Source organism: Haliotis cracherodii, unplaced genomic scaffold (assembly GCF_022045235.1).
Source record: "Haliotis cracherodii isolate W230 unplaced genomic scaffold, xgHalCrac1.p SCAF_5, whole genome shotgun sequence".
In the NCBI taxonomy this organism is placed as follows: Eukaryota; Metazoa; Mollusca; class Gastropoda; order Lepetellida; family Haliotidae; genus Haliotis; species Haliotis cracherodii.
In genome coordinates, this window is record NW_027266308.1 from 64,149,788 (window position 1) to 64,293,966 (window position 144,179).

A 144,179-nucleotide genomic window follows, 5' to 3' on the forward strand; every position below is an offset into this window, starting at 1 on the left:
TACATGAAAAAGAAATGGCTCAGGACAGCTCCCTGGGTCACTCCAGCATTACTAATTTGTTCAGTGGGGTAGTGGGTGAAAGGGTATGGTTTTTCACCGCTTTTAGTAATATTCCAGTAATATCACGGCGGGGGACACCAGAAATGTGCTTCACACATTGTACCCATGTCGGGAATCGAACCCGGGACTCAGTCTGCGTGACGAGCGAACGCTTTAACCACTAGGCTACCCGAACGCCCCTTCAGATATGTAACTACCGCTTACGTTTACACATCACTTTTTTTCGTTCCGAAAGGGCATTTTTTATCTAAGACAGGAGATTACCCCGTAAACCATAATTTGTTTGAATTAACCCTTTACACCGAACTGTCAAAAGCTTTGGATACATCGCAGAATACCATACAAAACAGTTGGCACGCGATGACTCGGGAAGACTCTTGGCTTTGTTTTATTGCGTTCATACTTTGTTAATATATTATCTACTGTATGAATTTGTGATATCAATAGTTCACTTCTTGGTACATACCACGGTAAATGATTTACGTGTCACCAATATTGTTGCCTGTTATGTCTCACGCATAACGTTATGGATATATTTCCTTGTGATTGTGTATGAATTAGTAATACTAGATTCCAAGACATTTTGGCATTTAATAAGTTAAACATGACATTCTGCAAATATAAAATTCCAACAATGCAGAGTCAAGGAAGCAGTTAATATGAAAAGTTAAGTTATTGATATATCACAAAATCGATATACAAATTAAAACAAAATGTCATTATTTTTAGATATCACAAAAATTCTTTTTGATATAACTTCTGATATTTAGATATGACAAATTCGATTTTTGTAATATCATATCATATATTTTAGGCATCTATAAATCGAATATGTGTTATTAAATATTTAATGAATTCGATACTTCTTTTAAATAATAAAATCGCATCTTTGTGATATCAGAAAATCACTATTTTTGTTATAATAAAATAGTAGGGATAAATAGTAAAACGGCCCCTAAAAAACGTGGACTGTCGGAACTATGAAACTGCCCGTGTTAGTTTGCCATCGTATTCTGGCGGTGTCGGTGCTCTCACTGTCAACCACTGGATACTGTTCCCAATGGTGGCAAATGACGACGCTGTGTATAATTCATTCGTGTGGGACGTGGTGGGTATAAATTGAACACCGTCGACCAGGCATGATTGACAGGTTGTATTGGCTCAGAAGAGGCCGCCCTGAAATCTTCACAGAGCAAGCAGAGTTGTGTCCCTTGTTCACGCTGCTCGCCGAGGTGGGATTGCCCAAGATTATCCTTGTGCTATGTTCAGCGGGCGTTGTTTTCTATTTTTGCTTTTGGAATATATTGCATTGTAAAGTGATATATGCATTATCAGACGAAATACTCAACTTTCTGCAAGTTCCATTCGTAAATACATTTATTAAAAACTAATATTTCATTGTATATATAGTTTTGAATGTTGTAAATTTGTTCATAGGGTGTGTGGTTGGTGAAATCCATGCCCAAACATCTAGACTCCTGTCAACGTGTCAGTTGTCTATGGCGTCGCAATTCGCTGGGCAGAGTTGCTTCCCCTGGGCACGCCAGAAACCTGTGATCGCGGGTTCGAATTTGCCCCATTTATGTTTCAAGGTTTGTCAGCACCATACCCGTGCTCGTTGCTTTTACCAACGTGGTAAACGTCTGAGACCTGCATCACTTCGGGCTTTCCTTCCACATTAAGCTGACAAAACTGGTATAATATCTAAACGGCGTTGAACCCCACTCACTCACTTACACGCATGGCACTCGAAGGCGGCCCAGTGTAAGGCACCGCCAAATCTCGCTGTGAAATCGCGTCCATCAGTCATTACAAGGTATCGTTTGAATCTCATGAGTGCGCCCAGATAGTAAATATAATACCCACGACACAAAAGTAAACTTATATGTCCCGCGTTATACCTGATCAGCCTTATATGCCGAAATCGCCACAATGTTTCGAAATGATTACTCGAAAAAAAACACCTATCACACAGATGAATTTAGATAATTATAGTAAAAGGTATGCTGTGCCTAAAAAGACGCGGGGCCTGTGGTATAGACTTGTTTTAGTAGAAATATTGGTTTAATTCTGATGTTTTACAAACTAATCTCTTTGTGGGTGAAAGTATATTTTGTAAATACTCGCACTAAACAGAGAAAATATACGTTTCAATTAAAATAGAAATCAATTCATGCCGTGGGCATTATCAATGCCTTAACCCCTTGAGGACTTCTGGCTACAATATGCCCCAAGATATCAATCACTGGATTGTCTGGTCCAGACTCGATTATTTACAGACCGCTGTCTAATCTGTTTATTCAGTACATGAGTGGGCCAGCGGCCCATAGTACAATTCGGTTCACCAGACATGTATAAAAATACAACTGTGTACACCTAAATACACAACAGCAAGGCATTCATAGATAAAGAATATTACTTCTGCAAAAATGAATTCCTTAACTTAAAAGCGTGGTAAATATAACAAGCCAGACTTCTAATTGTTGACTGATGCAGAGACGACATAAGTATGTAAAATTGTTCTATTGATGGATTTACATAATATTTTTGAGGAATATATGTCACTCGGAGAGCATAATATTTATCACAAACCAATACAAAATGGTATTCAGACTCAACATAGCCTGTTTTACAAACCATACATAACCTTCGCTGTCTTGGGATACCAAAATATCTCCCGGTTTCTATGTGGAGCGAGTGGGAGCTAGCTCTAAAACGTGCCAGTGCAACGCGAAACTTATTGATTGTAATAGCCGATAAATAAAATTCCCTGCTAAACCTAAATTTATAACAAAGATATGATGAATACTTGGTGCTATTGGTCAAAGCAAAATGCCAATCTTGTTCATAAGAGCATTTTAATCTTTGTATGAACTCATCAATAAATGAAATAGAAATAACAAGATGCTGATTTTCCCATACGTAGCCAAAGCCATAGGCGTACAAAAGTAATTTAACTCTAGAGGCCCAATTAGTCTTACCTGCTATGGCCTGCTACACAAGCATATTGTAACTTTTTCGTGGATAACGCGAATCGGGCATCTTTAAAATCTTACACCAATAATTCAAGCATCTTTTGAAAGCATAGATATACAAAGGGTATCTCCCACACTCTCCACGCACAACATGATTGGAAGTTGCTGACTTAACTCCTAAAATACGTTTACAAGCAAGTGTATGAACAACTTCAATCTCCTCGCAAAACGATAAAGATAAACCCCAAACTTCTGCACCGTAAAGAAGTACTGGCACAACTTTAGCATCAAAAATTTTAAAGAAAATATTCATAGGAGTAGGTTTAATTAGCTGTAGGGACTTCAAAAGCTTAAACAAAACCTTTTTAGCTTGATTAACAACATTAGATATATGTGCACTCCAAGATAGATTTCGAAAAAATAATACACCAAGGTATTTATATGTAGTTACACATTCCAACAATTTTCCATGGTAAACCCATTTTTCATATTTTGAAAGAACACTCCCATTTTTAAAAACTACTACTTTAGTTTTATCAATATTGACTGTTAATGAATAATCTTTACAATAACATTCTAACACATTGATTCTTTTCTGGAGACCATAAACAGTATCTGCTATGAGAATGACATCATCTGCGAAAAGTAATAAAAACAATTGAACTACATCTGGATGAAATTGGATACCATGTGCGCAACTGGATTCAATATCTATGGCAAGATCATTTATGAACAAGGCAAACAAAATGGGACTAAGGACACATCCTTGACGAACTCCCTTACTGCAGCTAAACATATCAGAAAATGAGTTATTGTATTTGACCAATGCCAAAACTTGTTTATAAATTGACTGTATACAACAGAACATTTTCGGAGAAATACCATTTTTGTATAGTACCATACGCAATTTGGATCTATCTATGGAATCAAAGGCTTTGGCAAAATCAACAAACAAGGCATAAATCACACCTCGTTTCTTAGCCAAATATTTCTCTATTACTGAATATAAAACAAAAATATTATCAGTTGTGGAATATCCACTCCTAAAACCAGCCTGAGACTCTACTAGTCTATCATAGGATTCCGACCAAAACTGGAGTCTTCTGTTTAAAATAGAGATATAAAGTTTACTGAATACACTTAAGATAGTGATACCCCTATAATTAGTGGGAGAATTGGCATCGCCTTTCTTATATATAGGAACAATGTGGCCAACAGCCCAAGATGAGGGAAAATATGCAGAATCAAATATAGCATTAAAGAAGAATGTCATATAGCTGGAATATTGCTTGCGGCGTAAAACAACAAACAAACAATAGTATTCATGAAGTGACTTACCAACCACACAAAGCAACATTTTCTTTAAGAAAATGGCCCAGTCGTAGAAGGCACTGTCATTGTCTGTGAAGAGTTACGTCCCTTAGGTGTGCCAGAAACCTGTGACAAGCCTCCCCACTCTCCTACCCAGAGTTCCATGCGGCCGGCAGCCAGCCAGCTTAGTACCTCTGCCACAGGCCAGCGCCATGTGACGATTCGTCACATCTTTCACAGTCCATACAAGATATTGAATATGCTTTTCATCCGTTTCATGTATAAGTCAACACATTTTCATAAACAAACGTCAAAGAATGGTTACGGTTCATTAAGAAAGTATCCTAATACGTGAAAATCTATTTGTTTTTGCGTAGTTATTCTTTGTTAACATTGGTTGTAAGGCTCCACGTGCTGTCATCGAAGCCCAACGGAGAGCTGGCGATACGGTCTTTTTGATGCATAAATATAAATTGTCATGCAACTCACTGTCGCAGTTGTCGTAGCATATCTATATAATTATGCAAAACAATATGTTAAGCGACTCCAAATACTTGCATTAGTCCGTTCTACATTGATTTCTGAAAAAGCGCGTTTGTTTACAAACAAGAGAAAAGTCTGGTCACGTGATATGCAAATTAGCCTGTGGCAGTGGTGTTATGCTGAGTCACCACTGCGCAGGAGTTCGAAGCCTACCATCAAGCTGACCCCCGGTAATGTTACTGAAATGCTGCTCGAATGAGTGTTCAACTAAACTCACTTCAAGAAAAAGTCCCAGGCAGCTGTAAAATCTCACTTGGAATGCCAGTATACTTGAGGGAGGATAGTTTTAGAGTATGATATTCACTCACAAATTAAACCAACACCTATTATAGTGAGAATATATTAATATGATTACAGTTGACTGAACTGATATTTATAATATAACAATCATTTTAACCAAGCATGCACAATGCAATCCATAACATGATGCCACACACGGTTATTTATAACGGAGGGCGTCAGTTTAGCTAAGAAGAGGGAGATTTTATGACGCTTCAGGTGGTTGGGTTGGGATAATGTACAAGTATAAAAAGAAGAGTAGTCTCCCCTAGCAAAACTTCCTCCAGTAACATTCTTTGGTAAACATGACTTGCCTAGTTATTTACAATGAGTTGAATGACTGGAGACATACAGACTATTCACCGGAGCCCAAAGAATGTGTATGGGTGACCCCCGGTGGGTGAGATGGGTTGATCTGACTAGAACAGTTTTCCAGATATATCACAGCTTGTCTGCTAAATGTGGCAGGAAAGCCTGAATTGATGCAAGCCTAGGCATTTACCGCTTTGGTGAAATCCTTGAGTCTGGGTATGGTGCTGGCAAACCTAGCAAAGTAAGCGTGTTGAACCAGGATCCCGAACCATAAGAGATTAAAGACGTGCCAAAGGGAGGCAACTCTGCACAGCCTGTTGCTGCACCTTTATATGACTTGATGATCAGTGACATCCTGGAGTAGAAGACCGTCTTCTGGAGATTTATGATTTTTGTTCAGGAGTAGCAAGAAGAGCAAAATGTCTGATGAGATGTGAAATGGGTTTTGACGTTGTGTTCAAGATAACTGTACTTATGACGTGGATGCATGTGTGTGTGACTGCTTGTACTAGTCCAGACTCATGACAATTTTATAAGGCAATCGATGAGAATCCATGCCACAGTTTAACATGAATACCCCCTTAGACACAGTACACCGAGCAAAGCGGCCCTTGTTTTAGCCCCTCAATGGGGCAGGGTAACATGTGTAACACATCTTTTAAGGCCAGCCACGGCTGGGGATCTAACCCCCGACCTTTCATTCTCTAGGCGGACGCTCTACTAGTAGTCCCTAAAACATGTATCAAGTATAACAATTTATTGATTCAAACCCATATGCTTCGAACATTATTTCATTCATATCATGCCATGTCATATCATGAAACCCTCTCTGCAAACCGGTCTGCATGGCAGGGCCATGCACTGCCTTGTGCAGTATTATGAACAGCCACATTAAAGTCTTTGATTTTGTAGGCATTTAGAAGTTGGAAGAATGTGAAGCTTTTTATGGGTAGCAACTTCTAGATTCTAATCAATAAATAAAGGAGCTGTTATCCATAAAAGTGTCATGGAAACAGCCATATTAATTGTTTGATTTTAACACCACACTCAGGAATACTCCAGCTATATGACGGCAGTCTGTAAATCGTCAAGTCTGGATCAGACAAACTGGTGATTAACATCATGAGCATCAATCTACGCCACTTGTGTTCAATGACATGGATCGACCAAGGCAGTGAGTGTGACCACCCAATGCCATTTGTCGGCTCTTCCAACAAGCACGGGCTGCTGGAGACCAATTCTAACCCACGTTTTCACGGGGGCAGACAAGCACGGGCTGCTGGAAACCAATTCTAACCCAAGTTTTCACGGGGGGAGACAAGCATGGGCTGCTGAAGACCAATTCTAACCCACGTTTTCACGGGGGTCAATAGTCATTAACTTCAGAGCATAAGCAGGGATGTTGATGTTATATAATCACAATAGACATGATATTTGAAACCAAGTTCAGACCAACCTCTTTTTGTCCACAATGTAATCAAAATGCAGTGAAAACAATGGTTATTATAATAAGAGTTTAATGAACATGGCTACAACATAAAATGAAAAATTCCCATTTGCTAAATGTACATATATAATCTCTCAGTTATCATAATTACCTTAGCTCCGATCAATGTGTATGGTGATGAATAATTAATGCATTGTGTCACCACAGCATCACCAAGTACCTTTATGATAAGGTTTTTGTATATTGTGAAGTGCAAAATAAGCTAATAGATAACTCCTGCCCTTTCTTCTACTTTGATCAAAGATCAGCCTACTCCATTTAGAAAAAGCGTCTAGATTTGAACATGGAAGCTGACATTTTGGCTTAGAATAGTTATTGCACTGCAACATAGATCTTCCTGAAGCAAGAGTGTCTTTTCTCCAATTCTCTAGTGTAAAACATTAAGGATGTTGGGTTCTTACATTAAAACATTACTGCTGAAATGCCCAAAATTGCACCTTGACCCATTAATTTTTATCAGTATTCGCAACAACTATTTGCATACAAGTCTGCGACCCAACTTTCAGCTCAAGTTATTAAAACAGGTTGTCTTAAGGCAATAAATATGTCTGTCATGCTGTGTAGGTAACCCTACCAAAGCATTACAAACAAACAAGATGGCTCTACACTGAATATGGATATTTAATTTATGACAAGCAGCCAACAATTTAAAAGGATCCACTCCTTCAAACTTTATCAAAGGCAAAAGAACCACAGCACATTGATATTATAGTTATACTGTATTAACAACTCTTACAGAAATAACTGCTAGCCTGGTAGATAAATCTTGAACAATTTAATTTCTTTGGCCCATTTTCCAATGGTATATTGCTTTGTGTTCTACTGCAGTGCAGTACTGTTTTGTTTCTTGGCAGCGAGTGTGATCTGTAGCTCTCATCACAACCTAGTAGGGGTGAAACGATACAGCAAGGTCACAATGATACGTATCACGATACAAAGGCCATGATACGATATGTATTGCCATATGCATATTTTCATCAAATAGTGTGGATACGTCTTGACTATAAATATTTCAGGGCAGGTTCAAAAGGAAAAGCTAGCTGTAGACACTTATTCGTTTTTTAGTGGTGAACTTAATTACAACACACTTTGCGATTTTTTACTGACAAAAACGCTGGGGGGGGGGGGGGGGGGGGGGTCATTAAACAAGCAGTATGTATTTTAGCAAGTGTAACGTCTTGTATCTACACAGTAAAATGTATCGTATCGGCGCATGAAAACTCACGGTGCATGGATGTATCCCTTCACCTCTATAACCTAGCAATAACCTGTTTTGACAAAAGTGGATTTAGAAACAACTTGGAACAAAGAAGCAAGAATATACACAAGAACGTGTGGACAGAAGCATGATGTGACAGGGCAGGCATCTCACAAGAAGGAATCACACCAGTCTTTCAGACATATGTAGCAGTCCCGAGACTGTTTGGCATTCGCAGAACATGTCTCCTTCAGCCATTCTTGGAACAACTCGTCATCTTTCTTCAGCACCAGGAACTGCCCCAGGACCACATAGGCCTGGAAGCAAACAACAGACAGATGATCAAATGTTGGAGGTAAGATGAGGTGAGGTGAGGTGAGGTGAGAAGACTTGATGATCAATTGATGGATATGAGGTGAGTTGAGCTTGAGATGAATTGGGGTTTAACATTTCACTGACGATTATTGCACTGATCATCCACACTTACGCCCGTTTCACAGTGTGCTACCCACTGAGAAACCAGGCCGCAGTTTAACATGGATACCCTATTCAGACCCTGTATGTTGACACTGAGCTGCCCACTCCTGATTCTATCCCCTTAATGGAAACAAGTTCCATCTTTTAATGATTTTACCAAATGATGCGGCCGGGGATCAATCTGTGGACGCTTTAAGACCACGGAGGCAGTCCATGAATTGTCAGAAAATGGATATACGAACTGTGTTACAATCACCAATTTAATGCATAAACAACTGAAACCTATTCTCCGTAATCTAAAAACACAAATCCAGACAAGTATATGAACACGGGGAGAAAGTATTTAGAGGTTGAACAGTATTCTGGAATTCTAAAAAATAACCACTATTATCGTACAGCCACGTCAGATACCAACCTGTTGCTGGGGCTCTTGTTTGTTTACAGTTATATGAAGCATCAACAAGCACTATAGCTACATGATTACTGCAAAAGTTATTCCATGTCATATCTAAACATTAATAAAGTTTGACATATTGTGTAGTAGGCTGGACAGTAATTTCTCAGCAGAATCCTTAAAGGGACAGTCCGTTGACGGTTCTGTGTTTTAAATCACGAATGTCATGTCACATGCCAAATTTAATTCTCAAACCAAAAATAGAGCTCTGCACAGTGAAGTTGACATGGCATCATCCATCTCTTGTCATCGAAGCCCTACTGAAATCTAGCAATATACAGTCACTTTGCTATCAACAATTGTTAACATGGTTAAAGCTTCAGAATGGTCAACGTCCTGTCCCTTTAAAATGAAATTATCTTCAATGATAAAACCCAGAGAAAATGATCAAGTCTTTTTTAACGAATAGAATGTATCATTCCTGCCAGAAACAGTTGTCTATCTAGGGTGTCATTGTATACAATACAACATTGATAAATTTGTAAAAATCAGCACAAATGTCTGAATATTGATACTACATGAATAATTCCCAGCCACAGAAACGTTGTGATTATCATCATGATCATGATTGACATGGATAAGGAAAAGGCAGAAAGGATCATTTATTGAGTGAGTGAGTGAGTGAGTGAGTGAGTGTGGTTTTACGCCGCTTTTAGCAATATTCCAGCAATATCAAGGCGGGGGGACACCAGAAATGGGCTTCACACATTGTACCCATGTCGTGAATCAAACCCTGGTCTTCGGCATGACGAGCGAACGCTTTAACCACTAGGCTACCCGACCGCCCCGAATCATTGAATGGATCAGCCCAGTTCATATTTTTCATTACATTCATTAATTGCAGGTCTATATAGGTAACTATGTATGTATACAGATACAGAATATTTGATTTTATTAGTAATCAATAGATCATGATATGTTAGAGTTGGGATAATTATACCACAATTTTCAGCACCCTGAATGTCTGATTCTTCTGTCTACTGAAATATGAGACAAGACCTTAACTTACCTTATCAAATCCTGCCTCACAGAGCCTCCCTCCTAGGACTTCTCCTATTCCAGCTAGCTCTGTCACAGGTTTCTCTCCCATTGGCTCGGACACAAAGTTCCGGTGTTTGGCAGATGTGGACGACATACTGACTTGTTATTTGATGATTTTGACTGGAAAAAATAATAATTCATTGTATTCTGTTAATCATTCTACAAAAAATGAAATGATAACCTTAATATAACATTATTTTCCAAAGACATATCACATGCTGGGGATGAAGTGAAAAAATATTGATGATTAAATTTTATTTGTTTGTTCTCTGCAAATCTGTGGCTTTGTTTGTTAGGGTTTATGATGGCAGCCTTTATGTAAACAAGTTGGGACAGACAAATCTGTGATCGATATTGTGAGCAATGATCCACACTGTCAGGGTCTTGATCAAACATAATCCCCGAAATCACCAGATCCATTAAGTCACCTCTGTGTGTATTATTAGGGGTGCCTACATGTTCTGTTTATAATAATATGTCAAAGGTCACAGTTGGAGGCTGGATTGTAAATTCAGACAGGCCTTTTGTTGATTCATCATACATGCACATTCTAATATGTGGTATTAGTGATATCATAAGTTTAACTGGTTCTTAATAAAAATGTGATGAAAATTCATACTGGACTGTTCTTTCATAATTTGCCATGTAAGCAAGGGTAGACTACATTGGTCATATCCAACTAGTCCACAGCTACTTTCGGACAAGTGTTCTCCATAAAATAGGCCTACCAACTAATTACATCTGGGGGAGAATCAGCAAGTCCCGCTTTACTTTGTCTTGGTTTCATTTGTCTCTGACTAACAAACTAGTGGCCATGTCTATCCCCGGCAACAGATAGAAAAGTGCACATATCATTTTTTTTTTGTCAAACGGAGCGTTTGTGTATGGTGCACGTTTGATCAGGAGAACTTGGTTAAAATTAAAATTCTTGACTAGGCCTAATTGTGATACAAAATGTCCCATAGATTCTTTTCAATATTCGAATTGTCTAGAAGATTTATCAAACTAATGTCGTATTGGTACTTGTTTCCTGCGCCTGTTGACGGTGGGATGGTGATTTCACATCTAATTTTAATTGCGTTCGTTGAACGAGACATGTTGGAGAAAAGGTGAGATCTAGGCCCACCAGGGAGGAGCGAGTGATAGGCCCTAATGTTTCGGTTGATCAAAATAAGCAACAGTGCCGGACAATAAGGAAACACCAACGGGACTCATGTGATTAATTAGGTTGTTGAATCATCAGTGGATGATGCTCCAAACAATAATTGTTGACTGGCTTCCGGACAACTACGAAAAAGACGAACCGGCAATCATGCCATATTATTTCGTTAAATCGTTGTGAAAAGGGGGATATTAAGTATCCTTAACACTTACTTACAAGGACTTATTGAAAAATACACTGTCCTCAAGTTAGCTGATTGTTTGTTGTCGTAATATATCTTACCTTTAGTGGCGTAATTGGCGGGAAGTAGTTTCGCTTTCGAAGTTTTTGACCCGAATGAACCACCTATATTTATCATAAACCTTTTGTGCAATAGTTAACATAGAAAGGGACATAACCGCTTTGTTCACTATATTATTAGAGCGCCACCTATCGACGATCAAACTCCTCACAGCGGTAAGTCGTTCGCGGAACTCTCAATACAATAATACCGAGAGAGTAACAGGGTGTCACGCGCTGGGAAGGAGCTTGACCGATGGTAGGTAACGGTAGGTTACTCTAACCTCAATGTGAAAGTTATGATCACACGAAGAATGAGCGTAAAAAAGGTAGTTCAAGTCCAGCCGTATTATATTTATGGAGATGAAATCCTTGAATGAATGTTCCTCAATTTTCAATAATGTCGAACGACTGAGGACACATATGGTATTTAATATGAAGGCAAAGTCATCGGTATTTCATCACTTTTAGCTATGTGCAAAACAAATTAGAAAAAATATATAGTATACAACACAATATATCTCATTATAGGAAACAGGTAAATCTTGAAGCTCGTGATAAGAACTGACATTATGATTCATTACTAAACCAAATGATTACCTCTATTTTTTAAATACTTTCTATACCTTCCTGTGATTTAGTAATGGTAATTTTTAGTAGACAGCAAAGCTTCATTTTATAGCAATGTTGCTTATAATATTTAAAAAAATCTAATTCCGTAACAAAAAAGCGACAAATTTAAGCGATTCCTGAATTGATGTATTATGATTTGTTTGCTTGTTTCTCGCGTCAAACATTCAACCAAATTACTAAGTCCGACTACTCGATCCATTTAGTCGCCCCCCTCCCCCCCCCCTCTCAATTGTTGCCATGGAAACATATAAAAATAAAAAAATCTAAAATCTCTAAATAGCAATAGGCACCAGTTCAGCATGAGTCTGATAGACATCTGATAGCAAAGTTTCGTAGAGAGATATTTAACGGTTTCTGAGTTATGCTCCTGAAACGATTTCGAGACGCACACACACACGCACGCACAGACGGAAGGACGGAACCCATTTCTTTATCATACGAAGTAATTGTAAAATAATGTTCAAAGACGCTATAATCGCATTAGAACATCAGTGGTACAGGTGCAGTATGTGATGGTAGTAGTGAAATTACTTGGTCATATAAAACACAAAAAATCACAAATGTTAGGCCCTTCCCCAAGTGATAAGTTTTCTTGTGATAAAGCTGGCAAAAAATGAAAGGAAAACACATTCCAAAGATACCCGTTTTTTTTATATTTTGGACACATATAGAGGATCTTTTGATATCAAATATATCAACACGACTTGATAAAAGTGGAAAGTGGAAAAAGCCGAGGTGTTTTTCGACTTTTATCAACGAGTGTTGATATATTTGATATCAAAAGACACGAGGGGGAGATTTTATTGATCATCCGTACATCTTCTTAGATGGGTTTAGTGCTGATAACCATTTTCTAAAATGTGGGCCCACATTGTTCCCGTCATATAAGGTGATCGAAACAGGTGGGCCCACATTTGTAAATCGCTTGGCTTCATTGGGTTGACTGAGTCATTTAGACTAGTGGGCTCACATTTGCATGGGTATGTGACATTATATATTATTCTCATTTTGTAATATTGATGGGAAATATCTTTATAAATGCACACAAAGTCTTTGAAGTTTGAATAACGTCATCATAGCTGACCACACTAGTTTTGCAAAAATAGTTACAAAGCAAGAAACTTAGATCTACTTCAAATTAAATTTACAGAGGCAATACCACTCATTCTACTTTTTCCAGTATAACACATCAATCTGATGATAAGTTTGCCGCTGGAAATATGTCTACACTTGAATTGATCTCGGACATGACAGTTATGATACAAGCCTCAAACTTTTCCGAGAACTTGTTCCATTAAAGGAATAACTCATGAATATTAATGACCCCGCGACCTAGTTTGGCGATGTTCGTAGAAGTGAGTTCTGCTGTATTTTCATCGCATTTGTACATTATAATCCAATTTTAAGTCATAATACTTATTTTAAATAGACAAAATAGCAGTTCGTAATGCGGGTTAGTTTACATTGTACATATTCTCAACAACAAGTGCGTTTAGGGTCGAATGTGGGCCCACCTCGAACTTTCGATTAGGCCAACGGAGTTAGCTCCCTTCTCAAATGCGGTTTCGCCGAAAAGTGCACACATAATTTTTTTGGTCAAACGGAGCGTTTGTGTATGGAGCCGTTTGATCAGGAGAACTTGGCTAAAATTAAAATTCTTGACTGATTGAGATACAAAATGTCCAATAGATTCTTTTCAATATTCGAATTGTGTAGAAGATTTATCAAACTAATGTCGTATTGGTACTTGTTTCCTGCGCCTGTTGACGGTGGGATGGTGATTTCACATCTAATTTTAATTGCGTTCGTTGAACGAGACATGTTGGAGAAAAGGTAAGATCTAGGCCCACCAGGGAGGAGCAAGTGATAGGCCCTAATGTTTCGGTTGATCAAAATAAGCAACAGTGCCGGACAATAAGGAAACACCAACTGGACTCATGTGATTAATTAGGTTGTTGAATCATCAGTGGATGATGCTCCAAACAATAATTGTTGACTGGCTTCCGGACAACTACGAAAAAGACGAACCGGCAATCATGCCATATTATTTCGTTAAATCGTTGTGAAAAGGGGGATATTAAGTATCCTTAACACTTACTTACAAGGACTTATTGAAAAATAAACGGCCCTCAAGTTAGCTGATTGTTTGTTGTCGTATTATCATATCTTACCTTTAGAGGCGTAATTGGCGGGAAGTAGTTTCGCTTTCGGAGTTTTTGACCCGAATGAACCACCTATATTTATCATAAACCTTTTGTGCAATAGAAAGGGACATAACCGGGACATAACCGCTTTATTCACTTTATTATTAGAGCGCCACGTATCGACGATCAAACTCCCCACAGCGTAGACTGGTTCCCGGATCCTCCGCTTGGTGTCGCTGCACTTGTTCCGCTTTCCTCCGCTTGGTGTCGCTGCACTTGTTCCGCTTTCCAATCAAAGGTCGTTCCAGTCTGTCGCAGGAACGAACGGGAACCAGTCTACCCACAGCGGTAAGTCGTTCGCGGAACTCTCAATACAATAGTACCGAGAGAGTAACAGGGTGTCACGCGCTGGGAAGGAGCTTGACCGATGATAGGTAACGGTAGGTTACTCTAACCTCAATGTGAAAGTTATGATCACATGAAGAATGAGTGTAAAAAAGGTAGTTCAAGTCCAGCCGTATTATATTTATGGAGATGAAATCCTTGAATGAATTTTCCTAAATTTTCAATAATGTCGAACGACTGAGGACACATATGGCATTTAATACGAAGGCAAAGTCATCGGTATTTCATCCCTTTTAAGCTATGTGCAAAACAAATTAGAAAAATATAGTATATAACACAATATATCTCATAATAGGGAACAGGTAAATCTTGAAGCTCGTGATAAGAACTGACATTATGATTGATTACTAAACCAAATGATTACCTCTATTTTTTAAATACTTTCTATACCTTCCTGTGATTTAGTAATGGTAATGTTTAGCAGACAGCAAAAAAAGCTTCATTTTATAGCAATGTTGCTTATAATATTTCAAAAACTATACATTCTAATTCCGTAACAAAAAAGCAACAAAATTAAACAATTCCTGAATTGATGTATGGTGCTTTGTTTGCTTGTTTCCCGCGTCACACATTCAACCAAGTCACAAAAGTCTGACCGCTCGATCCATTAAGTCCATTAAACACAAAAAAATCACAAATGTTAGGCCCTTCCCCAAGTGATAAGTTTGCTTGTGATAACGCTAGCAAAAAATGAAAGGAAAACACATTCTAGAGATACCCGTTTTTATATTTTCACCCTCGTGTCTTTTGATATCAAATATATCAACACGAGTTGATAAAAGTGGAAAAAAGCCGAGGAGTTTTTCCACTTTTATCAACGAGTTTCTTTGTACATCTGCAGACGTGTGGGATATGGTTCCTTTGTGTGGATATTCGGATACATTCCTCGAACAAGGAAGCTGCCTAAAATTATACACATAAATTTGGTAGGTTGTAATTATGATATTTGCATTTTGTTTTCCTTCAAATGCTGTAGCATTGGAAAGATTCATTCCTGTTCCTCTACGTCTTGGTTGGGAAATTCTTCATGCGCGATAGACGTTGTTTTCACAAGTCTTTTCCTTTGTAAGCATGTATATGTTACAGTCAGTTTGTAAAATGTGATTCTCTCAGGCAGTTTATGAAATGTGTAAATATTTCAGTCATTTTGACTGAAAGATCTGTCTATTTCTTTAACAGATTGAATAAAATTGATTAAGACGATCAAAAGGGCCTATAAACATCACAATAGATCATTATGTAGGCTTAGAAGCAACACAATATAGAAATGTACTTTTCATCGTAACATTTTCAGTCTCTTGGTGATGATATTAAACATAAAAATGTTTGGAATGCCTTTCATAATGATACATAATGATAATGGACATATTTGTCAGTCAATTTTTAAAATAACTGAATATTCAGGCTTTTAATAAATTTCCTAAGTGAAACTTTTGCACATTTTGACTGTAAACAATAAAATAAAATAAACGATAAAATAAGCAATGCTCAGGAGAACTATTGACTTTGTGTTGCAAGTCAAAATAGTGTAAACGAAAATCGCACAATTACCAAGCAAGTGACATCAAAATTTCGTCACCATTACCGATGCTACCCACAAAGATACCTACATTTCCTTATTATTTCCAAAACTGTATTTCATTTTGTTGATCAATGTGACCATACGCCCTTATAGTATCAATAAAAGTGATAAATGCGCTTACGAATTGCACAGCACAGGTCGCGAACTAATCTAGGTTTCCGCTATATCATCCGGGTAGAATGATAACGTACAATAATTGATCTTCGGCAACCCATGCTTGTATAAAGAGGCGACTAATGGGATTGGGTGGTCAGGCTCGCTGACTTGGTTGATGCATGTCATCGTATCCTAAAAGCGTAGATCAATGCTCATGATGTCAATCACTGGATTGTCTGATCTATATTCGATTATTTACAGATCGACGTCATAAAGCTGGAATATTGCTTAGTGCGGCGTAAAACAATAAACAAACAAACAATAGTATTCATAAAGTGACTTACCAACCACACAAAGCAACATTTTCTTTAAGAAAATGGCCCAGTCGTGGAAGGCACTGTCATTGTCAGTGCAGAGTTACGTCGCTTAGGTGTGCCAGAAACCTATGACTTGCCTCCCATCAAGCTGACCCCCCGTAGTGTAACTGAAATACTGCTCGAAGCAGTATTGAACTAAACTCACTTCAAGAAAAAGTCCCAGGCAGCTGTAAAATCTCACTTGGAATGCCAGTATACTTGAGGGAGGATAGTTTTAGAGAATGATCTTCACTCACAAATTAAACCAACACCTATTATAGTGAGAATATATTAATATGATTACAGTTGATTTAACTGATATTTATAATATAACAATCATCTTAATCTAAGCATGCACCAATGCAATCCATAAAAGGATGCATGTCAGAGGCATACCTGTTTTTCTATGTGTGTTGATCTGGCACTCGCCATGCAAATACTCAAGATGTAAGCAGACACGTAATGGCAATCCACCTCATCAGGGAGTGATACAACGCCACTAGTGGATCACATGTCGTCACCACACGGTCCGTAACCTACAACGACTTTTCCCGGATTGGGATGAGTTGATCACGAATGGCTAGTTGGCTATTACAGAATAAGACTTGTCAAATTATGTTCGGTCTATTATACCACTTCTATGCACTTCTAACACTGTGTCCTTAACATCAATCACTCTTGAAAGTTGTTTGTTGTTTAAAGCCACACACGGCTATTTATGACGGAGGGCGTCAGAAGTTTAGCTAAGAAGAGGGAGATTTTATGACGCTTCACGTGGTTGGGTTGGGATAAAGTACAAATATAAAAAGAAGAGTAGTCTCCCATAGCAAAACTTCCTACAGAAACATTCTTTGGTAAACAAGACTTGCCTAGTTATTTACAATGAGCTGAAAGACCGGAGGCATACATACTCTTTACTGGAGTCCAAACAAAGATCCTCATGGAATAGAATGTGTGTGGGTGGGTGAGATGGGTTTAGAACTGACTAGAACAGTTTTCCAGTTATATCACAGCCTGTCTGCTTAATGTGGGAGGAAAGCCTGAATTGATGCAAGCCTAGGCATTTGGTGAAATCCACAAGTCTGGGTATGTTGCTGGCAAACCTAGCAAAGTAAGCGGGTTGAACCAGGATCACGAACCATAACAGATTAAAGACGTGCCAAAGGGACGCAACTCTGCACAGCCTGTTGCTGCACCTTTATATGACTTGATGATCAGTGACATCCTGGAGTAGAAGACCGTCTTCTGGAGATTTATGATTTTTGTTCAGGAGTAGCAAGAAGAGCAAAATGTCTGATGAGATGTGAAATGGGTTTTGACGTTGTGTTCAAGATAACTGTACTTATGACGTGCATGCATGTGTGTGTGGCCGCTTGTACTAGTCCAGACTTATGACGATTTTATAAGGCAATCCACACTTATGCCCGTTTCACACTGTGCTACCCACTGAGAAACCACCCGCAGTTTAACATGGATACCCTATTCAGACCCTGTATGTTGACTCTGAGCTGCCCACTCCTGATTCTATCCTCTTAATGCAAACAAGTTCCATCTTTTAATGTTTTTACTAAATGATGCGGCCGGGGATCAATCTGTGGATGTTCTAGACCATGGAGGCAGTCCATGAATTGTCAGAAAATGGATATACGAACTGTGTTACAATCACCAATTTAATGCATAAACAACTGAAACATATTCTCCTTAATCTAAAAACACAAATCCAGACAAGTATATAAACACGGGGAGAAAGTATTTAGAGGTTGAACAGTATTCTGGAATTCTAAAAAATAACCATTATTATCGTACAGCCACGTCAGATACCAGCCTGTTGCTGGGGCTCTTGTTTGTTTACAGTTATATGAAGCATCAACAAGCACTATAGCTACATGATTACTGCAAAAGTTATTCCATGTCATATCTAAACATTAATAAAGTTTGACATATTGTGTAGTAGGCTTGACACTAATTTCTCAGCAGAATCTTTAAAGGGACAGTCCGTTGACGGTTCTGTGTTTTAAATCACGAATGTCATGTCACATGCCCAATTTAATTCTCAAACCAAAATAATAGAGCTCTGCACAGTGAAGTTGACATGGCATCATCCATCTCTTGTCATCGAAGCCCTACTGAAAGCTAGCAATATACGGTCACTTTGATGTGTAAAGCTATATTGTCATACACCGCACTGTCACAGTTGTAGTAGTATGTCTATATAACTATGCAAACAATATGTAAAGAGCATCTAAAGGCTAGCAGTAAGCCTGTCTGTTCTTATTTCAGAATTTTAAAGTGAGTTTGTTTACAAACAGGACGAGAGTCTGGTCACGTGACATGCCTACACCCACGGTGTAGTCACTAAAGCTGAAATGGAACAAGGCGAGCTGAGCCGAGTAAGATCGGGGGCTATCGTCAATTGTTAAAGCTTCAGAATGGTCAACGTCCTGTCCCTTTAAAATGAAATTATCTTCAATGATAAAACCCAGAGAAAATGATCAAGTCTTTTTAACCAATAGAATGTATCATTCCTGCCAGAAACAGTTGTCTATATAGGGTGTCATTGTATACATTACAACATTGATTAATTTGTAAAAATCGGCACAAATGTCTGAATATTGATACTACATGAATAATTCCCAGCCACAGAAACGTTGCTACTTAGATTACCATCATGATCATGATTGACATGGATAAGGAAAAGGCAGACAGGATCATTTAATGAGTGAGTGAGTGTGGTTTTACGACGCTTTTAGCAATATTCCAGCAATATCTCAGCGGGGGACACAAGAAATGGGCTTCACACATTGTACCCATGTCAGGAATCGAACCCGGGTCTTCGACATGACGAGCGAACGCTTTAACCACTAGGCTACCCGACCGCCCCTTATCATTGAATGGATCAGCCCAGTTCATATTTTTCATCACATCCATTAATTGCAGGTCTATATAGGTAACTATGTATCTATACAGATACAGAATATTTGATTTTATTAGTAATCAATAGATCATGATATGTTTGAGTTGGGATAAATATACTACAATTTTCAGCCAATGACACCCTGAATGTCTGATTCTTCTGTCTACTGAAATATGAGACAAGACCTTAACTTACCTTATCAAATTTTGCTTTGATGAGCCTCCCTCCTAGGACTTCTCCTATTCCAGCTAGCTCTGTCACAGGTTTCTCTCCCATTGGCTCGGACACAAAGTTACGGTGTTTTTTAGATGTGGACGACATACTGACTTGTTATTTGATGAATTTGACTGGAAAAATAATAATTCATTGTATTCTGTTAATCATTCTACAAAAATTGAAATGATAACCTTAATATAACATTTTTTCCAAAGACATATCACATGCTGGGGATGAAGTGAAAAAATATTGATGATTAAATTTTATTTGTTTGTTCTCTGCAATGCTGTGGCTTTGTTTGTTTTGTGTTTATGATGGCAGCCTTTATATAAACAAGTTGGGACAGACAAATCTGTGATCGATATTGTGAGCAATGATCCACACTGTCAGGGTCTTGATAAAACACAATCCCCGAAATCACCAGATCCATGAACACACCTCTTACGACAGGCTTAGGATGCTGGGGACCCACTCTAACCACAGACTGCCCACATGCCCTAACACTATTGATCATATAACACATGAGGAGAATTCTTTTTTGTCACCATTTTCAGGAACAGATCAGCCCTATCCCCAAATCCCGAACCATAACAGATTAAAGACGTGCCAAAGGGACGCAACTCTGCACAGCCTGTTGCTGCACCTTTATATGACTTGATGATCAGTGACATCCTGGAGTAGAAGACCGTCTTCTGGAGATTTATGATTTTTGTTCAGGAGTAGCAAGAAGAGCAAAATGTCTGATGAGATGTGAAATGGGTTTTGACGTTGTGTTCAAGATAACTGTACTTATGACGTGCATGCATGTGTGTGTGGCCGCTTGTACTAGTCCAGACTTATGACGATTTTATAAGGCAATCCCACTGAGAATCCATGCCACAGTTTAACATGAATACCCCCTTAGACACAGTACACTGAGCAAACCGGTCCTTGTTTAAGCCCCTCAATGCCGAGCACCAGGCAGGGTAGCACGTGTAACACACCTTTTAAGGTCAGCCACGGTCGGGGATCTAACTCATGACCTTTGGCTCTCCAGACAGACGCTCTACCAAATACCAAAATGTGTATCAATTAATTATTGATTCAAATCCTTGTGCTTCGAAGATTATTTCATTCATATCATGCCATGTAATAATGTGAGAGAAACCCTAAATTAAAGCAGGTTGCAGACCACTGGTGAACTCCTATAGTATGTGTATGGTGCCGACTCACCAAGGGTGATAACTGGAGAAAATCTGGGATTAAAACCCTGAACCGGTGATTCTCTTGATCCCAGCACATGTTCAACTGTTACCCTGTGTTGTCTGTTTCAGTGTGTGGAGTGTCCATGGGAACCAGCAGAGACTAGTAGGTAAGGTAAGGAGCACAACTCCTCATGGCAACACCATGCACTGCTTTGTGCAGTGTTATGAACAGCCACATTAAAGTCTTTGATTTTGTAGGCATTTAGAAGTTGGAAGAATGTGAAACTTTTTATGGGTAGCAACTTCTAGATTCTAATCAATAAATAAAGGAGTTGTTATCCACAAAAGGTGTCATGGAAACAGCCATATTAATTATTGTTTGTTTTGTAACACCACACTCTGCAGTACTCAAGCTCTATGACGACAGTCTGTAAATCATCAAGTCTGGATCAGACAATCTAGTGATTAACATCATGAGCATCAATCTATGCCACTTGTGTTCAACAACATGGATCGACCAAGGCAGTGAGTGGCTGCTGAAGACCAATTCTAACCCTCATCTTCACAGGGAGAGACACGCACAGGCTGCTGAAGACCAATTCTAACCCTCATCTTCACAGGGAGAGACAAGCACAGGCTGCTGAAGACCAATTCTAACCCTCATCTTCACAGGGGGAGACAAGCAGGGGCTGCTGAAGGCCAATTCTAACCCTCATCTTCACAGGGTGAGACAAGCATCGGCTGCTAAAGGCCAATTCTTACCCTCATCTTCACAGGGGGAGACAAGCACGGGCTGCTGAAGACCAATTCAAACCCGGATCTTCACGGGGGTCAATAGCCATCAGCTTCAGAGCATAAACAGGGACGTTGATGTAATATAATCACAAGAGACATGATATTTGAAACCAAGTTCACACTAACCTCTTTTTGTCCAAAATGTAATCAAAATACAGTGACAACAGTTGTTATTATAATAAGAGTTTAATGAACATGGCTACAACATATTTGAAAAATTCACATTGCTAAATGTATGTATATAATCTCTCAGTTATCATAATTACCTTAGTTCCTATCTTCCTGTATGGTGATGAATAATTAATTCATTGTGTCACCACAGCATCACAAAGTATCTTTATGTTAAGAACTTATATTGTGAAGTGCAGAATAAGCGAATAGTTGAATCCTGCCCGTTCTTTTACTCGGATCAAAGATCAGCCTGCTCCATTTAGAAAAAGAGGGACTAGATTTAGACATGGAACCTTACATTTTGGTTTAGAACGTTTATTGCACTGCAACATACATCTTCCCGAGGCAAGCGTGTCCTTTCGCCGATTCTCTAATGTAAAACATTAAGGATGTTGGGTTCTTACATTAAAACATTACTGCTGAAATGCCCAAATGGCATCTTGACCCCCTTAATTTTTTATCAATATTCGCAACTACTATTTGCATACAAGTCTGCGACCCAACTTGCAGCTCAAGTTATTAAAACAGGTTGTCTTAAGGCAATAAATATGTCCGTCATGCTGTGTAGCTAACCCTACCAAAGCATTACAAACAAACAAGATGGCTATACACTGAATATGGATATCTTATTTATGACAAGTAGTCAACAATTTAAAAGGATCCACTCCTGCAAGTTTTATCAAAGGCAAAAGAATCACAGCACATTGATATTATAGTGATACTGTATTAACAACCCTTGCAAAAATAACTGCTAGCCTGGTAGATAAAGCTTGAACATTATAATTTCTTTGGTCCATGTTGCATAGGTTTATTGCTTTGTGTTCTACTGCAGTGCAGTACTGTTTTGTTTCTTGGCAGAGAGTGTGATCTGTAGCTCTCATCACAACCTAGTAGGGGTGAAACGATACAGCAAGGTCACAATGATACGTATCACGATACAAAGGCCACAATATCATACGTATCGCCATATGCATATTTTCGTCAAATACTGTGGATACGTCTTGACTATAAATATTTCAGGGCAAGTTAAAAAGGAAAAGCTAGCTGTAGACACTTATTCGTTTTTTAGTGGTGAACTTTATTCCAACACCCTTTGCGATTTTTTACTGACAAAAACGCTGGGGTGGGGTGGGGGTGGGGGTGGGGGTGGGGGGGGTGTCATTAAACAAGCAGTATGTATTTTAGCAAGTGTATCGTCTTGTATCGACACAGAGTAAAATGTATCGTATCGGCGCATGAAAGTATCGTTTCACCTCTATAACCTAGCAATAAACTGTTTTAACAAAAGTGGATTTAGAAACAACTTGGAACAAAGAAGCAAGAATATACACAAGAACGTGTGGACAGAAGCATGATGTGACTGGGCAGGCATCTCACAAGAAGGAATCACACCAGACTTTCAGACATGTGTAGCAGTCCCGAGACTGTTTGGCATTTGCAGAACATGTCTCCTTCAGCCATTCTTGGAACAACTCTTCATCTTTCCTCAGCACCAGGAACTGCCCCAGTACCTCATACGCCTGGAAGCAAACAGACAGATGATCAAATGTTGGAGGTGAGATGAGGTGAGGTGAGGTGAGGTGAGGTGAGGTGAGGTGAGGTGAAAAGACTTGAAGATCAATTGATGGATATGAGGTGAGTTGAGCTTGAGATGAATTGGGGTTTAACATCTCACTGACGATTATTGCACTGATCATCCACACTTATGCCCGTTTCACAGTGTGCTACCCACTGAGAAACCACCCGCAGTTTAACATGGATACCCTATTCAGACCCTGTATGTTGACACTGAGCTGCCCACTCCTGATTCTATCCTCTTAATGCAAACAAGTTCCATCTTTTAATGTTTTTACTAAATGATGCGGCCTGGGATCAATCTGTGGATGTTCTAGACCATGGAGGCAGTCCATGAATTGTCAGAAATTGGGTATACGAACTGTGTTACAATCACCAATTTAATGCATAAACAACTGAAACATATTCTCCTTAATCTAAAAACACAAATCCAGACAAGTATATAAACACGGGGAGAAAGTATTTAGAGGTTGAACAGTATTCTGGAATTCTAAAAAATAACCATTATTATCGTACAGCCACGTCAGATACCAACCTGTTGCTGGGGCTCTTGTTTGTTTACAGTTATATGAAGCATCAACAAGCACTATAGCTACATGATTACTGCAAAAGTTATTCCATGTCATATCTAAACATTAATAAAGTTTGACATATTGTGTAGTAGGCTGGACACTAATTTCTCAGCAGAATCTTTAAAGGGACAGTCCGTTGACGGTTCTGTGTTTTAAATCACGAATGTCATGTCACATGCCCAATTTAATTCTCAAACCAAAATAATAGAGCTCTGCACAGTGAAGTTGACATGGCATCATCCATCTCTTGTCATCGAAGCCCTACTGAAAGCTAGCAATATACGGTCACTTTGATGTGTAAAGCTATATTGTCATACACCGCACTGTCACAGTTGTAGTAGTATGTCTATATAACTATGCAAACAATATGTAAAGAGCATCTAAAGGCTAGCAGTAAGCCTGTCTGTTCTTATTTCAGAATTTTAAAGTGAGTTTGTTTACAAACAGGACGAGAGTCTGGTCACGTGACATGCCTACACCCACGGTGTAGTCACTAAAACTGAAATGGAACAAGGCGAGCTGAGCCGAGTAAGATCGGGGGCTATCGTCAATTGTTAAAGCTTCAGAATGGTCAACGTCCTGTCCCTTTAAAGATTATCTTCAATGATAAAACCCAGAGAAAATGATCAAGTCTTTTTAACCAATAGAATGTATCATTCCTGCCAGAAACAGTTGTCTATATAGGGTGTCATTGTATACATTACAACATTGATTAATTTGTAAAAATCGGCACAAATGTCTGAATATTGATACTACATGAATAATTCCCAGCCACAGAAACGTTGCTACTTAGATTACCATCATGATCATGATTGACATGGATAAGGAAAAGGCAGACAGGATCATTTAATGAGTGAGTGTGGTTTTACGACGCTTTTAGCAATATTCCAGCAATATCTCAGCGGGGGACACAAGAAAAGGGCTTCACACATTGTACCCATGTCAGGAATCGAACCCGGGTCTTCGACATGACGAGCGAACGCTTTAACCACTAGGCTACCCGACCACCCCTTATCATTGAATGGATCAGCCCAGTTCATATTTTTCATCACATCCATTAATTGCAGGTCTATATAGGTAACTATGTATCTATACAGATACAGAATATTTGATTTTATTAGTAATCAATAGATCATGATATGTTTGAGTTGGGATAATTATACTACAATTTTCAGCCAATGACACCCTGAATGTCTGATTCTTCTGTCTACTGAAATATGAGACAAGACCTTAACTTACCTTATCAAATTTTGCTTTGATGAGCCTCCCTCCTAGGACTTCTCCTATTCCAGCTAGCTCTGTCACAGGTTTCTCTCCCATTGGCTCGGACACAAAGTTACGGTGTTTTTTAGATGTGGACGACATACTGACTTGTTATTTGATGAATTTGACTGGAAAAATAATAATTCATTGTATTCTGTTAATCATTCTACAAAAATTGAAATGATAACCTTAATATAACATTTTTTTCCAAAGACATATCAAATGCTGGGGATGAAGTGAAAAAATATTGATGATTGAATTTTATTTGTTTGTTCTCTGCAATGCTGTGGCTTTGTTTGTTTTGTGTTTATGATGGCAGCCTTTATGTAAACAAGTTGGGACAGACAAATCTGTGATCGATATTGTGAGCAATGATCCACACTGTCAGGGTCTTGATAAAACACAATCCCCGAAATCACCAGATCCATTAAGTCACCTCTGTGTGTATTATTAGGGGTGCCTACATGTTCTGTTTATAATAATATGTCAAAGGTCACAGTTGGAGGCTGGATTGTAAATTCAGACAGGCCTTTTGATGACTCATCATACATGAACATTCCAATATGTGGTATTAGTGATATCATAAGATTAACTGGTTCTTAATAAAAATGTTATGAAAATTCATACTGGACTGTTCTTTTAAAATTCGGCATGTAAGAAAGGGTAGACAACATTGGTCATATCCAACTAGTCCACAGCTACTTTCATTCAAGTGTTTTCCATCATTGTAAATGAAATAGGCCTAATTACATTTGGGGGAGAATCAGCAAGTCCCGCTTTATTTTGTCTTGGTTTCATTTGTCTCCGACTAACAAACTAGTGGCCATGTCTATCCCCGGCAACAGATAGAAAAGTGCACATATCACCCCATTTTTTTGTCTAACGAAACGTTTGTGTATGGAGCCGTTTGATCAGGAGAACTTGGCTAAAATTAAAATTCTTGACTGATTGTGATACAAAATGTCCCATAGTTTCTTTTCAATATTCGAATTGTCCAGAAGATTTATCAAACTAATGTCGTATTGGTACCTGTCTCCTGCGCCTGTTGACGGTGGGATGGTGATTTCACATCTAATTTAAATGCGTTTGTTGAACGAGAGATGTTTGAGAAAAGGTGAGATCTAGGCTTACCAGGGAGAGCGAGTGATAGGCCCTAATGTTTCGGCTGATCAAATAAGCAAGAGTGCCGGACAAAAAGGAAACAGCCACGGGACTGGTGATAAATTAGGTTGTTGAATCATCAGTGGATGATGCTCCAAACAATAATTGTTGACTGGCTTCCGGACAACTACGAGAAAGACGAGTTGCAGTTTGTACTCCAAGCGAGCAACACCTCTCCAAGCCTCCAGAGCCTCCTCAAGCCCACGCACAGCACCGCTGATAGCAAGCCCAGGGAGAACTTCAAAGGCAATTATCAAACCACTCACTCATCCATTCACAACAACCTCTCACCGGCTCTAACTGGGGAGCCTCCAAAGATACCCTCCTCTCACTCTATACAGCACTAATAAGATCAAAACTAGACTACGGCTGCTCCATATACAATACCCTAAACAACTCTCTATCTAAAAAACTTGACTCAATACAATACCAAGCCCTTAAACTAATTACACGCACCCAACATGGCACCTCCTACACCTCACTTCAGGCACTTACAGGGGAAATGCCACTAAATCTACGCAGGGAACATCTAAGCCTTAATTTCTGGGCCGCGTCCCAAACAAACCCTCTCATCCAAAACTTAATTAACCAAAACATTAGCCCAAGAAACCAAGCTCTAGCTCGCAAACACCCCTTACTCACCCCAGTATCCCAAAGAATAACTAACTACCTCAATGAAAACCTTCTTGTGGATCCCCGCCGACGTAGGAATTTACGGCAACGAAAGCGCCGATAAAGCAACTAAATTATCTCTCAAAATACCAGAAATAAGCCTAAACCTACCGATCTCAAAATCAGAAATTAAAAGTGTTAACAAACAAAAAATAACCAAAAAATGGAATAATCAATATCAAAACACAAATAGCCAAATCAAAAAAGTGCTCAGAAAACCACTAGCCAAACCTAAAATCCTACACCCCTAAAAAAAAATTGACAGATCAATTACAAAACTCCAAACAGGACACACTAACCTAAATAACCACCTAAAAAACCTTAAAAGGCACACCACAGGCAACTGCCCCCACTGCAAACAACCCGAAACCACAGAACTCGCACTCATCCACTGCACCCACTACAAAACACACAGAACCACACTACAAACCACCCTCAATCTAAATAAGGTTCCCACTCTAGATGAAATACTAAACCCTCAAAATAAACTAGAAAACTTCAAGGCCCTAGGCGTATTCCTAATCAAAACAGACCTAATTAAGCGCATCTAAAAACTAATTAATCTACCAATCCAAAATCCAATAAACATACAAACACCCACCTCACCCGGCTCCCTTAGTTCCCTCCTCCACCAACCTCGGAATTTACTCCAAATTTAAAAATTCCAAAAATTCAATATAACTAAGTAACCCCTAAAAGCCCCCTCTTGGGTTGCACACACCACTTTCACCCTTTTCGGAATACACTAAATGGTCTGGCCAGGCCCGTGTGCGAAATACGCTACAGTCGGAAAGCGCACGTTAAATCTTCTATATCAGTCAGTCAGACACATCCTATACACCCTATCCCAACATGGCAGACCAAAGACAAGTCGAGATAAGCGAAATCTCTGGCATTACATCCCCTACACCTGCGGAGGCGCACAACACCTCCGACAGGGCAACACCCTCACTCATTCCCACAGGCTACGGCCATCAAGACCCTCAAGCCTCCTACATGGAAACTCAACCCAGCACTCCACCTCCCCAAGCATGCAACTCAAGAAAACGCAAACTATACGCATCGGCATCACCTACCTCACACACCCTCTCACCCGCAGCCCTCATCACCAAGTGGGCCCTCTACTTTTTTTCGCCAACCCCCTCAGTACAACTAGCTCCAACACTAACTGCAAATAAAATAAGCATGTGGCTAAGGCAACAAAAAATCAATTACTTAAACATCAAACGTAGCTTCAAAGGATATCAGATAATCTTCCCAAATCAGGAATCCTACATAGCAGCAACTAAAATTAAACAAATATTCCAATTCACCGTAAATGTTCTAATTGCCTACAATATAATCACACCGCTAACCAATGTACTTTCAAAAAAACTAAATGCAAAAACTGTGCCCAAACGGACTGCCCAGGCATATGCACACCCTCCAAGTCCATAAAACACTCATCACTCTCCAACCAATGCCCTCACAGACTATCACTCACCCAACAGGCCAACAAACATATAGACATAAACACGGCCAAAATCCTAACCAAAAAACCCACACCGCAAGCATACAAACCACTACTACCAACACCACCCCCAAACAACAACACTCACGCACGCAAAACAGTATACCCAGGCTCCGTATGGGACAAAAATCAGCAAGACGCATACATCGCAAACGAAACAAACATCCCACACATCCCACAAACCCACACTCTCACCCTCCCCGCCTCTCACCCCACAATTACCACATCTACACCCGCAAGCAAAACCCAACGCACAACGACCACCAGACAACCAGCAACAACACAAGCCATCACAGCCACAAGGGCAACAACACCCCAAAACCTACAAGCACCCCCCGAACATCCAGTCAACAGGGAAACTACAGAAACCACTCAGACTCTCACACCCAAACCCAGCATGCAACCCACCACCGAAGAGAGTGGCCAAACTAAAGATAACTTAACCGAAGAGGACGAATACATCACCTCAGTGGAAATAAACAATCTAACCATGTCAGCCCCAAAAACCAAAAGCTATAGAAAAAATCTCACACAAAACGTAGCAAGCAAAAAACTAAACAACTTAGTCCTCCTACTAGCTTACATGCTAAAGCAGTCTAATCCAGAAGCCAGCTCCAAAGCCTTCTTTGGTGTAGCACATAAATTAAAACTCGTCACCACCTCTTTCGACCGTTTCAGCAGCAACCTTAATGACCTACTAAAGTAAATAACTAAACCAAACATAAATCCACCTAGTTTCCCAATGGAAGGCCTAAACATTTTTTAATGGAATGCCAATGGCCTCGCCGGCCATGGTTCTGAACTTAAAGCTAAATTCAAAATAGATAAAGGTCCCCATGTAGCCCGTATTCAAGAAACAAAATTCTCACATAAAACTAAATTCAACCTACCAAATTATAACGCAGTAAGAACCGACAGGTCTAAAACCATCCCAGGCAGAACAGGAGGAGGTCTAATCATCTACGTTAGTGAGGATATTAACTACGAGGAAATTAAAGTAAACACTCCTAATCTAGAAGCTAATGGAATCCAAGTCACCATCAATAACCAAAAATAAAAATCATTAACATCTATCACTCAACACTAAAACCATTAAAGCTACAGACCTAGACATCCTTTACAAATTAGGAAATAAATCAACCATCTCCCTAGGAGACTTCAATGCCCATCATCCTACCTGGGGCATTGCAGAACTAGACAACCATGGAAAACTAATATCAGAATGGATCGAAAAAAATGACCTTATACTATTAAACAATAACCAACCAACAAGATACGACAAAATCCACCACACCATGTCGGCTATCGACTTAACAATATGTACTCCAGACTTAGCACAAAGTCTGATGTGGGACGTCCACCCAGTACCTCTAGGCAGCGACCACTTCCCCATAAATATAACCCTAGGAAATCTAAAAATACCAAATCAAACCCCTAAACAGGAACCTAAATTTCAGTACAAAAACGCCAACTGGGACAAATTCCAAGAATTATGCAACCTAGCTTATCTAAACGATTTAGAAACAAAAGACCCCGAAACATTCTGTCAAAACCTAACTAACTTCATAATCAACGCAGCCAAATCCGCAATCCCCTTCAAATCATCCAACCCAGGAAAACCCACGGTCCCTTTGTGGAATGAGGAAATAGAGCTTACTAGACAAAAACGCAAATCAGCTTTCAACAGAGCTAAACGAGACCTCTCTCATCTCAAAACAGCCCATGAGCTTAACCACCAAGTCCAAAACCTAGTTAAAACTGCTAAAACCAAAAACTGGAAAAAATTCTGTGAGGAGCTAAACCACCACACCGACGCTAGGAAGGTGTGGCGCAAAATTCACGCCATCAGACGCATCAAACGGCACCAAAAAAGCCCCAATATAAACAATTCAACTAACCCCACCCAAAAGGCCAACAACCTAGCCAAACACTTCTTTAAAGTTAGTAGCAACAGTAACTTCAGTAAGAAATTCCAAGATAAACTAAAAAAAGAAACCAAATTCTCCAAAGAAAACAGACAAGACGACCTAGAAATAAACCAACCTTACACCATAGAAGAACTAAATCACGTACTAAACAATAGAAAAAAAGGAACAGCCCCTGGCCTAGACCTCACCTCTTACCAAATAATCAAACATTTACCTACCAAACTACTCCAAACTTTACTTAAACTATACAACCTAGTCTACCTAAGCGGACAGGTCCCATCCTCATGGAAGGAAGCTCTAGTAATCCCAATACCTAAACCAAATAAACCAGCAGATCAGGCTAACTCCTATAGGCCCATCTCCCTAACCTCAAATATCTGCAAAATAATGGAACTTATGACTAAAAGTAGGCTACAGCACTACCTAGACCAAAACAACATCATAAACCCCGACCAAAGCGGCTTCACTCCTGGCCGATCAACTCTCGATAACCTCGCCCGACTAGAACAGGATATAAAAACAGGACAACTAAACAAGCAATACACCACAGGCATATTCCTCGACTTCTCTAAAACCTTTGACATGGTATGGCACCACGGGCTAATACAAAAACTAAAAAAAAGATAAAACAACAGGAGTAGTATTCAAACATAAAAACATGAACCTGCCTTCCCAATCCTCCAGCTAAACAACCAAACAATCAAATTCCAAAAACAAACCAAATTCTTAGGACTCATTTTCGATCAACACCTCACCTGGGAGGCTCATGTCCAAAACCTAAAAACTAGATGCAGCAAAGACCTTAACACACTAAGATGTCTCACCGGCTCTAACTGGGGATCCTCCAAAGATACCCTCCTCTCATTCTATACAGCACTAATGAGATCAAAACTAGACTACGCCTGCCCCATATACAATACCCTAAACAACTCTCTAATAAAAAAACTTGACTCAATACAATACCAAGCCCTTAAACTAATTACACGCACCCAACATGGCACCTCCTACACCTCACTTCAGGCCCTTACAAGGGAAATGCCACTAAATCTACGCAGGGAACATCTAAGCCTTAACTTCTGGGCTGCGTCTCAAACAAACCCTCTCATCCAAAACTTAATTAACCAAAACATTAGCCCAAGAAACCAAGCTCTAGCTCGCAAACACCCCTTACTCACCCCAGTATCCCAAAGAATAACTAACTACCTCAATGAACACGAAACTCAAAATCTTAAACAAAACTGCAAAAAATCAAATATCTTCACCCCTAAACTCAAAATACCCAAAATAGACACAATGCTAGCAAACCAAATAAATAAACAAACCGACCCAAACATAGCTAAAACCACCACACTTGCATACATACACGAAAATTGGCCAAATGGGTGTCACATATACACTGACGGATCTTCAGACCCGATCTCCAACCACACCGGCTTCGGAGTCAATCTTTCCGACTCCCTAACAACCAATCTATATTCACGGCCGAACTTATGGACATGGCCTCAGCCCTGCATAACCAACAATCTAAAAACAATAATAAAATCCTAATTCTCACCGACTCCCTTAGTGGACTACAAGCACTCCAAAACAAAAATACCAAAAAACGACCTAAATAAATAAACCAAATACTTAAAAGCTCCAACGACCTAACAAAAGCAGGCAAACAAATAACCTTCTTGTGGATCCCTGCCAACGTAGGAATTTACGGCAACGAAAGCGCCGATAAAGCAGCTAAATAATCTCTCAAAATACCAGAAATAAGCCTAAACCTACCCACCTCATAATCAGAAATTAAAAGTGTAAACAAACAAAAAATAACCCAAAAATGGCATAATCAATATCAAAACTCAAATAGCCAAATCAAAAAAGTGCTTAGAAAACCACTAGCCAAACCTAAAATCCTACACCCCTCAAAAACAATTGACGGATTAATTACAAAACTCCAAACAGGACACCTGAACTTAAATAACCACCTAAAAAACCTTAAAAGACACACCACAGGCAACTGCCCCCACTGCAAACAACCCAAAACCACTGAACACGCACTCATCCACTGCACCCACTACCAAACACACATAACCACACTACAAACCACCCTCAATCTAAATAAGGTTCCCACCCTAGATGAAAAAAAACCCTTTTGGTTTACACACAACACTTTCACCCTTTTCTGAATACACTAAATGGGCCGGCCAGGCCCGTTTGCGAAATTCGCTACAGTCGGAAAGCGCACCTTTAATCTCCTATATCAGTCAGTCAGAGGGTGTCACGCGCTGGAAAGGAGCTTGAACGATTATAGGTAACGGTAGGTTACTCTAACCTCAATGTGAAAGTTATGATCACACGAAGAATGAGTGTAAAAAAGGTAGTTCAAGTCCAGCCGTATTATATTCATGGAGATGAAATCTTTGAATGAATTTTCCTCAATTTTCAATAATGTCGAACGACTGAGGACACATATGGCATTTAACACGAAGACAATGTCATCGGTATTTCATTCCTTTTAGCTATGTTCATAAAATTAGAAAACTCTAGTATATGACACAATCTATATCTCATAATAGGAAACAGGTAAATCTTAAAGCTCCTGATAAGAACTGACATTGTGATTGATTACTTAACCAAATGATTCCCTCTGTTTTTTAAATACTTTATATATCTGATTAAGTAATCCGGTAGTTTTCAATAGGCAGAAAAGCTTCATTTGATAGCAATGTTGCATATAATATTTCAAAAACTCTATATTTTAATTCCGTAACAAAATGGCAACCAAAAATAAACGATTCCTGAACTGATGTATGATGCTTTGTTTGCTTGTTTTTCGCGTCACACATGCAACCATGTCACAAAGTCCGACCATTTTATAAAACCAGATAGTGTAACAACAGGACCAAACTGTGCCTCAGCATGGATTTGTTGATATGCTATTTTAGGTGTAACGAAAATTAAATTTATTTCCTTTGGGGAAAAACAATAAACCTCATTGTCTGCGGGTATAATGTGCGTCCCTCTACACATCTGTATCTGTTCGGAAAATGTGCATTAAACACAAGAAAATACAGAACCTATTTTAACGCAGAACCCAGACAGGGCTGTACGATGTGGGATATCAGTTGTGCTTACAAAGTAGTATTAAACAATATTGAATGGTTTATGGATAATGCGCCGCAAAGTGAAACCCGCATTTGAACCAAAGTCAAACTTGTTATTAGAAAGACAAAATCTAAAAATAGAAACGAAAACACTCACATAGACAAAAGGCAGCAGTTCAGCAAAGTTCCACAAATCTTTTTGGTACAGATAATGAGCTTCGGTAATGCACCCTACCTTCATCAGACTCTAAGTCCAACGTCTTTCCTTGGAAACGCAGTTAAAATAAACAAAACCCATACACCCTGATTAACACAAGACACCAGCTAAGTGTATATCTGGTGTGTATACAAAGTTTCATGAAGAAATATTGAAGGGTTTATGAGTTAAACTCTGGAAACGAAACGTGACAGATGGAACGATGAACGACAAAGGAGCACGTTTCTATTTGCCCCGATCGTATGGGCAGGTGATATCTAATATAATAGCAATAAGAGCATACGAAGTAATTGTAAAATAATGTTCAAAGACACCATAATCGCATTAGAACAGCAGGTGCACTTTGTGGTAGTAATAGAGAATTTACTTGGTCATACTGTTATAAGGTTAAAAATGCATCTAAAAAACATTAGAAAATGATAACAAATAAAACCATTATAGCTGCAATGAGGAGTTGCATTAGATATGGTTTGTGACAGAACTTTTAGTTTGAAAGGAATCAATAGATAAAAGACATTTCACATTTATCACAAGTGTATTCTGGACATTTCATAATTATCATTGGATTGGTTAGTGGCTATCGTCCATTAGTTAATGAAACAAATAGAAAGTTTCCGATTAGGACACACATGAGTTCATGGTCAGATCTAACTTTTAACGAATCAAAAGTAGGTATTGTGACGTGTGACAAGGACAGGCCAGGCCCGAAAACCTTCAAAATGATACCTTCAACATTAGGAGAGGAGAGCGCGGTTTGCAATCGATCAAGTTGAATCCCGATCATTCTAAGTTTCCCCAGTTAGTGACGAGTCTGGCCAGTCTGATCCTCTCCTGTATTGATAGATGGGCTGAGAGTAAGTAAAACTATGTGCGTATAAAACTGGTGTTGCGTTTCTTTATTATGCATGTGTGAATGCTGATAGAGACAACTCGGAGTAAATGTCGTTAGACCAATCACTCCTTGACGGAGCTGAGCCGCGGCGGACAAGGCGAGTGGCAATGTCATGGCGCAATTGACCACAAGGACCAGGAACGGCAATACATTTAGTAACTCTCTGGACGCCCGAAAGCAGTTATGACATGGTGGAATATGCGGGTTTTTTCTTGAACAAAATGTTTAAGACGATCCCATTCTTTGTTTTTCGTATTGTCGTTCCCATCCTTCAATTCCGTCTTCCCACCCAGACTTACGTTTGATGGTGCGGTTTCATTTTGACGTATGGATAGGGTATTCTGGATTTACATGGTGTAGTTGGGCTGGTAATGTCTCATACACCAAATTTTGATACATCTCCGTCAGGTGACCGTCTTGCCCCAGCTCCCCTCCTTACTGTTTCGATTTTCTCGAATTCCCCCCAACTTGTCATAACTCCACCGCCGTGCCGACCCCCCACGCCCCGTCCCCCCCCCCCCCCCCCCATCCTTCCCAGGACCCCTCTCCCCCTATTTCTGAACAGAATTTGGACTTATCACCCTCTACCGACGAGCTTTTACATCAGTACGCTTGTGTTCTCCCTGACGTTTCCTCACTAAGTTCGTCCTCAGGGCCCGACGTACAAAACCCACCCCCTGACTTCAATTTGGGAGATTCGACCTTGATGCCAGAACATTTCACTGGCAGAGACATGACCCATGCTGCGGAATGGCTTGAACGTTTCCTTCATTTTGGAAACTTTAAAAAGTGGACTGACGCACAGAAAGTAGAACGTTTTCCACTATTTTTTAAGGACCCGGCGTATCGCTGGAACAAAGATCTTATACAATCGCTAGGGAATGATATCATCATTTTCGATGAGGTAGAGTAATTATTCAGGGACAAGTACGTCCACCCAGCTGACCGATGGGCCCTCCTAGAATCTTTCGTGAGTCGTAGGTTATCCCCAACTGAACCTATAGACACGTATTTAGCGGATTTGACCCAAACAGCTAGCCTATTAGGTAAGACTGACATAGACTTGATGGATGCATTTGTTTGGGGACTGGATGACGGTACACGGCAACACGTGCTAAGGAAACAGCCGACGGCTCTAAACGAAGCTGTTTCGTTTGCATGTTCGGCTCGATCCATTATCCCTCAAATTGCAGAAAATACAGGTGTCAAGTTGGCAATCGATACTCGAAAAAGCTCGCACCATCGTCGTCCCAGATTAATACCTTCCAGTCACGACAGAATCGATATTCCCAATCCCCCAGATAGGCCTCTAGGTATACAACTCGGCCGTGGCAGCCTCCACGACAACAGTTCCAGCCACTCTCGTATCCGGACGGACCACACCAGCAGAGTCGCCAGCCCCCTCCTCAACGCACACAGTACAACACTGGACGGACCATGGCTCGGGCACGCCCCTATTACAGATGCGGTGGTGAGTATGATTTCTCTCACCCTGATAGATGTCCCGAACGTAATATAAGGTGTCATTATTGTCAGAGAGTAGGACATTTGCAACGTGTTTGTAATGTCCGGTGGCAGTCAGGAGCTCCCCAAAGCAGATAGCAATTAAATTCATGACCACCCAGGCCACCTTGCCACTGTGCTGGGCATGTTTTTGACCCCACTAACTTGCACTCGCGTGAGTCGCCGGTTCCTATTTCACCAAGTTATAGTCAGCCTCAATCTCCTGTTTTGCAAGTCACTTAAAAAAATGACAACAAGCATAGGATTCATGTTATTTTGGGAGAACAGTTAGTTTCTACAATTGTGGATTCAGGCGCTTCTATTAGTATTTTAAGTCGGGAAGTTTTTTTATGACTCGGGTCTGTGGAAAGAAATCCCCTTTCAAAAGTCTGATGTGACCTCTCTTCAAGGAATAGGTCAAAATATTGTACCAGTATTAGGACAAGTTTTACTTCCCATCACTATTGGTGATTTCCAAATGGAACAATGCTTTCAAGTAGTTGCAGAGTTAGCGTCACCAATGTTTTTAGGATTAGATTTTCTGATTCAGAAAGATGCTGTCTTAAATTTCCAATCTTTCATTTTGACGCTGCAAAATGGCTCAACAGTTGTTCCCATTTGGGCAAACAATGATATCCCAATGTATCGGATCCCCATCCACAGACGATAGAGCAGGAAACCATCCCTGTTCGAGCACTGCAGGCATTCACAATTCCCCCTCAGTCTGAAATCATTTTCCCAGTTTGCATATGTGAACCTAACCCAGTCCTATCGGAAACACATCAAGTTTTAGGTGCTCATTGTCTTGTTTTGGCAAGTTCAGGGAAAAGCGTGTACCAAATCATTAACACTAACGATTTTGCTGTGGACATTCCAAATGATCATGAAGTTGCGCATTTCACTTTGGTACACTCCGATGAAATTACACCTCTACAGTCACATTACCCCTCCGAATCGGAACCCTCCCTCTCTCAGTCAGAAATAGACGCGAGATTAAGTGAGTTGAATATTGATTTTTCTTTATCCCACTTGTCACAGGAGCAACAAGCACAAATAAGTCAGTTGATAGCCAGGTATCGCGACTGTTTTGCCATTAATCTCTCAGAAATTGGGTTAAATGATTCAGTGCAACATGATATTGCTACAGGAGATGCCCCACCCGTTAGGCAACGATTTTACCGTACAAGTCCTGCTATGCGTGCAGAGATAGATCGTCAAGTTCAGGAGTTAGTAGACTTAGGCATATGTGAACCAGATCATGATAGCCTCTGGGCTTCTCCAGTTGTCATGGTGCCTAAGAAACAGACTAAGGGTTCTACTCCATCATGGCGTCTGGCCATCGACTACAGAGTTGTGAATTCGTGCTCATTGCCGATAGTATTCCCAATGCCGAGATAAGAAGAAGTTCTTGATGTTTTGGGCACAGCATTACACAACTATAGATCTGGCAGTGGGATATTGGCAATTAGCACTGAATGAAGAAAGTTAACCCAAAAGTGTATTTGTGACAGCTAGTGGTACCTATCACTTCAATCGTATGGCCTTTGGTCTGGCCATTGCCCCAACAACATTTCAAAGACTGATCAATGACGTTTTCCGCAATTTAAATTGGCGTAAAACAATGTGCTATTTAGATGATGTTTTGTGCTTCACCTCGGATTTTGAGACACATTTAGCAGATTTAGAAGAAGTATTTTTGTGCCTACGCAACGCAAATTTAAAAGCGAAGCCATCAAAATGCCAATTTGCTAAACTGTCAGTCGCTTACTTGGGACATATTTTTTCAAATAGTGGAGTACAAGTAGATCCTGAAAAATCTAGCGTGATAGCTTCGTTTCCGACGCCAACAACGCCTAAAGACGTTAAAAGTTTCCTCGGAATGGTAGGATTTTATCGTCATTTCATTCAAGGTTTCTCCAAAGTAGCAGCTCCTTGACATTCATTGTTGCAAAAGGATAAAAAAAATTGTTTGGACGGAAGCACAAGAACAGGCATTTCAAACCCTCAAATCTGCTTTGCTAAAACCACCCATTTTGGCATTCCCAGATTTAAAAAAAACCCCATTTATCCTATACACAGATGCTAGTGATGATGCTCTAGGGTATTTGTTCGGTCAAAAAGATGCCAGTAACAGAGACGTGGTAATAGCCTACAGTGGTCGTGCTCTATCAAAAACAGAGAAAAACTATGGAATTACAGAAAAAGAATGTTTAGCACTAGTATCAGGTATCAACATTTCAAGGTATATTTGACACATGCCCCATTTACTGTAGTAACAGATGACAGAGCTTCACAGTATTTGAAAGACAATAAGGACCGCTCAGCCAGACTGAGCCGCTGGTCACTCTTATTGAATGATTACACTTTCACAGTTCAGTATTGACCGGGCAAAAACTTGGGTAACGCAGATTTCTTGTCAAGATTGCCTTACCCAGAATACCCACCAGGGTTAGATGACCCACTTTCAGATGTTTCCTATTTGTTTGCTACTGATACGAACAGTACAGACAATGATCTCGCCACGTCCGATGACCACGGCGACCAAATATCGATTGTGACTGCAACAGATGTAACATAAGAGTTGTATGATGCCTCCACAATTAACGACCCTCTTAGTGTAACGTCCGACCCCCTAGGAGATTACTCCATAGCACAGAGGCAATATGACGACCATAAACTACGGGCGCTGATTGATTGCATTAAGTCTCAAACCTTTTCTACTGATGACAAGGCCACACGTACATTATTGTTACAGAGCCTGGATTTTATCCTTGACAATGACATATTGTACCACTTGTATGCGCCGCCAGGTCGGGGCCACAGGAAAGACAGAATCATTCTTCAACTGGTGATACCTCAGTCGTTGGTAAAACATGTTTTACAATCATACCATGACAGCTTGTTGGCTGGACATGTTGGTATTGACAGAACGTTCAATGCTATTAGACAGAAGTACTATTGGCATCATATGCTGGAGGACACAAAGCAACATATTTTGTCATGTACTGCCTGTCAAACAAATAAACGTGACTTTAACAAGAGACCTGCCCCATTACAACCATTACCAGTCCCTGGTAAATTGTTTGATCGTGTTCAAGCTGACTTCCTAGGGCCGTTACCACCCACAAAAGCAGGTCATAGGTATGTTGTTTTGTTAACTTGCGCATTTTCCCGATGGAGCGTGGCTATTCCGATTTCCTCGTTGGAGGCTGTGAAGGGAGCCAAGACATTCTACTCAAAATACATTTGTGTTTATGGGATCCCCAGAGTGTTATTGACTGATAATGGCACTTTCTTTACCAGCAAACTTTTTACAGCGGTTTGTTCAATATTTGGGATCAAACCATTGGAAACTAGTAGTTATCACCAACAAACCAACGGAGCTTGTGAAAGACTCAATTCGTTTATCATGCAAACGCTCCGCATGTTTATTATTCATAACCAGGACAATTGGGATGAACTTCTCCCTATTGTGATGTTTGCCTATCACACTAGCCCGGCAACGCAGAGTACTGGGTTTTCCCCCCTACTTTCTCCTGTTTGGCCAAGAATGCTCAGTACCCGTTGATGTTGAATTACAATCATTTGAACCCCTACCACAAACAATTAAGCAACGGCTTGATGTAATTTTACATCATATAGACATTACTAGAAAATTGGCGCGTACCAATTTACAAAAGGCCCACAACAAGGCGAAACATTAGAATGACAGGAAGACCTCAAATCCCATCTTTCAGCTCAGAGATCAAGTATGGCTCCATTCCACGGCACGTGCTGTTGGGAAATGTAAAAAGCTAGGCCAGATAACCAAGGACCTTTTTACATTGCGGATGAACTGCCACATTTTACCTATAAGTTATGCCGTTGTATTGATCACAAAGTCCTGAAAGTTCCAGTCCACGCGAACCGGCTTAAACGGTTTGTCAACCCGAAAGACCAACTAACCCAATCCCAGTTGTTGCTACGGACAACCAAACGAATCCGTCTCAATCTGACAATAATCACACGGAGATGACCGCCCCGACGGCTCAGACATTAACCCCCAAGCAGACACAGAATCCCGACTTTGATTTACAGGAGGATGACGTTTTCATAGTAAAGCGACTAAATAGTGAATGGAGAAAAGTATTACAAGATTCACTGGGAAAATTTCACGTTACAGGAGGCTACATGGGAACCCGAATCTAATATCCCTCACGGATTGATTTGTGGTTACATGATACAGAAGTAGTAGTTGTGCGCAGTAGTCTGGGACTGCTCCTGGCTTCTGATTGGTCGAGAGGATCACGTGACCTCTGTGACATCACTTCCGGTTGGGTGTGCGCAGTGCATGATGGGTCCTTCGTGCGCATCCAAGATGGCGTCACATCCGTTTCCGGTGGCGTGCGCATCCAAGATGGTGTCACATCCGTTTCCGGTGGCGTGCGCCTCCAAGATGGCTACACATCCGTTTCCGGTGGCGCACGCCTCCAAGAAGGTGGCGCATCCGTTTCTGGTGGCGCGGGCCTCCAAGAGGGCATTTCCGTTTCCGGATGGCGGCACGTCCGTTTCCGAGGGGTCATCTCCCAATCCACCATGGCGGCTCGGCGCCTCCAAGGGGGGAGGAGGGAGAGGAGGAGGGAGGGAGGAGGAGGATGAGGAAGAAGGAGGAGGGATGGAGGAAGGCGGGAAGGGAGTCGGGTTCTTTTTTTTGTTTTGTTTTGGAGTGTGTGTGGCGATGGCATGTGGAGATGATAGCTCACGGAGACGAGCTTATCATACACAGTTGACGACTCTGCCACTAGGTTGACGTCATATCGGCGAAGGATTTTGCAACAACATTTCACAAATCATGTCATCGGGTATGGTGATGTGTTTGTAAACTTTGAGGTGCAAGGTCTCGTTCCACAAGGTGATCGTGTATTGTAGCCCACTTTGACAACCGTTCGTCTAAGTTAAAAGTCGGTGAGTGGCGAATTTAAAGGTGCTAAAGGTGTTGCCTGAATTTCTAAAGGTGCATCGACAGGCACAGACATGAACGTGATGTAGGTATATGCCTACGTGATGTACTTCGTGTTGCCATGCAAACATGGTGCCATGCGTGACGACAAACACACGTTGATCCTTAGGATTATTATTATTATTATTAATTATACCAAGGTGCTGGCACTCGTGTAGGTTGACATGCGTACTGTCACGCGTGTCTCCATGCACACGTCATGTACTACGTGTTTCCATGCAAACGTGGTGCCATGCGTGACTACAAACAGACGTTGACGTTGATCCATAGGATTATTGTTATTATACCGAGGTGCTGGCACTCGTGTAGGTCGACATGCGTACTGTCATTCGTGTCTCCATGCACACGTCATGTACTTCGTGTGTTTCCATGCACACGTGATGTACTTCATGTTGCGATGCGAACGTGATGTCATGCGTGTGTGTCTTCAAACACACGTTGATCCACAGGATTATTTATCATATTTAGTATTTTATAAGGAGAGAGAGAGAGAGAGAGAGAGAGAGAGAGAGAGAGAGAGAGAGAGAGAGAGAGACGTGGTGTTTGACTCGTGTCTCCAGGCACGTGGTGTTTCACTCGTGTACACCACCATACATACCAACACATATATCTTATTTTATTATTTTGAGGCGGAAAATGGTGGTGTCACGCGTAGGCGTGTGTCTCCAAGAGGACGAGGGGGAGGGTGCGGGTTCTTTTTGGATTGTTGTTGTTTGTGTTGGCAAAGTAAGCAGGGTGGGTGTCGATTAGTCTGAACACCATGTAGACACCAGGCAGCTGATCTTTCAAGCATTGCCTTTTTCTTTTATCTATTTTTTACTTTTTTTCTTCACTTTTACAACGAGCATGTGCACTGACATGACAGACGTACAGACAGACAGACAGACAGACAGACAGACAACGTAGACGACATCTCAACTCAACCTCTACCCTCGGTTCGGCACTCTATTGGAGTTGAGATCAATCAAGACACAAAGAGTCAGTTCATTCAATCACTGTTTAATAATGAACAACAACAACCACAACCAGATACATAGGAAATACGAAAAGACAATGGAGGAGGGAGTGCTTTGCATGTCCCTACAACATCAACGCGACAACGTTTCCTCTTCTATCTTCAAGCTCTTCAGGTGAAGATGGGGTCACCATAAGATGTGGTCCTCCATCATACTGTCCCAAACAGGTCCCACACATGTGAGAGGTCCATCAGTAAAATAAGTACAGTCTATGGCCTCCCTGAAACAGACATGGCACATCACTTGGCCACTGTTGCAGCTTATGTATCTTAACATGTTGTTGTGTCGGCAGGCACTACATTCACGTTGTAGGGGAATGAGTCGAGCTTCTTCATAAGGATCCTGGTCAACGTTGTCATCGTTGCAAACCATGGGCATACCTGAGGAGAAGACATCTTCCAGTGATGCTGGTGACCCAGAAGCATCAAGCAGGGGGAGTGTGTCCAGATCCATGGAAGGGAGAGTTGCCAGCTTGAGCGCTTCATGATCATCACTGTCACCGGTCGTCATCATCACAGGTGCATTCGGTGAATAGGTTGGCTCCCAAGGGGTTTGTTCCCACCACTGTTCTAGCACGGACTGGGCTGAACTGACATCTGGGGTCCTGTCAATCTTGTCAATCCTGTCCATCCAACAAGAAAAGAATCATATGAATATTCATACTCACGATCAACATCGACATCATCATAATCACATCAAGAATGACTGAGACAAAGAATAGCATGATACTTACAGTTGTTCTTGATGAAAGATCTTCAGAGACAATTTCTTCCGTGGTCGTCTTTGTGCAGGTGTTGCAGGTTTCAAAAAGGATGTCCCCTTCGTTTTGGTGTCTGCTGCTGTTGTTGCTGCTGTGGTGGTGATGGTGACTGGCGCTGTTGATGAGGGTGCTGTGGTGACTGCCACTGGTTTTCGTGTGGGTGCTGCAGCATCTGAGGTGACCATCGGTGATGGTGAAGATGGTGGTGGTGATGACTGCGCTGAGACGAGTGCAGCTGTTGCTGCTTCTACTGCTGTGGGTGTGGCGGCTGTGGCTGTTGCTGCCGCCCAGGATAGTGCTGAGGCGATTTTTTCTGTTGCTGCTGCTTCTCAGGTGTCCCCTTCGATGCCCTCACACCTACCGCGCATTGCGCCATCTGTAGTGCATTGATGAATACTTTTAGTGAGGGTGTTGTTGCTGCGTCTGCAGCTGCATCTTCTTCTGCCTGTGTGGTGGCTGCTTCTGCTGCTGCTACGGGTGTTGTTGTTGGTGTTGTCTGCGATGAGTACTGCTGCAGCAAGGGTACATGTGAGGTTACTATTTCAACGAGTGCTACTTGCTATGGCTGCAGGTGTTGCTGCGGCTGATGCTAGTATCGCTGTCGCTGCTGAGTCAAGTTGTTGTGCTGCTTTCACTGCTTCTGAGGGTGTTGTTGTTAGTACGGGTGCTGCTTCTGCCGCTGCTGAGTGCTTAAAGGAGTACGTCTGTTTCTTTAAACGTTCCCTCTGCTACCACTGCCGTAAGTGCTGCGACGTGTGGTGCTGCTGCTTTTTTGGCTGCTTTGAGTATGGATGCTGTTAGTGCTGCTGCTTCAGGTTTTGGGTCTGACTTTTCCACGTAGAGTTCCATGTTGGGGATGAAGATGCAATACTCCGGAGGCAGAAATGTGTCCACAACACTCTTTAACTTATCATGCATGCAGTCATGGGAAGCTTTGTACAAGGCACTTGTTCTCATCATCTCCCAATGTAGACCTAGCCGCTCCCCCAGGATGTCCGCCATTGCACGACAGAATTGCTCGCTATTGAGAACGTCCTCGTCCTTGTCCCCCTTCTCCTTCTTCTGTTTGATGATGAGGCGGTAGTGGCCATTGTTGTCATACGGTAGTAGTAGCCGGAACATGATGGTGTTGTTGCTTGGACCGTTCAGTGAAAAGTGATGGCCAGGGAACGTTGATCGTACTTAAAGACACTGACACTCTGCTTTCTGATTGGTGGAAAATCCGACCTTCTGATTGGCTGGTTTCTGTCCCACACGCCACCCACGTCCGTAGTGTTTCTTTTCCATAGGGTCAGGCTTGTAGTGTGAGAGAGAAAGCACAACCTCGTTTCGACCCATCGGACCCGTTGTGACACCTCCCCAAAGTGATCTAGTCGTCTCTGTACCCAAAGGGGAGCGTGTCTACAGGCAGCCCTGTGGTTTCCTCATAGACTAGACGTCGCTTGTCGTACACGGTACGATAGCCTTTTCAGGTGGGTCGGGTCACAACAGCGTTTTCGTGCCGAGGTCCTTTTCGAATGATGTGATGAGGGTTATCCAAACTGATTTTCTCCCCCTCTTTCCCAGGTCGTTGTCCCAGTATCAGTCTTTTCATGGTGCCAAAGTTGAGATGTTGTTGGTTTCTGTAATTCAAAGTGAACCCTCGCACTTTGCAGATCGTGCGCGTTCCATCGGGTCTGCCATAGTTTTTGGGGCCTCCTGACACAAACGTCTTGATGGTGGTTCCGTCCAGTTCATCTGTAAACTCGCCTAACGAATGGCCCAGCTCTGAATTCGCGTCGTGGGGTTGATGAATGTAAATGACCCTGTTCGTGTCAAAGTACAAGACCCTGCGACCCACAAGGGCAAGGGTCTCAGACAGCTTGAGACGTGCTTGGGCGGTGACCCAAGCAGCGATGGCGACATTGAAATGAGAATGAGGGGTTTGGAATTCTTTCTTCTGGGTATAGGTCACTTCCACCATGTGTTCATTGACAACGGTAACATCCTCGATGGTACTGCGTTCATCCCTCCACAAGGTAAAGTACTGTACAGGATCGTTCATATAGATGTTCTGACTGTAGTCTAGTCGTTGTCCAAACCTGCCCCAGAGCGAATTCAGTTGCATCTTGGCAATCGTGCGACCTCCTATTTTTTTTCCGATGCGGTCCTTGTCCAACCCAATGCCTTCTTTGTCGTAGATCTCCTGGATGTAAGTGTCGTGATCCGTACATCCCTCGGGGTATCCGCTGGCTTCGAGCTTCTCCTCGATATAAGTGTCAAAGAGTCCTACTTGCTGGGTGCCGGGGTCGTGCTGTGCAAAGGTGTCAAAATGCCAAACGTCGTAGATCTGAAGCTGGTAGTCATACTTCTTCACGGCTTCATGGAGTTCTACGGTGGCGTACGTGCCCACCAGTGACCTCTCTTCGTTCGTGTGTGCTTGCAGGGGGAGTCTGACCGGTTATCGGCACACGCACGGACAGAGCAGTTTGCCACGCGATCTGTAAGGCAGTAGCGGATGGTAGAGTCGTTTCGGGTATAGGACACGGCATTGGATCAGACCTTTCAGTTCAAACAACGCGTCCACAGGGGGTTGATGGAGGAGGGTCGTGTGTCCTGTGGGAAATGCTCCGGTCTTACAAATGTATGGATAAAGGGAACAAATATCGATATACTTGATGGTTTCACGTTCTTGGGCTTCGTAGCATAATCGGGTGGCATTGGTGCGTCCTCCATAGAGGGCGTCGCAAGGGTTGAGCGGCCCAGGGACGTGGATACAGTGGGGTCCCTGCAAGAAAGCACTCAGAGCGGAGTCCTCCTGTTGCATTTTTGTAAACTCGTGCTCCCACAGGGTGACGATCCCTTTCACCTCAGGGTGTTGATTCAAGAGACTCAGACGGTAACGGGTGTCGGTATAACGGGCTCCCAACAACGTGCCCAGGATGGGATGAGGTTCTCCATGTTGGGTCTTGTGACCGGCCTGGCACCCATGCCAGAAACAGCCCAGGAATTCGTAGATGGTGCCTGTCGCTGGATTGTAGCCATCCACGCTGTACCGATGTTGGCCCTCTCCACACGTGGACTCTTTTTCACCTCCATTCCTGGCGTGCTGGAGGTGCAGATGGGGGTGCGTCTCCATCAGATAATGGAGCCAGTGCATACAGGCCTGGGAATAGTTTCTCTTGGGTTGGTAGCCTTGAGGTGGAAGAATGGCAATGGTATTGGGTTTCAGGTCGTGTTTTCGGAAGGATTTCATGGTGAACGCAGCAGCTGTCATCACTTCTACAAAGGGATCCATGCCAACCGAGCTGATGGCGTACTGTCGGAAGTCAGCGCATCCCGTCTCAAAATGTCCACATCGCTCTGGCAGTAGGCTAAAAGTTCTCCTTGCAAGTCAAACAAGGCTCCTTCTTGCACTTTTTGGGTATGCCACTGGAGACATGCCATCGGGATCGTACATGACGGCTGGTGGATAGGGACCTCTGTAGGTCTGGTTGGCTTCGGTATTGAAAAAGCGTGCAAAGTACCCTTTCTTCAGTTCTTTCAGTCCAAAGCTCTTTGGAAATGCTTTCAGTGGGTAAGGTATGAAATTTAAGCTGTCTTCGAAACACAACCGTCCCAGGGTCACCTGCAGAATCTGTTGTCCGTTTCGAATCTTGGTGGGGAGTTTCACCAGAAGGGGGTACAAACCCTTCAGGATCAAGTGTTAATCATAGGATCGTGCATTATGGGCCATCACATAAATGCGATCCTCCTTCTGGACTGTCGTGGTGGTGCTCTTGTTCTTTGTCTTCTTTGTTTTCTCCACGTCCATGACATCTTCCCCCTCCACCCCTACTGCTTCCACCTCCTTCTGCTGGGGTGATGAAAGTCGTTGACGTTTTGAAGAGTGGTTTCTTGAGGGGGTTCCATTCCGTTTTCTTTTTCCCAGGTGTGCTGTTGCCCCCTTGCGTGTGCTGCCCTCCTCTTCCTCTTGGTTCTTCTTCTTCTTGGGTTTTTCACCCAATGTGGTCAACCACACACACACATCATGTCGCATGGTGGGGGCTCGAAACACGATCTCAAGGCTTGGACCATAGCCTTCTTCTCTCCATGGACAGTGTTCGCACAAGTACTTGCTCACTTCACTGATGCAACTGCACCACTCACAAATTTGGAATGTGTTCCCCCGTGTCTTGCATGCATTCAAAATCGTAGAACACGTATTGGATGTTGTCTCGTATGTGATGTTGTTCCTCTTCCCCCTCTTCTTCATCTGAGCACTCATGGTGAGCACTCATGGTGAGCCATGGGGGTCTCCAAGACGTGGACCAGCTGAAAACTCGTGCTCTTCCTTGGGTCCGCAATAGCTAGAGTGGAGGCAGCGGTGGCAGCGGTATTGCTTGATGCAGGGGTGTTTTTCGGGATGGTCGTAACGTTGGTCGGGGCGTTCGCAGTAATGGTTTGATGCATAAAAAGCTGGCATTGAAGTGATGACATCGTAGTGCTGATCATGATGATATAAATGCAGCACGGTGGCGTGGGGTGGAGCCTCATCACACTTGTACAACAATCTCTGGTCCACCTCTTGACTGTAGACTGTCAGTTGATAATTCAGATGGGCCAAGGCGCGTCCCACGCGTGCTAGGTCGTCCAGGCCCTGACAGGGACCTTCAGGCAGGTCAAGACGTCGAAACAAGTCCCGTGCCCGTATGCCTTGAACGTCGACCCGATCCGTCTCTTTCTCTGGGCGGACCATTCTTGGGTCAGAGGATTGGGCTTCTGGGCATAATGCTGTGCCGCCCCCAGGGCCCATGCCAAACAGAATTGATCTTCATTCTTGATCCGTACAATACCTTATTTGCGTGTAAAAAAGGCTTCAAGTCCAATCACGTTTTTCAGATGGAGGCCACCACTGCCTGATCCTAGCCTGTCGGGATCTGCGATGTGTACTAAAGTCACAACCATGGTGGCATCGATGTTCAGGTCTTTGTTGGACTGTTGGACTTTTTCCACGGCATGCAAAATATCTAGCCCATGGAGATCTTCAAAGCGATGAAAGGGAATCCGTATGGGAGTGTTCAGAGCGGGATGATTGATACCTAGACCAATACGATCTCCCTTCTGGCCTGACATCTGTTGATAAAAGTTATGGATCACCCTGTCAAATAAAGCCGGCAGTTCCATGGGAACGCGGTCCGGTGGTACGGTGTCCAAGTAGTCTGGGTTGAAAGTCATGCTTGTCATGGTGGCGATGAGTGCCTGATGAACGTCAACCCTTCCTTTTATACACAAACAAGAAGATCTATTTATAGAAGGTCTCTGATTGGTCGAAAATCTGACCAATCAGAAGTCAGCACCGACCAATCAGAAGACAGCACCCGAGCCCAGTTGTGCTTTCTCTCCTGTGGAAAATACATTATTTCCTATGAAAAAAACCAAACACAACGGTAGGACCAATTTGGAAAACTGAGGCTCAGTGCAGGCATCGAAACGGATCCAGCGGCATGTCACGTTTTGGAGCCATCAAAACAGGAGCCCTTTCGATCCACTTTAAAAGTTGAAAAAATGAATTGTGTTGTGTTTTTAGGATGGAGAAATCAGCATGCTCACCCCAGGGAGAAACAACAGGAAAAAAATGGTAACCCATCAGAAGCTTGGGTTGTGGTCCAGTCAGAAAACAGGGTGACAGTGGCTTAAATAGGATAGACACTCACTGGTCAACACTTTTCCTATGAAAAAGAAACACAAGGGTCGGGCCAGTTTGGAAAACCGAGGTGAAAGTCAGGCGCCGGAATGGACTAATCAGCGCGCAGCGTGTTGGACCAATCAAAACAGGGGCCATTTCGATTGCTCCCTGCATTCCTACATGTCTGTGCCTGTCGATTCACCTTTAGAAATTCAAGCAACACCTTTAGAATTCAACACCATGATCGTAGTGCTGAGGTGATCGCCACTCACCCACTGTTACTTAAACGAACGATTGTCCTTGTGCTACAATACGACCGCCTTGTGGAACAAAACCTTACATCTCAAAGTTTACAATCACATCATCATAGTCGATGACGTCATTTGTGGAATGTTGTAGCAAGATCTTTCGCCAATATGATGTCAACCTAGCAACAAAGTGGCTGGGTTATCGACTGTGTATGATAACTTTGATAAACTCGTCTCAGTAATCTATCATCTCCACACGCCATCTACACCCACCCTGCTTACTTTGCCAACACAAACAACAACAATCCAAAAGAACCCACACCCTCCCCCTCGTCCTCTTGGAGGCACACGCCTACGCGTGACACCAACCATTTTCCGCCTCAAAATAATAAAATAAGATAAATATGTTGGTATGTATGGTGGTGTACACGAGTGAAACACCACAAGTGCATGGAAACACACGAAGTACATGACGTGTGCATGGAGACACGAATGACAGTACGCATGTCGACCTACACGAGTGCCAGCACCTCGGTATAATAAAAATAATCCTATGGATCAACGTCAACGTCTGTTTGTAGTCACGCATGGCACCACGTTTGCATGGAAACACGTAGTACATGACGTGTGCATGGAGACACGCGTGACAGTACGCATGTCAACCTACACGAGTGCCAGCACCTTGGTATAATTAATAATAATAATAATAATCCTAAGGATCAACGTGTGTTTGTCGTCACGCATGGCACCATGTTTGCATGGCAACACGAAGTACATCACGTAGACATATACCTACATCACGTTCATGTCTGTGCCTGTCGATGCACCTTTAGAAATTTAGGCAACACCTTTAGCACCTTAAATTCGCCACTCACCGACTTTTAACTTAGACGAACGGCTGTCATAGTGGGCTACAATACACGATCGCCTTGTGGAACGAGACCTTGCACCTCAAAGTTTACAAACACATCACCATACCCGATGACATGATTTGTGAAATGTTGTTGCAAAATCCTTCGCCGATATGACGTAAACCTAGCAACAAAGTGGCAGAGTCGTCGACTGTGTATGATAAGCTCGTCTCAGTGAGCTATCATCTCCACATGCCATCGCCACAAACCCCAAAACAAAACAAAACAAAGAACCCGACTCCCTTCCCGCCTCCTCCTCCTCCCGCCTTCCCTCCTCCCGCCTCCCCCCTTGGGGGCGCCGAGCCGCCATGGTGGATTGGGAGATGACCCCTTGGAAACGGACATGCCGCCATCCGGAAACGGAAATGCCGCCCTCTTGGAGGCGTGCGCCACCGGAAACGGATGTACAGCCATCTTGGAGGCACACGCCACCGGAAACGGATGTGACGCCATCCTGGATGCGCACGCCACCGGAAACGGATGTGACGCCATCTTGGATGCGCAAGCAGGACCCATCATGCACTGCGCACACCCAATCGGAAGTGACGTCACAGAGGTCACGTGATCCTCTCGACTAATCAGAAGCCAGGAGCGGTCCCAGACTACTGCACATAACTACTAGAAGTCATTTAAAAAGAAGCGCAAGCGTTAGAAATCTCAATATATATTTCGAATAGCGTTTCAAATTAATTGTTATACGAGGGCCATTCAATATATAACCAGCCTAACCTATTTGCTACCTCTCCTCACTTCTTCTTTTTCCACTTAAACACCATTGAGGTCTATGCACTTAGTCCAGTGATGTGTGAGAGCTAAAAGCCCGTTGTGATAGAAACCATGGGGTTGTTCGTGTAACCACCCCTCCACTGCTGTGAGTTCATCATCGGACCGGAAATGACGTCCACGCAGTTTTTTCTTCAAGTTTGGGAAGAGAAAGTAGTCGCTTGGTGCCAGGTCTGTTGAGTAAGGTGGATGAGGCAATACTTTGAACCCGTTCCGCTTCACTGCGGCAACCGCAAGTCTACAGGTGTGCACTCTGGCATTATCATGTTGGAGCAGCACACCTTTTGTGATCTTTCCGGGACGTTTGGCAAAAATAGCAGTCCGCAAACGGTCCAGGAGAACCGAGTAGTACTCTCCAGTAATAGTCTGGCCACGTGGCAAGTAGTCAATGAGCAAGACCCCTTTTGGTATCCCAAAAGATGGTTGCCATGACTTTGCCAGCAGATGGTTGAGTCTTAAACTTTTTGGGACTGGGTGAAGCAAAGCCAGTCCACTGCTTACTCTGTTCTTTGGTTTCTGGGTCATAGTTGTGTACCCAGGTTCCATCACCAGTAACAATTCTCTCCATAAAGTTGTCTGCATCCCGACTGCATTGCGTCAAAAGTGCCTGACACATTGACGCACGTACAGCCTTCTGATCATCACTCAGACATTTCGGGACCCATCGGGCAGACAGCTTCCTCATACCCTGACGATCATGCAAAATGGTATGGACACTTCCCTCTGAAATGTCCAAGGTCTTGGCCATTTCTGACACCTTCATTCGCCTGTCTTTGACAACCAGTTGTCTCACAGCTTCACTGGTTTGGTCATTGGTCACCTCTACAGGCCTGCCAGGGCGTGGCTCATCTTCAATGTTCACCCGACCCCTCTTAAATTCTGCAACCCAGAATTTGACCTGTGCATACGAAGGTGCACTGTCACCATAAACATCTGACAATTCATCATGTATCTCCTTTCCCGGTTTCCCTTTTAAGTAGAGGTACCTAATAACAGCCCTGTATTCAACCTTTGACGAAAATTTGGCAGAATCTACCCTTGCCATCTTTATAGATCACGTGTGTGACTTCAAATACAATTTCCTCAGTGAAGCTTTGTTTATGACGTGACATACATTGGTGCACAGCAAGTGACAAACATGCAAGATCTGATAAATAGCTTAGGCTGGTTATATATTGAATGGCCCTCGTATTTCGTTTCCTTATTAGTTCAGACACTGCAGACTTCGTGTTGGAGACGGTACCCTCTAATATTGATTTTTGCATGTGTTTTATTTCAGGTTTAGAATAACATGATGCTATATACGTGGAGCACGGCTCATATCAATACATGCTATAAATAATTTATTACGGTGTTGAGATGATTCAATTGTCACAAGGTTATAGGAAAATACAATCCTGCATATATGTTGAAAATGTGTCTTGTTATCGTAAAATATTGTGTTTTGAATACTCCGAATACTCGGATTATTTACAGTTAGGTGTTGGTTGACATTGAAGAAAACAAATCATGTTCATGGGTTATGGCTGCACATGTATTTCGCAGGCCACTATAAAGCAAGTTCGCTTTGTGTATATACGAGAGTACAAATGAGTTACGTACAATATACGAGAAATGACGACTACGGGTCGCATGGTTATATACTACTTCTACGAGATGATTCTGGCTGCACATGTATTTCGCAGGCCACTATAAAGCAAGTTCGCTCTGTGTGTATATACGAGAGAAAAAATGAGTTACAATGTACGAGAAATGACGACTACGGGTCGCATGGTTATACAATACGGTTACAAATACAGTGAAGTGAAATACGATGATGAGAATTGAGATACAGTCATGTGAACTGAATACAGTCATGTGACGTGAAATACAATGACGAGACAATGAATAATGTTGTGATGATATATGTTGATACTGTAACACAAGTTCACTTTTGTTGGATGTTGCTTACTCGCACGGTTCCTAGTGTGAGATTATATATTACCTACTTGTGACAATTATTATCATACTTCTAAGATACAGTCAGTTATTATCAGCGAGGTGAAGATTCGAGATGAATACAGTCAGACAGTTACTAGGTTTCACAAGACATGGAAACCCTTCTCACGAAACATGAGTGATATATGATATTTTATTTGAAGTTAATATTTATGTTTATGCACTTATTTCTTCGAATTTTAGAATCCAGAGGCCCCCCTCCGACCAGTATGGGTCTTATTCATTGTCATCGCGTTGGTTAGCATCCAGAATCGGGTTAATTCCGTGCATACGGAACTCCGACTTCCATGGGGAGTTGTCTTCGTACATATGTCACGAATCGACATTTCCCAGAATAAATGTATTCATATCTTTCAATATAAATTGCCTGATTTAGATGGAATGGGCAATAGATCAAGATATCGAGACTTTTGTGCCACACATACTTTGGCTTGTTATACCGTTTCGGCGGTGGATGGACATATAGAACAGGCCGAACGAGAGTTGTTCGCGTATTGGACAAATGTCCATAAAGACATTAACATGTTAATTCCCCATATTAACATTTTTCACAAAGATTCCCGCACGAAACGAGCGATACTTCCTTTTATTTGATCAATTAGTCGTTCGCTGTTTGGTACTGCTACAGTCGAGGATGTTGAACGACTGGCGCAGTATGTTAAACAATTGTCGTTGCATGCTGCTAATACTTCTCGTGCTTTTCAAGTTCAAGTTCGTCAGATGTCGTCATTTATGAATTAAACAAATTAAACTAGTCACTGATCGCCTCACGTTCCTAACTACAATTAGACAAGAAATTGATTAAATGTATTTAGGCAATCAACAGTTAGTTTATCAACGATTGAGTCCATCTTTACTCCCAGTTTCGGAAGTAAAGAAAGCGTTACAAATGATTAAAAAACGTCTCAATGCAGAAAAGTTTTACCCTTTGTTTCACGTTGCACATAAGGATCCAGGTTATTATTATCGGGAACGCACTGTTCACTGTTCCTTGGAATTAAAAATTCAATTTTAATTTCGCTTATTTTTCCTATCCAGACTCATTCTACTCTCCTTGATGTATATCGAATAAACTCTTTTGGCTTACAACTTAATCAATCAAGTACGCATGTCACTCAGGTTATGAATTTACCAGATTATCTTGCTGTTTCGGAGGCGAAAGATCAGATATTGAATTTTCGGCTAGAGATTTTCAAACATGTTATGGTGAACACGAAAATGTTTCATAGTCCGAAACCAAAATCATCGCTCACATGAGCACTTGCTTTGTTTACTCAAGACACACAAGAAATCAAATCCTTGTGTGATACAAAATTCCGATAAAATGGGCTAAGTTCAATGGCTCTCGAAATTGAACCAGGCACAATTCTTTTATTTGGCATAAAAAACATAATACTCACGTGCAAGGGTCGCATTAAGAAGCGTCCAGCTTGTCAGATTTGTATATTTAAAATTCCTTGTTACTGTGCGTTGAAACTGGATGAATTCGACATGGACATGAGAATTCATAAATGTGAGAAAAAGTCAACTGCTTCAAAATTATACCCACCTAATCTTTTACTTTAATCGGAATTTTTTAATGCATCCATCTTAAAAAAAATTGATAGTTTACAGCCCCTTCTTAAGGATTCCGCTTTTAAGGACCCCACATTTATTAATTGATGATAAAGTTTTCGATGAAATTCGTAGAAAGGACACAGAATTTTAAGTTGATTTACGCCTTATTTCTCAACGTATGAAAAAGGCACAGGTCATTTCGGATAATTTAATTGATGGTAATTGGATGGATTCCCTTCCACCTTACGCTTTAGATGGGGATTTGACCAACCCATATCACTTTCCAGCAAGCATAGCCACGGGTTTATCCCTATTTCACTTAATAATCGTTCTTTTCTTATGGCTTAAAGTTCGACGCTTATTTTTTGCATTGACCTTACTTACAGCAGGCTCCCCAACAGACGGTTTGACAATTTGGAAAACACATCAAACTACACCCTATCCAAATTATCCCCCTTCTCCATTTATGTCGTTGATTAAATCCACTATTTCCATGGATGTTTTTCAGATCATATCGACAGTATTTCTGGTATTCATTTTGCTTTTTCGAAGAAAAAAAAAGACAAAAGAACCGGTTACGTCACTGGTTTTACATTTGACAATTTCCTTTGCTTGTCTTGAAATTATGGTATCACAATTCTATATTTGTCCCCGAGACCTCACGTTAACGGCAGGAAATCCTTTAACTAATTATCGTATTCAGCGGGTATTTCTCACTTATTATTTACTGTTTGATTGTCACAATTTGTAAATTCAAACCCCGACACAATCTATATATATTTCGGGAAAACTTTAGGAAGTTGGCTAATGGCGTTTCGTTTTAAACGATTCCTTCCTTCCACGACAGGTGTTTTTATGGTACTTCAACATTGTGGAGTCGCTTTTTCGTTACCTCTGACATACTTCATATACAAATTGCCATCTGCCATGAGACGATAGTGATGATGATTCCCTTATCTAGATAGGTTATTCTTGCCCGTAATATTTCATATTGTAATGGCTTTGTTTTGTTAGGGACCAGTTATTTGTGAGTGTTATACACGCTTGTCAGTAGGGTACAGTGAGAAGATCAGACTATAAAATGGTTACGAATTTGAAATATTTTATCATGTTAGTTATCCCCCTTAACAGAAACCGAATTAGGAGAGAGTTTATTTCTACTTATTACATCTCATTATTGTGACAATATTGAATTAGTTACTTTTCTACAGAGACAAGACCTGTATTTGGAATTGGGTTCTCCCATATGATGGTCACTTGGTACAAATCCGTTACATTACTCTATGATTGCAATTGTGTATCTTCTATATTACTTGCTAAGTACAATTACTATCGGTGTTTCAATGTGTGCTCTCAGTCCATCCCTTGATAATTATATACGTTGTTCGTTTTGGTGTTAATAACTACGAAGCGTTTGCTGAATGTTGTTGGTTAGAATTTTATGATAGTTTATCCGACTGTAGTGTTCAAGCAGTCTATGGGTTTTGCGATTTATTCTTGCTTATTTATAAATGTCTTTTTATGATTATATTTGTCTACGCAAGTGAACCTGTAACGAATAATCCAGAAATTCGATTCTTGCCGTTATCATCCTTATATGCAGATATGCATATGCCAGAAGACTATTATTGTTCATATAGTCTTATTTTTACGGGTTGTAGTCTGAGCTGCAGCTGTCACGTCTTTATATGTCTTCATATTTTTATAGTTGGTATGGTATTATTCACTTGTTGTTCGTGAATTACCAGTATTTTTAAGTGTTGTAGATGATGGCCGTACCCCATTCTATAGGGCGGAGAGTCAAGCTCTTCCCCCGCTGTCGTCTGGTCCACTTCAAATAATTAATCTGGCTTCTGGCTCCACGCTTGGTGTCAAGGATGAACGCTGTCCTATCACCTCTGCCGCTAAACACAGACCGCAAGCCCGGAGGGTTATCCATATCTGTCAGCATCCCCGCCGTCTAAATCTACAGGTGCTCACGACGACCACATACACGCTGTGACTCTATCGGCATACAACATCTTTCGTCAGCGACCGGTCAACGCTCAAGCAGTGTCAAGAAAAGTCGACCTGTCGCTTTGCCACCCCAGCCGAGGACCAGACTGTGCATAGGCCGTGTGTTTTCAAGGATTCCAGGACGTTGGACAGCTTTCCGCGAATTGACTTTTCGGAACAAGAAAGGAGCCAGTGAATTCGATTGGGACCAGCGACAAATGAACTTTCGTGAATGGTGGTGCCATATTGTGGCCATGTGCAGTGACATTTGACATTTATGCATCGCTATTAATTAATTCTATATTGTATTTGAATATTATTTCGTGGTGATTATGTTTTGTGGTTATACGAAGTAACATAGGATCATTTCTCTTATTCTTTAGCGGGTAAATACATTTTGATTGTTCGAGTATTCGCTGTTTTCCGGATCTTTCGAAAAAATTTAAATTGGTTACAATTTAATATATGGAATGATCGATCCTGTTTTACTTCTGTTGTGTTTATTGTGATTGTATTTTACATCTCAGACCTGAACTTATGCTTAGGTCTTCCGAGCTGTGGCCAGCTCTTGTCCACAGGCGGAGGATGTTATAAGGTTAAAAATGCATCTCAAAAACATTAGAAAATGATAACAAATAAAACCATTATAGCTGCAATGAGGAGTTGCATTAGATATAGTTTGTGACAGAACTTTTAGTTGAAAGGAATCAATAGATAAAAGACATTTCACATTTATCACAAGTGTATTCTGGACATTTCATAATTATCATTGGATTGGTTCCTGGCTATCGTCCATTAGTAAATGAAACAAATAGAGAGTTTCAAGGTATATTTCATTTGGAGCTTCCGGATGCGTGTCACAAAATCAATAGAGAGATGAGCAATATGGCACGTAGGCTTCTGTATTTTTTCGATTACGACACATATGAGTTCATAGTCAGATCTAACTTTTAACGAATCAAAAGGTGGTATTGTGACATGTGACAAGGACAGGCCAGGCCCGAACACTACAAAATGATACCTTCGACATTAGGAGAGGAGAGCGCGGTTTGCAATCGATCGAGTCGAATCCCGATCATTCTAAGTTTCCCCAGTTAGTGACGAGTCTGGCCAGTCTGATCCTGTCCTGTATTGATAGATGGGCTGAGAGTTAGTAAAACCATGTGAGTATAAAACTGGTGTTGCGTTTCTTTATTATGCGTGTGTGAATGCTGATAGAGACAACTCGGAGTAAGTGTCGTTAGACCAATCACTCCTTGACGGAGCCGAGCCGCGGCGGACAAGGCGAGTGGCAATGTCATGGCGTAATTGACCACAAGGACCAGGAACGGCAATACATTTAGTAACTGTGTAAGGGTCGCCTGTGAAAGCAGTTACGACAATACTAAACATAAAAACATCACAAATGTTAGCTCCTCCCCCAAGTGATACGTTTGTTTGTGATAAAGCTGGCCAAAAAGTGAAAGGAGAACGCATTCTATCCGTTTCATATATTTATGATACATATGTTGCCTGCAACCTCGGGGTATACCGGTACTTGTCATGTACGTTGAACGGAACAAAATGCGCTCACTAACCTTTATGATTATTCGTGTTCTCTTTATCAAATGTCATTTATTTGAACTAACAATGCATATTTTACTGATAAAAGTTAATTATTTACATTAGTAGCTCTGAGTAAATGCCGGGCCTCGCGCTCAGTTTGTTGACAAGAGATTGAGAGAACTCCATCGTATCGCGGTACAGAGAAAAGTTGTGTATGGAGGTCCGAATTGGACAAAAAGTGGACATAAATCTGCCAGCCACTTAGTATGATCATGCCAGACATCAGTGATTTGTCCAGACAAGTGCAAAGACATCACAAATAAAATTCTAAATGTGTTATCAGTAATAGGTATTCAATGCATATTTATCGAAAAGTAAGAGAAAAATATTTTAAAAATCAGCAAAAAAATATCAGAAATGATATTCTAAGATTGTTTTTATTTAAAAAATGGATGACAATGACAATAATTTGTCAAAAAATGGAAAAAAAATCAACAATAAATATATAAAAAGCACTCCTAGTATGCCCAAAGTATGTATTTATCTTTTGGCTACAAGTGAAGAATGTATTTCTAATTTTCCCGCACAGAGAGGGAAAAAATGTGCGGACTACGTAACTTCCGTTACCTTATTACTCGCCATGAATATGCAGATGATCTAGTTCAGGTCGATAGAAAAAGTTTACTTTGGGAACTGTGGGTTATATCGTTGGCCATTGATAGATAGGGGGTATAAGGCAATATTAAAAAAACATGCCAGAAGTAAGTATCATCGCATTAATAACTCCTTACTTACAGCAGGCGGAACATTCCGAGGAAATTGAATTTGTTTACGAAGTGAGCACTTCCTGTTTATTGATTTGCATTAAAAGACAGCCGCTAAGAGGCGTGTCCCGCGTGAACTACCGGAAATCACAAATGCCGCGATACGACGAATGCCGAGGTACCACGGGGTCCGAGTATATAGCATATAGCATGTTTGTAGTATAAAACTTCACTCTGCAATATACCAGGTATATGACGGCGGTAAATAATCGAGTCTGAAACCTCCAACCTCCCATATTCATAAAAAAAACTTGGTCAGGCTCGCTGACTTGGTTGATGCATATCGTCGCATATCATGGCGTGGATCGATGCTCATGATAAAATCACTGGATTGTCTGGTCCAGACTCTATTATTTACAGACCGCCGTCATATAGCTGGAATATTGCTGAGTGCGGCGTTAAACAACAAACCAACCATCATAAAAAAATACCCTATGATTAACTGCGTATATTGGTAGTGGGAGACGGGCGAAACCTATTTATACTAATTCCAAGTTTTATTTCAGTTTATCTAATGATGCAAGGTCTGAGAATAGCGGGATAAGCGAAACATCTTTTACAAACACAGAATGGAGTGTAATTGTTTTCATCAATTAATTCATTGACAGTGACCAATCTCTGTTACGTATTTCCCAATTACGAAAGATCCGTGGTAGAATAGGTCTTCAGCAACCCGTGCTTGCCTAAAAGGCGACTAAGCTTGTTGTAAGAGCTAGGCGACTATCGGGATCGGGTGGTCAGGCTCGCTGACTTGGTTGATGCATGTCATCGATCCCAATTGCGTGGATCGATGTTTATTATGTAAATCACTGGATTGTCTGGTCCAGACTCGATTATTTACAGATCGTCGCCATATAGCTGGAATATTGCTGAGTGCGGCACAACAAACAAACAATATTAATCACAAAGTGACTTACCAACTACACAAAGCAATATTTTCTTTAAGAAGTGAGTGCGGCGTTAAGCAACAAACAAACATGATTAGAGGCTGTATTTGAACCAAATACACAACCAGGCAGCATGCCTCTGCAGACATCAAAGGAAGTAGGTATTTCTGTTGATGGAAATTGGCAAAATTGGCTACAACACTGTCATCACGTCAACTGTAGGGAATGATGCTTCAGGCCAAGGAAAAACATTTTCAGTGTGTATACAGACACGGAACTTATCCAGCGGTTTCGTCTTGACAGTGCAGGTATATTATTTGTCACAAATTTAATCAGGGATAGGCTTACCTCCCCTACACAAAGAAACAATGCTATCACCCCGGAGGTGAAAATAGCTGTCATGCTGCGTTATCTTGCAACTGGGAAAATGCAACTGTGTAACGCCGATGATCTTGGAATAAGTCAGCCATCCATAAGCCGTATTGTCAGTGAAACAATTGATGCATTGTCAACACCGGCTATTGTCCGACTATTTGTCAAATTACCTGTACTACGAACAGACATCCAACGTAATCAAGCAGCGTTCATGGCAATTGCTGGCTTTCCTGGCGTATTTGGTGTAATTGACGGCACCCATGTCCGCATAATTGCCCAGAGTGTCGATGAGCCGGAGTACGTTTGTAGGAAACATTTCCACAGCATTAATGTGCAGATAGTATTTGATGCTCACTACAACATACTTGACATCGTTGCCAAGTGGCCAGGATCTACGCACGATGCAAGAATTTTAAATGAGAGCGGTGTCCGAAGATCATTCGAACATCATTTCATCCCTCAAGGCTGCCATTTGCTCGGAGACAGCAGCTATCCGTGTCGAAGATGGCTGTTGACACCTTACCTTAGACCCCAACCCGGTCCAGAAACTAGATACAACAGGTACGTGAAGTTGTTAATCCCACTGATGAATTACTGTCTTTGCTTATAACAATAATATCAAAAGATTCCACGTTAAAATAATTCGTTGCATTTAGTCGTTTACAAATCTGTCACTCGTGCACTTGTATTAGAGTGACTTCCCCTTGATATCAATACGGGAATTATTGTTTGGAAAAGAATGAAATGTTAAGATTGTGTTTTTGGACGAATAATTAAAAAAATTATATGCATGCTGACATGCAAAGTATACTAACAGAAAATGGAAATATTGAATATAGCATTTTTGTATTGTGGAAAAATCTGTAAAAAGTATTAATAAATATTGTAAAAAGGAACACTCGTTTAGATCTAGATCTTGACATATTTATTATTTATGAAATATTTAGAAAATAATGAAAACATATTTAAAAATATTGTTACTATTATTTATTTTAGTCAAGCTAATGTAGGAATTTTGTAAATGAAATATTTACAACAGAATGAAAAAACCCATTAAAATACTTACAATTATTTAAAAATGTAAATGTAATGTAGTTATAGTAATTTAATATTGAATGAAAAACCATAGATTTTAAGTATGTTTGTTAAGACCAATACATAATCTGAATCTAAAATGATGTAATTTGTGTTTCTAGAGCTCACAAACGCACCAGGCCCCAAGGTTATAAAACTTCCCTGAGTACGATTTCATGCTCAAATCCGGTTTCGTTCTCAACTCAAAACTCAGACTCAATAAACGGAGGTTATAAATAATCTGAGTACGTTTTCGTGCTGAAATTGAGCATGAAATACGTACGATCTCAAGTACGCTTTGGACCGTGCTCAACGCTGAGTTCGATAACAACAATGGCAGCTCACCTGCGACAGACTCGACAAGCGAGGCGGAAAACCCGTGTTCCGAGAGTGTTTCGAGATCGTTACAGTTGCTGGTATGCCTTCGCTTTTTGGCGACAGGCGCTATGCATCTGCTGGTTGGGAACAGCCTAAACATTTCCCGATCTACAGCCGGCAGATGCATACGCGCAGTTTCGTTGCAAATCTCTAAACTGTCAGGAAGGTTCATTAAATTCCCATTTGGAGGAGACGCTGTACGAGCGAAGGAGACATTCGGCAACATTGCAGGTACGTACATGGGATTTTCCCAATGTAAACATAATAAATGATTTCATTGGTGTGATTCGTGTCAGTGCCTTTTTGATTGGTGAGTAAAAAGAATATGGGTCAGAGGTCGAGGTCATGTCTATAAATCAAATCAAATTATAATCAAGCGATAGATTTTAGGATGGGGTGTAAATGAAAACTATTAAACACTGCCCAGTACAGTATGCTATCTATTGTGACACCATGACACGTTTTACTTACAGGATTCCCTAACGTAGTAGGGTGTATTGATGGAACGTTTATCAGGATACAGCGGCCTACCGCTAACGAGGGAGACTTCGTGAACCGGAAAGATGTACAGGTGAATAGGCATAATTTTACTCCTTAAGTATTCGTTATAATGTATGTGTTGGTTTAAGGGTGGGGAGATGAGTGACATTTGTAAGTCTTACGTATGTATTGTAAGTTGGAGTTTAAATTTCTGATTTGCTTTCCCACAGATGTGCTGTAATGCATTTTTTTACATCACAAGTGACTGTCATGTACACGGGATCGATACATGACAGCCGCATTTTCCGGATGTCAGCACTGTGCAGGCAATTTGAAAATGGTAAGACACGTTTTCAGAACAATTTGGTGAAAGTATTCTGCAAGTGAACAAGCATATATTTTATCCTGTTACAAATAATATATAATCATTTATGTTATTGTAATTATTAGTTAAGATGTCAAGAAGTAGCAAGTTAATCAGTTAGTAAATCTAAATCATTATACCGATATTTTGTATTGATTGAATTGAAGTGACATTCAAACGGCAATTGCTTTGGAACCGTGGATATGACACTGCATAAAATCTCAGAATCTCCATACCCATTTTAAATAATAAATTAGATTGGATTCATATCCTCATTTTCAATTTTTTTTTTCTCACAAGTTATTTTTTAACTAAACAGTTCCATTAATTAGGATGAATGTATTTGTTCCTGGAGAAAGGTTTCATTCATCATGTTCAAGATAAATATTGAAATATTGTAATTCTTGATGAGACAAATTTTATTCATTCATTATATGTACTTTTTACCAGTATTCAAATCATATTCTTTCAATAACAAATAACCTTGTTTTATTATGTTTAAGGACGGTACAAAGGTTTTCTGCTGGGGGACTCTGGCTACCCATGTCGTTGGTTCCTCCTTACGCCTCTACTGAACCCCACCAACTGAGCAGAGGAACGTTCCAATGGGTCATTGTGCAGGCAGGACAAGAGTGCTCATTGAACAGACCTTTGGTGTCCTGAAACGGCGGTTTCAGTGCCTGCACAATGAGCTCAGGGCGACCCCAAGACAGGCTGTGACCTATATGTTGTTGCATGTGTGGTGTTGCATAATTTTGGTATAGAAAGGGGGGATATTATAAATCATGATGAAAATCTAATGCCTCCATCATCAAATGTGAATAATTATGTGCCACCTGTTACAGGTCAAAATGATGGAGCTGATGTGAGACGGCACATTATTAAGACATTTTTTAGGCGATAAACATAGGAACATTTATTCACTACAATTCAATCTATCTGAATTTGTGATTTCAAATGTATATCATCTTAATTAATGATTGTGTGAGTGGTATTGCTCAGTAAGTCAGATATGGCATGACAGTTAGACTTGAATACAGAATCAATTTGGTCCTTCGATGTTTTATCAGATACAAGCAGCGCACAAAATGGATCAATATTTGATTTGTATAGTCTGGCCATGCCAACAGTGCAGATTTATTTGTTGTTTAACTCCTCACTCAGCGGACTGTAAAGTAATTGTGTCTGGACCAGACAATCAAGTGACTTTTAACGATTCAAAGTATGGCATTTATGATATATGTATCCATTCTCTGTCAACTAAAGTTCGTTTCAAGGCATCAATAGCGGTAATCTGACCGTGGTTGCTGTTAATAACGGTGAGTTGTGCGATCTTCCGATCGCTTCACACACGATTTCGCCGAAATTACTTAAAACAATATTAAAAGGAATTTTGAAAAAACATAATGAAATAAGTTACAAACATAAGCAGGTATACAAAGAAGACTTTTTATAGCCAGACAGTGTAATTACAAGAATAATTTGCGAACTTCAGTATGGATTTGTTAACATGGTATTTCCAGTGTTACGTGCTCATGGTAATGTCTTTCCATGGGGGAAAAAACATCAAAACTCAGTAATTCGTCTATAATGTGCAACCCCTTCTACACAGCTGTTTTTTGGAAAAAAAGTGCTCACTATTCTCAAGAAAATACATACTCACATGGAAATTTCGAGAGCGTTTCAAATCGTTACAAGCTGTGAGATGAATCGTCACAGTGTGCCTTGTAGCATGGTTGGGAGGTTTCTCCTTTTATATGTTACCTGTACAATAACTCCCGACAAACCATCCAATGGTGGAGCTACACATGTATTTTGCCAATGGACGCGTCTGCACATCTCGCAGTGATAGGCCGTCATGTGACCGAACGTTACTTAGCAGCCAAGCCACTGTTGACAGACCCGGGGATTGATTCCGTAACCTGCTACCGACTGAGCCACGAAGGCGTCAATATAAAACATTCATCTTTGCATAAACTACAGCAATCTATTTAAATTTGTTTCCAATTTTAAATAAAAACTCAGGAGTTGAAAAAGATATACTGAAGTTTTCTTATTTATCTTCAGAAAATGTTTAAATCATGTTGAAGCATTTCTGAAGATATTTGTGTGTTACCGTAGTGTTAGTCTATATTCTCAAATCCTGTGAAGGGTATCTAGGGGAGTTGCTACATGGTCACACAGTAATGTGCATATATATGTGCAGTCTTATGACTTCAACATGGCAGCAAGTAACATTGACTTCCTTATTCCGTTTTATTGCATTATAGAGAAGATATGTTCCATTTATGTTAAACTCAGTCTGTAAAACATCAAATTGCTTTAAACCAGCTTCTGTAAATATGCCACGCTTCTATTTAAACCCATTTGTTTGCCATTTAGATAATAAATGCATATCTCTATGTGATACGAAATTTTGAACTGGAACAGGAACCCTTCTACATTTTGAACCTCATTTGTTCTCAAGTTACTATAACTAAGCAGCACATATTTCCAAAAGATATTTCTAATTTCTTTGCATATATTGTGAAGGGGCGTTATACGTCTATTTTAAAATAGGGTTATATAGATTGTTATGGCAGTTGTTGCCATACGCCTTCTGACAAGCATAGACGTTATAACAATTCTATTATCATGTAATAAGCGAAAGTTTCAGAATCAACCCTTTCACTGCAGTCCACCCTTTGAATAATCATTAATAATCATCCTTCTTTCTATTCGCTGTCCAGCCCATATAAATATGTACAGGTAAGAAACAGCGGTGACCATACATATTTGGAATGTAAAGCAGCGAGATGTGACAGCAAACAGGGTATGCCGGCGCACTCCATTGTTTGCGGTACAATCAATATAACCTAGACAACCTGAAACTTCTTTGTTGAATAAACAATCGATCCCGCCTAGTTTACTTGGAATGTTACTGCAGCCACTGAAGTCTGTTTTCCAGGAAAAGCAGCGAGGTATGTTGTGCCCTTAAACCTACAATGGTCGTCTACACTATTCATGAGTGGGCGTGGCTTGTGTATGCACCTCGGAAGTGCCTCGTACTTCTGCCGTGTTGTGACAGCACACAGCCACAGGAACTCGTTATTGGTCAGTAAATAAAAATATATACCCCCTGTATGTAAGTAGAGAAAAGGAGCGTCACTCGCCATCTTGACGGTTTGTTTACATTCGATATCCAAGGCGATTTGTTTATTATACGCTCATTGACAAGCGCATTTCTGGCCGTAGATTGATCGATAACACATTTCTACACATGTACAAATCATCGACATTCGATAAATGTCCCTTACTAACCGAAATATCGACTGTTTATTTCGCTAGCTTGGAAAGTTACCAACCCCGAGCGGAAGTAGATGTCAAACGCGGGCAGAATCGAGCGAGCCACCTGATTGGCTGAAAATACGCAGCGCTCTAATTAAAGAAATTAGCGCGAAATTTGAAGACAGTTATCTGGAGTGACAGGAGCATCTTAAAAATGACATCAGATCATTTCTTCAAATGGTAAATATTTATTATGAATATGTTTTTCATTTTATAATATACTTGTCATCTAAAGCTAATCTATTATTAGCTGGTGAATTTGGTACAATACACATGGCGAGTGATGCTCCTTTTCTCTACTTACATATAGGAAGTATATATTTTTATTTACTGACCAATAACGGGTTCCTGTGCTATCATATCATAACCTTCGTGAGGTGGTGACATGTTTAATAACAGAGTAAATTTTCGGTTAACTACATGCAGAAGGTGTTATATAGATCAGTAGCAGACCCACAGCCTAATCCCAGGGTGAGCTAATTATTACCTTCTAAGATTCCTCTTTAGTTTGTGTCTTTATTTGGGTATACATACTGACAGTATGGTAGAATGGACAGAATGTCACACTATGAAGTTATTACCATGTAGCAGGGCGTGGAGTCATCCCACAGATGACATCCTTACCTTGTAGGCAGGGTGCACTGTAGGCGATAGTAGACGCCACCACCTGTTCTGTTCTAATGATTACTGAACAAACTAATAATACCATTCTTAACAAAAATTCCATATCAAGATGTCATCATGACACAATAGTTCAGCTATTGTCTAATTTTAAATATTGTTGTGTATGAAGTAGTTACATGAAACAATTAACTTATCACTTTTTTTCAGACGAAGAAATAAAAGTCTGGATCCACCATTGCATGTCAGTTCTAATAATATTGAACTTACAAACCGGTGGGAATTGAAGTAAATGATGTACTGACAGTAATCATTACAAGGCCTTATAAAATGGAAAGGAACATATTTTATCCTGGACCTACAAATCGTATCCTACAATAATGGCCAAAACATTAGACATAAAAGGTAAGTAGAACTTGTAAACATAAGTACCTAATCAAATTAACTTTGAGCTAAATATAGAGTAAAGAAAGTAACATATAAATATCATTGTATGACTTGATAGTGTTGGTACTTACTCTTGCCATTGGTTGGGATGTACTGGACTGTGTCTGTTTCCTCAAATCATCTGACATTCTGACAGGTATTCAGGAATCTCATCTGCAAACAAATGATACTACATGAAACTACTTCAAACCAGTATGAAACTAGTTTGCCTAAATTGTTGACAATTGTTGAATACGGGGTATGTGTGCTTTGTGTTTTTTGCCCAGACCCAGGGAGAACCCTTGTAATGTGATCCCCATTTATTAGTGCCTGGGGTCCCCAGCCTGCCATTGTCTCTGGCAGTAACTCTCTTCTGTGTGGAAATATCGGTTATATCCCATTAGTTAGACGTCCCAATTGTTAGACATTTTTATTTAGGCAAAGAGGGAGTATACCTACAGGTGTAATGGATCAGTCCTAATTAGATTAAAATACTGAGTAGGGATAGGGGACTCACAGTTTTGGGAGTATATACATGATATATGTTACAATTTCATTTAATTAACCTAAATTACCATACTCTCAGCACAGGTTCAATAGGCATGAGATTAACTATGTAAACTATGGAGTAGCTTAATTGTCTTACTTTATGATCAAATGAAGGAGTTGAGTTTAGATTATCTACTTATCAAACAAATAACTATAATCTTGGGGTACGTATCATTATCAGTATCGATATGGCTGGTTTTAGGAAAATACAGTACATCACCTCTCGACGTGGAAGTAAGCAGTTGATATTAGATGGATATATTTACAACAGAAACCGCGAGAGGCAAACCTGCAAACATTGGAGATGTGTCGTCAAGACGTGCAATGAGAAATGTATGACTGTCGGTGATAAATAAACTGTAACAGTTATTAAATGTAAAGTGTACATTACCAAAAACTGTCACAAAGTGTTGTTACAAACTGTATAAAATTTATCAAATGTAAAGTGTCATTAAATGTTAAGTATACATGTACTATTAAAGTATCTATTTAAAGCTGCTTTGCTTTGTTTGACAGGGGCGGTCGGGTAGCCTAGTGGTTAAAGCGTCCGCTCGTCACGCCGAAGACCCGGGTTCGATTCCCGACATGGGTACAATGTGTGAAGCCCATTTCTGGTGTCCCCCGCCGTGATATTGCTGGAATATTGCTAAAAACGGCGTAAAATCATACTCACTCACTCACTCACTTTGTTTGTCAGATCTTATCTGGACTATTCCATTTTAAAGTCTGAGGTAACCAGTATAAGGATTAGTGTGCACTCAACCGTTGAAAGTGTTGTTATAAGCTGTCTAACTATTTGGACGTCTAACTAATGGGAGGACACCGGAAATATCAGTATGAAGTATACAAGTCTTATGAATATTGGTTTTTACACAACTGTTCATTTATCAATAGAAAACACTCTGTTCAGTAAACTTAATACAATCTTGATGTACCAAGATAAGTTATATCAAACTAGAAATGATGCAGTTGTTTAATTTACCCCTGCTATCCATTATTATATAATTATGTGACTACATTTTGACTGTTAGTGTAATACTGACTCTTATGACATAATGACATGCATAAAATGTATAAACTGTATAGTGAGTCTGGACTGATGCCGATTTATAGTGCTAGCTCACTGAGATACCATGCCGGTGTTTAACATGAGTCCTTGTTTTAGCCCCTTAATACCGAGCGCCAGACAGGGTAACAACAAGTACCATCTTTTAACGTCTTTTGGTATGACGCGGCCGGGGATCTAACCCCGGACCTTCCGCTCTCCGGGCGAACGCTCTACCACTAGACCAAGGAGGCGGTCAGTTAGTATGTAATGTTATACTTAATGTTAACTGCCTCACTATTAAGTTTTCTCTTAGGAAGTCATTCTTGGTGCAGAAACTTAGCATACTACTACACAATGTGTTTCACCCAATACTGACAGAACATTGTAGCACAGGAAACGGGTATTCCAGGTTAGGTATCAAGCAAGCTATGCTGGTCATGTGACTTTATTTCTGTAACTTTCTTTAATGTAACATTTCTTCCTACAATCAGGGTTAGATCTAATAATACCTCCACTGAGTGAATGAGTATGGTTTTACGCCGCTTTTAGCAATATTCCAGCAACATCACGGCGGGGGACACCAGAAATGAGCTTCACACATTGTACCCATGTCGGGAATCAAAACCGGGTCTTCAGCGTGACGAGCGAACGCTTTAACCACTAGGCTACCCGACCGCCCCAATACCTCCACTGACAAATACAGGTAGTGATAGGGTGGGGGTGTACATGAAGTACGAAATCAGACTACCAGTTGTTGGACTTTCATTTTGTGTTAGATCGCTGACTCTGTGCTTGCGATAAGGTGGCTCACTCTGGGTGTAATACTCTGCAATATTTTTCACCGGACTACATGCACAAAAGATGTACATGCACAATTAATAAAAAATCAATCTGTCGGAGAAATTGGGACAAAGAAACATCATACACAAGAGAAATGAACCCCCCCTCTGGCTAAACCAGTGGATGGATTGTAAAAGAGTAGGGGATCCATTCTAAAATGTGGTTGATGTCAGCATCTGCTACACTGCCAACTTTGATATTAATAGAGCCAAGGTTCAACCACGCAGATAAAGCAAATGGAGCATGTCTTTAAGAAATAACGGTTGCTCTATCCTCATATGTAGTTTAATAAAGTAAAGTTTAACCTGAACCATTATAAGGCACAAGGACACATGCGTTTAATATCCATTCAGTCTGCAGTAAATCCATTATCAAACACAGTAATAACTAACATTATACTTGTAGCTGCCCTTAAACCTGCTGAAGGTCTAAAGTCTACACAAGTCCTTTAAAAAAAGAAGGTGGATTTGATTTTTGACCAGTTCCCTAAGGTGCCTTGGGCTGTTTGAAGCTCACCTGGCAAGCTGGCAGAACCTCTGAGGTGCACACTGTGTGGTTGAAAGGGGTATAGGACAACTGAAAAGAAGGTTCCATGTCCTACACAGCGAGGTCAGACTCGAACCAGTGAAGGTTTGCAAGGTGGTAATTGTGTGTGCCATCTTACACAATGTATGCAAACAGAGGAACATCCTTTTGCCAGGTGGTGCTGGTGATGATGACAGAAACAGTGATGATGATGATGATGATGATGATGATGATGATGATGATAACAATCCTCCCAACCACTTGCCACAGGCTATGGGAGATGGCCGTTTGTTCAGGGAGAACTTCGCTAACATTCACTTTCAATGTATGTGTGCATAACATATTTAGTTTTGTTATGTAACTGATATAATACATATATATGAGTCATTCTTATTATTCATTTCCAATTATCACCTTATCGCCATTTGCTATTTGTCAGCTTATGAACTTGATATGAACATGTCAAAATTGTTAATGCCAAATTATGCAAGCTTAATCATTCTTTTTGTTTTTGTAACATTTAAAACAAACTTGATCTATGGGAAAACAATTCTGTCATTGCTGTTTCATACTTTTAAACCAAATTATAGAAAAAAAAAAGAAAACATATCTGATCTTCCTCCCATCACAACAATGCTTTACATACATTTAAAAAAAATGGTAAACATAATCTTGTTACTATTTTGCCACATGAAAAAAAGTATCTTTGTAAATAAAAATTGGCATTTTTGTAATCTATTGTACAACAAGCAGACAGAATGGATGTAACCATTGCAGTATCTCTAAGGAGACTGACTTACGACTTGTAAATGTGTGACAAGAATAAAACGTTTAATAATAATGAACCATTTTCTGATATTTGATTATAATTAAATATTTCTGATATGTAAGTGTTTGGTACAAAGTTCTCATGAAAAAAAGTATGAGTGGAAAACAAAAACTTTGCATTGTATTTGCTTTGACATTGTCATATTTATATTTGTAAAGAAATTCACAAAATAATCACACAACACAGATTGTTCTCCTACAAGTATCAGCTTTATCTTCAGAAAATCTTCAGAGAATTCTCCTGAAGATAAAGCTGAAACATGTTAGAGAACACTCCATGTAATATGATTATTGTGTGCATTCTTTACATATGTGCGACTGTACACTAGTGAGTCTCACCACTTTGTATGTAGTATCTGGAAAATTATTCATGACAAAAGACAATATACATGTGTTATATTCAAACATATCTTTGTCAATTATTATGTTTAATTTCAGAGTAGTATGAGATGCTTTATTAATAAATTGCAACTCAATAAAATTACTATTTACAAACATATCTTTGATGTATATGTAGCCATCTTACCCATATTATAATGCAACAGGGTTGATTTAGGTGAACTGGTACAAGCATTGAAAACTATTTTAACTCAATATATTTACATGAAAGATATCAAAACAATCACTTGTTAATGTTAATACTGTTGTTGAGGTTGTTGTTGTCAATCATTTTACTCAAAATTCCTGTTATTACTTCAATGAAAGCAACATCAGACATTTTCTTCACCAGCTACCTATTGTGTTATGTTTGGATGGGTGATAATGTACATGATGGCAAATAGCCCATATGATAACATTCTAAAATTTGTAAGCAACCAAACATGAACAATCATTTTTGTGTAGAACTCTTCAAAGCACACAAAAGATCACAGACACATAAGAATATACTCATGTTGAAATGTTCCATAGCCCAAAGAAATAAAGCGAGAAATAGGCTCTTACATTTTTTAAAGAAATTGATAAAATATGTGAACCAAATGTGAGACTTTTCTTATGAAATAACATCCAAATTACTTTCTAACCTCTAATTATAGACTTTTTGTGAAATAACTGAAATTACAGAACATTGCTAAACAAAATTTGATGATGTGAATTTCAGTGAATTAATCATATAAATTCCTGTAAAGGCAACTGATTTCTTGAATTAATTTAGCATAGAATGTGAAATAACTATTCAATTATAAAACTGATCTTTTCGCATCATCTCTAATTTTAGGGTTAGCATTTCTTTCTCAAGTTGCAGTACATCAATTTCTTTTGTCTTTTTTCTTAGAAGTCGTTTGTCATCTAAGTCTTCTTTTCTTGAGCAGGGGACAGCTGAGGCTGAAGTACAGGTTGCTTGACGTTGGGCTTGGTACTCCATGTGGCAAGGCGCCACAAACTTCAGATTCCAAGCCAAGGATGGCTGCTTCCTGACAACTGAAATGTTTGAGCCATAAACCAGAACATAAATATCATAAGTTTTTTATCTAGTCTAAAGAAAAAATGTTTACCTGTTTGACATATCCATGACCTGGAATATACCACTGATGCTCACATTTGTGTGTCCAAGCACATCATATACTGCCTTAGACACAACACTTAACTTGCTCGGACCAGGGCCCCCTCCTGCAATAATTTCAAGATTTTTAATGTTGATGTACTTCTTGATACAATAAATTAATGTGACGCAATAGATAAAAATAAAGACATAACTCAGTTTGTCTTAATAATATTGTTTGAGTCGGTGAACATGTCAAATGTTATCCATAAATTGTGTCTACTTTGGAATATGTATGATGTTTACTGCCTATACAGATAATAAAAAAAGGTATTTCATACTGCATAATGCATAAATTAATCATATACTAATCACATGCAAAGTAGTTCAACTTTTTGGTAATGATTCTCAGTATGTATGCTACATCTGTTTTCGTTAGGTAATTTTTAACTATTCCAGTTTTGTCTATTCTAATATCATGTTTGAGCTTCATAAGAAAATTAATATAATAATTTCTACATGCCTCTACTTTTTTCTCTTATGGTAAACTGAAATAAATCAACATTTTCTTTCCAAAGATAATTGGGGGGCACGGGTGGCCCAGTCGTCTAAGGCGCCGCGATTCGCTGTGCAGAGTTGCGTCCCCTGGACACGCCAGAAACCTATGATTGTGGGTTCGAATCCCGGTTCGCCCCGATTATGTTTCTAGGTATGTCAGCACCATACCCGTGCTCGTGGTTTTCACCGAAGTGGTAAACGTCTGAGACATGCATCACTTCGGGCTTTCCTCCCACATTAAGCTGACACACCGTGATATAACTGGAATAATGTTAAAAGCGGCTTTAAACCCAACTCACTCACTCACTCCAAAGATTATTACTTTGTCTATTTTTTACAGGTATATATGTATCTTCCATAAAGAAATAACATGCAGATAGTATGGTGTAATGAGAACATTTTAACAGGTCTAACTGTCACATGGAAAATATTGTTTATTTAAGTCAGTTAAGTTTTTCAGTAAATACAAAGGTCAATACAATATGTTATTATAATTGTCAAACGTTACTATTATTATTGTTGTTATCATTATGATTCTGATTATTATTATGAAATGTCATAAACATTTTTGAAGGCATATTTTAGTTCACATCCCCTAAAGAATCCATATTTTCCTTCACTTTTTTATGAAGACATAAAGTAATTTATTAAACATGATTGAACAGTGTGCATTGTTTTTAAGCTGCTACCTATCTAAATATGAATTTTACATGAATTCTAATCAAAATGTTATATTTTAAGAAGAAAATAAAATAATACGAAATAATTTAGGCCCGAAGGGTACATTGTTTATAAACTGCTTATCGGATCATGGATTTTCGGACATGATACTTTTTCGGACGGCGTAACAGAAACATTGTAAATACTGTTTTTAAGATGTTTTTAGTTGTCGTCATTTTTAATTACTTACCAGTGCCACTGAGCTGTCTCTTGAAAGCTGATATCTCCTGCCTTGACTTCGACTGGATATTATACCATCTCTTTTCGCAGTCCTCTGTCGATCTGATCACATTAGGAAATGCAGCATTGATGTTTGCTGCCACCTCACCCCATGCCTCCTTCTTCATCCGCGACGTAACTCCTGGCCCAAACTTGCCCTTGATGATAGCCTTCCGCTCATCCACAAGTTGGACCAGGAGCAAGGTCTGGTCAGATGACCAATTCGGTTTGCGCTTCACTGCAATCATTTGTGATGAATCCATCGCGCGAAGTGTTGACAGATGCACGTCTGCGTGTTTACATCACGTGACAGTCATGCGATACAAAATCATGCTTCTAAAACTGAAGAGTGCCCGGAATTCTAAATATAGCACAGGGATTCCCCTGGTTACGACCAATGTCCGACCTAAAAGTTACGCTCAGAGTCATTATGATTACACTCCTAAGTGTAACACTTAGCTAAGAATTTTCTTAGCGAGTTAAGAATATTCTTAAGAAAATTCTAAGAATGTTCATGAATACCGCCCCTGGAAGACCTTCAGTTGCCACCACTTAGGAGAAAGTTTGCTCCAGCCCAGCCAACACAGTGGGAATCTCTCTTGAGAGAGTTGAGAACTATCATGGTTAACATTTATACGAAGTTATCTTATAATAATTAGATCTACATCAAGTGCTTTTATGAGTTATCATGGTGTAATATTTATACATCATTTCATATAATTATAGTTTAGCAAGTAATAATTATCATTAGGTAAAATGCATATATAAAATATCAGTAGTTTCAGTTATAGCTTTTTAGATGGTTGCTAGCCTAAGGTAATGGGAGCGCATCTTCCAGACATACTATTCAATAAGACAAGTGTTACGTCTACATAGTTTAATTGATTTGAAGCTTTTAGATAAATGCTAGCCTAAGGTATCAAGATTCCATCTCCCAGACAAAGGATATTTATTTAAGTATATCTGTCATCACCTACCGGGTTATATTAGAATAACATTACTTCAATTAAGACTCATTAAGGATTAGCCCCCATACAAGCTCGTCTATAGTGCATTAAGTATTAGCCCCCATACAAGCTCGTCTATAGGGCATTAAGGATTAGCCCCCACACAAGCTCATCTATAGTGACACCCTAATCTCTTTCAAAGCATCCAGTAAATATGTCAACAAGATTAGTGCCAGTCCAACAGGATAAACAGGATTTAGTATTCCCCTCTGTCTAGCCATCCGTTTAGCTTAGGACACAACCAATCGTATATCAACCAATCACATTCCTTTGTATTGTTCAAATTTCTGTTAAATACATACTGTAGGCAGGTTTTAAGGAGAGAAGGGGTTTGACTCTCTTACCAAGCAGACCTCTCTCCCACAGCCCAGAGTGTGTACCGACTCTCTGTGGCACCCTCAGATATTTTCTAAGTATATTGTAAATTGTTAATTGTTCTTGTAAATAAAATTGTAATTAGTCTCCTGTGACTCTGGCTCTTTGCTGACTAATTCCCCAAGAAAACCAGCACGTCATTTGGAAGGTATTGTTCACCCAGAACAGTTCCATGATAATTTGGCGGAGAATCATCGTTTTTGGAACCACGGAGTCCAGGAACTAACTACAACCAGCTACAAGAACCCATTGGAGGACATGTCCAACCGTGATCATCTGATGGAATAACAAGCAAGCTGCATCTACCTCTGACCTCAACACTGGATTAAAGACAACCAACTCCTCCAAAAACACCAACAAAGGAAGAAAAAGTCTTCAAATATTGTAAGTACTACACTGTTGATTACATGTCTTCCTTTAATTTTGTACGGTACATACTAATAGACGCATGGCAAATATGGAGTCTGGTATGGAAAGTAACTTTGAAAGTGAAATTCCAACAGTGTCTTTAGTTATGCCCCTTGCCAACAGTGTAATTCAGGCAAAATTTGGCACAAAAACAACAAATTGTTTAGTAGATACAGGGGCATCCATTTCTTGTATTTCGTCTGCTTTTCTGAGCACAGCTTTTGAAAACCTTACTCTTGGAAACTCACCCTTTCCACAAGTTAAAGGTGTTGGCGGCGAATTGCATAAAGTGTTAGGTTCAGTTGTGTTAGATTTTGTCATTGAGGATCAGGAATTTTCTCAAAGATTCTATGTTCTGCCTACACTACCAGAAGCAGTGATACTAGGTGAGAACTTCCTTGATGACAATGATGCAGTCTTAGATTATAGCTGTCATTCCTTGATACTCAACAACAGCACCTCAGATAGGCAATATATCAATTTCATAGCCAATTCAGTGCCAGAGATTAGTGGATTAGCAAAAACAATAGATCAGATTTACATTCCCCCCCCCCCCCCCCAGTGAAATTCATTTCAAGGTCAGACTATCAGAGACCAAAGAGGATTCCCTCATCCTCATTGAACCCATTGCTTCCCTCACTGCTCATTCTGAAGTAGCAGGTGGTAGAACTCTTTCCAAAGTGAAAAGCAAAACTGCTACATTTAGGCTTATGAATCCCTCCCAAGAAGAAAAGGTTCTTGACAAGGGCACAGTTGTAGGCAAATTTAGTTACATTGACCAAGACTCTGTTTATGCAATCGACTCTGACCAACCATTCATCAGTACCGTTAACACCGACAATGAGAAGAGAGACAATGACACCAGGGATTATGTTAAAATTGCACAAGAATTAGGATTTGATTTGACCAATACACAACTGACTCCAGACCAACGACACAGACTACTTAGATTTTTGGGACAAAATAGAGACATGTTTTCAACGGGTCTTGCAGATTTAGGAAAGACTGACATGCACCAACATATCATTGACACTGGCGGCCACCCACCCGTTAAGTGTAGACCATATCGCCAATCTCCTCATCTCCAAAAAGTCACTGAAGAACTTATAGATGATTTTCTGAAGTATGATTTGATCGAGGAGTCTACTTCTATGTATTCAGCTCCCATTATCCTAGTCAAGAAACGCGATGGCTCATATAGATTTGTTTGTGACTACAGAAAGTTGAATTCTGTCACTTTACCAATGTCATGGCCTCTTCCAGTTTTTGATGATGTTGTTGATAACATCGCCAGTTTACAAGCTAAGTTCTTCTCAACTTTAGACCTTGCTAATGGCTTCTTCCAAGTGCCATTACATGAAGATTCAAAGCATAAAACTGCTTTCGTCACCCATCAAGGCCTTTATCAGTTCAAATGTTTACCCCAAGGTCTGACACATTCTCCACTTTGTTTTCAACAGCTCATGAGCAAGGTGCTAAGAAAATTGCCTTTTAAGGTTGTGCTGATTTACATTGATGATTTGATAATTTACAGCAAAAACTTTGAAGAGCATCTCAGACATTTGGAGCAAGTATTTTACTATCTGAAACAGGCAAAATTGACACTAAAGCCATCCAAATACAATTTTGCAATGGACAAAGTTTCTTTTCTGGGTCATGTTTAATCATGTGGAGGTGTTCAAGTTGATGACAAAAAGATTGAAGCAATTAGAACCTTTCCAGTGCCCAAATCACAAAAGCAGATCCGCTCCTTCTTAGGTCTCACTAACTTCTACAGGAAGTATGTGAAAAATTACGCTCACATAGCGCTTCCACTGAATGCCTTGCTAAAGAAGCATTCGGAGGCAGAAGTAGGAAAGAAACCAAAGTTCCAATGGTCACTTGAGTGTGATCAGCCATTCAACACACTCAACATGCCATGAGTAATACACCTGTTCTTGTTTATCCAAATTTTGACAAAGAATTTCTTCTTGCAACTGATGCCAGTGATATGAGCATAGGTTTTGTTTTGAGTCAAAAAGACGAGAAAAATAATGAACATCCAATAGCTTTTGGTGGTAGAGCTCTTCATGGCAGCGAAAAGAACTGGAGCATTACAGAAAAGGAAGGCTTAGCTCTAGTTGAAGCCATTAGATCCTTTCGTCCATACCTTGCAAATTCCAAATTCACAGTCTACACTGATCATATAGCATTGAAATGGCTGAAATCAATCAAGGATGCCACAGGTAGGTTAGGGCGATGGTCTTTGGAACTTTCTACCTACATTTTTGACATTGTTCACCGCAGCGGCAAAACCAATGGGAATGCCGATGCTCTCTCACGTAGGGAATATGAGGAAAATATTAACTGTAATGATCAGACAGAAGAAGATGCTTCTCAGTAACTTCAACTCAGCAAAGCAAATCAACTAGCAGTACCACAATATTGCCAAACACCCATTCATCCACACAGGTCACACAGACAACTCAGACTGAGGATATTTGCACACCTATTGTCAATCACTTAGAATCAGACACACAGACAACACATTGGTCAGTCACCTTTGAATATGAAGAGGATTATCAGTCAGTACCAGTTAATGTTGTCGCAGCATTACATGCTACAAATGCTGATGTTACCCAAGACACATTGGTTGAAGTAAGTATAAAAGAACATCCAAATTTACATCACCTACAAAGGATTTGTCCAGATTTCATCCAAATCTTTGACTACAAAGAGGATGATGTCCTTCCACAAAATGAAAAGGATCGTCAAAAGATTCTTATTGAAGCCAATACTTTTGAAATTGATGAAGGCATCCTATACAGATTTGTTCCACAAAGACAGAAAGGCCATGCAGACAAGTTCATTAAACAGCTGGCAGTCCCAAGAACCCTCAGAAATCAAGTCCTGCAATCCTATCATGACTAAGAGTTTGGCGGTTGCCACCATGGGAAAGAAAGGATGCACAACACCATGAGACCTAAGTACTACTGGCCCAAAATGTACAGCGATATTGCTACTTATGTCCAGACATGTGAGGTATGTCAACAGACCAAGAGGCACTACCATGGCAAGAAGGCACCACTTCGTCCACTACCTGTAGAAGAGGTCTTCACCCGATGGCACGTTGACATTCTCGGTCCCCTGCCAACAACACCAGATAAGTACAAGTACATTTTGGTCATCACAGATGCATCATCTAGATGGTGTGAAGCCTTTCCACTTCGGACCCAAGAAGCCAAAGAAGTAGCAGATGTTCTCGTCAGAGAAATATTTTGTGGGTATGGCGCACCAAGGACCTTAATTTCAGACAGAGGTCAGAACTTCATGTCCAAACTTATCAAAGCAATTTGTGAACTTTTGGCAATTAAATTTACCCATACCAGCCCATCCTCAAACTAACAGCTGCGTAGAAAGGCTCAACTCTTATATCAATCAATCACTAAGAGCCTACTGTAACAAGTCTCAATATGATTGGCCCCGTTTCATTCCTGACATCATGATGGCCTATCGGATGGCCCCAAATTCATCAACACAGAAATCCCCATATGTTATGCTTTTTGGCTGAGAAATGAGAGCTCCACAAGATGTAGCATTAATTCCAAAAGAAAATTTAGGCCACAATAACAAAAGTTAACTTTCAAATTTGCTTGAGGAGCTTGAAATCACTAGAACAATCGCAGCTGAAAACACTGCTCGGGCTAAGGAGGTGTATTCAGAACAATATAATAGAAAGGCTAAAGAACCAGAATTCGCTCCAGGTCAAAGAGTTTGGCTTTATTGTCAAAAAGTTGAAAAAGGCCTTTCCAACAAATTAACCCAAAAGTGGTATGGTAGCTATTATATCGTCCATACAGGTCCAAATTATACCTACAAACTACGCCGAAGTTCTGACGACAAAATACACAAACCACTGGTCCATGCCAACCGTCTGAAGCCATATTTTGATCCTGCTGATCGTCCACAGTATCCTCCAGAACCATACCTCAATGACACCACTAACATAGATTCAGGAGTCATGGATGACAATGAGGAACCAGTCAGTGATTCACAGCCTGACAGCAACAATTCCCCATCAACAAGTTCAACTTACCAAACCGCTGATCAACCACCTCCACAACAGAAAGGTAAGAAGGTCAATTCCAAAACAAAGGCAGGCACTTCCAGCAACAAGAGTTCAAAGCAAAAGACCCCAACAAAGAAGAAAAACCCTGCTCCAAATACAACAGCAAAACCTGCAGGTTCCAGAACGACAACAATGGAGGAAAATCATGCCACACCAGGTCCTATTCCTCCAACCAAGGTAAATGAAATAAAAACAAAGGGAAAAGAGGAGTGAATAGTAAGCATCACCAACCAAAATCCAGAAAACAACTTGACGACGACCAGGCACAACCTCCAAGTCAGAGTCCAACATCAGGTAATCAAACCAAGGATATCCCTCAGGTTTTCAATCCAGAGGACATCCACTCAATTGTTAGTTCCAAAAGAGCAAATGGCAAAATCTACTACAGAGTGAAATGGAAGGATCCAGAAAGAGGAAACACATGGGAGTATGGCAGCAACATTCCAGACTCCATTCGGAGAGAATTTCACCTCAAAAGAAGTATGTCAGGAAAACGACGAAAACGTCCACTGAAGAATCATAAGTTTTTCGACAAAAAGGATTCAGCACAAGACAATAAATCAGTCACTGTTCTGTCAGGTAATTCAATGTCAGGGAATGTCCAGCAAGTCAACACCAAACCATGCATAGAATTAGATGTCAAACCATATCTGTTTTTTCCAAAACACCTACGAAAAGTAGATCATAAAATAGAAAGAGTTCTGGGCATTGAAATTATTCAAGGAGACTGCTATGTCAAGGTCTCATATAAAGGATTTCCTGATACTGACTTCACGTGCTATTTTGAAAGTGTTCCTCCACACCTCATACAGCACTACCTTGATGATAGCTGGAAGGATCTCCGTAATTGGTCCTGTCTAGAAGATAATCCTCGATATGATCCAGAGGAAGCACCAATTTATAAATCCAAAAGGGTTATTTTTCCACATGAAGACTTTGGAAACATCAACACCTTTTACTACCGTATTTCACTCACAGACATTAGTCCCCATGGACCATACCAGGATCAACTCGCCATACATACCGAACAATGCCAATTGAACATATTCTTGATCAAATACAAAATCTCCTGAATAAACGGTGCAAATCACGAAACAGCTATTAGCTGTATCTTGTTATGTTTACTTGTGTCCAGTCTTTTCACTATGGGTTGCCAGTTGAGAACAAATGGCATCAGCCTGATCATCTGAGTTATTTGTATCACAACAAATTTTGAGCATTGACCTGATCAACCAATCTCAAAAGCGAAGTGAAATGACACAAAGCAAACCATACTGCGAATCAAACCGAAACCGTACCGAAGCGAAGCAAACCATACTGCAAATCGAACTGAAACCGTACCAAAGCGAAGCAAACCATACTGCAAATCGAACCGAAACCGTACCGAAGCGAAGCAAACCATACTGCAAATCGAACTGAAACCGTACCAAAGCGAAGCAAACCATACTGCAAATCGAACCGAAACCGTACCGAAGCGAAGCAAACCATACTGCAAATCGAACCGAAACAGTACCGAAGCGAAGCAAACCGTACCGAAGCAAAATAAACCAAAACCTATCACATTGAACCGAAATCAAAGAAAAGGCAAACCAAATAGTTACGAAAACTAACAAATAATTCTAAAAAGGATATACAGAAGTTCTAACACCTTTTGTATACCTTATTTGTGTAATAAATCAATGCACTTGTTATATGCACATGCACATATATGTATAATGCATCTAATGATTGTATCCAAAAATAGAAGGATATTACCATTTTTTTTTTCTCATGATATACTTGTGTAATTTGCCGCCAATACATTCTTCCTGGTCATGACACCGTTTAGTAATAATTATGTACTGATTTTTTACATCATAATTATCATATTTGTTTTATTTTCTAGTTATTACAGACAAACTGAGGAAGTATTTATATATGACATATTATTTGAACATGCTAACTCTCTTTTCTTTGTTTCCATGTAAAACCTCCATGGACACAGCCTACTATCTTACAACCCCAATCCAGGATGTGGAACTCAAGGCCTCCTACATCACCCATAAAACCACCAGTACAGAGTGCCAAGACAAGCCAGCTCCACATCCAGATTCCCTGATGACAGCATTTTTATATTATGTTTTCCTTATATCAAAGAGACTCTATAATAATTATTATTCACTACTACCAGTTTAACTTTATACATTGTCCATCTAAGCCTTCATTATTTTTATTTTTACACGTTTGGGGTCCAAACTTTTTCAGACGGAGGGGAAGTTATCATGGTTAACATTTATACTAAGTTATCTTATAATAATTAGATCTACATCAAGTGCTTTTATGAGTTATCATGGTGTAATATTTATACATCATTTCATATAATTATAGTTTAGCAAGTAATAATTATCATTAGGTAAAATGCATATATAAAATATCAGTAGTTTCAGTTATAGCTTTTTAGATGGTTGCTAGCCTAAGGTAATGGGAGCGCATCTTCTAGACATACTATTCAATAAGACAAGTGTTACGTCTACATAGTTTAATTGATTTGAAGCTTTTAGATAAATGCTAGCCTAAGGTATCAAGATTCCATCTCCCAGACAAAGGATATTTGTCTATAGGGCATTAAGGATTAGCCCCCACACAAGCTCATCTATAGTGACACCCTAATCTCTTTCAAAGCATCCAGTAAATATGTCAACAAGATTAGTGCCACTCCAACAGGATAAACAGGATTTAGTATTCCCCTCTGTCTAGCCATCCGTTTAGCTTAGGACACAACCAATCGTATATCAACCAATCACATTCCTTTGTATTGTTCAAATTTCTGTTAAATACATACTGTAGGCAGGTTTTAAGGAGAGAAGGGGTTTGACTCTCTTACCAAGCAGACCTCTCTCCCACAGCCCAGAGTGTGTACCGATTCTCTGTGGCACCCTCAGATATTTTCTAAGTATATTGTAAATTGTTAATTGTTCTTGTAAATAAAATTGTAATTAGTCTCCTGTGACTCTGGCTCTTTGCTGACTAATTCCCCAAGAAAACCAGCACGTCATTTGGAAGGTATTGTTCACCCAGAACAGTTCCATGATAGAACACTGGACATGAATACAGATTCAGCATGCTGGTTTCCAAGGCGTCTGACTCCTGATCAGAAACGCTCCAGGGTCATCATCTCTTCTGAGAATACCCTTTGAAGCAGACCCTGTGATATGTAACAATGGATGAATATTGGGTTCACCACTATCAGGCAGAGATTAAACAGTCAAAACAGTGGAAACATTAAACGAAGAAAGAAACAAGGTCTGATGTAGTCCTGCACATGACTGTGGAGTTGATATTCTTTAGGTATTCCTTTTTACTAAAAGCCTAACCAAGTCTAGCTTGCTTGATTCCACAAGAAAAAAACAGAAGAGGAAAGGTTCTTTTGAAAAGATATTTTTAATATTATTAAGACATGTTTTCATTGACTAAGTGTTAGTCCCTGACCACCAGGTAGAGACCATTTACTACTACTGCTACAATCACTGTCACTGGCAGTTCAAGATTACGGATTGCTCCATGCAATCTAGTAATTAAATCGTTGATGCTCTCTTCATTGGTCGGCGCCATCTGTGAGAGGTTCACATCAAAGGCTTGTTGAATCTTGATGTGAAGGCACCTTTTAGAAGGGTCACATTCATCTTTGTTGTTTTGGAAGGTCCTGGTGCCAGACCTTGGCCGTCCCATCCAAATGAAATGGGAACAGTAGGATGTGGCTTTTTCTTGTCCTGCGAAGGGCCGCAACTTGATGTGTGGTGTTGCCATTGTAGCAGGAAGAGGTTCCTGGTGAAGATGCTGTTGATGTTCCAGAGGAGGATCTGGACGTTGCTGATGTTGATGATGCATAGGTCGTCCAAGATGTTGATTCTGTTGATGCTGTGATGACATTGACGTTGACTTTGCTGAGGGTGCAGCTACTGTAGTTCGAGATGTTGTTGCTGTGGGGGTGGTCAGGGAGCGGAAGGCGGAAGGGGTTTAACGTGCGTCTAAAGCAAAATGGTTAAATTCAAACCTGTCTGAGGACGTCATAGCTTCTGGTTGTAATTGGTTGTTGTGGCACAGGTCATCTAGGATTATTCTCCACCAATTGAAACGGTCTCTTTTAAGGATTGTTTATAACCTAGAATCATTTGAAGGGAGTTATCTTCGGGATCTCAACGTCTTCAAAGAGGATCTCAGTTAAGCAGGAATCTTTTATTATATATGATACGAAAAGGCACCAAACATACATTCAATCAACTGCTAAAGCTTTAGATATTCAAATTCATAAATAATAATTAAGACATAATAATGACTTATAGTGAATGAATTCTTTATTCTGTACTATACAGGCCACAGGCCCTTTGTAAAAATATATGGCATATTTATGGCAACAGTCACAATGATAAAATACGTCTTCTTTCTTCTTTACTGTGATACAGATATTTAGCGATATTAATTATGAGCTTTGTGTTCATTGTAGATAAAAGAATATTAAACTTATGGACATTTGGGTGTAGATAAAATGTTGAAGGAATATAGAGATGGCATAGGTTGAGTATATGTAGGACACACAAGCAGGAAATGAAACTCGTCTTCTATTAGGCCAAATTGACATAGTTTGCAAAATCTTCCTTCATGAGGGATGTCATACATGACCGGAAATTACTCACGGTTACACAATACAAACATTCTTCACACTTCAACGTTAATTTAAAATGAGAATAGAAGGATATTTTGGAGCTATTACATAAACTTCTATGCCATATTTGTTGATAATTATCTTTCAAACGTTTAAATAAACTCGAAGTAAATACCTGCACATAACCGGGTGATTGTGATAACCAAACATGACCGAATCCGAGTGAAAATAACGTTCTCATATTACTAACCAAATTCTTTTTTCCTTGACTATCGTATAAATACGTCATTTCATGACACATTAATCATAGTCAATATTTAAAGGTGTTGTCATTGCATTGATATGTAAAGGGAATCTGCCACATTCACCCAACACAGCGCAGTAGAGTATATTGTGGATATAGATAACCACAACCACAGCTCTGACGTCATCTGACCTATCCTTGACCTATATTGAATTGGTATTGTCTTTATGTCAACAGTGAGTTGAATAGCTATTGTATCCTATCGCACCTCTGTCAATAATGTATTGAGACCGAATTGAATATCTATTGTACGACGACCCCATCTTGTACCTATCGCACCTGCGACAATAATGTATTGAGACCGAATTGAATAGCTATTGTACGACGACCCCATCTTGTACCCATCGCACCTGCGACAATAATGTATTGAGACTGAATTGAATAGCTATTGTACGACGACCCCATCTTGTACCTATCGCACCTGCGACAATAATGTATTGAGACCGAATTGAATAGCTATTGTACGATGACCACATCTTGTACCTATCGCACCTGCGACAATAATGTATTGAGACTGAATTGAATAGCTATTGTACGACGACCCCATCTTGTACCTATCGCACCTGCGACAATAATGTATTGAGACCGAATTGAATAGCTATTGTACGACGACCCCGTCTTGTACCTATCGCACCTGCGACAATAATGTATTGAGACCGAATTGAATATCTATTGTACGACGACCCATCCTTTGCTGTCCCTTTGATGGTGACCGCCCAAATACTCTTCATCAATGGTCTGGAACGGTAGGCCTTTGACACAAGTTTTTACGACACATACACAGCTGTGGCAAAAAATCCGATCGACACAAGTCTACTCGATAAAGTCGCAGTAATCCGCATCATAGAGGTAAAGCCGTGTCTGGACTTGAAAGAAATATTGATGATTTCCATTAAGTTGTAAACCATAGTACATTTTCATCCAGCATTCAGTATGAACACTTCTATACAACAATCGCATTCCACCAATCCATTCGGAGAAGCTCCCAAGTGTGCATATTCTGAACTAAGAAACAGGTCACATTTTCCCGACTTCTGGTTGACGTGGATTGGAGAAGTCTCTACGTAATACTTCCTCCGAGCTGAGTCTTCATTCTTGCATCCTCTTTCAGCCGGGTAGCAAAATTGATTTTACTAACCTCATTGGTTGATTCTCGCATTATGTCGAGCAGGCTGCTTTCATTCCCGACGCTGTGACTCTGTCAGTTCTAAATCGATGCCAGGACTTGCTGTCAAGTTGTTCTCTGGTTGTAGATTCAACATTTGCTGATTCTTAATCAGTGACAGTAATCTTTGGTAATATAAATTGGCAGTGATCAAATATATCCTAACGAGTCATACATAAAACAAGACTGAAGCAACATGGGAACAACTTTCACCAAGACCAGCTTTGCAGTTACTATATGCTAAAATTATTATTGTTATTGTCCATGGATGGAGACTAGGATCTGATAGACTTCGTGAATGCACCACTCTTGCTTTGATGATTTGGCATGGGTTATCACTAGCATTATATGTGTACAGTAGACACAAACATCTCTCACCCAGGGACAAACAAACCGATCGCAAGCCTCTAAACTCTTGTAATTTTGAAAGTCCTTTGTTGAGTACAATAGTTTGGATTGAAAACTAGATAGTTTATCAAGTTCGGACAGTTAAGTGCTTGAAACAAACTTTGGTCTTCGTTCCATGCTGATTTATCCATCTGATAGATCATGATTTCCTATAGGAATTATATTTCCAATAAAAAAATTCCAAATACATGGCATGTCCTTGCTTATCCAAGCTGTCAGCATAATTCTCCATCATCAGATGATCATCACATAAAATAAAAAAAACCCTTTATATTTCCGTAACACCCGATAGACATTCTTGCCGAGCGTATTTGTCGCATATTTTTCAGTGCAATGCGAGCCTATGAAAATGGTGCGCTGCCTGGGATTGTGTGTAATAATACTAATTTTAGCACAAAATACGAAGCTAAGCGATTCGGAAAAACTTGTTTTCACAGGTGACTGCCTTCACTATATGCAGTCTGCAGCTGAATCACCAGATGGCTTACAAAAAGCTCTGAATATTTTTGAAAAATACTGCCATCAATGGAAATTGGAGGTTAACATCAGCAAAACTAAAATTCTCATATTTGAGAAACGCTCCCGCTCTAAAAATCTAAACTTTATATTTCGTAACACACCCTTGGAAATTGTTAAGGAGTTTTCATATTTAGGAATCTTATTAACAAGCACTTGTCGATTCCACAAAGCTATCAAAAAGTTAAGTGAGAAAGCATCAAAAGCAATGTACAGCATATTTAGAAGAATAAGAACACTAGACATTCCTTTAGATTGCCAACTTAAACTGTTCCACTGATACTTCTTTATTCTTCAGAAGTATGGGGGTATGAAAATGTAAAGACAACTGAAAGAATTCACCTAAATTTCTGTAAATCTTTCCTCAGGTTAAAACAGTCAATACCCGATTTTCTAGTATCTGGTGAATTAGGTAGACATCCATTAACGATTCAGATAAAATTAAGAATGATATCTTTTTGGAGCAAACTAATTTTATCGCCTAATAAACTATCTAGCCGCATCTATCTGCTAATTCATAATATCACAATGACTAGAAATACTGCATTTCCATGGCTCACCTCAATTAAAAATATTTTATATGAAACTGGTTTGAATTTTGTCTTTGATACTATCTCTTTTCCAAATCTCTCTTGGCTTGAAACAAACGTTAAACAAACCTTAATAGACAACTTCTATCAAAGCTGGAATGTCAAGGCTTGTTCTTCATCTAAAGGCAAATATTATACAATGCTAAAAGACAAACCACAGTTTGATGAGTATCTATTATCTCTCCCATTGAAACAAGCAATCTGGATTCTTAAACTGAGAACAAATCATAGACTACCAATTGAGAAAGGCAGATGGTTTAACATACAGAGTACAGAGAGAACTTGCACTTTATATAACGACCAAATAGGAGATGAATTTCACTTTGTATTAGTATGTCCAAGACTAAATGACCTTCGAAAACAATATCTTCCGGCATACTATACTAAATATCCCTCCACTGTAAAATACAATCAATTAATGAAATGTTCATACAAACCCATTCTAGTAAAACTGGCTCAGTTCTGTAAAAAAGGTTTAACATTATTTACATAATTAAATATCTTAGGATTCTCGAGCTATGGCTGAAAAATTGACCTTGTGTTAATGTGTGTAGTTATGCAGATCATACATGTATTTTAGAAATGCATTATGCGTGATTGGGTGCATGTCTGTATTCATGTATGTACATATTATTAGATATTATTGTTGGTGTGGTTGTGTATACATTCAACCTCCATTCGTTACCACTCGCCCCTTTCTGTAACCTGCAAGAAGACTCGTCCCATTCGTTACCACTCGCCCCTTTCCGTAACCTGACATCACCCCGCCCACATGCAAATGTGTACACTTGGTGCCCTCTACAGTGATGTGACTGGCATTATGCTTATAGCAGCATTAAAACAAACTACCTCACTGCTGCCACACTTTACTTTATATATGTTTTCACGGGACGTCCCAAACACTTACATAAACTAATGATGTCTTAAAAACAAACTCAGACATTTGTACTGTTTAATTTGCCTAACCTGTACAATGGGTAGCCTGTTAGATCTGCACAAGTCTTGAAGGCAAAACTTATTAGTTTTAAATAATAACTTCTAGATTATGTAAAGAGTAAGAACATTTTGACGTTGGATTCATCTAGACTTGCCCACAATGAGTATAGAATTACAAGGAGCCATACTAGTAGCCTGTATACAATACTTCTAATGCATACCAAAAATGCAAAACTAAATTCTAGTTTATTGATTAAAAAAACAACAACTTTATCTGACCCTAACATGAACACCAAAACAAACACCAGTTCCAACTGGTAAGACCTGCAAACAAAACAAAAACGAATTCAATATAATTTTTATGGATATACAATACTGATATTGATCAATCATCTTGTGTGGGGGTGACACATCACTTTCTCGTCCTCTTTCAAACTATCTGATGGGGAATGAAAACCACTGACATTTAACCATATTTAATGTAATGAATATGAACATTACTATCCTGGATTAGAATTTGAATTTTGAATTTAATGTTATACTGGATATTTAGAAAATTATCGTGTCCCATCCAAAGACACCACAACTGAAAACCTTGAAGGAAACAGGGAGTGCACGAGAAGTAGTTGGTATGGAACTGGATATATTCGTTGCTATACGGGAGTTATGACTTACTGCTAACGAGAAGGAATATTTCCTATTTTAATGCCCAATTCCCAGTGTTTAGTTTCCATGACACAATGGCAAAGTGGAAGGTGATACTGGGAATAAAATTCCTTAAAATGCCACACTTGCTTACAAAATACACGAACGTTTTACAAACATTTTGATTTATTTCCTCTTAGTTTTGCATAAAATAATGATAGTTTACAGATTGATAATGAAGGAAAGTTTCTTCAGGTTATGGTGTACCGCGAACAATGCAGTTTCACTGCACGCTGTGTGCTGTCACAACACGGCAGAAGTACGATGCACTTCCGGGTTCAGTTGAGAAGCAGTGTGCACGAAATAAGTGTCACGTGGATACACAAGCCACACCCACTCATGAATATTGTAGACTTAAGACCATGGTAGGTTTAAGGGCACAACACACGTTGCAACATTAGGAGAGGAGAGCGCGGATTTCAGTTGATGAGTCGAACCTCGATCGTCATAAGTTCACCCCACCTATCTGTCTGTCTGATCCTATCCTGTATTGATATATGGACTGAGAGTAAGTAAAACTGACGTGAGTATAAAGCTGCGTTTCTTTATTATGCGATCACAAATGCTGATGGAGACAATTCGGAGTAAGCGTCGTTAGACCAATCACTCCATGACTGGGAGATGCTGACAGGGCGAGCTGCACAGCCATGGCTTAACTGAGCGTGATGGCAAGGAACGACAATATTTTCAGTAACTGTAGTAGGGTCCCACTTGACACCCGAAAGCAGTTACGACAGTATAGCACTATCCAATTCAGTCATTCTGGGAACTCCATAATTTATATCATCCCGGATTTGCTCTACTAATGACATTCAAGAACTAAATTTCGAGACCCCCTAAGGCTATATTTTATAGTGAATGTGGAAGATATCTGCTTCACATAATTCTATGTTTGGATTTTTTATATGTTAAGTAAGGATAAGAATTTATGGATGAATTGTTTTTATATTGTGCACATATCCATTAATAAAGTAACCCCTTTCCTGTGTCCGTTTGGAAGTCTTGCTGTGTTCGGGGTGAAAATTCAAATGCATTTATTACCAGGAAAATCGTTGAGATTGATCCATCAGTCACAGCTCAACATCGCAAAGCTTGGGGGCTAGCAACGGTTGACTGTTTGATAAATACGGCCCAGTCAAGGGTCGTCCTACACAGAGAGAGACGTACTGGATAAATTGTTCAACATAAAGGTACGTCTTTTCGTTGAATATTAATGAGTGTCAGAGGCGGATACAGCTTTTCTGAAAAGGGGTGGGGTGGGGGCACAAGTAAGATCTATTTTAAAGTAAGATCTATTTATTGTCTTTGGTGGTAATTTATACAGAAATAAAGATATTTTTCGAACTAAAAAGGTGGGGGGGGGGGGGGGGGGGGGGGGGTTGAGCGGAACGTATTTGATAACGTCACACTTGTTTCTTATGTACTGCATCTCACCTGAACAGGGAACTACATTCGCCTTCTGCCGAGTTGTGACAGCATACAGCCTATACACTGCATTGTTTGCGGTACAATCAATATTACCTAGACAACCTGTAACTTCTTTGTTAAATAAACAATCGATCAAAACAGTTACTCCCTGAACAAAGCGAACTGTATATTACTAGGGCTGCAACGATACACCTAAGTCACGATACGAAACGTATCTCGATACTTACATCACGATTCGATACGTATCTCGATACGCTACGATACATATTGTGACAATATTTTTATTGATTTCATTTATCACTTTGTATAACATATTTAAAGATTTGCTTGAAACGTCTTTGTTTTGCTCTTTGACATGTTCGATGTGCACCCGTTGTAGAAGTGTGAGTCCGAGAATTATATTTTCAATGACATTGCGGGAAATAGTGAATAACTTTTTAATCTATCGATAAAAAAATGATAAATTGAAATAGAATACGTATTTCAGACATTGTGAGATGTGATAGAATTAATAAATGAATGGTATGACAGGTAGGTTCTTAAAACTATATACTATTTTGACGTGACTACGGCTTGGCCGGTTAAACGGCCTACGGACCCTAGGGACTCGATGCTTCTTGGCCGGTTTACCGGCCTACGGCTTTGAAAGTGTTAAAACACATTTAAAACGTATCTGTGATAACAGTTTATTACAAAAAACAAGACGTACATATATACGTCTTTGAAAAAACGTATCGTGAAAAAACGAGATACAGTACCTCACAAATCGCACACCTATCGTATGGAATGAATCGCGATGCATCGGTGTCCCGGGATATCGTTTCAGCCCTATATATTACAAAGTGGTGATGAAAGATTGAGTTTTTTTTAGGCAAGAATGTTACGGTAGGACATTTAATATAATGATTTTAATAAAAATACATCTACTTTTAACTGTCGAAGGGTTTATGTATAAACACAAGTTCCAGCCATGACTATCGTGGTACAGCTGATAATATGTATCATAACTATTACTGTTTCCTGTGTGTTTATATTGTAGTCTATATTGTAAGAGGCACCATGCATTAGCATCGATCCTACACTGTGAGATCGAAAATGTGACTAAAATATATTTTCTCATAAAAATCCATGTTGAAGTACTGCAACCTTTTTGATATGAAATGATCACAACAGACACTTTGTTGATCCGATGATTTCACAACTATTACCAACAACACCAGTGAGACATGAAATTGTATTTAATAGAGTAACTCGAGACCTTGTTCAAGCCCTCGGAACTTGCATGATGAGTCCTTGAAGCTTAAGTAGGCCACCGCATTGATTGATACACAATACAATACAATATAGTTTATTAAAGTCTCACCATTTGTACAGCAGGGGTTTAAATAAAGCATTTTAAATATCTAAAAACTTAAAAGTACAAATGCCACCCAAGGGCTTTACGAGAGACTATATCTTACACAAATGTAAGTGCTTTATAAAATAATGTAAAATGAGATAAAATTATACATAATATTATAATCATAGTCATAATGTAGGAATATAAATATTAAGAATGTAAATGATAAGGTAAACAGTTTAATATATTGTTCAATTATACATAAAATAATTTTCTACGCATAAACATTTTGAAGCACTTGCTTCCTAATAGTGGTAAGTTACAATGGTTGTTTTAAATGGTGATATCTACAGGTGTTGGATAGAACATATTATTAAGATAAGATGTACGAATATCATCATAAAAGGGACAGTGTAAAAGAAAGTGGGTTTCGTCTTCAACTTGGTCTACAATATTTACAAAAGCGTTGTGTAGCCGGGATAGGAGGGGAGCAGTATCGGCCCGTTTCAATCTCCAGTTCTAGGGAACCACATCTCAGGGAAGCAAGTATCCATCGCTGGTATCTTGGGAGTCGAGTGTAACTCTCAGTGAACAACTCAGTCTTAAAAAGTTTGAAAGTTCTTAACTTTGGTGTTGACTGGACGCTGTCTTTCCATCGCTGTTTGTCAATGGAGACAAGTTTGGATAAAATGCTATTTAAAACCCATGGAGATGACTTATCAGAGGTATTTAGCAAATCTGTCAACTCCAGATCACTGTAGATACGTTGTAGCTTTTTCTCCCAGGACTTTCCTCTTGTAAGTGACCACTGGTGGATCCTGTAGGTCAGTCTTGTCGTGGGCATTCGTTGTAACCTACGCCACAGTCGGGCAGCCTCCATATACAGTTTAGACTGACATTCCAACCACCCCATATCTCTTTGAACGGCGGTGTTACATGTATTTCTTGAAACTCCGAAGGAGACACGGCATGCTCTGTTCTGTATAGTGTTCACTTCATTATACTTGTTAACTTCCCACAGACCAGAACAATAGGTTAAAACAGGTTGAACGCCAGTGAGTCTACTTTTTCATTTCCATGAATATCTATGTTAGAGGGGATCCAACACAGCTCCACCTGTTGCCCTTGGTCCGATAGTTTTGTATATTCGTATAGAATATTGTCACTGTCTGGCCTGGAGTTTCTGCCGCTGATGGCTTGAAGTGCACTTAGCGAGTCTGATAGGATGACTGCCTTTGCTTCCGGAAGTTCTGGTATGAGTTTGAGGGCATGATGAATTGCCTCCACGACTGTTGTTGAGAGGATTCTTGGATCCATAAGTGTATATATGGGCCCAGATGTCCCAGGTAGTTTGAATTTTAGTGATAGCTATTGATCGTAGTAGGGTTCGGTTTTCTTTTTTAATGACTTCTGAAGTTAAAGTGTCAACTTTAGGAGTTTTTAAAGTCCAGGGAGGGTGTAACCCTTTGTAGTGACTTTCTGGAGGCTGAATGCCATCATAATTGTGACTTCGGATGAGTTCACGTACTGATATCCCAGATGGCTGTAGTGAGGGATTTTTCCGAGCTAGGGCTTTATCTCGAGTGTTTTTGTCTTCCATATCTTTTTAACCAAAGGGTTAGAACGATAATATTGCCTGCTCTCTTCTTAGTTTCAATGGGAGTTCTCCCGTTTCTTTTTGTAGCTCTTCTAGTGAAGTGCTTGTTGCTGCACCTGTGGCCAGCATTAGGGCTTCGTATTGTATTCTGTCTCAAGACGGCTCAAGACAGTATTTGATGCTGAGTGAAAGGCCTCACAACCATAGTCAATGTTTGATATGATAAGTGATTTGCAGAGGTCCAGCTGAGTGTCCCTCCATGTGCCCCACGATGTGTCTTTTTAACACTGTTTTCCACATATTCCTTATTCTATAAGTGAGGTGTTGATCAAGAATCACCCCAAGAAATATTGCGGATTTTTCGATTGGTTTGCCTTTTATGGGGACACGGGGTATCATAGCATCTTTCCCCCGGCGTTTTGAAGAGAAACCCAACAGTTTTTTCACTTGAAAGGGTAAATCCCAATTTATTGCGCCATTGATCTACTCCGTCAAGGGCTGACTCGAGGTTTTTTTCTGCTTTGTGACATATCTCTCTGCTACTCATATTGCTCCGTCATCAGTGAATTTAGAAGTTTGTGTAGGAGAGTTGACATGATTAAAAAGATCATGATGTTAAACAGGGTTGGGCTTATAATGCTGCCTTGTGGCGTGCCATAGTCCAGTGACATAGGATCACATTGATTGTTCCCTATTTTAACTGACAGCGATCTGTCTTGCAGGAAGCTGTCTATGAAGTTTGCAATCTTCCCTTCTACTCCATTTTTGGTAGTTTTGTGAGGAGTCGTTCATGCCATACCATGTCGAAGGCTTTGCTGAAGTCCAGAAATACTGCAGCTAGGTATTGTCTCTTTAAATGAGCTTTTGTTAATTTCATTTTCCCGTCTTAGAATATGATCTAGACACGAGTGTCCCTTCCTGAAGCCACTTTGGTCAGGCTTCAAGGTGATGCATGAGCCTTTTCGTAACCATGGCTTCCATAGCTTTACACATGTTTGAGGTAAGTGAGATCGGTCGATAAGAGTTTGTAGGGCTTAGTCTTTCCCTTGCTTTAGAAGCAAAATGACTGCAGCATATTTCCATGCTTTTGGGACTTCTCCTTTGGACCATATCGTGTTATACAACTCAGTGAGTAAGTTTTTGGTTTCGTCAGGTAGGTTTTTCAATATCCCGTACCTGGTTGTGTCAAGACCAGGTGCTGCGCCTTTTCTATGTTGTATCGCATCGTCAAACTCTGTCACAGTAAATGGTATGTTGTATACCAGATGCTTGCTTTGCGGCTGTTTTGATATTTTAAGCATTAGGATTTTTTCCTTTATGAATTCTTTGCTGCATTTTTTTTGCTGCTGACAGATGAGAAGTGCTCAGGTAGAATGTTCGCCTTTTTTTTTTCTGTATGGGCGTTGGCTAATTTGTGAATTTTTGTGGGTTAACGCTTAACCCTGATTGCGTGTATTTTGCTCCAGACTGTTTTAGCATTTGTTTTTTCATTTAGAGATTTGCAGAAGGTCTGCCATGACTCATTTAGAATCGCCTGTGAGCTGTCTTACTTTTGTCCTGGTTGCTCGGACATGGGCAAAGGCTGATTTATCCCTTCTTCTTTTTTTTTTATCTATTTAGGGTTTTCTTTCCCACTCTACTAGCTTTTGCTATTTCCCTGTTCCACCATGGTACCGGAGTTTTGCCAGGTTTGTGGTCTTTTTTTAATTGATTTGTCAGCTGTGGCAATAATTAAGATTTTGGAAAAAGATCAGGATTATCCATGGCAATTTCTGAGGATGTGAATGATATACATTCATTCCAGAATTTAGGCCAATCAAGCCTTTGCATAGTCCCATGTGGGCTGAGGATTGGGCCGTTCCTCTAATTGTGGCGGGCTACCTCGGAGGGTATAGGAAGGTGATCGCTTCCCCAAGTGTCATCAAGTGAGGCTAGGTTGTTGGTGGCAGTTATGAGAACAATTGAAATCCACGTGTTTTGGACTTGGTCATAACGTGTGTGACTGCCGTTGTTCAGAGTTATGAGATAAGTCATCCTCAACCCATGTCTCTATCATTTTGCCGTATTTGCATGAATCATTCCTGTCTTCCCATAGAGGTCTGTCGGCATTAAAGTCACCAAGGATTATCCCATTTTTGCCTACTATTTGAGCTAGTCATGTTAGCTCTTCCATGTTCGTTTTATTGGTAACCCTGTGGTATATGTTAGTGTGGCAGATATGAATTTCCATGTATATAGGTTGTCATTTCAGGTTGTTAGAATTGTGATTGTTTATAGTTTTACCTCTAATAGTATCGTCATCAATCGTTAGCCTATAGTTATTTTTAGACCTTTGTCACGTCTATTACGGGTATAAGGGGTGACAGGTTGTGTTGTGTCATTGCCTGTCTTATGTTCTTTGTCTTGCGCGGCCCCTTGTGTTGATTGGCTTGTTTTAAAATACTACAAACTACTTGCACGTCAGCCATTGCACTTCACAACAATCAGAGCACGTCAACGATCGCATCTCAGAGTACTAATGTTTTAAGGATTGTATATACAATCATGTATGTTATGTATTGAGTAGTAATGGTATTGGTGTAAATTGATTATTCTAGTGCATCATAATGTTTGCTAACTTGTATAATGGTGTAGTTGTGTATATTTTGTGCAATGGCGTTTATACATAAGTTTAATACTGTTCAGCATTATTAACATAACACATAGGGTACGAAACTTATTATTGTGTCATTATATTGCAATTGTGTTAGATACATAGTTTCTCTATCTTTAGCATTCAATTTGTTTAACGTTCATCGAAACGTGTACGTTAGTATGAAGTATTTGCCTGTATTTGTTTATCCTGAACTAGTATGTATTCCCTATACAGGGTGTCTGTCTGTCAATAGACAAAGAAATAAAGTCTCACACCCGTAGCCTGTGTCTGGTCTTCCTGTATACCTACACAATCCCGGTTACATTAGCTATGCATAATTCATTGCCATTTGACAGTTGTAGGGAGATTACTTGGGTTTCAAGGTTTCCCCTTCCTTTTTTTCAGTGGCTGTGTGCCTGTGAGTGTTTTAGTATTTCAGTATTTTATTAGGATGACCGCATAGGTATTATAAATAGTAGTGATAATATATTGGTAATGAAGTTAGACCCCATAGGCATTATAAGTTGTAGTAATGTTTTATTGGGGATGAAGATGGATCCCATAGGCATTATGAATAGTAGTGATGGTGTATTGAGGATGAAGATATGCCGCATTGCCATTATTAATAATAGTTATGAACAGACATTGCCATTTAGAATGTGGTGAAACGTAACAAATGTTATATTTTGGATAAAACTTTCTGAGTAAAGTACATTTGTTACAAATAATAGTTTTATTCGGCCGAAGATACACCCCACAGGCATAAATATTAGTACTGTTTTATTGGGATGAAGATACACCCCACAGGCATAAATATTAGTACTGTTTTATTGGGGATGAAGATTCACCCTACAGGCATTATAATTTAAACAATATTTATTTCCAAGAAAAAAGAATGGGATCGGTGAACAGGTTTAACCTATTTAAACATCTCTCCCTACTTAGGACATTTAACAATTAATGAGAATAAACTGTACATAAAATAATACATTTAAATTAATTGTGCCTACTGTTGCAAATATTATGATGATATACAAGTCACACACATATACACAAATACACCCATACATATATCGGTAGATAAACAAACAGCATACCAGCATATCACACTTACAAACAACTATTTTTTAGATATTGTAGCATGTCCATATAAAACTGAATCCAAGTCATATGCCTTTATATAGTAGTACATATTGTTCCGAAGACTGCAGCAGTTGCGACATGAAAAGAAGTAAAGAGCAGGATCCTCATAATGATATCCACAGGAGCAGGTGGTAGAATCATCATGAATATGTGTACGATATTTGTGTGCATTTAGATTACTGCATCCTAATTTGGATGGATTATTTGACAGAAACGGGTACCATAGTCTAAGTTAAAGCCAAATATTTTAGGATTTTCTGTCGTGGTGATACATCTAGTGAAGACATTTACAGTATATTTTGACTGAACATTATCCGGTAATTCATTCCACATTCGGACTGTGTCGGGTAAGAATGATTGGTGGTAGTTAACTGTTCTAGCATTTACAGTCTGTAGCTGTGAAGAAGTTCTTAAATTGTACCCTGGGCCCGCTGAGACATTAGGAGGAATAAGATTACATAGATATTCAGGGGCCAACGTATTAACCGTTTTGTAAAATGTTTTTAATTTATGAGATTCCCGTCTTTTGAATAGGGGCATAAGGTTAGTTTCAGAGTATAGAGACTCGTGACTGGTACCCCGAGTAGCTCCACATATTGTTCTCAGTGCGTCTAAATTTAGCCTTTCTAATACCAACGCTTGTTCTTGAGAACAGTTAGCCAATACCTGGTCACAATAGTCGAATATTGGTAAAATAAATGATAAATATATATTCTGTAACGTTTTTCTGGACAGGCGGTATTTGAAAGTTCTAAAGCAGTTAATCATTGGGCTTACTTTGTCTACTATATTATATATATGATTTGACCAATAGCCATCTTGCTGTAGAATTAGCCCTAGGTGTTTGTGCGACGAGACCTCTGTTATTGGAGTACCTTTCCTCATAACAACAGGTTTTTGACTTGGGTTAAATTTTCTTGAAAACATTATGGTTTCAGTTTTGTGTGGATTAAACGTTACTTGCCATTTATTCGCCCATACAGATAACCTTTCTAGATCAACATTTAAATTAATCGCTGCTGTGTTAGGATCATCGACAATAATTTAAAGTGACGTATCGTCTGCAAAGAGACTAGTCTGGTCATTTTGGTCGAAATAAATGGCCAACCTCAAGAAAATATTATGGTAATTGGATATTTTAGTTTGTGCAACAACAACAATACTTACGCGTTCATATTTAATATACCAATTACAGGTCCATCACCTCATTACGTTTATATTCAACACGATTTCTTAACTCTGTCACCCGAATGTGTTTTCTTATGCCGTCTGGATCATGTTACAGTAATTACATCCTACAATGCACTTCTAAACAGTCTGCGCATTCCCAGTAAGACGGACATGACGTCACAGTGTTTACCTGTATTAACACTTCAGCCCCGCACGAGGTCACTTTCTACATTGTCGCAAGCCACTTAACTGCGTTACTCTCATATGCTTCGGTGCTAAATCACGAGTCGTCAAGCCATCCGATCTCGGGTTTCGCGATACTCAGCTAACCAAGACTAATAATGGCGGAGAGGAGACATAGACGAGCCAGAAGTCAGCGCAATCGGGTTAATGTTCTCGACTCCGCACAGCCTGAAGAAAACCCGGATAGCCTCGAACCCCGCGCCACTGCTGCCAGTGCCAGTCGTACTACAGTGAGAATCAGCAGTCAACCGTATCTGACCGTGGCCCAGCTAAGCCAACAACTGGCAGAACGGGGCGTGAGGGTACCAAATAATTGGCCTAGGAAAAGCTTGCTGCCGTTGTTACAAGAAAACCAACAACAACGGCCAGTAGCAGCGACGGTGACCTCGTCGGACAGTTACGACCCGAGTGCCATTTCGCCTCCGGCGGCCACACTTCCAGGGGTGGTCGAAGCCAGCATACATCACAGGAACCCAGATGCCCTCGTTAGTGGGACCACCTACCCAACAGTGTCGTTTCGGACTTCGGGGACAATGGTACCAATTCCGTGTCACCTGTTAGTGTTGCCAGTCTACAACGCGAACTTGCAGAGCTAAAACACATGATAGCGAGCATGACCAGCCATAACTCAGTGCCCACCGAGTACGCAGCTATAAGCCTACCGGATCACCTCAGCCATGATTCTTTGCCCCACATTCACACAGTCGCGCCAGCGCTCAAGAAGAAGATTAAAGACGGCAAGTATTGCAACCTGGCCTTGTTATTGATACCTAACCAAGACACTCTAGACGCTAGAATGGCCGAATATGATGGCAATGTATATCATTTAAAGGAGGACGCTAGGCTAAATCGTACTCTTACTCTAGCAGAATTCATACAGGCCTTTGGCATTTACAAGGACATTCTTTGTGACATCAATAACGCCAAACGGAAACAATTGGACGGACACGAGCAAACTGTCATCGAACTGGCTACGTTGTATGGGGGCTCTGCGTACTATGACTACCACAAGTTATTTGCTGCCAGAGTGGCGTCCTACGCAGAACAAGGTTGCAGTATTCGCTGGGATATGAGGGACACACGTCTGTACGGGCTGTGTTCTTCGGGGTGCCGTTCCAGATCGTGTGCAATTTGCCACAGCATCACCCATGGTACAGACTTGTGTCCTGAGCGACGTACTGATACAGTTAGGCCTACCCTGTTCTCGGACCGAAGTGTCAGCTCCGACAGGGTGGAGGCGATGGACAAAAACGACACCAGGGGACGACCTAGAGTTAGGTCAAACAGAAGGGAGGTCTGCAATAATTTCAATCACCAGGGCTGTGTGAGAGTGAACTGTGCATACCTTCATGTATGTCTCAATTGTCATGCCCCAAACCACGGACAGGCGACTTGTGCCAAGGCTCCCAAATCGAGACGGGACAACCAAGCTTGACTAACTTTCCCGGATATAACCAGAGAAGAGGACGTAGGCACTTTAACAGTCCAACTCACTCCCATCAATGTTCAGGCTATACAGGCAGAACTCGCCTCTCATCCCCATCCTCCATTTGCTACATATCTCGTTAACGGCTTGCAACATGGCTTCGACCCCTTAATGTCGGATGTTCCACAGTCCACAACAGAATGTAAAAACAATCGTAGTGCTACATTGGATCCAATAGTAGTGACTAAGGCAGTGCAAACAGAAGTCGATAAAGGGTACGTTATAGGACCTTTCCAGCGGGCTCCATACCCTGTGTACAGAATTAACCCCTTAGGAGTTGCCATGGGCAAGTACTCGGGCAAGAAGAGGCTAATCCTTGATCTGTCAGCCCCACATAACTCGGAACATACCGCAAGTATCAATGACCTCATTAGTAAAGAATCTGCTTCACTCTCTTATGTGACCATAGACTATGCTAGTGCAGTTATTAAGCAACTGGGACATGGTGCACAAATGTGTAAGGTGGACATTACCGACGCATTCAAACAGATTCCGCTGCACCCCAGGTACTGGCCGTTCTTTGGTTTCCGATGGGACGATAGGTACTACTTCTACACTAGATTGGCGTTCGGGTGCAGATCCAGTCCAAAGATTTTCAATACCCTATCACAAGCCGTGTGCTGGATATTGCAATACAACTACGGCGTTAAAAACATTCTGCATCTGTTAGATGATTTCCTGACTATTGATCCTCCCGGTTATGAAGCTAGCACAACCATGGATGCCATCTTAACCTTGTTCGACAAACTACAAATTCCACTCGCTGTTCACAAGACTGATGGACCTGTAACTTGTCTAGAATACCTTGGCATCATCTTGGACTCAGTCTCGATGACGGCGAGCTTACCAGAGAACAAGTTGAAAAGGATAGCAGATATGTTAACATCATTTTCTACTCGGACTAAGTGTACGCAAAGAGAGTTGCTGTCTTTGTTAGGGCATTTAAACTATGCTTGTCGAGTGGTAGTACCGAACAGAACCTTCCTATCTTATCTGATTCGACTGTCGGCCACTGTGGTCAAGTTGCACCACCATATCAGACTATCTAAGCAATGTCGGATAGAGATGCACATGTGGACAAAATTTCTGAACCAGTGGAATGGCATCTCGTTTTTCCATGACGACCATATCACATCAGCTCCGGATCTCAATCTGTATACGGATGCAGCTGGAAGTGTAGGACACGGGGGATATTTTGATGGGGCATGGTTCGCCCAGGCGTGGCCTCAGGACGTTAAAAACAGTCGAGACTCAGCACAATCAATTGCTTGGTTGGAACCCTATCATATTGTGGTGTCGGCCATTCTCTGGGGACGACATTGGACACGGAAGAGAGTACTGTTTCATTGTGACAATATAGCTACTGTGGGTATTATCAAAAAGGGTAGATCAAAATGTATGGACATTATGGCTCTGATGCGGACCCTTACATGGCAAGCAGCTATAAATAACTTTATTGTGTTAGCTGAACATGTTCCAGGCGTACAAAATAACATTGCAGATGCACTTTCCCGTTTGCAGTTCAGGAAATTCTGAGCTCTGGCGCCCCACGCAGAACTCCATCCAACGCCTTGCCCACCCAGCTCACAAGTGATGTGGACCTGAACCGTCACCTGGACACTCTGTGGTCAGCTGCGTTCAGTCGACAAACAAGAACAGCATATTCTACAGGATTTCAGTCCTACCTAAAGTTCATGTTAAAGTTCAGTTTGTTCAACACACTGGGTGCCAGCAGCGGCCTGCCACCAGTTAACGACGCCTACCTTCAGTACTTTCTTGCACATTGCTTCGGCTTCCTCAAACTCTCACATGACACCGTGAAGACGTATCTGGCGGGAATCAGATTTACTTACCTACAAGCGGGCATCAGGACACTGTTTGACGATGTCTCAACCGGTGCCATAAATCGGATTCAAACTCTACTCAGAGGATACAAACGGGCCCATACACCAGATCGGAGGAAGAGACTCCCCATCACTTACCATGTGCTATGTAACATCATCAAGCGGCTCAGGGATGGTGTGTTCAGTCCTTTCAACGATTTGGTAATGGAATGTATGTGTCTTACAGCGTTCTTCGGATTCTTGAGATGCGGTGAACTCACATGTTCAGCCAACTTTGATCCCAGTAGGAACATAACTATGAGCGACATTAGTTTCGTACATTATAAAAGAACATGTGTTATAACCTTAAAAGTGTCTAAGACTGATCCCTTCCGACTAGGCGTTCGCATTGCCTTATTCCCTACTGACACTATGACATGTCCCTACTCGGCCTTGTCCAAACTGTATTCCATTAGAACGCAGTGCAGGGCTGCATACCAAGATCCGCTGTTCGTCAATCGGGACTATCTACCAATATCCAGGACTGTGTGTTTGTCATGGTTAGATAGGGTCCTCACGTTGACTGGCTACAACTCCGCCGACTACTCCGGGCACTCATTCCGGATAGGAGTAGCTACCACGGCGGCCACTGTTCACATCGAGGATCACCTCATTAAGACTATGGGCAGGTGGACGTCGGACTGTTACGCCAAGTATATCAGAACGTCCGATTCCACCTAAGGGCAAGCCCACAAGGCTATGTGTCACCATCACTAAGTGCCATCTTCATGTTATTTACCTATATTCTTAATTCTTTGGGGGCTCTCGGTTGCTAACCTCGTTTGGGCGTCATAAGCCCCTCCATACTCAGAGCATGGAAGGCTTGTGGCCCCCAAAGAACATTACGCTATTTCGGTACTGTCCGGTCAGCACGACCAGGACTAGCTTAACTCTAGGGATCGTCCGGGTCATCGGACCCCAGGACCGGCATATCCCTCTCACAGCTACACAGTCCGGGCCCATAAGACCCCAGGACATTGTCATCTTACCCGGGTCTCCATGACCCCAGGGTGTCAACCCGGGTCACTTCGACCCCAGGGTCTCTTAGGCAACCGAGGCAGCCCCCATGTTGTGCCAAATGTTTATGTAAATATCTGTATGTAATAAAACTTCCTGCAATGCAATACATTTCATGTTGTTTGTAGCACAAAATGTAATTTGGTAGCATGTCAGCTTTCAGGAAAAAAAGTCTACCAAAATCAACTTATGGGAATGACCTTTCTCAAGGTCACAAGATATAGGCCTATATAATTCGTATTTTCGTATTCTTGGATATTTGTAGGAAGGAAAAGATTCAAATTTATTATAGTTTTCTTTCTAATATAACTAAATTAAAGAACAATCTGGGAATTCGACTTTTATTTACTTTATAGAAAATATCACAGGGACAATTAAATTCATTATAATAGTTCAAGGTCAAATAGAGGACATATATGAAGAGTGATCGAGAAGTTAAATGTTGCCATAGATTTTCAAATATTGGAATGAAGTCATACATTATTGTATTCAAATGTAAGATAATCACACTTCATATATCATTTTTAGAACTTAATGTACTACCAAGCCTCCGACTGAAATATTTGCTATTTTATGTTATTTGGATGCAAGTTTTGACGTTTATATAATTCCATAGACAATGGATGATTTTGATAAGTCAAGTGTCCTTCAATACAAGTTTTACAATTTCGTACAAGTAATACTATTTTGTCCGTAGAAACAGGTCGTGGCAGAATGTTCCTTTGATTGAGACTCTGCCCGAATTGTGACTCGCGTACAAGGGGAAATGAATATCATATGTTCCAGTATACTTGTTTTAGATTTGAAAGAAAATTATTACCAAACTATTGTCGTATAAATCCCAACTAATAAACTCAGATGCTTATTCACAACTACTGATAGTTGAACACTCATTCGTAAGTAAGTAAGTAAGTATATTGGTTGCATATTTCAGAAGTTAATTTTTTGTTTGTTGTATAATGCCGCACTCAGCAATATTGCAGCTATATGACGGCGGCCAGTAAATAATCGAGTCTGGACCAGACAATCCAGTGATTGACATCATGAGCAGCGATCCACGCAGTTGGGATCGATGACATGCATCAACCAAGTCAGCGAGTCTGACCACCCGATCCCGTTAGTAGTCGCCTTTAACGACAAGCACAGTCGCCTTTTACGGCAAGTATATATGATACTGTGATGTTGTTGTGCTAGATGTAAATAATATAACGTAGCTGTAGTTTCGAAAGATAATCCAGTAATAAAACACTTACAGAACAATAATCATCTTTAAGGTCAATTATATCATGTATGCTATTTCTCATATCACTTTAATACATTGTAATTTGTATGTGTATAATGTTTGGGAGAAGCATTCAGATAAGCAAACTTTGCTTGTTTGCAAATCCCTCCCCTTTATGGAAATAAATATGTTAATATCATAAACAACTGGAACTTGGTAACGCATGGGTAGTTGGCCGACTATAGTCTATTCTGGTGAAAGGGGCCCCGGCGAAACTCATGTCAGCCGGTTATCTATTACTGTCGCTGATACGCTGAGTGAACACAGGCTATACTGACTATAGATTCATTTATTTTAGTGAGCGAATCTATTCAATTTGAGTATAAGTACAAGATAATCATAGACTATTGCATAGCATAGCAATATGGCAAACGCTCAAGTGAGTGAGTGAGTATGGTTTACGCCGCTTTTAGCAATATTCCAGTTATATCAAGGCAGCGGACACCTGAGTGAGTGAGTTGGGTTTGACGCCGCTTTTGACATTATTCCAGTTATATCACGGTGTGTCAGCTTAATGTGGAAGGAAAGCCCGAAGTGATGCAGGTCTTAGACGTTTACCTCTTCGGTGAAACCCACGAGCACGGGTATGGTGCTGACAAACCTAGAAACGTAATCGGGGCGAACCGGGATTCGAACCCACAATCATAGGTTTCTGGGGTGCCCAAAGGACGCAACTCTGCACAGCGAATCGCGGCGCCTTAGACGATTGGGCCACCCATGCCCCAGAGAGCAATCATTAAAATCAGATCTTAGTTCTCGCTACCGCTAAACAAAGATCTGAGGACATCCCATTACGGGTCACGTCAGAGCGACCTTTCTCGAATTTTGACCAATGAAATGACTGACAAGAAATCGACATTAGCCAATCAGAATCGTGCTTTACGACACTAGTTTCAAACTGGCGACTACGCTTCGAAACATATTTTGACGTATTCTCGATTTAAAAAAATTAAAACTGATAAGAATATTTCGTGGTTGCATGATTAGAAAACACGTTCCGACGGTCACTTTCATGATCTGGTAAGCGACGCTCTGATTGGTCGGATGAAAGGTCGTTCTGACGCGACCCCTAATGGGATGTCCTCAGATCTTTGTTTGGCGGTAGCGAGTACAAAGATTTGATTTTAATGAGATTGCCCCAAGGGACACCAGAAATGGGTCACGCATTGCACCCATGTGGGGAATCTAACCCGGGCCTTCGGCGAATAAACACACAAGTGCCTCTCTGTATTCCAAACAATCTTTGGGGACAGTATTTGGTCTAACCCTGCTACAAATTTAGTTTCAAGTCAAGAAACGGAGACAGAATCCACTGGCGCTGTTGTCTGAGATCATGCCGTTCCAGAATGGTAGCCGTAATTCTGAAAGAAGAAAACTGTCTTACAGCATCGTGCCAAAAGAGAGTAAAGTTGTTTAAATTCCTATATATTTCAAGTAATTACATCTGCATTTGCTGAATTTTCCTGGTTCCGTTTTTCAACAATTTCTCAGACAAATAAAAGTTACAAACCGGTTAAAAGAGTTAATTTTGTGACTTTAAACAGTAAAACAAATGCACTCAAGACGAGAAATGTCAATATCGGGTGTTTTAGAAATAGGTAACTTGTTCCGATATCAATATTGTCAAGATTGGTTGTAAAACGTAATGAATTGCAAATTACGTACGCATTACGCAAATGATTATACATCATGTCACTCATGGGCTTCCATACATTTTTTAATTTTTTTATCAAGGAGGGTCCACTTTTCGATATAATTTTTCACATAATTATGTTTCTTATAATTGTAACAATGTTGGATGAATTTATAAAAGACAGGAATATGGTTATCGGTCGTGTTTAACACACATGTTCTCGGCTGGTGCGGCCGTAGTTACATAGCAGACGACGCTACACAATTTATGGTTGATGGGCATGTTAGAAGTATATTGGAAGCCAACTGCTATTATTTTCATCATTATTAATTTCATTTTTAAATAAATGTGTATTTGTCAACTTACTTTGAAATAATACGGCTCCGTTATCGTTGTTTTTTTTCTCAATATTTTTCAAGGCACTAGCAGGAACACTACGAATTATCTCCCTTTGCGAGCTCTTCTTGATGTACGGCGGCCCGTAGATGCCATATTCTCCTCGTTGGTTTTTATCTTTTTTGATGCGGGAATTTTCCCGAAGGTTGATTTTGGTAGGCTTTTTAATACAAACTCAAATACATTCAATTAAAAGGAAACAGTCGTAAAATATTCTGTTGCAATTTTCTTGAGGTTAAATAGCAGAATGACCAGACTACAGGGCCTCGAAACATGATCTCGCGGCTGCGACCGTTACCTTCTTCTCTCCATGGACAGTGTTCGCACAACTCCTTTGTCGCTTCACCCATGCATCGTCAACATCCTAAAGTACTCATGGAAATGAAAAAACCCAACTGTTTTGCTGGATTTAATAATCGACACAAAGCAATACGTAGATGTAAATACGAATTAACAAAACAACTGGAAAAGTACAAGTCTGGATTTGCTAGTTTTATCTCAGTGCTCAATACAAAATGTACTTTACAGGAGGTAATTTGTAGGCACTTTCAACATACAAAAATAAAACTAAGTCCAAATTGACATGGTAGAAACAGGCTATAGGCATTATGCAAATTAGCCTGGAAAAAAGTTATCAAAACAACAATAAAAATAACAGCTATGTTTATGTGCATAATAATAATGACATGTAAAGTGTTGTTTGAGAAGGGAATAAGTTACTTTTACGTTCTGATATTTTGAGGATGATTCACTATCCCACAATGCCACTGACATGCACGTGGGTTTCAAGCACCTGTTTTCACCTGTCGTCAAGGTGTCATAGGTCATGGACATTCACCTTGATCAACTAACACCTGGTTATGCTGAGTTTCACAATAGTCTGTTTTGTTCATATTTTTACACACTTTTACGTGATATGTTGTATTTGTGCCAAGGCCCAATTAGTACTAATTGAGTTGTTTGAATATTTATATATTTTGTATATTAACTGCATTTATTTAAAATCTGAGATCGAAAAAAAGTTTTTTTTCATTTCCGTGAGTACTTTAACTGCACCACGCAGAAATTTGGGATGTGCTCCCCCGTGTCTTGCCTACATTCAAAATCATAGAAGACGTTTTTGACGTTGTCTCGTTGGATTTGGTTGTAGCATTCCTCCTCCTCTCCCGCTCCTTCCTCCTGCTCCCCCTTGTCTTCATCATGGGCTTCACGGAGGGGTGTCATGTAGCAGTGATGGTTTGGGGTCACGGGTTCTCGACACACTAAGCAGGGACGTTTTTCATCTGAGCACTCGTGATGAGTCATGGGGTTATCCAAGAGGTGGACAAGCTGAAAAGGTCGGGCTCATGTGAATCGATTGACAGGCGCAGGGTTTTCCCTCTGACGGTGGCTGGAGATGTTGGGTGTAACAGTGTTGATTTGGGAACCAGAGTTGACATGTCAAGCAAGGGATGCTGTGCTCTTCCTTGGGCCCGCAATAGCTGAAGTGGAGGCAGTGGTTGCAACCGTATTGCTTGGTGCAGGGATGGTTTCTGGGATGATCATAACGGTGGTCACAGAGTTCGCAGTAATGGTTAGACGCATAAAAGGCTGGCATGGAAGTGATCACATCGTAGTGGTGATAATGATGGAATAAATGCTGCACGGTGGCGTTGGGTGGAGCCTCATCACACTAGTACATCAGTCTCTGGTCCACCTCTTGACTGTAGACTTTCAGTTGATAATTAATTTGGGCCAATGTACGTCCCACGCGTGCTAGGTCGTCCAGGCCCCAACAGGGACCTTCAGGAATGCCAAGACGGTGAAACAAGACCCATGCTCGTATGCCTTGAACCTCGACTCAATACGTTCTTTTCAGTCTCTTTCTCTGGGTTTCCCATTCTTGGGTCAGAGGATTGGGCTTCAGGGCTTAATGCTGTGCCACCACAAGGGCCCTTGCCAAACAGGATTGATCTTTGTTCTTGATCCGTACAATGCCCTTTTTGCATTCTAAAAATGCTTCAAGTCCAACCACGTTTTTCAGATGGTGGCGGCCACTGCCTGATCGTAGCCTGTTGGGATCTGCTACATGTACTAAGGTCACAACCATGGTGGCATTGATGTTCAGGGCTTTGTTGGACTGTTGGACTTTTTCCATGGCATGCAAGATATCTAGGCCATGGAAATCTTCAAAGCGACGAAAGGGAATCCGTATGGGTTTGTTCAAAGCGGGGTGGTCGATACATGGACCAATACGATCCCCCTTCTGGCCTGACATCTGTTGATAGAAGTCATCGATCACCACGTCAAATAAAGACAGTAGTTCTATGGGAACATTGTCCGGTGGTACGTGTTGCCCTTACAACATTAATGTACACATATTTACTTTGTATGGGCTTCTGAGTTGATGCTGTGTTGATTTTCATGTACTTAAGGAAGTACTTTCTTATGTTAGAGGTGTTGAATATTTTGATGTTTGTAATGCATGTAAAACATGTGAAAAAAAGGGAAAAGAAAAGTATGTTTAGGTTGCATTGTATGGGTGCGACTCGAACCAGTGTTGCATGCATGTTACCATTCACGACGTCATTAATTAAAAGTCAATTAGAGTTATGGTTCTTTGTGAGCAAGCGCGATAACCGTACTTGCATGGTGGGCATAATACCGGTTTTCTTTGAAGGGGAAAATTTGTAAGTTACAGCTGATGTAAATCATTATTGATGATGACTCATTACAGTTGGCGTTCATTCATACATGTATGTAGCAGATAAATACGCCTTATTTGGCGCTGTATGGACAGGAAGTTATTTTATCATGCTTGTGTCTTCACTGCTTCAGACTTGAATAAACAAGAACCATTCAAGACCCCTTCGATTTGTTCCTTAACCTTCGATTTGTTCCTTTCAAGTAAATTCCTCGATCTGCAGTCAACCATGGAGGAAAAGAAACAGCATGAGAGGGCGAGAAGAAACCAGAATGGAAAACTGGAGCTGGCCATGAAATACCTGAATGACGAGCTGCAACAGGAAGAGACAGACGTGGCTGAACTGCAAAGACTGATGTTAAAGGTTGATCAAAGGATGGAATCTTTGGAAGAAGCTTACGATAGACTGACTGATGTAATCGAGTCTGACGAGGAATATGCCAAAGAGCAGAAATGGATGGAAAAAGTGACCACTGAGTACAGGAAAACTGTAAGACGGGCAAGAATGTTGTTGAAACCTAATGTTCAAGATCAGAATGTAAGTGCTGAAAATGATAATGTAATTGTTCACAGTGATGATGAAAGTGGTAGTCATGATAATCAAAGTGTATCGAACATTGATGAACAAAATGTAAAAGAAAAGATTGGCAATGTTGCCACAGATGTTTGTAGTAATGCAACGAATCCAATGGTTGGAATGATGCAGGCCATGGCTTTGCCTAGGGCACAGGCAAAAAGGTTTGATGGTGATCCTATGCATTATCATGCATTTGTTGCATCTTATGAAAACAGTGTAAAATATATCTATGATGATGGTGTAAAACTCAATTTGCTGAGATCATTGTGTGTAGGTAGAGCCCTTGTAAGTACAGATCATTGCTTGTTGAAACCCTCAGATGAAGGTTTGCGATCAGCATTGCTCACTCTAAAGGAGAGATTTGGTACAAATGGAGTGGTTGTCCAGGCCTTGGTGAGAAAAGTAACAGTCCGCCGTGCAAAAGTTGAAGTGGGCAAACTGGAAGAATATGCAGATGATTTGGACAATTGTCATCAAGCTATCATGGTTAACATTTATACTAAGTTATCTTATAATAATTAGATCTACATCAAGTGCTTTTATGAGTTATCATGGTGTAATATTTATTCATCATTTCATATAATTATAGTTTAGCAAGTAATAATTATCATTAGGTAAAATGCATATATAAAATATCAGTAGCTTCAGTTATAGCTTTTTAGATGGTTGCTAGCCTAAGGTAATGGCAGCGCATCTTCTAGACATACTATTCAGTAAGACAAGAGTTACGTCTACATAGTTCAATTGATTTGAAGCTTTTAGATAAATGCTAGCCTAAGGTATCAAGATTCCATCTCCCAGACAAAGGATATTTATTTGTCATCACCTACCGGGGTATATTAGAATAACATTACTTCAATTAAGACTCATTAAGGATTAGCCCCCATACAAGCTCGTCTATAGTGCATTAAGGATTAGCCCCCATACAAGCTCGTCTATAGGGCATTAAGGATTAGCCCCCACACAAGCTCATCTATAGTGACACCCTAATCTCTTTCAAAGCATCCAGTAAATATGTGAACAAGATTAGTGCCAGTCCAACAGGATAAACAGGATTTAGTATTCCCCTCTGTCTAGCCATCCATTTCGCTTAGGACACAACCAATCGTATATCAACCAATCACATTCCTTTGTATTGTTCAAATTTCTGTTAAATACATACTGTAGGCAGGTTTTAAGCAGAGAATTGGTTTGACTCTCTTACCAAGCAGACCTCTCTCCCACAGCCCAGAGTGTGTACCGACTCTCTGTGGCACCCTCAGTTATTTCTAAGTATATTGTAAATTGTTAATTGTTCTTGTAAATAAAATTGTGATTAGTCTCCTGTGACTCTGGCTCTTTGCTGACTAATTCCCCAAGAAAACCAGCACGTCATTTGGAAGGTATTGTTCACCCAGAACAGTTCCATGATAATTTGGCGGAGAATCATCGTTTTCGGAACCACCGAGTCCAGGAACTAACTACGACCAGCTACAAGAACCCATTGGAGGACATGTCCAACCGTGATCATCTGATGGAATAACAAGCAAGCTGCATCCACCTCTGACCTCAACACTGGATTAAAGACAACCAACTCCTCCAAAGACACCAACAAAGGAAGAAAAAGTCTTCAAATATTGTAAGTACTACATTGTTGATTACTTGTCTTTCTTTAATTTAGTACGGTACATACTAATAGGTGTCATGGCAAATATGGAGTCTGGTATGGAAAGTAACTTTGAAAGTGAAATTCCAACAGTGTCTTTAGTTACACCCCTTGCCAACAGTGTAATTCAGGCAAAATTTGGCACAAAAACAACAATTTTTTTAGTAGATACAGGGGCATCCATTTGTTGTATTTCGTCTGCTTTTCTGAGCACAGCTTTTGAAAACCTTACTCTTGGAAACTCACCCTTTCCACAGGTTAAAGGTGTTGGCGGCGAATTGCATAAAGTGTTAGGTTCAGTCGTGTTAGATTTTGTCATTGAGGATCAGGATTCCATATTCTGCCTACACTTCCAGAGGCAGTGATACTAGGTGAAAACTTCCTTGATGACAATGATGCAGTCTTAGATTATAGCTGTCATTCCTTGATACTTAACAATAGCACCTCAGATAGGCAATATATCAATTTCATAGCCATATCAGTGCAAGAGATTAGTGGATTAGCAAAAACAATAGATCAGATTTACATCCCCCCTCAAAGTGAAATTCATTTCAAGGTTAGACTATCAGAGGTCAAAGAGGATTCCCTCATCCTCATTGAACCCATTGCTTCCCTCACTGCTCATTCTGAAGTAGCAGGTGGTAGAACTCTTTCCAAAGTGAAAAGCAAAACTGCTACCTTTAGGCTTATGAATCCCTCCCAAGAAGAAAAGGTTCTTGACAAGGGTACAATTGTAGGCAAATTTAGTTACATTGACAAAGACTCTGTTTTTGAAATCGGCTCTGACCAACCATTCATCAGTACCGTTAACACCGACAATGAGAAGAGAGACAATGACACCAGGGATTATGTTAAAATTGCACAAGAATTAGGATTTGATTTGACCAATACACAACTGACTCCAGACCAACGACACAGACTACTTAGATTTTTGGGACAAAATAGAGACATGTTTTCAACGAGTCTTGCAGATTTAGGAAAGACTGACATGCACCAGCATATCATTGACACTGGCGACCACCCACCCGTTAAGTGTAGACCATATCGCCAATCCCCTCATCTCCAAAAAGTCACTGAAGAGCTAATAGATGATTTTCTGAAGTATGATTTGATCGAGGAGTCTACCTCTATGTATTCAGCTCCCATTATCCTAGTCAAGAAACGCGATGGCTCATATAGATTTGTTTGTGACTAAAGAAAGTTGAATTCTGTCACTTTACCAATGTCATGGCCTCTTCCAGTTTTTGATGATGTTGTTGATAACATCGCCAATGCACAAGCTAAGATCTTCTCTACTTTAGACCTTGCTAATGGCTTCTTCCAAGTGCCATTACATGAAGATTCAAAGCATAAAACTGCTTTCGTCACCCATCAAGGCCTTTATCAGTTCAAACGTTTACCCCAAGGTTTGACAAATTCTCCACTTTGTTTTCAACAGCTCATGAGCAAGGTGCTAAGAAAATTGCTTTTTAAGGTTGCGCTGATTTACATTGATGATTTGATAATTTACAGCAAAAACTTTGAAGAGCATCTCCAACATTTGGAGCAAGTTTTCTACTATCTCAAACAGGCAAAATTAACCCTAAAGCCAGACAAATGCAATTTTGCAACAGACAAAGTTTCTTTTCTGGGTCATGTTTTATCATGTGGAGGTGTTCAAGTTGATGACAAAAAGATTGAAGCAATTAGAACCTTTCCAGTGCCCAAATCACAAAAGCAGATCCGCTCCTTCTTAGGTCTCACAAACTTCTACAGGAAGTATGTGAAAAATTACGCTCACATAGCGCTTCCACTGAATGCCTTGCTAAAGAAGCATTCGGAGGCAGAAGTAGGAAAGAAACCAAAGTTCCAATGGTCACTTGAGTGTGATCAGGCATTCAACACCCTCAAACATGCTATGAGTAATACACCTGTTCTGGCGTATACAAATTTTGACAAAGAATTTCTTCTTGCAACTGATGCCAGTGATATGAGCATAGGTTTTGTTTTGAGTCAAAAAGACGAGAAAAATAATGAACATCCAATAGCTTTTGGTGGTAGAGCTCTTCATGGCAGCGAAAAGAACTGGAGCATTACAGAAAAAGAAGGCTTAGCTCTAGTTGGATCCTTTCGTCGATACCTTGCAAATTCCAAATTCACAGTCTACACTGATCATATAGCATTGAAATGGCTGAAATCCATCAAGGATGCCACAGGTAGGTTAGGGCGATGGTCTTTGGAACTTTCTACCTACACTTTTGACATTGTTCACCGCAGCGGCAAAGCCAATGGAAATGCCGACGCTCTCTCACGTAGGGAATATGAGGAAAATATTAACTGTAATGATCAGACAGAAGAAGATGCTGAGAAAACAGTCTTCTCAGTAACTTCAACTCAGCAAAGCAAATCAACTAGCAGTACCACAATATTGCCAAACACCCATTCATCCACACAGGTCACATAGACAACTCAGACTGAGGATATTTGCACACCAATTGTCAATCACTTAGAATCAGACACACAGACAACACATTGGTCAGTCACCTTTGAATATGAAGAGGATTATCAGTCAGTACCTGTTAATGTTGTCGCAGCATTACATGCTACAAATGCTGATGTTACCCAAGACACATTGGTTGAAATAAGTATAAAAGAACAAATTTACGTCACCTACAAAGGATTTGTCCAGATTTCATCCAAATCTTTGACTACAAAGAGAATGATGTCCTTCCACAAAATGAAAAGGATCGTCAAAAGATTCTTATTGAAGCCAATACTTTTGAAATTGATGAAGGCATCCTATACAGATTTGTTCCACAACAACAGAAAGGCCATGCAGACAAGTTCATTAAACAGCTGGCAGTCCCAAGAACCCTCAGAAATCAAGTCCTGCAATCCTATCATGACTCAGAGTTTGGCGGTTGCCACCATGGGAAAGAAAGGATGCACAACACCATGAGACCTAAGTACTACTGGCCCAAAATGTACAGCGATATTGCTACTTATGTCCAGACATGTGAGGTATGTCAACAGACCAAGAGGCACTACCATGGCAAGAAGGCACCACTTTGTCCACTACCTGTAGAAGAGGTCTTCACCCGATGGCACGTTGACATTCTCGGTCCCCTGCCAACAACACCAGATAAGTACAAGTACATTTTGGTTATCACAGATGCATCATCTAGATGGTGTGAAGCCTTTCCACTTCGGACCCAAGAAGCCAAAGAAGTAGCAGATGTTCTCGTCAGAGAAATATTTTGTCGGTATGGCGCACCAAGGACCTTAATTTCAGACAGAGGTCAGAACTTCATGTCCAAACTTATCAAAGCAATTTGTGAACTTTTGGCAATTAAATTTACCCATACCAGCCCATACCATCCTCAAACTAACAGCTGCGCAGAAAGGCTCAACTCTTATATCAATCAATCACTAAGAACCTATTGTAACAAGTCTCAAAATGATTGGCTATGTTTCATTCCTGGCATCATGATGGCCTATCGGATGGCCCCAAATTCATCAACACAGAAATCCCCATATGTTATGCTTTTTGGCCGAGAAATGAGAGCTCCACAAGATGTAGCATTAATTCCAAAAGAAAATTTAGGCCACAATAACAAAAGTTATCTTTCAAATTTGCTTGAGGAGCTTGAAATCACTAGAACAATCGCAACTGAAAACACTGCTCGGGCTAAGGAGGTGTATTCAGAACAATATAATAGAAAGGCTAAAGAACCAGAATTCGCTCCAGGTCAAAGAGTTTGGCTTTATTGTCAAAAAGTTGAAAAAGGCCTTTTCAACAAATTAACCCAAAAGTGGTATGGTAGCTATTATATCGTCCATACAGGTCCAAATTATACCTACAAACTACGCCGAAGGTCTGACGACAAAATACACAAACCACTGGTCCATGCCAACCGTCTGAAGCCATATTTTGATCCTGCTGATCGTCCACAGTATCCTCCAGAACCATACCTCAATGACACCAGTAACATAGATTCAGGAGTCATGGATGACAATGATGAACCAGTCAATGATTCACAGCTTGACGGCAACAATTCCCCATCAACAAGTTCAACTTTCCAAGCGGCTGATCAATCCCCTCCACAACAGTAAGGTAAGAAGGTCAATTCCAAAACAAAGGCAGGTACTTCTAGCAACAAGAGTCCAAAGCAAAAGACCCCAACAAAGAAGAAAAACCCTGTTTCAAGTACAACAGAAAAACCTACCAGTCCCACGGCAACAATGAAGGAAAATCATGCCACACCAGGTCCTAGTGCTCCAACCAAGGTAAATGAAAAGGTAAACAAAGGGAAAAGAGGAGTGAATAGTAAGCATCACCAGCCCAAATCCAGAAAACAACCTGACGACAGCCCGGTACAACCTCCAAGTCCAACATCAGGTAATCAAACCAAGGATATCCCTCAGGTTTTCAATCCAGAGGACATCCACTCAATTGTTAGTTCCAAGAGAGCAAACGGCAAAATCTACTACAGAGTGAAATGGAAGGATCAGGAAAGAGGAAACACATGGGAGTATGGCAGCAGCATTCCAGACTCCATTCGGAGGGAATTTCACCTCAAAAGAAGTATGTCAGGAAAACGACGAAAACGTCCACTGAAGAATCATAAGTTTTTTTACCAAAAGGAATCAGCACACGACAATAAATCAGTCAATGTTCTGTCAGGAAATTCAATGTCAGGGAATGTCCAGCAAGAGAACACCAAACCATGCGTAGAATTAGACGTCAAACCATATCCGGTTTGTCCAAAACACCTACGACAAGTAGATAATTCAATAAAGAGAGTTATGGGCATTGAAATTATTCAAGGAGACTGCTATGTCAAGGTCTCATATAAAGATGATGATAATTACCACACACGCTATTTTGAAAGTGTTCCTCCCCACCTGATATAGCGCTACCTTGATGATAGCTGGAAGCATCTCTCTTAGTGGTCCTGTGAAGAAAATAATCCTCCATATGATCCAGTTGAACTACCAATTTATAAATCCAAAAGGGTTATTTTTCCACATAAAGACTTTGGAAACATCAACACATTTAGATACCGTGCTACAAGCATATACTATAGACCCAGTCTACCATTCCAGGATCAAATCCCTATATATGTCGATAGCTGCCAATTCAACATATTCTTGACCAAAATACAAAATCTCCTGAATAAACGGTGCAAAACACAAAACAGCTATTAGCTGTATCTTGTTATGTTTACTTGTTTCCAGTCCTTTCACTATGGGTCGCCAGTTGAGAACAAATGGCATCAGCCTGATCATCTGAGTTATTTGTATCACAACAAATTTTGAGCATTGACCTGATCAGTCAATCTCAAAAGCAAAGTGAAACGAACCAAACCAAAGAACCTTTTCGCGAATCGAAATGAAAACTAAAAGCGAATCAAACCAAACTGAAACGAACCGTATCACGAATCGAAATGAAGTGAACCAAACCAAACCATACCGTGAATCGAAACGAAACCGAACCTTATCGCAAATTGAAATGAAATGAACCAAACCAAAGCAAACCATACTGTGAATCGAACCCAAACCATACCGAAGCGAAGCAAACCATACTGCGAATCAAACCGAAACCGTACCGAAGCGAAGCAAACCATACTGCGAATCGAACCCAAACCATTCCGAAGCGAAGCAAACCGTACCGAAGCAAAATAAACCAAACCCTATCGCATTGAACCGAAAAAAATCAAAGAAAAGGCAAACCAAATAGTTACGAAAACTAACAAATAATTCTAAAAAGGATATACATAAGTTCTAACACCTTTTGTATAACCTATTAGTGTAATAAATCAATGCACTTGTTATATGCACATGCACATATATGTATATATAATGCATCTAATGACTGTATCCAAAAATAGAAGGATATTTTATTAATATTTTTTTTTCTCATGATATACTTTTGTAATTTGCCGCCAATGCATTCTTCCTGGCCATGACACCATTTAGTAATACTTAATTACTTTATGAGTTATCATGGTGTAATATTTATTCATCATTTCATATAATTATAGTTTAGCAAGTAATAATTATCATTAGGTAAAATGCATATATAAAATATCAGTAGCTTCAGTTATAGCTTTTTAGATGGTTGCTAGCCTAAGGTAATGGGAGCGCATCTTCTAGACATACTATTCAGTAAGACAGGAGTTACGTCTACATAGTTTAATTGACTTGAAGCTTTTAGATAAATGCTAGCCTAAGGTATCAAGATTCCACCTCCCAGACAAAGGATATTTATTTAAGTATATCTGTCATCACCTACCGGGGTATATTAGAATAACATTACTTCAATTAAGACTCATTAAGGATTAGCCCCCATACAAGCTCGTCTATAGTGCATTAAGGATTAGCCCCCATACAAGCACGTCTATAGGGCATTAAGGATTAGCCCCCACACAAGCTCATCTATAGTGACACCCTAATCTCTTTCAAAGCATCCAGTAAATATGTGAACATGATTAGTGCCAGTCCAACAGGATAAACAGGATTTAGTATTCCCCTCTGTCTAGCCATCTATTTAGCTTAGGACACAACCAATCGTGTATCAACCAATCACATTCCTTTGTATTGTTCAAATTTCTGTTAAATACATACTGTAGGCAGGTTTTAAGCAGAGAATTGGTTTGACTCTCTTACCAAGCAGACCTCTCTCCCACAGCCCAGAGTGTGTACCGACTCTCTGTGGCACCCTCAGTTATTTCTAAGTATATTGTAAATTGTTAATTGTTCTTGTAAATAAAATTGTGATTAGTCTCCTGTGACTCTGGCTCTTTGCTGACTAATTCCCCAAGATAACCAGCACGTCATTTGGAAGGTATTGTTCACCCAGAACAGTTCCATGATAAAGCTCTGAAAGCACTCGGGTATCTGAATGAGATAAACAATCAAGCAAAATTGAAGAGTATTGTTGAGAAATTACCAAGATTTCTACAACAGAGGTGGGCTAGAGAGGTTTACAAACTGAGGATGAATGGAAACATGCCAGCCTTGCAGGACTTGACAAGATTTGTCAGAGCAGCTGCTATAGAAGTGAATGATCCTGTATTCGGGATGGTTGGTTGTCAACAGACACTGACTCAGTCAAGGGAAAACCCTGGTAATCGCAGCAGAGTTCTAATGTTGAGAGGGACATCAAGAAACAAGTGTTGGAACTGTCCTGATGATCATTGGCCTGATGAATGTCCTGTTTTCCAAAATCTATCACCATTTGAGAGGCTTAAGAGAGCAACGGAAAGACGTGTGTGTTTTTCTTGTTTGAAGATAGCTGGTAAAGGTCACAAAGCAACAACATGTACTCGGCGACGGCAATGCCTAAATTGTGATGCTGTCCATCATAGACTTCTGCATGTTGAGTCAGGACCACATACTCAGCAAGCCTTAGTCTGCAGTGAAAATGAAAATGGAATGTTGCCAGTCATCAGTGTTGAAATTTGGAGGAGGACATGTAACGCCGTATTTGATTCAGGAGCTAGCATCACTCTTATCAGAGAGGAGGTTGCCAAGGATTGCGAATTTGAGAGTCACCCAGTACAAGTAGAGATAGGAACTGTTGGTGGAGAGGTCCATATGCATAACACCAGAGCATACAAAGTTAAATTGAAATCAGCAAACCAGCAGATATTTTCTGTCATTGCAGTAGGGGTTCCAGAGATAACTGAAGTACCAGAAATGAGTTTGAGCCTGAAACAGAAGTTTGAAAAATATCTTGGAGAACCTATACACAGAAGAGGAGGACCTATAGATCTGCTGATTGGTGTGAACAATGCTTGCATGCATGTTGGAGAGATCAGAGAAGCAAATCACCACTTGGTTGGGTTGTTTTTGGATCAAGTGAAGGAGGTGCATCCAACAGTCAAGTTCTCGTTGCACAGCTAGCAAAACCAGTTGATTTGAGTCAGTTCTGGAGTACTGAAGAAATGGGAGTAAGATGCATGGCAAAAGAAGAGAGTTCACAAGCTCATGAAATGTGGGATTCATGTCAAAGAGTTGATAATCACTGGGAGGTTACATATCCATGGATAAAGTCACCAGACCAGTTACCTGACAATCGGAATCAGTGCTTCTCTCAGATGAAAGCAACTGAGTCAAGGTTGAAGAAGAGTGCAGATTCAGCCAAAGTGTACAATGACGCAATACAAGAGTTGGTTGACAGACAATTTGCAAGAAGATTGAACGAAGAAGAGATCCGTGAATACAAGGGTCCAGTGTATCATTAGAAAGGAGAGTAAGAGTACACCGATCAGAATAGTCTTCAACTCATCAAGAAAGTACCAAGGAGGCTGCATAAATGACTATTAGGACAAAGGACCAGATTTGCTTCAGAGTCTCGTAGGTGTTACTCTAAGATTCAGACAGTATCAGACAGCCATCGCTGGAGACATCAGTAAGATGTACTAGCAAGTGAGGATATCAGAGCGCGATCAACACGTACACAGGTTTCTCTGGCGAAACTTTGAAAGGAGACCTCCTGATACATATGTTCTTCAAGTGGTAACCCCAGGAGACAAGCCTGCACCGTCTTTGGCAATAACTGCTTTGAGGAAGACAGCTAAGGAAGCAGAACCAGAACATCCAAAAGCAGCACAAACATTACTAGTAGTATAGGTAATAGGGGTACTGGCTCACTTCCACTGGAGCTGGATTCATATACCTATACTGCTACTACAGGTGGAATTTTTTATGCCAAAATGATTATGCGATTCAACGATAGTCATGAGATTCAGCTAAATTGACCCTAGCTCACCAATACCTGGGGCCAATCATTGCTTTAGATGAGTCTAAATGGTAATAAAAATATTCTTCATTATTTTTATCGATAAAGCGATATTCAACATTTTTATTAAGTTCTTCGTTCATTTTACTAGGAGACCAGACTATATAACTACACTCTTCTTGTAAATTGATAAGAAACAATTGATTACCGTATATGGTTGGTTTGACATCACTGATATAATAAAAACCTTGTGGTAATTCTCTCCATTTAATAGTTTTTTCCATTATTATATATTTATGTAAGCATTTGTCTAAATGTGATCAAAAGATAGTAAGCAATTTATTTTTAATCTCCAACCAGTTCTTTGGTTTTGGCACGGAATAATTGATGCGCTTGTTGCCTCCCTTGTTCTATGAACTTTTTTTTCTCGTCTCGAGATTTTGATCGAATCTCCTGCTTCATTACGTTGTATTTGGTGAGTTCCGACAGCACTAAACGAAACTCATCCTCGGATATCTTACAATCGGCCATTGCTGTCGAAATATGATCCTCAATGCTGCTCAACTTTGCTTCGGCGAGTATCCGAATACTATCGTGTTTTAATGCTTTCTTTTGCAACCTACGAGAAATGAATTTTATCGCTATTCCTGCCAGTCCCGAGACTCCAGCGGTTATTTCCATGCCGAGCTCGATAGGCGCGGTGATTATAGTTGATAGTAAACCGACACCGGCTATACCGAGTCCCATGCCAGCCACTCAGGAGCAGTGTCAACTCCGTCCAGAGCATTCACGGCTCTGCGATACTTTTTATACAATCCGAGTCTCAACTCCCTATCCTTTTCTAATAGATGTTTTATGTCGCTTATTTGATGTAATCGAAATCCATCAACAGTTTCCATCTTTTCAATTGCTTCATCGAGCGCCGGATATAAACTCATAGTGTATATTACGAATATATAATAGTCTTTAATTGGTCTTGCTTAAAGGTTTTGATAGTATACATCAACCTTATCAAATGTATATAATACGGTAAGAATATCTTAGAAAGAGAAATTCTGTCACTTTTAATAATTTGAACCCCCTCGAGGGTTGTAACGGCCGATGCTCCAACATGAATAATACTGCAACGTTGACGCTCGTGTTTCTTGAGCCATTTAATCGATAGACCTGGTAATATTTTGAAGGCATCTACCGGTGCATCTCCGAACAAGACTTCAATAATAAGCGTAGAAATATTAGGTATTGCACTCAAGTTAACTTTAATATCATCGAATTCTGTAAACAAATTTAAACTAACATTTTGGATTGCCGGACGACTATATAACATATGACCTGGTTTTTCTGGCAGGGGAGTGACTAACACACTTTTTCGTTTTGACGGGATATAGGCCGCGAGTACGATGCCACTATTTATTATCTTAGTTAAATTATGTCCCTTACCCATCATCGCATAAGGTGGGGTAATGACGATATTCAGTAGCCACTTGATGTTTGCTTCGACCATAGTCCATTTATTCTCACTGTTGTAAATGATATTGTACGGAGTGTTTTTAAGGAGTTTACTAACGTCGACATCGCTTAAATCTTCTAGATTACCTGTGAATGTGACTTCTTTCCGCTTGTATACATTATCGTGTAAGTGTAAAGCGTATAACTTACCATTGGTACCGGGTTTACCGAATCCCTCCGTGTCTCCGAGATCGGAAAGCGCAATTGTATTACATTGTCTTATCGTTCCAGGGCCTGATGCATCAACCATTATTTATAATATGGAGTGTTACACTTAAGTATCCTATATGTACAGGTTGGTGTTTTACATCTAATACAGAAATTTTGAGGTCTGAAATAATACCCCGCTTTAATTTTTTATATTGTAATGTTGCACAACTCTTTATAGGGAACTAAATCGGGTAAATTGAGTCCCTGATCTGATGTCTTGAGTAATGTTATTTCTCCTCTCCATCCAAGTGTGTATGCTAAGTTCTCGTAAAGCTTTACATCCTTTTTTCCAGCGTTTAAAATCAGTAACCCATTTGACTCATTTTGTGTGAGACTAATTCCATTAGGCTTAAAAAATTCATTATTGAGTGAGCATACGCTATAATACCCATCAGGTATAATGTATTTTTGACCATTTATTTCTGTCTCATTATTACCTCTCGTAGCATTTATATTGGTCCACCGTGGGTAATACGTTACATCGCATAGAGCGACTTCGAGTTGTCCATCCGAGTTATCGATAGTACGAAGCAGTTGAATAGACTGACCATTTGTTATTCCCAGGAGTGTAACATACATATCAAATATACAATGATACTATATCATAACTTAAATATGGAATCAACCATTATTTATAATATGGAGTGTTACACTTAAGTATCCTATATGTACAGGTTGGTGTTTTACATCTAATACAGAAATTTTGAGGTCTGAAATAATACCACGCTTCAATTTTTTATATTGTAATAACGAGAAAGATTCCGTTCTACAACTATTATATTTTTCATCTTTCACTGGAACACTTCTGAGCAGAGTTGAAGGACTTTCTAGTTGAATATTATCCGTCGTGCTTATTTGATCAAGATGAATGAACAAATCTTTACAGGGAACTAAATCAGGTACGTTATTCGTTGCAATCACTGTTGAGCCGTGTGGTAATGTTATTGCCTGATTCAATCCAAGTGTAATTGCTAAGTTCCTACCAATAAGTATATTTGATCCTTCATTGTAGAGTTTCACTGTCTTAGTCACCTCATTTTGTGTGAGACTTATTCCAATAGGACTGAAAAATTCATCATTAGACTTAAAAAATTCATCATTGAGTGAGCTTACGCTGTAATACCCATCAGGTATAGTAATAATTCTATTAATTCTATTTTGGTCATCTATTCTAAATATCTCATTATTACCTCTCGCAGCACTTATATTGGTCCACCGTTGGTAATACGTTACATCGCATAGAGCTACTTCGAGTTGTCCATCCGAGTTATCGATTGTATTAAGCAGTTCAATAGACTGACCATTTGTTATTCCCGGGAGTGTAACATACATATTAAATATACAATGATACTATATCATAACTTAAATATGAAATCGAGATACATTACTAATCAATCGATTATAGTAACTGCCTCTGGTGCTGAATTTTTCGTTAAATTCCCCGATATCTTTGAAAAATACAGAGTCACGGCAACTAGCGATAAAATGTTGCACGATTGGTTTCACAATCCGATGCAATTTTGGCAGAATCAGTTAAACTTTGCCGTATGCTCCAGGATTTGAACTGAATAAGTCTGTTATGTCATTTCACGTGTACTATCAGATTAGACGTATACTTAAAGAAATTAGTTCTCCATTACCGCAGGATCGAGCGTGGAATTCCACAAATAATAATTATGATAGGTCCGCGTATGAGCGTATTTGTCAGGAATTTAATGTTTCTACGAGTAAAGATTGGCGTATTAAAGGAGCAAACCATGGTCTAGGTGTTCCTTACACAGAGGAAAAAATATCAGTCAAAGAAGAAAGCGATTATGTATATAAAAAACTTAATAAACTTCCAGTTAATTTTGGTAAGTTGTATAGTACCAGCAAACTTTACGCAAGAATATATGATCATTGGCATAAAACCGGTGATTGGTATAAAGGCTGGGAACTTTATAGTAACGATTGGAGAGGGGATATTATGAGTTTTAAGAGTGGTTTAATTTATATTGTTAAAAAATTTGTACAAATGAACGATACCGCAGACGCTTGGAATGAATTTCTTAATGATAAAACGGAAAATTTTTTTACTAATCCAGGATTTGTAAGAGTTAATGAATCGATAAGAACTTATGTATGGGCAGTTCTCGGTGCGCAATCTCAAACACGAACGTCCATTATTGGTTCTGGGATGGCGCTCGATGCGCAAAAACAGTTTGTCTCAAACGTGGAGGACGCCATTAATTCACCAGTTGACATACCATCGTCTATAAAGCGTTTTCAAGATGCATTACAGTACGCTCAATCCAAAGTGGACTACGTTTATGCACCGGGACTATACATGTCTCCGAGTAATATGGAACTTAAGATCGGTCAAGTGATCGGTTATAATAATAAAATTGTTATCGCTACCGCTCAACAAAAACCAGGTATAAATTCAGATATGAATGTCGAATTAATAACGCAAATGATCACGGGCGAAAAGGGAATAGTAAAGCCACAAACACCACATGTTTCACAACCATCTACTGATGCACAAGTGTCACCGCATATTGCGGCTAAAAATCAACAACATATCGATGAAAAAACAGCGCTTGTAGTGGGTGGAGTCTCGGTTGGTTTACTCATGATATGGTGGTTAAATAGTTCTTAGCAAATACGTACAACAGCCCTGCAATTGCTACGATGAACCCCCACAAGTTTTGACTAAGCCAAGTGGTGGTCTTAGCTAATAAATTCAATAGCCAGGAAACAACACTCCCTATTATAACGGGAAGTGCGGCCGCGGCTTTCTCAGCTAGCTTTCCCAGTGCTGAACCTAATGCTTTTAAATGCTTTTTTATCCACTCTTTTATACCGTTTTTATCGTTAGGTGGTGATCCGCCGCTACCACCTGTCAACGAGAGAGTCAAAGTCGATATGATAAATCCCAACGTGGTTAAAATACTGGTAATTGTTATTCCCTGTTCTCTGAACAATGTTTTAATTTTATCGGCCAGTGTAGTGTCATCGTTGAGGACTTGATCGATAGTTTCTCGAATACGACTGATTTGCGAACGAAGTGCCTTTCTATTACTGGAAGCTGCTTCGAGGCGGGCCGATCTTTCCTCTTCTAGGTTACGCAATCTTTCCGCTACGCGGCGTCTACTGAACTCATCGCCCGCCTGTTCGAGTTTTGTTTTCTCGTAAGCTATATGCTTGTCGATTTCGGATAGCTTGGCTGTATTATTGATGAGTTCTCCCCGCATTGTTCGCATTGCCTTGTCAAGACCTCGTAATTCCCTAATACTGAACTCTGAATGTGGTACCTGTAACGTTGAATTATTGTAATAGGTATCTAAGATTTCTCCGAGTCTGTCCGAGGCCACCATCGAGGCTGCTTCCAAATCATCTGTATTAACGAGTTCTTTCCTCATAGTCTGAAGAGCCTTAGTAGTCTTCGCGGGAAGTTTTGCTCGTCCGTATTCTACAAAACCTAATTTATCACGAACAAACTCGCGGCTATGTCTGCCGGCTATAGTAGACAAGGCTAGGGGCTTACGAGAACTATAATGCATGAGATCAATATGCGGAGAGTCACGCAGTCGCAATATTCCTTTACTATCTAGCATAAACTTTGAATAGTCACGACCTATTGGGATTACATAATTTTTATCTTCTTTTAAGGCATCGTAATAATCATCGACGGTTGATTTTAATATTTCATCGTTAAGACTACTTAACCTGGTTTCATTAGTATCTTCGATTGGATTCTGGTTATCAAAGTCATCAAAGGTATCTAGTTCAAAATCACCCATTTTTATATTAAACATATGGTTATATAATTTCAATATAACAATGTCTTCGCAATACGGACGCAAGTTAAACCCACAACGTAGACTTCGAGATCCATTAGGGGTCAAAGCAATTCGTCAGTCTGTTACTATAACTAATAACCCTAGTACCATCGATCAGAATCAAACGCTTCTGGTTCGCTTTCCTAATCTCGGCGCACACGATGTGTTAGTTCTGGGAACTGTCCGACTAGCATTTACGATTAGTTTGACTTCTTCCGACGTTAACAGGGAGCCCGTTCAGAACATAGGTCGTGCTATCGTCAAGAAAATCGCTATTAAAATTAGCGGTAATGAGGTTTTGAGTATCGACGATAGCGATGTATACTATTGTTACATGGATCTCTGGAGAACGGATAAAGAGCGGGAAAACTTACAGTACCAAGGTATTTGTAATAAGAACACATTGAGACTGCGCGTAGGTGCTGAAAATGGTGTTGATACCAACGAAAAAGATAAGGCCGTTGCCGACGCATTAGGTAACAGATTCTATGTTCCCCTAGACTTTGAATTACTAGATTCCCACATGCCCTTTTATCAAGCATCCCTAGGCGATAGGTTAGAATACGAACTCACTTTTAACGACTACGGTAGAGTAATCAGAGCTGCTGAAGATGCTAGCTATTCCATTGACAATATCTCGCTCGAGTACGATATGATAACGGATCCTGAATTAGCCAGACAAATTCGTAACCAGTATTTGGGAAGTTTAGCCATTTTGTACGATCGCGTGCTGCGGCATCGAAAGATCACGAGGGACAAAAAAGATACGATGTGGAATATCAATCTAAACGTCCCCACGAGGTCGTTGAAGGGTATTTCAATGTTGTTTGAGGATCCCTCCGTTGCGTTTAAAAGAAATACCGAGAAGTTCTACAATCCCAAGATTACGAAAGTAGAATTGACTATCGAGGGCGTTCCTAATCAACTATATAGCCAAGAAATGCTAGCGTATCACCAGTGGGATGAGATTAAAAAACTTCCTTCTATAAAACGCTCCCCGGAAGTTAACGCGGTCGTGAAAGATCTGTCTCTCGGGAGTGTATAGATGGGTGAATACCTCACCACGAAGTACCCGCTATGGCTCGACATGCGAACAACGGACGATGACCAACTACACGGCAGTGGGAGGAGAATAGAAAATGCTAGCGAGGGTGTCACCATACAGATAACGAAGCTCGGGGAATTGGCTGGTAAATTAAACATATATTTGTACGTGATTATGGATGCGCAACTTAATATACAGAATGGGAGATTTGTGCAAGCCATCTATTAATAATCTTTTACCTAAAGATCCGCACTGCACTATCATATGCGGGCAAACGGGCTGCGGAAAAACAGCTTTTATTCTAGATATTTTAGAAAGTCATTATCGGGACGTTTTCGATCATATTATTATTCTGTGCCCGACTATAAGCGTTAATAAAACATACTTATCGAGAGATTGGGTAATGAATGACGACGGGGTACACAGAGTCGATCCGGGCGATCGTTTACAAGACTGTCTCCGAGTATGTCACGAAAAATACAAAGGAGAATCAACCCTTTTCGTAATAGACGACTGCAGCGCGAGTAAAGAATTAACAAAAATGAAAGATATGCTTTCGTATTTAGCATTCTCCGGACGTCATACTCAACATAGCGTTTGGGTACTTACTCAAAAATGCAACTCTGTCCTGAAAGATCTCAGAGAGCAGACCAAATGGGTAGCGCTGTTTCATTGCAAAGACCGAGATTCATTCGAGGAATGTTTCCGCGAAAATGACGTCATTTATACCAAGGGTGAACGTGACAAAGTCAGAAAACTGTTAGCGGCAACGAAGCACTGTAAAACTCGTATTAAAAACCGATCAACCAGCTGCTTATGCAATTGCTTAGCAAAATGTAGCAAAATTATAGCAAAATTATAGCAAATATAGCAAAATTATAGCAAAATGTAGCAAAAATGTAGCAAATTGAACATTAGCGGTTAATATTACATAAAATGTGGTTCGAAATCATCATTCTTTTGCAACAGTTCATTATTACGGGATGTATTGGATACGTCATATTATATTATGTTAGACTTAAATATCTCCTTAGGTATTACATTATGGAATGCGACGAACTCATCGAACGAATGCTCAAATAATCTGATGCTGAAGTAGTTACAGATAAACATAGAGAAAGACTCGCGGCTTTGGTAGCCGGTGGAAAATGTTCCCAATATTTGGGGGAAAATTATAGCATCGAAAAAATTGATAACATGACCGATGAAGAAATTAAAAAACTGTACGCGCGTTACGAGTCTAGACTGGGAGCTACAATGACTAAAACTATAGGGTCGTCTATATTACAACTATACACAGTTGTAGCTAGTACGTTTCTCCCCATCCCGGCAGAACATGCATGTATTTATGCGAATCTCTAGAGAAAGACCCATTCATCGAACACGCTATAAGCTCAGTGAGCTGTGATTTTTATCATAGATTCGGAATGTTCTTAGCTCCACTCACCACAGCTTTAATAACGGCTAGGTATTGTCAATTTAAACATACGTGCCCACTTAATAATATAAAGAACGAAGTTCAAATAAATAATGGAGACTCAACAGGTGACACCACAACAGATTGCGCAACCACAACAGATTGCGGAAACGGAACAACAAGTGAATGAGGATGTGAATGAGGATGCACCACAAGTGAATGAGAAAATACTAAGAGCCAGAGTTACTAAGAACCAAAAAAAAAGAACGAAGGATATGCTCATCAAACAAGGACTTATCCCGGAAGACATAATGAAGTAATTAAACATTTGAATATATTATATTATATGGCAACAATTGCGATGATGGTCGGTGGAGCTGTTGTTAATGCTCTAGCCTTTTCGGGGAGTAATTATTTATTTTCCAGTATGAGGGAATCAAACGCTAAAGAAGTTGAAGAGGAGCGTAAACGACATAACGAAGCTTTAGAACAATACCAAGCAGCCCAGTTACAATATTATCATGGTACAACATTTATACTAAGTTATCTTATAATAATTAGATCTACATCAAGTGCTTTTATGAGTTATCATGGTGTAATATTTATACACCATTTCATATAATTATAGTTTAGCAAGTAATAATTATCATCAGGTAAAATGCATATATAAAATATCAGTAGTTTCAGTTATAGCTTTTTAGATGGCTGCTAGCCTAAGGTATCAAGATCCCATCTCCCAGACAAAGGATATTTATTTAAGTATATCTGTCATCACCTACCGGGGTATATTAGAACAACATTACTTCAATTAAGACTCATTAAGGATTAGCCCCTATACAAGCTCGTCTATAGTGCATTAAGGATTAGCCCCCATACAAGCTCATCTATAGTGACACCCTAATCTCTTTCAAAGCATCCAGTAAATATGTCAACAAGATTAGTGCCAGTCCAACAGGATAAACAGGATTTAGTATTCCCCTCTGTCTAGCCATCCATTTAGCTTAGGACACAACCAATCGTGTATCAACCAATCACATTCCTTTCTATTGTTCAAACTTTCATTAAATATATACTGTAGCCAAGTTCTAGGAGAGAAGGGGTTTGACTCTCTTACAAAGCAGACCTCTCTCCCACAGCCCAGAGTGTGTACCGACTCTCTGTGGCACCCTCAGTTATTATCTAAGCATAAATTGTAAATTGTTAATTGTTCTTGTAAATAAAATTGTGATTAGTCTCCTGTGACTCTGGCTCTTTGCTGACTAATTCCCCAAGAAAACCAGCACGTCATTTGGAAGGTATTGTTCACCCAGAACAGTTCCATGATAATTTGGCGGAGAATCATCGTTTTCGGAACCACGGAGTCCAGGAACTAACTACAACCAACTACAAGAACCCATTGGAGGACATGTCCAACCGTGATCATCTGATGGAATAACAAGCAAGCTGCATCTACCTCTGACCTCAACACTGGATTAAAGACAACCAACTCCTCCAAAGACACCAACAAAGGAAGAAAAAGTCTTCAAATATTGTAAGTACTACATTGTTGATTACTTGTCCTCCTTTAATTTAGTACGGTACATACTAATAGGTGTCATGGCAAATATGGAGTCTGGTATGGAAAGTAACTTCGAAAGTGAAATTCCAACAGTGTCTTTAGTTATGCCCCTTGCCAAAAGTGTAATTCAGGCAAAATTTGGCACAAAAACAACAAATTGTTTAGTAGATACAGGGGCATCCATTTCTTGTATTTTGTCTGCTTTTCTGAGCACAGCTTTTGAAAACCTTACTCTTGGAAACTCACCCTTTCCACAGGTTAAAGGTGTTGGCGGCGAATTGCATAAAGTGTTAGGTTCAGTTGTGTTAGATTTTGCCATTGAGGATCAGGAATTTTCTCAAAGATTCTATGTTCTGCCTACACTGCCAGAAGCAGTGATACTAGGTGAGAACTTCCTTGATGACAATGATGCAGTCTTAGATTATAGCTGTCATTCCTTGATACTTAACAACAGCACCTCAGATAGGCAATATATCAATTTCATAGCCAATTCAGTGCAAGAGATTAGTGGATTAGCAAAAACAATAGATCAGATTTAAATCCCCCCTCAGAGTGAAATTCATTTCAAGGTTAGACTATCAGAGGTCAAAGAGGATTCCCTCATCCTGATTGAACCCATTGCTTCCCTCACTACTCATTCTGAAGTAGCAGGTGGTAGAACTCTTTCCAAAGTGAAAAGCAAAACTGCTACCTTTAGGCTTATGAATCCCTCCCAAGAAGAAAAGGTTCTTGACAAGGGTACAGTTGTAGGCAAATTTAGTTACATTGATAAAGACTCTGTTTTTGAAATCGGCTCTGACCAACCATTCATCAGTACCGTTAACACCGACAATGAGAACAGAGACAATGACACCAGGGATTATGTTAAAATTGCACAAGAGTTAGGATTTGATTTGACCAATACACAATTGACTCCAGACCAACGACACCGACTACTTAGATTTTTGGGACAAAATAGAAACATGTTTTCAACGGGTCTTGCAGATTTAGGAAAGACTGACTTGTACCAGCATATCATTGACACTGGCGACCACCCACCCGTTAAGTGTAGACCATATCGCCAATCCCCTCATCTCCAAAAAGTCACTGAAGAGCTTATAGATGATTTTCTGAAGTATGATTTGATCGAGGAGTCTACTTCTATGTATTCAGCTCCCATTATCCTAGTCAAGAAACGCGATGGCTCATACAGATTTGTTTGTGACTACAGAAAGTTGAATTCTGTCACTTTACCAATGTCATGGCCTCTTCCTATTTTTGATGATGTTGTTGATAACATCGCCAATGCACAAGCTAAGATCTTCTCTACTTTAGACCTTGCTAATGGCTTCTTCCAAGTGCCATTACATGAAGATTCAAAGCATAAAACTGCTTTCGTCACCCATCAAGGCCTTTATCAGTTCAAACGTTTACCCCAAGGTTTGACAAATTCTCCACTTTGTTTTCAACAGCTCATGAGCAAGGTGCTAAGAAAATTGCTTTTTAAGGTTGCGCTGATTTACATTGATGATTTGATAATTTACAGCAAAAACTTTGAAGAGCATCTCCAACATTTGGAGCAAGTATTTTACTATCTCAAACAGGCAAATTTAACACTAAAGCCATCCAAATGCAATTTTGCAACGGACAAAGTTTCTTTTCTGGGTCATGTTTTATCATGTGGAGGTGTTCAAGTTGATGACAAAAAGATTGAAGCAATTAGAACCTTTCCAGTGCCCAAATCACAAAAGCAGATCCGCTCCTTCTTAGGTCTCACGAACTTCTACAGGAAGTATGTGAAAAATTACGCTCACATAGCGCTTCCACTGAATGCCTTGCTAAAGAAGCATTCAGAGGCAGAAGTAGGAAAGAAACCAAAGTTCCAATGGTCACTTGAGTGTGATCAGGCATTCAACACCCTCAAACATGCTATGAGTAATACACCTGTTCTGGCGTATCCAAATTTTGACAAAGAATTTCTTCTTGCAACTGATGCCAGTGATATGAGCATAGGTTTTGTTTTGAGTCAAAAAGACGAGAAAAATAATGAACATCCAATAGCTTTTGGTGGTAGAGCTCTTCATGGCAGCGAAAAGAACTGGAGCATTACAGAAAAGGAAGGCTTAGCTCTAGTTGAAGCCATTAGATCCTTTCGTCCATACCTTGCAAATTCCAAATTCACAGTCTACACTGATCATATAGCATTGAAATGGCTGAAATCCATCAAGGATGCCACAGGTAGGTTAGGGCGATGGTCTTTGGAACTTTCTACCTACACTTTTGACATTGTTCACCGCAGCGGCAAAGCCAATGGGAATGCCGATGCTCTCTCACGTAGGGAATATGAGGAAAATATTAACTGTAATGATCAGACAGAAGAAGATGCTGAGAAAACAGTCTTCTCAGTAACTTCAACTCAGCAAAGCAAATCAACTAGCAGTACCACAATCTTGCCAAACACCCATTCATCCACACAAGTCACACAGACAACTCAGACTGAGGATATTTGCACACCTATTGTCAATCACTTAGAATCAGACACACAGACAACACATTGGTCAGTCACCTTTGAATATGAAGAGGATTATCAGTCAGTACCAGTTAATGTTGTCGCAGCATTACATGCTACAAATGCTGATGTTACCCAAGACGCATTGGTTGAAGTAAGTATAAAAGAACATCCAAATTTACGTCACCTACAAAGGATTTGTCCAGATTTCATCCAAATCTTTGACTACAAAGAGGATGATGTCCTTCCACAGAATGAAAAGGATCGTCAAAAGATTCTTATCGAAGCCAATACTTTTGAAATTGATGAAGGCATCCTATACAGATTCGTTCCACAAAGACAGAAAGGCCATGCAGACAAGTTCATTAAACAGCTGGCAGTCCCAAGAACCCTCAGAAATCAAGTCCTGCAATCCTATCATGACTCAGAGTTTGGCGGTTGCCACCATGGGAAAGAAAGGATGCACAACACCATGAGACCTAAGTACTACTGGCCCAAAATGTACAGCGATATTGCCACTTATGTCCAGACATGTGAGATATGTCAACAGACCAAGAGGCACTACCATGGCAAGAAGGCACCACTTCGTCCACTACCTGTAGAAGAGGTCTTCACCCGATGGCACGTTGACATTCTCGGTCCCCTGCCAACAACACCAGATAAGTACAAGTACATTTTGGTTATCACAGATGCATCATCTAGATGGTGTGAAGCTTTTCCACTTCGGACCCAAGAAGCCAAAGAAGTAGCAGATGTTCTCGTCAGAGAAATATTTTGTCGGTATGGCACACCACGGACCTTAATTTCAGACAGAGGTCAGAACTTCATGTCCAAACTTATCAAAGCAATTTGTGAACTTTTGGCAATTAAATTTACCCATACCAGCCCATACCATCCTCAAACAAACAGCTGTGTAGAAAGGCTCAATTCCTATATCAATCAGTCACTAAGAGCCTATTGTAACAAGTCTCAAAATGATTGGCCCCGTTTCATTCCTGGCATCATGATGGCCTATCGGATGGCTCCAAATTCATCAACTCAAAAATCCCCATATGTTATGCTTTTCGGCCGAGAAATGAGAGCTCCACAAGATGTAGCATTAATTCCAAAAGAAAATTTAGGCCACAATAACAAAAGTTATCTTTCCAATTTGCTTGAGGAGCTTGAAATCACTAGAACAATCGCAGCTGAAAACACTGCTCGGGCTAAGGAGGTGTATTCAGAACAATATAATAGAAAGGCTAAAGAACCAGAATTCGCCCCAGGTCAAAGAGTTTGGCTTTACTGTCAAAAAGTTGAAAAAGGCCTTTCCAACAAATTAACCAAAAAGTGGTATGGTAGCTATTATATCGTCCATACAGGTCCAAATTATACCTACAAACTACGCCGAAGTTCTGACGACAAAATACACAAACCACTGGTCCATGCCAACCGTCTGAAGCCATATTTTGATCCTGCTGATCGTCCACAGTATCCTCCAGAACCATACCTCAATAACCCCAGTGACATAGATTCAGGAGTCATGGATGACAACGAGGAACCAGTCAATGATACTCAGTTTGACAGCAACAATTCCCCATCAACAAGTTCAACTTACCAGGCTACTGATCAATCACCTCCACAACAGAAAGGTAAGAAGGTCAATTCCAAAACAAAGGCAGGTACTTCCAGCAACAAGAGTCCGAAGCCAAAGACCCCAACAAAGAAGAAAAACCCTGCTTCAACTTCAAGTACAACAGAAAAACCTACCAGTCCCACGGCAACAATGAAGGAAAATCATGCCACACCAGGTCCTAGTGCTCCAACCAAGGTAAATGAAAAGGTAAACAAAGGGAAAAGAGGAGTGAATAGTAAGCATCACCAGCCCAAATCCAGAAAACAACCCGACGACAGCCAGGTACAACCTCCAAGTCCAACATCAGGTAATCAAACCACGGATATCCCTCAAGTCTTCAATCCAGAGGACATCCACTCAATTGTTAGTTCCAAGAGAGCAAATGGCAAAATGTACTACAGAGTAAAATGGAAGGATCCAGAAAGAGGAAACACATGGGAGTATGGCAGCAGCATTCCAGACTCCATTCGGAGAGAATTTCACCTCAAAAGAAGTATGTCAGGAAAACGACGAAAACGTCCACTGAAGAATCATAAGTTTTTCGACCAAAAGGAATCAGCACAAGACAATAAATCAGTCAATGTTCTGTCAGGGAATACAATGTCAGGAAATGTCAAGCAAGACAACACCAAACCATGCATAGAATTAGATGTCAAACCACATCCGTTTTTTCCCAAACACCTACGAAGAGTAGAACATATAATAGAAAGAGTTCTGGGCATTGAAATTATTCAAGGAGACTGCTATGTCAAGGTCTCATATAAAGAACATCCTGATACTGTCCACACATGCCATTTTGAAAATGTTCCTCCCCACCTCATACAGCGCTACCTTGATGATAGCTGGAACGATCTCCGTAATTGGTCCCGTCTAGAAGATAATCCTCCATATGATCCAGAGGAAGCACCAATTTATAAATCCAAAAGGGTTATTTTTCCACATAAAGACTTTGGAAACATCAACACCTTTAACTACCGTATTTTAGACAGTAGTCCCCATGGACCATACCAGGATCTACTCCTCATATATACCGATTGCTGCCAAATGAACATATTCTTGATCAAAATACAAAATCTCCTGAATAAACGGTGCAAATCACGATACAACTTATAGCTGTATCTTGTTATGTTTTCTTGTGTCCAGTCCTTTCACTATGGGTCGCCAGTTGAGAACAAATGGCATCAGCCTGATCATCTGAGTTATTTGTATCACAGCAAATTTTGAGCATTGACCTGATCAACCAATCTCAAAAGCGAAGTGAAATGACACAAAGCAAACCATACTGCGAATTGAAACCCAAACCGCACCGAAGCGAAGCAAACCATACTGCGAATCGAAACCCAAACCGCACCGAAGCGAAGCAAACCATACTGTGAATCGAAATCCAAACCGCACCGAAGCGAAGCAAACCGTACTGCGAATCGAAACCCAAACCGCACCGAAGCGAAGCAGACCATACTGCGAATTGAAACCCAAACCGCACCAAAGCGAAGCAAACCATACTGCGAATCGAAACCCAAACCGCACCGAAGCGAAGCAAACCATACTGTGAATCGAAATCCAAACCGCACCGAAGCGAAGCAAACCGTACTGCGAATCGAAACCCAAACCGCACCGAAGCAAAGCAAACCATACTGCGAATCGAACCCAAACCGCACCGAAGCGAAGCAAACCGTACTGCGAATTGAAACCCAAACCGCACCGAAGCGAAGCAAACCGTACTGTGAATCGAAACCCAAACCGCACCGAAGCGAAGCAAACCATACTGCGAATCGAACCCAAACTGTACCGAAGCGAAGCAAACCGTACCGAAGCAAAATAAACCAAACCCTATCACATTGAACCGAACGAAAATCAAAGCGAAACAAACCAAATTGAAAAAAAGCAAACTTAACAACCGAAATGAACCAAAACAAAGAAAAGGCAAACCAAATAGTTACGAAAACTAACAAAGAATTCTAAAAAGGATATACACCTTTTGTATACCGTATTAATGTAACAAATCAATGCACTTGTTATATGCACATGCACATATATGTATAGATAATGCGTCTAATGATTGTATACAAAAATAGAAGGATATTACTATTTTTCTCATGATATACTTTTGTAATTTGCCGCCAATACATTCTTCCTGGCCATGACACCGTTTAGTAATAATTATGTACTGATCTTTTACATCATAATTATCATATTTGTTTTATTTTCTAGTTAATACAGACAAACTGAGGAAGTATTTATATATGACATATTATTTGAACATGCTAACTCTCTTTTCTTTGTTTCCATGTAAAACCTCCATGGACACAGCCTACTATCTTACAACCCCAATCCAGGATGTGGAACTCAAGGCCTCCTACATCACCCATAAAACCACCAGTACAGAGTGCCAAGACAAGCCAGCTCCACATCCAGATTCCCTGATGACAGCATTTTTATATCATGTTTCCTTATATCAAAGAGACGCTATAATAATTGTTATTTACTATACTACCAGTTTAACTTAATACATTGTCCATCTAAGCCATAATTATTTTAATTTTTACACGTTTGGGGTCCAAACTTTTTCAGACGGAGGGGAAGTTATCATGGTTAACATTTATACTAAGTTATCTTATAATAATTAGATCTACATCAAGTGCTTTTATGAGTTATCATGGTGTAATATTTATACACCATTTCATATAATTATAGTTTAGCAAGTAATAATTATCATCAGGTAAAATGCATATATAAAATATCAGTAGTTTCAGTTACAGCTTTTTAGATGGTTGCTAGACTAAGGTATCAAGATCCCATCTCCCAGACAAAGGATATTTATTTAAGTATATCTGTCATCACCTACCGGGGTATATTAGAATAACATTACTTCAATTAAGACTCATTAAGGATTAGCCCCGTACAAGCTCGTCTATAGTGCATTAAGGATTAGCCCCCATACAAGCTCGTCTATAGGGCATTAAGGATTAGCCCCACACAAGCTCATCTATAGTGACACCCTAATCTCTTTCAAGCATCCAGTAAATATGTCAACAAGATTAGTGCCAGTCCAACAGGATTAACAGGATTTAGTATTCCCCTCTGTCCAGCCATCCATTTAGCATAGGACACAACCAATCGTGTATCAACCAATCACATTCCTTTCTATTGTTCAAACTTTCATTAAATACATACTGTAGCCAAGTTCTAGCAGAGAAGGGGTTTGACTCTCTTACCAAGCAGACCTCTCTCCCACAGCCCAGAGTGTGTACCGACTCTCTGTGGCACCCTCAGTTATTATCTAAGCATAAATTGTAAATTGTTAATTGTTCTTGTAAATAAAATTGTGATTAGTCTCCTGTGACTCTGGCTCTTTGCTGACTAATTCCCCAAGAAAACCAGCACGTCATTTGGAAGGTATTGTTCACCCAGAACAGTTCCATGATACCATCCTCAAACAAACAGCTGTGTAGAAAGGCTCAATTCCTATATCAATCAGTCACTAAGAGCCTATTGTAACAAGTCTCAAAATGATTGGCCCCGTTTTATTCCTGGCATCATGATGGCCTATCGGATGGCCCCAAATTCATCAACACAAAAATCCCCATATGTTATGCTTTTTGGCCGAGAAATGAGAGCTCCACAAGATGTAGCATTAATTCCAAAAGAAAATTTAGGCCATAATAACAAAAGTTATCTTTCCAATTTGCTTGAGGAGCTTGAAATCACTAGAACAATCGCAGCTGAAAACACTGCTCGGGCTAAGGAGGTGTATTCAGAACAATATAATAGAAAGGCTAAAGAACCAGAATTCGCTCCAGGTCAAAGAGTTTGGCTTTATTGTCAAAAAGTTGAAAAAGGCCTTTCCAACAAATTAACCCAAAAGTGGTATGGTAGCTATTATATCATCCATACAGGTCCAAATTATACCTACAAACTACGCCGAAGTTCTGACGACAAAATACACAAACCACTGGTCCATGCCAACCGTCTGAAGCCATATTTTGATCCTGCTGATCGTCCACAGTATCCTCCAGAACCATACCTCAATGACACCACTAACATAGATTCAGGAGTCATGGATGACAATGAGGAACCAGTCAGTGATTCACAGCCTGACAGCAACAATTCCCCATCAACAAGTTCAACTTACCAGGCTACTGATCAGTCACCTCCACAACAGAAAGGTAAGAAGGTCAATTCCAAAACAAAGGCAGGTACTTCCAGCAACAAGAGTCCGAAGCCAAAGACCCCAACAAAGAAGAAAAACCCTGCTTCAAGTACAACAGAAAAACCTACCAATCCCACGGCAACAATGAAGGAAAATCATGCCACACCAGGTCCTAGTGCTCCAACCAAGGTAAATGAAAAGGTAAACAAAGGGAAAAGAGGAGTGAATAGTAAGCATCACCAGCCCAAATCCAGAAAACAACCTGACGACAGCCAGGTACAACCTCCAAGTCCAACATCAGGTAATCAAACCAAGGATATCCCTCAGGTTTTCAATCCAGAGGACATCCACTCAATTGTTAGTTCTAAGAGAGCAAATGGCAAAATCTACTACAGAGTGAAATGGAAGGATCAGGAAAGAGGAAACACATGGGAGTATGGCAGCAGCATTCCAGACTCCATTCGGAGAGAATTTCACCTCAAAAGAAGCATATCAGGAAAACGACGAAAACGTCCACTGAAAAATCATAAATTTTTTCGACCAAAAGGAAACAGCACAAGACAATAAATCAGTCAATGTTCTGTCAGGTAATTCAATGTCAGGGAATGTCCAGCAAGTCAACACCAAACCATGCATAGAATTAGATGTCAAACCATATCCGCTTTTTCCAAAACACCAACGAAAAGTAGATCATGGAATAACGAAAGTTATGGGCATTGAAATTATTCAAGGAGATTGCTATGTCAAGACCTTACATACCAACAACAAAACTAATCATTACCTTACACACTATTTTGAAAATGTTCCTCCCCACCTCATACAGCGCTACCTTGATGATAGCTGGAAGGATCTTTCTGATTGGCCCGTTAATGTAGATAGTTGTCCATATGATCCAGCTCAACTACCAATCTATAAATCCAAAAGGGTTATTTTTCCACATGGGGACTTGGGAGACATCGACAGGTTTTACTACCGTGCTACAAACATACACTATAGACGCGATCAACCATTTCAGGATCAACTCCCCATATATGTCTGTGAATGCCAGTTGAAAATATTCTTGTGCAAAATACAAAATCTCCTAAATAAACGGTGCAAATCACTAAACAGCTATTAGCTGTATCTTGTTATGTTTACTTGTGTCCAGTCTTTTCACTATGGGTCGCCAGTTGAGAACAAATGGCATCAGCCTGATCATCTGAGTTATTTGTATCACAACAAATTTTGAGCATTGACCTGATCAACCAATCTCAAAAGCGAAGTGAAACGAACCAAACCAAAGAAAACCTTATCACGAATCAAAATGAAAACTAAAAGCGAATCAAACCAAATTGAAACGAACCATATCAGGAATCGAAATGAAGTGAACCAAACCAAACCATACCGTGAATCGAAACGAAACCGAACCTTATCGCGAATCGAAATGAAAACTAAAATTGAATCGAACCGAAATGAAACCGAACCGTATCGCGAATTGAAATGAAATGAACCAAACCAAAGCAACCTATACTGCGAATCGTACCAAAGCAAATCAAACTATATAGCAAGCAAAATAAACCAAACCCTATCACATTGAACCGAACGAAAATCAAAGCGAAACAAACCAAATTGAAATAAAGCAAACTTAACAACCGAAATGAACCAAAACAAAGAAAAGGCAAACCAAATAGTTACGAAAACTAACAAAGAATTCTAAAAAGGATATACACCTTTCAAACACCTTTTGTATACCGTATTAGTGTAATAAATCGATGCACTTGTTATATGCACATGCACATATATGTATATATAATTCGTCTAATGATTGTATCCAAAAATAGAAGGATATTACTATTTTTCTCATGATATACTTTTGTAATTTGCCGCCAATACATTCTTCCTGGCCATGACACCGTTTAGTAATAATTATGTACTGATCTTTTACATCATAATTATCATATTTGTTTTATTTTCTAGTTAATACAGACAAACTGAGGAAGTATTTATATATGACATATTATTTGAACATGCTAACTCTCTTTTCTTTGTTTCCATGTAAAACCTCCATGGACACAGCCTACTATCTCAAACCCCAATCCAGGATGTGGAACTCAAGGCCTCCTACATCACCCATAAAACTACCAATACAGAGTGCCAAGACAAGCCAGCTCCACATCCAGATTCCCTGATGACAGCATTTTTATATCATGTTTCCTTATATCAAAGAAACGCTATAATAATTGTTATTTACAATACTACCAGTTTAACTTAATACATTGTCCATCTAAGCCATAATTATTTTAATTTTTACACGTTTGGGGTCCAAACTTTTTCAGACGGAGGGGAAGTTATCATGGTACAACATTTATACTAAGTTATCTTATAATAATTAGATCTACATCAAGTGCTTTTATGAGTTATCATGGTGTAATATTTATACACCATTTCATATAATTATAGTTTAGCAAGTAATAATTATCATCAGGTAAAATGCATATATAAAATATCAGTAGTTTCAGTTATAGCTTTTTAGATGGCTGCTAGCCTAAGGTATCAAGATCCCATCTCCCAGACAAAGGATATGTATTTAAGTATATCTGTCATCACCTACCGGGGTATATTAGAACAACATTACTTCAATTAAGACTCATTAAGGATTAGCCCCTATACAAGCTCGTCTATAGTGCATTAAGGATTAGCCCCCATACAAGCTCATCTATAGTGACACCCTAATCTCTTTCAAAGCATCCAGTAAATATGTCAACAAGATTAGTGCCAGTCCAACAGGATAAACAGGATTTAGTATTCCCCTCTGTCTAGCCATCCATTTAGCTTAGGACACAACCAATCGTGTATCAACCAATCACATTCCTTTCTATTGTTCAAACTTTCATTAAATATATACTGTAGCCAAGTTCTAGGAGAGAAGGGGTTTGACTCTCTTACAAAGCAGACCTCTCTCCCACAGCCCAGAGTGTGTACCGACTCTCTGTGGCACCCTCAGTTATTATCTAAGCATAAATTGTAAATTGTTAATTGTTCTTGTAAATAAAATTGTGATTAGTCTCCTGTGACTCTGGCTCTTTGCTGACTAATTCCCCAAGAAAACCAGCACGTCATTTGGAAGGTATTGTTCACCCAGAACAGTTCCATGATAATTTACACAGCAGAGAATGAAGAGATTAGACTTTATTCATGAACAACTGATTAAGGAAGGACATTCAATTCAAACGTTTAAGGATGTCGAATCTGCCATGCACGAATACTACCTCGTTTATGGGAAAAAACTCACCCGATACCGAGACCAACAATGAGTCAGTTTTATACACCGTCAGAGGAACAGAAAGACCGAGAGGTCACATTTGTGATTATTGGGTTATCTGCAGTATTGATTTTCAGCTATACAATAGCTACTCAGTGACAGCTGTGGCTATGCATGACCTAGTTATAGCGATCTATAAATAGCCTAATCAATATCTCGCCTAGTGTAGATGTGATTTGCATTTAGACAAATGATATGATAGATGTATATACCATGAATAACTGCAAGTTTACACTCATGGGGAAGACGACTCTATGTAACCGCCGCTGTGTTGAAATTAATGCGGTATACACAATTATTACATCAAGCGTGGACACATAAACTATACGTGTTCTGAATGCGGGATAGGGGTCAAAGGTCGTCATTGTTTATGTAAGAAACATGGTGCTGATAGGGTCAGGAATCAGATTATTTATGCTAGGAAGAGAGATTACATCAATGAGAGGAATAGGTTGGGGAGAATACGTATTTAGATATATGAAAACAACCAATTAGACATTTGTCTCATTTTGCATATACCATTCAACCACTATGGTTTTTGTCAGAGAGTTAAAAGCTATGTCAAAGCAACGTGGTCTACGTGGATATTCTCCTATGAGAAAAGCGGAATTGATTACCTTACTCGGTTTGGAATACAACAGACCACCCCTGACTGTTAGAGAACTCAAAGCTCGAGCGAGAAACAGTGGGCTGAGAGGTTATTCTCGAATGAGAAGAGCTGAATTGATCGCTTTACTAGATAATAATAATGATGATAATGATGATAATAATCAACAACAAGAATTAATATTTGTACCCACATCCGCCGGCGTTGGTAAATATCTAAGAGGTTGGAAGATGGATATTAATTCCAACATGGATGTTAACGATATTAAGCCCATCATATCAAGTAAAATTAACGAGGAGTTAGATGATTTACATAGTATAAAATACCAGCTGACGATTAAAATGTCATTGAGTAAAAGTAACGCAGACGATAGCGTCGAATATACCGAACCATATTTCCGTAGCAATCAAGAAGTTATAACCGAATCCGATACTATAAACGCATCATTAGATACATCAATTCAGAGGATACAGGAAACTTTAGAACGTTGGACTAATAGAGGTTCGGGTTGGGGTGTGGATAGAATCAATAGTTTATATTTAGATATAGCAAATTACATGCCCTTCAAAGGTGGATCTTATATAGATTTACCCCCATATTATAAGAAGAAAAAAGCCATAATTAACATAAAAAATAAATCCGATGATTGTTTAAGAATGATGATAAGATCTGCATTGTTCCCCGTAGACAAGAATCCGGATAGACCTTCTAGCTATCCCCAAAACGATGGACTTAACTTCGATGGTATAGACGAACCTACACCAATATCACAAACTGATAAGGTGGAAAAGCAAAATAATTTAGCTATAAATGTTTTCGGACATTCTAAAGGAATTGTTGTTCACAGGATAAGCTCCGCTCCGCAACATATTCCCAGAATCAATTCATTTCTGATCGAAAAAGATGGAAAATATCATTATACGTGGATAAAGAGTTTAAACAGGGTGCTATATGATCAAACAAAACATAAGGAAAAGAAATATTTCTGCGAAAGATGCCTGCATGGGTACAGCAGACAAGATCTATTAGAAGCGCATAAAGAAGACTGTAGAGGTGTTGGACAGAATGCTATCAGGATCGATATGCCTAAAGAGGGAAAAAATATATTAAAATTTGAACATTATTGTAATCAAATGCCAGTACCGTACATAATTTACGCCGACTTCGAAGCGCTTATCAAGCCCATAGAAAATACCAACCAAAGCAATCAAGGTAGTAGTTTTACGTACAAAACTCAAGAACATATTCCTTGTGGGTTTGGATATATAGTTGTAAGGTATGATGGGAAAACAAACACTCCCGTGATTTACAGAGGTCCCGATGCAGCGGGAAAGTTCCTAGAATATCTACAAAATGAAGAGAGAATAATCAGGGAAAAATTATCGTGTAAGAAACCCATGCGTATGACGATAGATGATTGGAGGGCGCACAAGAAGTCAACGAGTTGTCACGTTTGTAATAAACCCCTGGATGGGGATTCCGTAAGAGATCATTGTCACGTCACGGGTAATTATCGGGGAGCCGCTCATAACGAGTGTAACTTGAAACTAAAAATGAATGCTCAAACAATACCCATCCCCGTTGTGTTTCATAACCTTAGAGGATATGATTCACATCTCATTATGCAAGCTATCTCAAAGACCGACGGCGGCTTAATGTGCATTCCCAACAATATGGAAAAATACATATCGTTCTCGTTGACTAAACCTATACATTATAGGGACAAGGATGGGAAATCTAGAATAAAACAAAGTAATGGGCTTAGATTCATAGACTCCGTACAGTTTCTGTTATCTTCCCTGGACAATTTAGCTAATGCGAACAATCCAGATGACTTCGCGATAACAAATCAATATACCGATAAGATAACTCGTCATTTGTTGCTGAGAAAAGGCGTATATCCTTACGAATATATGGATGATTGGTCTAGATTCGAAGAAACTGAATTACCACCCCTCGAATCATTCTATAGTAACTTAACGGAATCTAGAATAACAGATGCCGATTATGAACACGCTCTGACGGTCTGGGATAAATTAGGTTGTAAGAATTTAGGTGATTATCACGATCTGTACTTAAAAACCGATGTACTGTTACTCGCCGATATATTCGAGATATTTAGAAAGATGTGTTTAAAACAATACGGCTTGGACCCGGCATGGTACTATTCCAGTCCCGGACTATCGTGGGATGCATTGTTGAAGAAGACCGGCGTAGAACTAAAACTACTCACAGATTACGATATGCACTTGTTTATTGAGAAAGGATTAAGAGGGGGTATATCGATGGCACGAAAAGGTATTCTAAGGCTAATAATAAATTAGTGGAAGGATATGATCCGAGTAAACCCGACACGCACATATTATATCTCGACGCTAACAATTTGTACGGATGGGCTATGAGTCAACCTTTACCCACGGGTGGTTTTGAGTGGGTCGATGAGAATGATATCCATAATAATGATGAGAATAAAGGGTACATACTAGAAGTTGACTTGGAATATCCGAGTTCCTTACATAAAGACCATAACAGTTATCCGCTAGCTCCCGAAAGATTAATGGTTAATAAAGACTGGATGTCGGAATATCGACACTCCTTGATGGGTAATAGTAGGTTAGCTAACGTAGAAAAACTCGTACCAAATTTGATGGATAAGACAAAATATATAGTTCACTACAGAAATCTCGAGTTGTATCTATCGTTAGGTATGAAACTTAAGAAAATACACAGAGTTCTAAAGTTTGATCAAAGCCCTTGGATGGAGCCCTATATACGGCTGAACACAGATTTAAGAAAGATAGCCACCAGCGATTTCGAAAATAATCTGTATAAGCTCATGAATAACTCGGTATTCGGTAAAACTATGGAGAATCTAAGGAAGCGTGTTGATGTTAAATTAGTCAGATCTAATGAGGAAGAAAGTCTCAGGAAACTCATAGCCAGTCCGGCTT

General features: G+C 40.0%; 4 protein-coding genes and 4 pseudogenes across 7 annotated transcripts; 4 read left to right on the forward strand and 4 right to left on the reverse strand.

The window, feature by feature from the left end:
- Nucleotides 1-6,977: 6,977 nt before the first annotated feature.
- LOC139444167 (barrier-to-autointegration factor A-like) lies at nt 6,978-14,505 on the reverse strand. Of its 2 annotated transcripts, none has more exons than XM_071225061.1 (3): nt 14,403-14,505; nt 10,126-10,277; nt 6,978-8,502 (listed from the first exon to the last, which is right to left on the reverse strand). In XM_071225061.1, exons 2-3 carry the CDS (start codon nt 10,249-10,251, stop codon nt 8,356-8,358), a joined length of 273 nt encoding a protein of 90 aa, XP_071081162.1. In that variant the 5' UTR covers nt 10,252-10,277; nt 14,403-14,505; the 3' UTR covers nt 6,978-8,355. The 2 variants fall into 2 exon arrangements, with proteins under 2 accessions (XP_071081162.1, XP_071081163.1); XM_071225062.1 differs by lacking the exon at nt 14,403-14,505 and adding an exon at nt 11,602-11,691.
- A 7,623-nt stretch (nt 14,506-22,128) lies between these two features.
- LOC139444169 (barrier-to-autointegration factor A-like) lies at nt 22,129-64,070 on the reverse strand. Of its 3 annotated transcripts, XM_071225064.1 has the most exons (4): nt 63,984-64,070; nt 28,414-28,505; nt 25,481-25,632; nt 22,129-23,614 (listed from the first exon to the last, which is right to left on the reverse strand). In XM_071225064.1, the coding sequence occupies exons 3-4, from the start codon at nt 25,604-25,606 to the stop codon at nt 23,468-23,470; spliced, it is 273 nt and encodes a 90-aa protein (XP_071081165.1). In that variant the 5' UTR covers nt 25,607-25,632; nt 28,414-28,505; nt 63,984-64,070; the 3' UTR covers nt 22,129-23,467. The 3 variants fall into 3 exon arrangements, with proteins under 3 accessions (XP_071081165.1, XP_071081164.1, XP_071081166.1); XM_071225063.1 differs by lacking the exon at nt 28,414-28,505 and having other exon boundaries at nt 63,984-64,055; XM_071225065.1 differs by lacking the exon at nt 28,414-28,505 and having other exon boundaries at nt 63,980-64,044.
- On the forward strand, nt 35,348-54,435 carry LOC139444165 (uncharacterized; annotated as a pseudogene).
- Nucleotides 42,503-44,376, reverse strand: LOC139444166 (angiomotin-like; annotated as a pseudogene).
- On the forward strand, nt 59,879-69,995 carry LOC139443822 (putative nuclease HARBI1; the record flags this gene model as incomplete). Its single annotated transcript, XM_071224728.1, has 3 exons — nt 59,879-60,585; nt 61,221-61,246; nt 69,673-69,995. Coding segments are annotated over 3 exons (1,056 nt in total), but the record flags the coding sequence as incomplete, so codon positions are not given.
- Nucleotides 61,369-63,280, forward strand: LOC139444135 (putative nuclease HARBI1; annotated as a pseudogene).
- A 1,663-nt stretch (nt 69,996-71,658) lies between the features above and the next one.
- LOC139444199 (nuclear apoptosis-inducing factor 1-like) lies at nt 71,659-73,724 on the reverse strand (annotated as a pseudogene).
- Nucleotides 73,725-100,737: 27,013 nt separating this feature from the next.
- Nucleotides 100,738-102,230, forward strand: LOC139443823 (uncharacterized). Its single transcript, XM_071224729.1, has 3 exons — nt 100,738-100,865; nt 101,186-101,793; nt 102,055-102,230. The coding sequence occupies exons 1-3, from the start codon at nt 100,738-100,740 to the stop codon at nt 102,228-102,230; spliced, it is 912 nt and encodes a 303-aa protein (XP_071080830.1).
- Nucleotides 102,231-144,179: the final 41,949 nt, after the last annotated feature.

Excerpts from the sequence above, each read along its gene's own strand:
- LOC139444167 (XM_071225061.1), bottom strand. The coding sequence starts at position 10,251 with ATGTCGTCCACATCTGCCAAACACCGGAACTTTGTGTCCGAGCCAATG. Across the intron at positions 8,503-10,125 it reads GTGAGGCAGGATTTGATAAG|GCCTATGTGGTCCTGGGGCA; the intron begins GTAAGTTAAGGT and ends GTTTGCTTCCAG.
- LOC139443823 (XM_071224729.1), top strand. The coding sequence starts at position 100,738 with ATGTGGACAAAATTTCTGAACCAGTGGAATGGCATCTCGTTTTTCCAT. Across the intron at positions 100,866-101,185 it reads GGACACGGGGGATATTTTGA|AGTTCAGGAAATTCTGAGCT; the intron begins TGGGGCATGGTT and ends TTTCCCGTTTGC. Across the intron at positions 101,794-102,054 it reads TTCAGCCAACTTTGATCCCA|ATAGGGTCCTCACGTTGACT; the intron begins GTAGGAACATAA and ends TGTCATGGTTAG.
- LOC139444169 (XM_071225064.1), bottom strand. The coding sequence starts at position 25,606 with ATGTCGTCCACATCTAAAAAACACCGTAACTTTGTGTCCGAGCCAATG. Across the intron at positions 23,615-25,480 it reads TCAAAGCAAAATTTGATAAG|GCGTATGAGGTACTGGGGCA; the intron begins GTAAGTTAAGGT and ends GTTTGCTTCCAG.